The sequence below is a fragment of the Dermacentor andersoni genome, chromosome 8 (assembly GCF_023375885.2).
Source record: "Dermacentor andersoni chromosome 8, qqDerAnde1_hic_scaffold, whole genome shotgun sequence".
Taxonomy (NCBI): Eukaryota; Metazoa; Arthropoda; class Arachnida; order Ixodida; family Ixodidae; genus Dermacentor; species Dermacentor andersoni.
The window spans coordinates 132,678,342-132,803,051 of NC_092821.1; the positions used below are offsets into that span (position 1 = coordinate 132,678,342).

The 124,710-nt window shown below is 48.2% G+C and overlaps 1 protein-coding gene across 1 annotated transcript; it reads left to right on the forward strand.

Moving 5' to 3' along the window:
* Window positions 1–16,722: 16,722 nt before the first annotated feature.
* Window positions 16,723–120,731, forward strand: LOC126525707 (transmembrane protein 114). The gene is made up of 5 exons (XM_050173622.3): window positions 16,723–18,777; window positions 89,963–90,070; window positions 105,763–105,900; window positions 114,989–115,086; window positions 116,701–120,731. The coding sequence occupies exons 1-5, from the start codon at window positions 18,537–18,539 to the stop codon at window positions 116,965–116,967; spliced, it is 852 nt and encodes a 283-aa protein (XP_050029579.1). The 5' UTR covers window positions 16,723–18,536; the 3' UTR covers window positions 116,968–120,731.
* Window positions 120,732–124,710: the final 3,979 nt, after the last annotated feature.

Below are 124,710 nucleotides of genomic sequence, written 5' to 3' on the forward strand. Positions count from 1 at the left end.
ACGTCCCGATGATCTTTGGTTGCCATCGAGTCCTGATTGTACCCCTGACTTCAAGCAAACAACCGCATTTCCAAATGTCAGTTCTAGAACAATTACACCTTTCCGCATGCCCCGGAGCACCTCATAGATATTGTATCCCCATAGCGCTCTTTTTTCATTATGGCCGAATTTCTCTTCCCCATTTGCTGTTGTTGTTTCCTGTGTTTCCATATACATATTACCTTCGTTTATCTGTATACCAAGCTATTTTTATTCTTTTAACCGAGTCACGAGGTATTTCCTGACCCTGTATTTACGCTGTCTGTTCACTGTTTGCACCGAATACCATGAAACCTGATTTCTTTAGCGGAAAATTTCAATACCATGTTCTCACTTTCCTGTCCAGACATTGCATATCACATTGGTTGTTAGCTAGCAACACGATGCCGTCCGCATAAAACAAACCCGGAAGCTGCTGCTCCACTATTGCACCGGCCTGTTTGCGTGAGATATTAAAGCCGATACTGATTCCCTCTAGCTCCCTTCCCACCATTACCATGTACATCGTAAACAGCAGCGAGGATAAAGGGCACCCCTGTCTCAGTCCCTTGTTGACATCAAATTTCTCCACCCCTCCTCATCCCTTCCCATTCAGAGCAATCTGTATTTTCTAGGTAAATCTCCCTCAAAAGCTGTATACAGTCGTTGCCTTCCCCTTCCAGAATATCCCACAAAATGTTGCGGTCTACGTTATCACACGCTCCGGTAATGTCTAAAAGAAAGAGAAAAAAAAAAATAAACATATAACGGTCTCTTTTCTTCTCTGGATATTTCAATATCAAGCTTTACTTAGTGTTCCTGTATATGCTCCCGCAGGGAGCAGAGTTGCGCATACCTTATCCGGCGCCGCTCGCACCGCTATTGGCCGAGCGCGAAAAATGACGTCAAATGATCCGCGCCGCTGCGAAGCCAACTTTACGGGCGCATCGCCGACTCATGCGAACTCGTCGTTTCCGTCAGTAGCATCGCCATTGCAATCAGTGGACCGTTGATCGTGCGTTCAGAGGAGCAGCTAGAAGCTCTTGCATCTTGAATCTTTTTCTATTTGCAGATTTGCTGCTACTAAATAGTAAGCACTACTAAATAGTAAGTACTAAATAGTAATAGTAAATAAAAGTAAGCTTTGCTTAAAATGTGCACATGTCAACATTTGAAATGCGCTTAAATATGTGTCTGCACCGCATGTATCGAAAACGTGCAGCTGTTGTGAACGATGGTTAGTGATAAATGGCGCTCTGTTAACGGTCACTGACACAACTGCAGGCACGATAGCTCCCTTGGCGACGGTCATTAATCGGCTGGTTTCGGCAGCCAAAATGCGCTAAGTGTCCACCTTACGTGTGTGAAGTTTTAAACACTCTTTAAAACATTTCTTGCTTTCTGGCCATGATAAGACAACTTCATATGCATGCTGAAAATCATTGCACCGCTGTTTGTGGCAACGTACTGCGCGTTTGCGAGCGAACTTTGGAGCTGTTCGAGCCACGGGAGTATATTATTTTGGGGAATCGAAGGCGGTCCCACCCCATATTTGTACGTTCGTGTGTGTGTTTGTATATGCGTGTTTACATAGGTACATACAAAGTTTCGGTTGGTTGGAAGCCCACCCCCTCCGGCTGCACGAATGACTCGTTCGAGCGTAGCCTGTATTAACAAGTGCCCTTTGCTAAGCGCCTGCGAACAATTGGCGCTTGTAGCTCGCGACCACCAGAGAAAAAGGCGGAACACCGCGCGGCATTTGGCTCCTGCGCGCGCGAGGAGTGGCTTCGCTGCAGAGCTGGATCATGGCGGCGGAACTATGCGCAACTCTGCTCCCTGCGGGAGCATATACAGGAACACTAGCTTTACTGCTAACACAACGCCACCTAGAAGGAATTGCTAAACACACCAACTAGTCCAGCAAAATGCCAGCAAAGTATTTTGCTCGACTTTTCATCTATCCAAACACATGTGGAACACAAATGCTCTTACCAGACAACCGCTGTACCAAATTCAATGAAATTTGCTGCATTTGAGAGAAAAAGTTGCATTGCTCCGGGAGTACAAAAGAGGAATTTTGATTTGGGGTCACAAATATTTTTATAAACATTGATGAAAAGCGGTAAGCTTGAAAACAACTGAAGCTCAATCTTTACAAATCCGCAACTACGCACTGAGAACTGATATATCGGTTCTATAAACAGCATCTGATTAGAGCACATAAACCGGACAAATGCAAATGTATAAGTTTGCAAGCTTACGTAAATTTGTTACAATGTTTGCGGCGGTATTGCAAAACTCTTACGCACAAATTAGGGGTACACGTTTTCGAACGGTGCGGGATCGATACATCAATTTAATTTGTTCACTGTAAATGTACAAATAATTGCAGCTCACATAATTGGGAGATCGTTCGTTATTGCTATGTTGAAAAGTTGTAAAGTTTATTATTGTTCACTTTTTTTTTTCAGTTTTCAAGAATTTTTTTATTTTGGACAACATTGAAGGCCTAGAAAAAATATGCACCCTACACTCGGTATAGATTTCAACTTTTACTTTTAAGTGAAACAAACCCCATTAATATCCTTGCAGTGGCTGCCGAGCAAGATGATTTCTCCGTTTCCATGTATTTAGACAGGAGGTTCTTCGGAGTTTAGGATCAAGCGCCGGCCCCACTTGGCGAAATACATAAGCTGGGGTCGCATAGATGTATGCCATCGGCAGGATAAATTATTTGTGTGTCGATTGCCAAGAAATCTGTACACATTTTCCGAATGTCTTTCTCCCACGTTTTGTGTGTGTGTGTGTGTGTGTGTGTGTGTGTGTGTGTGTGTGTGTGTGTGTGTGTGTGTGTGTGTGTGTGTGTGTGTGTGTGTGTGTGTGTGTGTGTGTGTGTGTGTGTGTGTGTGTGTGTGTGTGTGTGTGTAGCAGACGAACCTCCACGCCGCCCGTGCCATATGTCTTGGCGAGGCACACAAAGGAGTTCGGGTCGCCGTCGACGTGCTAGTGCGTACGGTCTATTCGTCATTGCGCAAAAGGACGTACTATGCCCGTCTTCGTTTTCCTGGCCCACTGAAGCGCATGGTGCTGGGGCACCTCAATTCCCCCCCCCCCCCTCCTTCTCGTCGTCTGCTACCTCGTCCTCTTCCTCCAGGGGGCGCGATATTGGAGCGGCAGGCAAAAGTCATTGTGGAACGATTGCCCGCTTCGATAGTATTTCGGGGACTTCATGCCTGGCGCAACGGCAACACAGTGATCCCATACGCTCCTTGCTGCTAGGTCTCGCCGGCTCTTGCTTTCCAGACGGCCTGCTACGAACGCGCCGAGCTTGCACAATTTCGCAGGGCAACGGCGTTGAATTTCTTCCTCTCGGTCACGGAGGCTCGGAGCTTCGTTGGGGGAGGGGGGTTCCGCCAATAGAATTTATCTCGTTCACTTCTACACGCACCCGGCCGGCTTGCGTGGCTTTGATGAAATCAACAGAGCAGGGGAGAGCTACATTCCGCCGCCGGGATTGCAGACGAGAAACGTACGTGGTCGGAAAGATGCAGAAATATATGTGGCACGTGCGGTCGTCTGCTAGCGCACGGCTACTTCACATCAAAGGCTCGGTTTCGCGGTGTGCTGAACATGGAGGCGTCGACAAAGCCATTATTATTTAGTCACTTCTCTAGCCGAGCTCCACGAGTCGTCCGTGTTACTATCACGCCTACGGTTCGCGACGTGCCTGTAAGGGTAACCATTATGCGTCCACCGACCGTCGCGTCACCTATGAACGAACGAATGAAGTGATGGGTTCGGCCATTAGTTAACTCGTGGAGCTCTGCTAAAGAAGTGACTAAATAGTAATGACTTTGTCAGACCCTCTGTATTCAGCACACCGCGAAACCGAGCCTTTGATGTTAGGTCACCGATCGCGACCAGACGACACACGTGCCACATCTTTCTGCATCTTTCCGACCACATGCGTTTGTCGTCTGCAATCGTGACCTGTTATTAGATGAAATGTGTACGGAAATAAAAAAAAATAAGAAAGAAGGTTTGCATTGTCTCCCCAGATGTCAAGTATAGTGACAGCGATATACTTATACAACGTAATACTTAACTTCGCGTCATGGCGTCATACGAACGCAATCCAGTTTCACTGCTGCCATACTACCAGAATGCAACCAATATTTGAAAACCGTTTCGACGTGCGAACATTATTATTATTATTATTATTATTATTATTATTATTATTATTATTATTATTATTATTAACGCTCTTCTTTTCACAATCGTTCGTTTTATTCATTGTGCTCGAGCATTTATTTCTTTTGTGTGTATGCCTTAGCAGGACTCTGGTACGAGTTGGTTCATGATCTTGGAGCAAACCAGCGCCAAGAAAACGAGACAAAAGACGAGGAACACGAAGATGATGACGATGAAGCCTCAGTTAATGGCACAAACCCACTGAGGGGGATAGGCCACGAATCGGGTGGTAATATGATTCAATAAATAAAATAAAATGAATTGGTTAATAAATAAATAACCCGAAAAAAGAAAAGAAAACAAATAATCCAAGATGCAAAATAAGCTATGAATACATGAGATAAAGTATTGATCAATACTATAGTAAGCCTTGCGTTTAGAGGAATGTTTTAAAAAAAAGGTATACTTAAAATTGAGTAAGGTAAAATATGAATAATAATAGTAAGATTTAAACTGTTAATTTGTGCTTTTACTTTTTGAATATTCTAAAATGCAGTAGAAATAAATCAATTCTTGAAACTAAAAACTATTAACAAGGCATTCTTTTTGTGCCACATAGAAAATTATAAATGGCTAGGCAAACGTTCCTGTGGATATATATCCCAAAACTGTTGCTCCAAGGGAGAGTATAACAGTGCTACTCAAAGGTAATCCTAAATTTTGAAGTGGAATTTCTAGACATAGTTTTCGGTGAGTAGAGAGCTGGCGGCATGATAATAAAAATGATCTATAGTTTCTGGTTCATTGCAGAGGTAGCATAGAGGGGAAGAGCATAGAGGGAAACACGAAGAGGCACAGCACTCGTCTGTGTTTCTTCGTGTTCCTCTTCTTTCGTCTCGTTTTCTTCGCGCCGGTCAAAGTTTGCTCCAAGATTTTGATGTATGCGTGCGCCAGCACTCAGACCTTAGGGTTTGTTCCTGGGCACGTCAAATAAACGTGACTGATTTATTGATTGATTGGTTGAATAGGTTAACTTATTGGTTTATTGACGCTACCCAAAGTTCGCTTTTGCACTTGTCATAACATATAACTCCAAGTCTCCGCTCCTCGCCCGGGCCCCACACCAGCAGCGTAGAACCGTTGTACACGCGCAAAACTAAATTTAGCTACACCCGGGCAGCTCACGAAATAACATCCTCCGGGATATTTTCGAGAATATCTGAACGCAACGTCCCCAGCTTGCAGGCTTTATGTTTATATATATATGCAGGAGGATAAGAGTGTTGCGGATATATAATGGCACACCACGATGGAGGCGCGCTGCCACTAATCTTCCGTTTCCTCATCGGTCTACCGCGAAAAGCGACAGGGAAACGTTCACCTGCGCTCAGAGATATCCACTCAAGCGCACGCGTGGATTTCCTGCATGTGACGACAAACCCGAATTAAGACAGCTTAATTGGGGCGGGGACGACATATCCCGCGCAGGGAGGATTAAAGACGAAGCTCTAATTAGGCGGCACAATCCCAAGGCTCGCGAAAGGCCGTTTGTATATACAGCGACCATCCTTTATCTTTTAATTGAATTACGGAGATCAAGTGAACTTCGCGCCCAGCAGAATCCGCGGCGAGGAATATATAAGTAGGTCTTGGTCGGGCTGCTGATCAAGCGGTCACGGAATTAGGTTCTCCCTCGCTTTAAAATTTTCATCAAGTCCTCAGGCAGCGAGTAACGCTTGGTCGAGCGCTAAGGGAAACAGGAAGACGATAAAGAAGTGCGTATGAGAGAGAAAGAAAAAGATATAGAGGGAAGGAGGGAGATTATCTTAGAATGGCAAGCAGAATTCGAAAGCATGAAAGGCAACACTAAGAGGATCTACTCGTGCGAGGACGTCTCCGTTGCATGCAGGGCTTGGGCGCGGTAGTTTTAAAATGCGCGCGCCCGAGGTGTCGCTCATGTCTGAAGGCTGAGCTACGGGCCCGCACCCAAAACGGTGAAATAAGTATAGAACAGGTACACGGAGGTGCCAGATCCATGGCATGGTCGTTGTAACGACTTACGAGAACGCTGGAAAGAAAGAACAAAATAACAAGCAAACTGTTGCTAACTCTTTCCGAAGACTTAAACTCCTCTCTCTCTCTCTCTTGACTCAAGAGACAAACGCATACATATACATACTAGTGAATAGTGGTATACTTTCATGCGGTATGCTACAGAGGTGTCACCGACATGAGCATGCGGCGAAATTCTTCGCATATTCCCACATTGCGGAATAATGTTAACTGGCGGAAACACACGTTCCAGTGAGTGAGTGAGTCAGTGAAGAAACTTTATTGCAGGTCCGGCGAGGACGCGAACTGGTCGCGCACCCGGCTAGGCCCACGTCGGGACCGGCAGGTCTAGCCCACCGGCCCGGTCGCGGGCACGCCGGATAGCCAGGATTTGCTTTTCTAGAGCGGGACTGCGCAGAAGCGAGTCCCACTCCTCCTTGATGAACTTGGGGTATGTCGACCCGCACTCGCACAGCATGTGCGCTAGAGTGGAGGTCTGCCCGCAGGAGGGGCAGGCGTCGTCGCGATACACGTCCGGGTAAGCCTCATGGAGAACGGACAGACACGGATATGTGCTGGTCTGTAGAAGTCTAAGCGAAATGGCTTGTGCCCTATTCAACTTGGAGTGAGGGAATGGAAAGATCCTTCTAGACATGTAGAAGGATTTAATAACCTCGTTGTGAGTAGCGGGAGCGTCCCTGTGGCTGTAGGAGGAGGGGAGTCGGCGCTCCTTGCAGTGGAAGCGCGGTCGGTGAGGTCACGCGCAGCCTCGTGAGCAAACTTTTGAGGTTCGAGGGAGCACCCTCGACCGACCCTACGTGAGCGGGAAAGCATTATATTGAATGATGCCTGAGAGCATATGGAATCGAGCTGCTATAAGAAGACGAGCAGTTTGCTTGGCGATGCAACCCTTCTGAAAAGCCCTAACTGCCGTTTTGGAATCGCTATAGATCTCGGACCCACTACCGTCTAGCAGGGCGACGGCGATGGCGGCTTGCTCGGCAACTCCGGGGTCTGAAGTGCGAATGGAGGCGCTATTGGAAATCTTGCCGCTGGAGTCGACCACAACGACGGCAAAGGTCTTCCCGTCGCTGTACTCCGCGGCGTCGACGAAGCTTGCTCTAATGTCGTTGCTTGATCTGTTTGAGGATGGCTGCTGCTCTGGCCGTGCGTCTGTCCTCGTTGCGGACACACGTTCTAGCGTGCAAGAAAAATTGAAAAGAAGAGAAGAGACAAAAGGACGACGGGAAATCTATTGAATTTTTTCTCTTGTACGCACTATAGAAGATGTCTCTGTCGAAGTTCCAACTATAGACCGACTTTCTGTTAACCGGCACACGTTTTGTGTATAGTGGGGAACCAGCGCTTGCTGCAGTTGAGGCGCTGCGGCGTTTTAAGTGCTTAACTAAACTATATGCTGACGTAGTCCGCGGCACACACTCTCTATCTCTCTCTCGCACTCACCCGCACGTTCTAAGCGTGCCTGTATCAGTGCATGCTTTAGCCCGATGCGTTCAGCCGAGCTCTTGTCCTTGGTCAGGCGCATGACCAGGCGTTTACGTTTTACTCTCGATAAGATTTTACGTTTGCGTGTTTTCGTTTACTCTCGATTATATTTCTTCTATTCATAGTGTCATCTTAACGTCTGCATGCGATCCTGTCTAAGAGTGAAACACGCGATATAGGGCTCGCGCATGGGTATTATATTCTCGCGTTGCTACGAAAAAAGACGAGGAGAACGGCGGCTGTGGACTGGGATGCGATTACACCGCGAATCGCTTAGCCCCAAAATGGACGCGAATATAGCAACCGCCCGAGCGAAGGCGGGCAATGCGAGGTCGCGCGCGGGTCTCGGAGGCGTCGCCGTGTAACGCTGTGCGTGGGAGCAACCGCGTCTTCCATCTTGCCTTTACGTTCTTCGAGGAACCTTTTAATTGTCTGCAGGTCCTTCAGAAAACCTTCCTAAAGAAAGAAGAAAAAAAAGCGACGGTGGATCCCACGCTTCTGTGGGAACTTGTGTTAAGCGAAGTATTCTCCGATGTTCGCGCGAATGTTAAATGGAAATGATACGCAATGCGAAACGGTAATGAAGGGTATGTTTCGTACAAGAACGAAGCAAATTTTTTAATGCACATGTACGCATTTCTCTGTAACCGACTTCTTCAACTTTCTGTCGCCGACTGTGGCTGAATTCTTCACTTCTTGCCCAACGTCCTAAGTTGTGCAAGCTTCGTATATATATATATATATATATATATATATATATATATATATATATATATATATATATATATATATAACGAAAACAATCGCCAAACCCTGGAGAAGAGGCAACGACAGCTTCACTTTAACTATATAGACGTTTAGGAGAGTAAGCTAGCCCAAGAAAATGAGTCCCGAAAAGAGAGTCACGGCGTTGCACAAAGCGCTCGTGTTGTGTCAGTTTTATTCTATTTTGATTTAATAGCAGCACCGTTAGCATTAGTTTATTCGTAGGAGTGGATTGAACGGTGAATTAGTTACGTCACGGCAGCTCGGCTCGGTCAGCAGAAAAAAAAAGAGAAAGAAAATACGGGCGAGCACGAGGACCAAGAAATGAAAGTGTCAATTCTCTTTCCACATCGTTCGCAGGTGGGTATCTTTGTCCCTACATTACTTAAGAGAGAGAGAGAGAGATGCCAAAAGAAGAATCAATGTTGAGCGGTTGGCATCGAAGAAAGACAGCCTTCTTGGTCGCATTATAGTGTACCGGGTGGTTTGTTGTTTACAATCTGCACTATACCTTCGGGATCGGCTCTCATTTTTAGGCTTCACTGTCTCCGCTTATCGGTGCATATTTTTTTGTTGAGTAAAGGCAAACTTCCGGTTCCGGTTTCGGGCGCGCGCAGTTTCAGTGAATGCACCTGGGTTTACCTTCGACCTTCTTTTACTCCAATTACGCATCATTGTTGCTCCGTACATGCCTCTACGCTAACGTGGGCCCGTGTTTTTCGTTCCACCCTTCAATGTGATGCCTTCTTGCGTTGTCCTGCGTGCGCTATATAGAAGGGCCGAAATCACGTAATTTGACGATTCGAAGTGACCAGATTCCCAGAGTCCGCGAACCCCAAATCAATCTGGTCTCCAAATATGACCTTGTCTTCAAAAAAAAAAAAAAAAAAAATGATATAATGTGCTCACTCACTCTCATGCAGTGCCCCGTACGGGACCTTAGGCGTACAGTGCTCACAGTATGAAACGCGACAGAGAGCATTTAGTAGAATTAACCCTGCATATATGTGCAAAGTACTCGTGAGTACCATGTCATGTCGCTAGGAATCTGCTCACCAAAGGAGAAATGCACTCCGATCTAAGTGTACGCGCCGAAATTACGTCGATGTGACACGAACTACAGCCGGTGGAAACGAAAGTATACGGCATTAGTTAGCCCTAAGTTGACGCGTTTCGTTCCGGGAGCACTCTACTAACTTAGTAGCTGTAGGGCGCGCTAAACAGTGTATTATTTTAGGGCGGGTCAGTACATTGTCTGAAGACTTACTCGATAAATGACTTCCTGAAGCCGTCTGGAGCAGTGCTTCAATTCCGGCTGACCCTTCAATTTCGTTATAAAGAGGTTTTACTGTATGCATAAATAAACAACCCTACCGATTGGCAGGCAATGAAGCCAGAGAGAGCATCGGGATAAATTAAAACCAAAATGGGCGAAAAAGTAAGTTGCCACAGGTGGGACTTGAACCCGCACCATCCGGGTCACCTCCGGCCCACTTTCTCGAGTATGGTTAAATTAAAACTAATTAAATTAAATTCTGGTGCCTTACGTGCCAAAACCGCGATACGATTTTGTGGCACGCCGAAGTGGGGCACTCCGGATTCATTTAGCGCACAAATCCCTCTCCAAGAAACAAGAAATATAGCTTTGAGGCAACTCCGAACCAATACTATATCTGAACCCTATGGCCTTTTCCCACTATACTATCCCGAACGCTATACATACGTACTCCAACACATGTACGCATTGTCAGCCGAAAGCTGGTCTGTTTCATATATTATGGGCTTGACCTTAAGGACAGCCCTCGAGGATCTCAAATGTCTAATCCTGAGAAGTGGAAAGCCGAGTTGCTCAGCTCCGTCCCAGACCTCCAGGTGCACGTCATCCAACGGGCTGAGGTGGCCGCCTTGCGTGGACAATCGCCTCCTTTGACTTCTTGTTTTTGAACGTAGTTTTCACTCGCTCATTGACCCCACATCAGTTCTAGCCACCCTACCGAAGTCAGGCTTTAAAAGTTCTTTTTTTCTTTTTCCCCCTTTCCTTCAAGACCCCCTAATTTACGAGCTCCAGCCTATTTACACCAACCACATCGACATTATCTGACCCTTACATACCGTGATCATATATTCTTGTCTTCTTTTTTCCTTCCTTCCCTCCCCTCCTCCCCCTCTCCGCTCACTCTGTCCTGATACCCTTCCTTGTGCAGAGTAACATGTAGGCGCTTATGTGTACGCTGGCAGGATTCTCTGCATTTTATTAAGGAGCTTTCCCTCTCAACTTCAGCTAAGACGAGGCTATGGTGTTGGGCTGCTGAGCACGAGGTCGCGGGATCGAATCCCGACCACGGCGGCCGCATTTCGATGGGGGCGAAATGCGAAAACATCCGTGTACTTAGATTTAGGTGCACGTTAAAGAACCCCAGATGGTCGAATTTTTGGAGACCTCCACTACGGCGTGCCTCATAATCAGAAAGTGGTTTTGGCACGTAAAACCCCATAATCTAATCAGCTAAGACGAAACCGATGTTGGGTAGGTTAGCTCTAGCTTTCAGAGCTGTGACTCTGCATAGAAATAGAAATGTGACTCAGCGTAGAAATAATCGGGAATACCGGCAGCGGCGGCTCAGTGGTTGTGGCGAACCGAGGACGCGGGTGCAACTACTCCCGGCCGCGATTCCCGCGTTCCGACGGGGCCACGAATGCAGGAACCGCTCGCCGTATACCGGGCTTTGGGGGTGCGCGTTAAATAACCGAAGGCGGTCGAAACTAGCCCGGGGTCCTATGCGCTATAAGGCTTTACTCCCTCATAACCCACTTATTTTTATTTTCTTATGTTTTTTTTTTTTCGAGATAATCGCAGAGAATAAACCTTGCGGCACGATTTTCGACGGCTTATACTAAACCGTCCTAGAAAGGTTTCCCCAGTGGAGGACATCCCAAACTGTGCAGACTTGATTAGAGCTTCGCCCTTGTTTCACCCGGTCACGTGTCCTGTGATGTTTATTCCCGAACGCGTTTCGGCATAAGCTAGCTAAAATTCAAACCCTCCTATAAGAAAACTTGGTGATAGTTTGACAGCTGGTAAGTCGCTTGCGCATACTGGTAGGGAGAATTGAGTTTATTACCAATATATGAGAAAGAGACTCGGAGGTTAACAAAGAGGCTTGAGAACGAGTTAACGATCGCGCAAGGAGCGATGGAACGAAACATTTTAGGCGTGACGTTAAGAGACAGGAAGAGGGCGGTGTGGATCAGAGAGCAAACGGGATAGCCGATATTCTAATTGACATTCAGAGAAAGAAATGGAGATAGATAACTGGTGGACCATTAGAGTTACAGAATGGGTGCTAAGAGAAGGGAAACGCAGTCGAGGACGGCAGAAAGCTAGGTGTGGTGATGAAATTGGGAAATTTTCAGGCTCAAGTGGGAATCAGCTAGAGCAATACAGGGGTAATTGGAGATCGCTGGTAGAGGCCTTCGTCCTGCAGTGGACATAAAGGATAGACTGATGGTGATTATTTACAGAAAGGCAGAGAGGTGGATAGGCCATGAGCTATAGCTTGCTATGGCCTGCTACTCTGTGCTGGGGCAAGCGGAAGTGGAAGTAAACGAGTGTTGTTGTTGTTGTTGTTGATGATGATGATGATGATGAATAAGAAGAACCACATACGGTCCTAGAAGTCGGATGTTAGAACTATGAAAGTTGAGCAAGATTATCGGTTATCGTTTTAATGGTGTCCGCTGCTTTGCACGCCTGCCTTTCCGTACACCATCAGAAAATAAAACAAAATATGATTAATTTTATTTCCATCTTTAAACGTTGGTTTCTGCTCTTCGGCCCTTTTTAAGATGTATAACTTTGGTTCCTTCGTGTTTGAAACAGGTGGATATTTGATGCCTAGAATGTGCAATTTGACCGCTTTCTTTCTTGTAAAAAAAGCATTTAATTGCGCCGTTCTCGCGACAATATATCTCACCTGTCTGTCCGTTGATGCTGTTGGCGCCAATAGAGGGTCATTACAGGAGTGTAAACACACGTGACAACAACTGACAATGATTTCACGCGCATATTTTCACGGTTAACAGGGCGTTGCGTTGGTGTCATTTCACACATTCCGCTGTTGACATAAATAAACGCGACAAAAAAGAGATTCACTTTGAACGAATTCTCAGGATGACGCTATTTTCGAGATATTAATACCAGAACTTTGCGGGGAAAGGCACTGGCGTTCCAGTTACTTTTGTGCTTCAATGCATAAAACGACGTTTTGTTGAGAGAGCATGTGGAATGAGAGTGCATTTTTACCGCAAGTTTGACGGCGCCTGCATATCTAGTAAATGGTGTCATCCACACAATTATGTTCAAGTGGATAGACCTTGCAGTTTCACCTGCTAGAGTTCGTAAATTACAATATGTGTCATACGGAAATTAGTTAGAAGGGTAATAAGTGGATTTTTCGTTAATTAGTTGATTATGCATTTCAATTTCTTGTGCAAGTAATGTCCGTCTATTCGAGCAGTCCAGCTCATGGACTAAAATTGTGCCTTCTGCCACAGGCAATTTTTCAAAATTTTGATAGTGTTCTCTCAAACACCCTGCATACTTATATTGTACTCTTGCTTTTTTCTAACAAGTAAAAAATCCAGTTACTTCTGCCAGCGCTATGTGTTTTCGCCTTTTTTACGTGTGTTCGTCCATTCGCACTGCTTCAATGATTCGCAATGCAGTTAACGTAAAAAAGCTTACGGGACACAGCATTTGCAAAAAGCTGAATTCCCGCGAACACTCTGAAATAACTTACACACTTAAAAGTGAAAAAGAGTGTAAATGTGTCTATAACTCACACCCTTAGGGTGTTATTTATGTAACGGACATCCTAAGTGTGGGAGTTATAGACACATTTACTCCCTTTCTCAATTTTAAGGGTGTAAATTATTGTAAACCGGGCACTTATAGCCTCGAATTCAATGTTGGAGTCTGCAGCAGTCTATGTGACGTATACAGTGATTCGTCTGTAGTCGGGTACAACCTAAGTCTGCAGTGAAGCCCCGCTCATGCCACCATAACCGCCAGCCACTGCTCCTCCGCGAGGCTGAAAATATAGTTCGTACTTCAAGTTCAAACATTCCTGTTAACCTGAATAAGGCGGTAACCACAGAAATAAAATTGAAAGCGCGTAATTTTGTACATTTTCACTCATCTACTCTAGCGGAACGGTGAAAGCCTAATTCTTTATTAAACGGAAATAAAAGTTTCATGAGTAAAACGGGGTCAGCAGTGAAATGAACTGTACCGCCGACTTTTGACGAGTGAAATGCTCACACACCATACACTTTGTCCATTTGTCCACTTTGTCCACACCTCATCGCTTCCATTGATGAAAAGACTTTTCAAGAATAGCACGTGCACGCTTCGGAAGTATCAAGTACGACGCCATATTGAAATCGTCGCATGACGACGATTTTGTTTGCTTCTGTGATTGGCTGGCGGAGTGACAACCCCGCGTGGTCTGTGTGCATTGGCTGCCAACTGCTGATTTTTTTTTTCATGTTGTCCCCTAATATTATTGAAATCGGTGTGCTCTAACGGAGCGCAAATTCATAATTTTCATGCAAACCGGGTCCGGTAAGCTTTTGAGGTCGAATGTACGTACGCCAACGCGGCTCCAGTTAGTTATTTGCGATTCTGAAACTACTTGAGACTTTGAACTCCCACCGACCAATCAACTCGCCGGCGTCCTATCATAGCGCCGACACTGGCCTGCGTCATATATGCCTCCGTTGGGCACCGTCACCGGGACCCGTAAACTTTTGAGGTCGAATGTACATACACCAACGCGGCTCCAGTTAGTTATCTGCGATTCTGAAACTACTTGAGACTCTGAACTCCCACCGACCAATCAACTCGCCGGCGTCCTATCATAGCGCCGACACCGGCCTGCGTCATATATGCCTCCGTTGGGCACCGTCACCGGGACCCGTAAACTTTTGAGGTCGAATGTACGTACACCAACGCGGCTCCAGTTAGTTATCTGCGATTCTGAAACTACTTGAGACTCTGAACTCCCACCGACCAATCAACTCGCCGGCGTCCTATCATAGCGCCGACACTGGCCTGCGTCATATATGCCTCCGTTGGGCACCGTCACCGGGACCCGTAAACTTTTGAGGTCGAATGTACGTACACCAACGCGGCTCCAGTTAGTTATCTGCGATTCTGAAACTACTTGAGACTTTGAACTCCCACCGACCAATCAACTCGCCGGCGTCCTATCATAGCGCCGACACCGGCCTGCGTCATATATGCCTCCGTTGGGCACCGTCACCGGGACCCGTAAACTTTTGAGGTCGAATGTACGTACACCAACGCGGCTCCAGTTAGTTATCTGCGATTCTGAAACTACTTGAGACTTTGAACTCCCACCGACCAATCAACTCGCCGGCGTCCTATCATAGCGCCGACACTGGCCTGCGTCATATATGCCTCCGTTGGGCACCGTCACCGGGACCCGTAAACTTTTGAGGTCGAATGTACGTACACCAACGCGGCTCCAGTTAGTTATTTGCGATTCTGAAACTACTTGAGACTTTGAACTCTCACCGACCAATCAACTCGCCGGCGTCCTATCATAGCGCCGACACTGGCCTGCGTCATATATGCCTCCGTTGGGCACCGTCACCGGGACCCGTAAACTTTTGAGGTCGAATGTACGTACACCAACGCGGCTCCAGTTAGTTATCTGCGATTCTGAAACTACTTGAGACTTTGAACTCCCACCGACCAATCAACTCGCCGGCGTCCTATCATAGCGCCGACACTGGCCTGCGTCATATATGCCTCCGTTGGGCACCGTCACCGGGACCCGTAAACTTTTGAGGTCGAATGTACGTACACCAACGCGGCTCCAGTTAGTTATCTGCGATTCTGAAACTACTTGAGACTTTGAACTCCCACCGACCAATCAACTCGCCGGCGTCCTATCATAGCGCCGACACCGGCCTGCGTCATATATGCCTCTGTCGGGCACCGTCACCGGGACCCGTAAACTTTTGAGGTCGAATGTACGTACACCAACGCGGCTCCAGTTAGTTATTTGCGATTCTGAAACTACTTGAGACTTTGAACTCCCACCGACCAATCAACTCGCCGGCGTCCTATCATAGCGCCGACACTGGCCTGCGTCATATATGCCTCCGTTGGGCACCGTCACCGGGACCCGTAAACTTTTGAGGTCGAATGTACGTACACCAACGCGGCTCCAGTTAGTTATCTGCGATTCTGAAACTACTTGAGACTTTGAACTCCCACCGACCAATCAACTCGCCGGCGTCCTATCATAGCGCCGACACCGGCCTGCGTCATATATGCCTCTGTCGGGCACCGTCACCGGGACCCGTAAACTTTTGAGGTCGAATGTACGTACACCAACGCGGCTCCAGTTAGTTATCTGCGATTCTGAAACTACTTGAGACTTTGAACTCCCACCGACCAATCAACTCGCCGGCGTCCTATCATAGCGCCGACACTGGCCTGCGTCATATATGCCTCCGTTGGGCACCGTCACCGGGACCCGTAAACTTTTGAGGTCGAATGTACGTACACCAACGCGGCTCCAGTTAGTTATTTGCGATTCTGAAACTACTTGAGACTTTGAACTCTCACCGACCAATCAACTCGCCGGCGTCCTATCATAGCGCCGACACTGGCCTGCGTCATATATGCCTCCGTTGGGCACCGTCACCGGGACCCGTAAACTTTTGAGGTCGAATGTACGTACACCAACGCGGCTCCAGTTAGTTATCTGCGATTCTGAAACTACTTGAGACTTTGAACTCCCACCGACCAATCAACTCGCCGGCGTCCTATCATAGCGCCGACACTGGCCTGCGTCATATATGCCTCCGTTGGGCACCGTCACCGGGACCCGTAAACTTTTGAGGTCGAATGTACGTACACCAACGCGGCTCCAGTTAGTTATCTGCGATTCTGAAACTACTTGAGACTTTGAACTCCCACCGACCAATCAACTCGCCGGCGTCCTATCATAGCGCCGACACCGGCCTGCGTCATATATGCCTCTGTCGGGCACCGTCGTCGCAGGCACACCGGACTCACAGTGCCGGCGACCGTTGTAGTTCAACGTGGACAATGTGTGGCTCTCACTTTCCTCACTCTCTAGCTGCGCGTGCCCGCTGAAGCTATATCGGTGCACTGCACAGGTGTGTACAAAGGTGTTTACGCCGCCAACCACAAGTGACCTTCCTAAAGAGACCGGTGATTGTGCACTTGCCAGCGGGAAAAATGATTTTCGCCTGCTTCTCTACCAATGTGTGTTCCATTTAAAAGTAGACCGCAGTGTACGAGTGTGATTCCGCATCGTCACCCCTGGAAAGCGACAGCGGTCGGAGCGCTCAACGCAGGCGTTGCATGCTCGGGCTCTTTCTTTCTTTTCCTTTTTTTCCCCGATCGCGCAACCAACTGTTGCTCGCAGCGGCTGTCGCCATTCGGCCCAGCTCGGTCGCGAGAGATGTAGAGAAAGAGGGCACGATGTCTGTCGCTAGCGAAATAAGCCTCCCCTCGCGGTACCACCACTACCACCACCACCTTGCCTCAGGAGCTTTCCCCCTGCGAAACGCCGCAAGACGCACACAATCCGCCGCCACCGCCACCCACCGGCGGGAGTATGACGCCATGGCGGAGAGCACGCAGCAGGAGGGGTGCGGCGCACGTCCTGGCAAAGCACCTCGTGCCTTCTCTCTCGTCCTCTGTCTTCTTTATTTTCCCCACCTGTACACACACGAGGGACGCCGCCGGTGCGCACCAGGTGGCAGCACATGACTTTACAGACGACTGAAAGAACGGCGCAGCTATGCGGCGCGCGTTCGAGGTAGCAGAAGGCGTCCAGAAGACCGACAGAAAGTTTAGAGAGAGGGTAGCGGTCGCTCGGCATCCTCCTTTCTTGCAGCGCAGAAGAGTGACCTGAGAAGGTATTTTCTGCGTCCCCCTTCGCCCCCACCCAACCAACAGCGGCGCCACTTCTCCCCCCCCCCCCCTGCTTCTTTCCTTCCCCCATAACCTCCTTGTACGTACCGTGGACTACGGCGGGATTTTTCTCTCCCGCACCCTCGTCCTTCCTTCTCGCAAGCACACTTCTCACTCAGAGCGACGCGCCTCTGGCGAAGCTGGTCCCACCCTCCCAGGCCCTTCCCACCACACACCGTTCGTCCTCCCCCCAGGGAGCGTACACCGTACAGCCTACGCACCGACGACGAAGTTTCGTCGACGAGGAAACCTGCCGAATCCCTCCCCTCAACCTCTCTCCACCAAAGCCCGCCGCTGCAGCGACGCCAGCGGTGTCTCACCAGTAGCGTGGTGGCCTGCCAACTCTTGGGAACAAGTGTCTGTGCGTGTTCCGTTGAGAAAAGAGAAAGAACGGAATCGCTTCGAGCCAGCAGCGCACCGGCGTCATCGTCTCGAAGCCGCCGAAAAGCTCGGCGCTGCCTGCCACAAGGCAGGCTACCCCGGGCCAACCTCCGACCATCCACATCCCTCCTTTGTGTGCGCGTGAGTGGGGGAGTCGACGACCACCTCGGCGACGGGCGCTGCGCGAACGAGCGAGTGGACGGAACTAGCAACAGGTGGTGGCACGAAGCAGCCACCATCGTCATCATTACAAAGCCTTCACAAGCGACCTCACCGTCCACACCATACAATTTCGACCGATCGCCGTCTGTCTCAGATTGTTGTGTGCTGTGTCTACCGCGAATCGACGAGGGTTTGTTAAAAAACCCAAATACTGCTTCTGCTACTACGTTGGTTGACAGAAGGCAGCAGCGCCCCAACTCGTGCCTTCTGTTTCTGTCCTTCTGCGAGGCACCCAGCTAGCAGACGTGGTCTTGTATAAACGTCGTCTGTTCACGCCGTGTTTTGTGCTTATAGAACCGTGTCCCCTCTCCAAAGAATCCTCGCCAGAGTCTGCGGGAGCACATTTCCCTGCACAAGCATCATGGCATGCTCAGCGGTAACCCTGTCGATAGCGACCATCACGGCCGTGCTGGCTCTAGCCTGCCTGTCCATTTCTTTCGGCACGGATAACTGGCTCGAGACTCGCGTCAACCGGACAGCCATCAGACAGACGTTGCAGAAGGACACGGACGACTACCGCTCGTACGAGACGAAAATGGAGTACTTCAGCCGGGACACGGGTCTCTTCAGAATATGCTTCCCCGAGAAGAAGCCCAAAGGACGTGAGTACTCAATTGAACGATCGAACGCTTAGCAGAAATCCGATTGTCTTGTATAGCACATAGCCCCAGGACCGCCAAAATGGCTGGTGGTACAGCGGAACCTGGTGGAACCACGCAGTAGTCTTCGTCGTCAGCTTATTTCATGGCTACTGCAGGACGACGCTAGGCCTGTCCCAGCGATCTTCAATTAACTTTGTCTTGCGTCTTGATCCTTATAGTCCCTTATAGGACCGTGTGGTAGAACCGTATACACGAGTAAAAAAATGCCAGCTGTCAACGTTTTTGCAAGCTTTCCGCGATAGGTCGTGTGAGGGGATCGTCTGGAAGTTCAATGCCCGGTTCGCCTCTAGTTCCTTATATACCACTTTGTGCATCCGGGAGCGAACAATATGCTATAGATCATTCGCTGCTTAGCATGCTGCTGGAAACAACCTGCACGCGAAAGAGCCGGATATATGCAATTAAAATAAAAAAACGCGATACAAGCATGAAAAGAGGCTATCAGATACAACGCGCACGGCGATTCGATTACTGAGATTATTTCGGTTGACATGCTACAGTTACGCTCGTACAATGACTGCTAGGTGTTGCGAAGAACTCAAAACAGAAGTGTGCTCGCAAACTGTGGTATGCGTGCCGGTATGCGTGTCATTATGTGCACGTGCAGTTTGATTGAACAGAGACAACAAATTGAAAAGAAAGACAGCTCCACACAGTTGCGATGGTTTGGATTCCTTCACCGTCCTTAAAGGAGTTTTGAAACACGTTCGAAGGCTTCTCGCGCGCGAGAAGAACGGTACGTAGCAGGCAAATACGGGCGTTTGGAAACGTACATTTAGAAATTGTGTACACCAAGGTAGTGCATCAACAGCAAAGGTATTGATGAAAGTAATGATAATTAAAATGTGTGCGTTGCATACATCTTGAAACCCCTCTGATTGGAATAGCATTGCAAGTTTGAACAACATGTGCAAGATGTTTTAGTACAACGATTGGGAAGGTAGACGGTTGGATGTTCTTTCTCGGTGCCAGAGTCACATCATTCATTGTTTTTCACAATGTTTCCCACCAGGAAGTCTGCTAGACACAAAATAGCTGTCACTCTCACATTTGACGTCCCTATAGCGAGTTTTCGCATTGAGTCCACGTTCAGTAAACTCCATTAAAGAATGGAAAATTGTTGATATGTTCTGCAGACGTATGCTTTGTTATGTTTCTGAAAAAGCAAGGAACGCGGCGAAAGTAAGTTGTCAATGAACCGAATAATCAGTGCCTGAAAGGGTCAAGTTGAAACGCCGGACCTGGAGTCATCGACACTACCGTGACGTCAAGACTCAGAGCGAAACTTGATAACGTCAGTAAGGCTAGATATAACGTTCCTCAAGGAAAAAAAAGTTTCATCTGGTCACGCTTGCGGGAACGGCGCAAGCCACTGTATCATGACGTCACGACCAATCTATTGGTTCGAAAATTAAGCATTATAGTCAAATGTTTACTTAATTTTAAAAAAAGTGGCTTGCATCATAGCGCTTTAAGTTAAGGTGCTCTGAGGTTAGCCATTCTTTTCTATGGCTGAGGGTCTAGACTTTCTTCTAAGCAACATAAATGAAATGACGAGTTGGAAATGTTATGTCGGTGCTCCTTGAACATGTACGCAGTCGCACAGTTTGATCAGGTGCTATCCACCTTGGAGAAACAACATAAAAAAAAAAAAAATACGCCTGAGTCATCGGCAGTCGAAATGGCTTGGCTCCAGATCTAGTTTGGGTGCCGCACTCGGAACAGGTCCTCCGCGCTAAGCTGGTTCAATTTTTCAACCCGGCCCGAGTATTAATCGTTTTTTACGTCGATCGCTCGACCTTCCGGGTTGCGCGCCCGGGGGTTGGTGTTGGCGAAAGGCATAGACGCCGGTTGTCGAACCGCTTCCAATCGCAAATGCATCGCGAGCTCATTTACTCGTTTTGTTATTTGCCTCGGAAAAACTAGAGCAAAGTCCCTCGCGCCTGCCTGACGCGGTGAGCGGCTTGTGTGGGTAGACCTGTTAGCTAATAAGGACTGACGAGGGCACGTTACTATAGCCTGTCGGGTTATTTTGGGAGTCCATCGAAATGGATGTCTTATCGCTACTGGCTCACGTTTTGTGCACCATGGCATACAGAAGAGCCGTTAGAGTTGAAGGCAGACGTTAAAGAGAACGTGCCGTACTGTTCCAGACGAGAGAGCCGTACTTCTGGACATTTCTGGCGTTTTGCGGCTGGCGAAGACACACGCATATATGACCAGAAGCGCCGTATCACGCCATCGTTAAACGGCTAGAAGAACAGAACAGTATTAACTGCAAACGTCACAACGAATATGACATAACTGCTTCAGGAAACAAAGGCCGAATGTCGGCATTTCATGGGTGGACATGGTTGACGCTGTCGTAATATCTATAGCACTATGCGAGCGTAATGCGCTCATTCGTTGTGTGACGCAAAAAAAAAAAAACAAAAAAAACACCTGTGAGTATAAGGAATGGAAGGTCCACAACAAGCAGTCGCTATTAGCGAGAACGTGTCATGTGCTGTTTGGGATGAGGGAAACATTACGGTTTGCATTTATGAGTGAACACGCCTGCGACCAACAGACGCGCTTGTGTTATCCGGCAGAAGACAGCTTTAAGGGACCCTAAATCGCAACAGTAAATCTGTTCATGTCGGTCAAGTATTCTTTCGAAACCATGTTTGCATTCGTTTGGCGGAAAATGGCTCATTAATCATTACTAGTTAAAGAAATGAAGGTTCTCTTAATACTTTTTTTTAAATTTTGAATATACATTGCGTTCTTTGAAACGCAATGTAGTCGTCCTTTTCCAACAAACATTGAACTAGACTTTTGTGAATTGTGCCGTCAGGACGAGATGGTGCGTGAGCTTCAAGGGGACGTGCGTAACTAACCTTTTTTTGCGTTCTTCTTTCTTGGATTATCAATCCTCTACTCATGGCAAGAGCGGAAGCTTCTTCTTCTTTTATTTATTTATTTTTTTGTAGTAGAAGTGCAATTAACTGATGCATGTTAACACACCTCTTAGTGCTCCTTTAAAGTGTAAAAAGTTGTCGTAGTGCCCTCAATACCTCCGAGGGGGATTGACCACACTCGATGTAATGATACACACCGCAAATAACAAGACTAAAACGTAACAGTCACAGAGGAAACAGTGTGCAACGTATGCTATGGTTGGCAACCCTAGCAGTGCAACCTTCCGAACGCTTCAACTTACGCGGAACAGCTATGATAGGAATATGGCTAGTACCTAACTGACAAGCGCCAAAGGACAATAGGCTTCACGTTGGTAGAGGAGAGCCTGGATTACTAGTCGGATGTGCGAGAAACGAATGCATTAAAGTCAGCATTCTTTTTCTTAAGTGTCTTCTGCGATTGCACCAAGCAGCGAAACGAGCAGAAGGCAGATCCGGACAGGAGAAGCTGCGCCTTTTCTAGCAGACGGTGGGGAATTCTGCGTATCTGTCGATCGCATCTGTTTCCACGAATTTCGAGGCCGTTCTCGCCACTTCTGGCCCGCACGGCGCAAGAATGCCGTAGCGCGCGCCAAACGACTTCTGTGCGTGAGATGATAGGCATTTGAAATAAAGACTACTGGGATGTATCTGAGCAGGCGTTGGATGTGTTAGAGATGTCCCGTACTTTCTTCGCTAGCCAGTTCTCTTACACGTATGCTTTTGCCTTCTGCGTTTCTTCCGTCTGTTTATAACGGGTTGCTCATTACTTGTATCAGTCGAGATATCCTACTCTCTTTGTATATGGGTTTTTGTCTACGAAAAAACAAAAATCGCCTTTTAGAAGCAAATAAATAAATAAATTTATTTATTTATTTAAGATACGTTACAGGCCTAAAGGGCATTGAGTAAGGAGGGTTTAGTTATTACAATGAAAGTACAAGGGCCTCATATCCTCACTGTTTCTGTTTCCCCTGGTAGATATCAACATCCGGTGTTCTAGAAGAAAGGGCACAGTTTCGTATAACTTTCTAGAATTAAAATCACTACCGTGACGTCTTCATGAAAGGCATCGGACAACTGCCACAGATGTACAATGTGGTCCGCTGTTAAAGAGAACACCTAATTATTGTCCAAACCAACGTACTTGAACGTGCCATCAACTTCACAGGTAGCAAGTGCTGGATGTGACCTTTATATAGACCTACGTCGGTTAAGAATTGTTGCCGAGGTGTCCGTGTCGATATTGAGATGCAACCATTTCCAAAATACCGATTACCCTTTAACAGTGGACCGTACTGTACGCATCTGGCAGACAATACCACATGTGCATGGGAAGCACACGTTGTGGTCTTATCCACATACTACGCGCACGAAAAACCCTCAGCTTCTAACGTCTGGGACTCGGGCGAAACCGGCCCTATATGCAGGCCCACGCATGGTGATACAAAGGGACGTAAGTTTTTTTCCATCCATTACGTACATTGTACAATTCGACCCCTTGTAGTCTTCTAAGCTTCAAAGCAGGTCCGGTTCGGGGGAAAGAAAGGGAAAAGGAAAAACTTATGGTTGCTTCTTCCAGAATAAAAAACCAAGTGAACGCTCATCTAAGTGCCCGATGAACACTTTCACAACATCTCCTGGTAACTTGTTGGTGCCAAGCAAAATAGAGTACAATGATGAAAATGTGCGCGAGCGATTACTTAAGTTCCGTTATAGATTTCGACCAGAACATAGTAATTCGCCAGAAAAAAAAAATTATATTTACGAGAAAATATTATGGTAAAATAGCAAGTTATATTTCTGTAGTAGTAGACGAGTTGTAGCAGCTGCTAAAACTAATAGTTTGATATACCAGAAAACGGGTTAAAAAGCTAAACATGGGTCGCTACGACGCCTTGAAAGTTCTCCGACCAACTCTTTGTTACGCCTTAGATTTTGGCATTCAAAAGTAAACACAAACCTGCAAGATTGATGAACCCTCTTCAACACAGAAAGTGGCCAAAGGCACGAAAACGCGCCAAAGAAATGTGCTGAATTCATGGGCGCCGCGGTTCGAGCACAAAATTCAAGAAAAGTTTGAACATCATTCCCCCCCCCCCCCCCCCCCCCCCCCGCCACCTACTTCTTTTTTTCCCCGACTAATAAACGATTTGTTTGCTCCGAGTATATAGAGACTTGCCGAAGAGTAACATCAGAGTTGAGCCTGCTATTCCGCGTTTTGGGCAAACTTCAGCCCCTATTCGTGCTGCCACGGCGGCACGGCGTTCGAAGGACCGGTGGTGGGCCAAGGTAGGCCCGGCGTGAGAGCTTTTCGGTCGGCATGGCGACGAGGAAGTGGCCGCGCTCACTCGCGGGCATCCCTCGCCTCCTCCGACACGCTCCAAAAGTAAGGCCCACCGCGCGAAACTTGTTCTTCAAGATTAGAGGATGGGCCCAAAGCGGGCACACACACGCGCGCTTCCTCTTCGGAGAACGAACAACCGCTACGTATGTATACTACCCGGGCCGCCTCGGTGGAGCGGCGGCAGCGTCATGGCGGCGCTTTCTCTGGTTGCGTCGCCACGACAAGAGAAGCAGACGATCTGCTGCTGCTTTCGGTCGTCTGTTTCGGTCGCCCGATGGTCGTCTGTTTCGTGCTGTTTCTGTCGTCCGCTGGGCGTTGCTGTGACGCCATGGTAGGAAAGGAAGCAGATCGTCTGCTGTTGTCCTACGCGAAATAAAAAAAAAATGCAGTCTGCTTTCGCTGATCGCATCGTTGTTTCAGTCGTCTGCTGCACTTTTGTGACGCCATTGCGGGAGGGGAAGCAGACGATGGGCCGTTTGTCCGCTGCGAAAGAAATGCCGTCTGCTGTTGTTTGTGTATAACCGGTTACGCCGCCAGCTGCACGGACGCGTTGCGTTATTGCGAGAGGACTATTGTAGGGCTTGCGAAATCTAGCTTGTAGGAGCGCTAATTAGACGAGTGTTTGAAGGTCAGCGAATTCTGACGTGGGTTATGGTAGTGAACAGACGATGAACAGTTGCTCAAACGGTGAAATTCGGTGAGTTCCTGGCTGTAGTTGCCATGAAAGTTACCTAGCTTCCAAAAACTGACCGCAGTACACAAGCACAATTTGAAGCGATGTTTCGTAGGCATCGCGTTGACCGTGACCGATGGATACATACGAGACTGGTCGCTTTAATCCTGCTTCGCACAAACACCCAAAGTCAACTTGTTTCAGTTATCCTTGACTGGTCCAAATTTGGACACCGATGAAGTGCATGGGTCTTCGTGGTATAGACGAAAGAAATCACAGCTGTGCCGAACTCTAGCACCCGGAGACTGCACGCCTGCGAACAAGGAATGCCACCTTTTCTTCCTCGTGAGAGAGCCGCACGTATACCTGCTCGCGACAACAATCTTCCTAGTTACCAAAAACAGATCGAAGGAAATGGCAGAACTACTACCAAGCGGAATAGTGCAATTTGTACGATTTGTAACGCTTTTCTCGTCGCCAGGCGGCGGGAAACGGACGACCTGCCGCGCTGTCCGCGTGACAAGAACGCCGTCTGCTGTTGCTACCGATTCGATCGTCTGCTTACACCCGCGGAAATTTTGCTTGGGTTGCGGATCTAATTTGCGCCGTAGAAAGAACGGCACGTCCTGCGTAAGCTGTCTGCTCGTGTGTGTTGTGATTGCCTGCACCGTGTAATACGCCGTGAGGAGAGAGATCGGTGTAAGAGGGTGGCGCTTCATTGGAATGCACAGCGGCGTGGACGGATGCAGACGGCGCATTTCCACTTCCGTCCCGGGCGTGCATGACGCCTACGTTCGCTTCGCCGACGAGAGGAGAGATATGTCGCTCAAACAGTCAGTGACGCCCACGTGGAGCAGACGGTGCTGCCAGAGGGGCGCGTGCTAGCTCTTTTGCGGTTCACTGCACCCCCCCCCCCCCCCTCCCACCTCGCCGCAATAGGGCTCTCTCCCTTCCGTCGTCTGTTAGCAGACGAACGCCCTGCCCCGTAGTCACTTCAGTGCTTACGCTAAATGAGACAGGAGAAAAAATAGAAATTAACCACCAGGTGCAGCCAAAAGATTCCGCCCACTTGGTGTACATATTTCACCTGAGACACAATGCACGTATTTCTCATTGTTTCCGTTATTGGACGCTCGTACAATCATTCACCGTTCATGGCAGGCTGAACGCGGAGCGTGAGAGGTGTTATTTGCATCCAATCACTTGAAAATTATGAAGTTACCTTATACCTAGAAAATTCGGTTATTGATCAACGCATATGTGCGTGCACCAGCTTACCGACGCACAGCTCGAGAGAAAAATATCAGGCATCCGTCTCCAGCTCGATCGGTGGTTCCATATAGATACATATGTCGATACAGATCAACTCACGCACCCCCCTCCCCCCGAGTTGTTTTCATATATCTCCGATCGCCTGCAAACTGCACCGCCCCTCTGTGATGCATTAGGGTGCGCGCTTGAGCTCTCCGAACGACGAGCACCGCAGATTCTCTACAGGGGGTGCTATTCCGCGCAACACCGGCCATTATTCAGCATATTCGAACCGCGTGTCGATTTCCGGATAATATATGATCGGGAGCAGGGCGGGCCTCATTGTTCCGATAGCTGAAAAGCCCGGCTGAATACCAGTTACACGCTAACGCTGCAGTGATGTAAGCTCTAAAGGTCTCGTGCACGATCGTGATTGCGAAACGACAACTATACATATAAGAAAACGAAAGTAACAATGACCAGACAACGAACAAGGGGCCAAGCATCCACCGCCATCTTTCATATATTTCGTTCGTCTCTTGAAAAGCGTGCAGCAGGCGTCGGCTAATCGTGTCTCACCAACAGCGTGCAATGTAAGGCAGCGAAAGTGACTGGTCGTTTCAGCCAATCAGAATGGAGAAACCAAACAACAGGGGGGGGGGGGGGGGGGGGGGGTTCTTCCATTGTCCCTGCGTCCTCGGATCTCCCTACGTGCAACGCCGTTTTATGGAAGCTTCACGAAAGTATCGGTGGCGCACAATGGACGAGCTGCTCTCTCTTCTTAGAACGCACAATTGGCTCTAGTTGCTGATTGGCTGACGCAAGCCCGCTGCGCCGAGTTGATTCATGGCCTCCGAGATCGGGCAGTGCGCGCCACCCGATCACGGAGACTATGCTAGGTTACACGTAGTTCGCAAAGCCGGCAGCGCATCGGATCGGAGTGCTTCACCATTGGCTTAAAACGGACTTGGCTCAACCGTTAAGAGGAAGTTTTAGCTCGGGTGCTCCTGTCTAAGTACATGTAAAAGGCGAATTCATTTTTCTCGGCAACCACTGCACTAAAATTTACGAGGTTTGTTGTATATATAAAAAAAAACTTAAAATATAGTGACTGTTGGTTTCGAATTCTTGATTTAGGTCGTCAATTTTTTATTAAATATTGGCAAAAAGCGCAAATTCTTAGAAAACGAAACTATCAAGTTTACAACTCTAACTCAGCAATGAGAACAGATATTACATTTCTGTGATTTGCATCTAATAGTACATCTAAAGCGGACAAAATTGTTACAATGTTACACTTGAATCTGAAAAAATTTAGTAATATGGAAATACAGCTTTTGTAGAAGCCTTAAACGTAACAAATTCACGTAAGATATATATTGTCATATCGTATTTGTCCGCTTTGAATATTCTAATGGATGCAGTTTACAAAACAGCGATATCTATTCTTGATGCAGAGTTATTAATTTGTAAACTTCGTGCTTCTACATTTTTCGAACTTTCGAATTTCTGAAAATTCTTTTAACAAAATTCAGGCCCTAAATCGAAATTTCGCTTCAAACAGTCACTAGAATTTAACTTTCTCTCTCAAATGCAACACATTTCATTAAAATCGGTCAAGGTGTTTTCTCAGAAAAGCGTTTCTGCGTTTTATATGTATTTGAATAGCCTGCGTCGGAGAAGAGCACGAGCTGGGCCCAACTCCGACGCGGCCTATTCAAATACATGTAAAAACGCAAAAACGTTTTTATGTGATAACTCCTGAACCGATTTTAATGAAATTTGTTGCATTTGAGAGAGAAAGTTAAATTCTAGTGACTGTTGGAGGCGGAATTTTGATTTAGGGCTTGAATTTTGTTAAAAGGATTTTCAAAAATTCAGACGTATGAAAAAAAAATAGAAGCACGAAGTTTACAAACTAATAGCTCTGCATCAAGAACAGATATCGCGATTCTATAAACGGCATCCATTAGACCATTCAAAGCGGACAAATTTGATATGTCAGTTTACATCTTACGTGAATTTGTTACGTTGTTAACGAGGGTTCTGTAAAAGTTGTAATTACAGATTACTCAATTTCTTAAGGTTCATGTGTAACATACCAATTTTGTCCGCTTTAGATGTGCTATCAGGTACAATTCACAGAATTGCGATATAATTTTTTCTTGCTGAGTTACGTAGTTGTAAATTTGATAGTTTCGTTTTCAGAAAATTTTCGATTTTTGCCAAATTTTTATAAAAAATTAACGACCTTAATCGAAAATTAGAAACCAACAGTCACTAGATTTTAAGTTTTTCTTTTAAATGCAGCAAACCCCGTCAAATTTGGTGCAGTGGTTGCCGAGAAAAACGAATTTTCCCTTTACATGTATTTAGATAGGAGCACCCGAGCTAAAGCTTCCTCTTAAGCTTACGCAACTTATATGGCAGTTAGGCCAGTATAAAAAGTGATAATTAATATACACGGATTTGTCTGAAATTCGTCCTTCTTGATTCAAACGACTTCGCGACCTTGCAGATTTGCCATTTCCAACAGAATATTGCCTTATGAACGCAGCCATTCGCAACGATCACTCATGTTGGCAGCGACTGAATTACCAATTGCTGCGTTTAGAAAACTACCAGTGCTTCGAAATTTAGAAAGGCAAAAGTGTAATAAATGACCCCATGAGAACGTTTGAAGCTACAGAAACGAAGAATATGGGCAAATGCATGTACTAACTGTCGTTTCCATGGTAACGGAACGATTTTGTGAAGCCATTGTGGCGCGAAAAAAACAAGCACAAGACCGTTTAATGGGCGCTACACTCATAACTGATCTATTACTACCCTTAAAAGACCAGTGACACTTACAAAATGACGCGCATGCGCACTGATTCATCATTGTAAAGGAGAAAAAAAGCATTTAAAAAATCATTTGTGTCTATTTTATTTGCGCTATACACGTCTTCAAGTATCAGCCAACCTATAGCATAAGAGCAAGTTATTTTAGGTTTTGCGTAACTGGTTGAAGCACGCGAGTAATAGTCGTAGGAAGCTCTACGGGCTACACCGTATGACCGATCATTATCATATCTGCGCCGTGATTGGACATCGCGAGGCCGTCGCCGACCAATCGGCAAGCGTTCTTCCTGGGTGCGTCAGCAGCCAAGGAAGTCCGACGCAACCGCGATTTTTTGCCTTCTCCTTTCCTCTCTCTCCATCTTTTTCTCCCCGCATCCCTTTCCCCGTGCAGTGCTGTTGAGGTGTCCTCCTGTGACACACAGTTATGGCACTGCACTTATCTCTTCCATTCTCTTTAAAAGTCACTTCACACACACACACACGAAGTCCCGTAGCGTTTGCCTGTACACCCCACACCCTGCACGCATTTTTTTTCGAGTGGCCGCCGATCCGCTGAGTCAGCAGCGCGACACGCCGATCCCCTGACCCACGCCGCGCAAAAGCTTCGACGTCCGATGAACGAGCGGCCCGTTGTGAGGCGGCGTCCTATCACGCAAGATGAGGGCACACATGGGCGAGTGATTGACGGGGAACTATGCGCTAAAACGCGGTCAAACCGGACTGGGTTCGAATTGGCAGGGGCGTGTCAGGCAGCCAAACATCGCCAGCGTACGAAAAAGGAAAAAGAAAAAAAAAAACTACGAACCGGGAGAGAGCGCTGAAAGGAGAGAGAGAGAGAGAAAAAAGCGTGTGATTTCCCTCTTTTTATACGACAGTCGCCAGAAATCATTACATTTCACGAAAATTCGAGGATTATGTATTTCTGCAAGTGCTCTAGCACGTTACACACAGGCGCACACACACACGTTTGCACACGTTTCTGTGCGTGCACGTGTATGCCTTTTGTTGTCGCGGTGCGAGCACGCGGGGGGGGGGGGGGGGCGCTTCTGTGAATTCTACCGCGAATCCGCTGGCGCTTCAGCGCTATAGCTTTTGCATCAAGCTGGGGTTTTACACGAGAAACAAACAAAAAAAAAAAAAAGAAACTGCGTCGATGTCTAAGCGCTCAACCGTATTTTTATTATTGTGATTTTCTTCCCTTCGTACGCCACGACACCGCTTCCCATGTCGCTTAACCTTCGGACGAAATAAAACGCCGCCACTAATCGTATCGCGCAATGTTCAACACCGGAACAGCCTTTAAGCGTCGCGTCCGAGTGTTCTGGACGTATAGTCACCCTTGGCAACACCGGCAAGTCCCTCGTGCATAAAACCCTCGGCAAGGGTTTTATGCACGGTTCAGCGGTTCGGTCAGTGACTCTTAGTTGTTGTTTAAAGAGGCACTATAAAGAGAAACGCTAACTCAGATTAGTCCTTAAAAACTCAATTTTCGTTAGTCTTGTGATAACAGATTAATAATAGAATATGAAGTAAAGGATAAAAGTACCACTTTTTGAATCGAGTCGATACCCCAGCTCCGGTACGTCAGTGTGACATCACGAATGGCGTTGTGTCTTTTCGTATGGGTGGTGTCTAAAAAAACGTGTCGGTGGTGACGTGTTTCCGACTCTGCAATCACTTCCAGCGCATACAATACGCAATAGCATAGCCTTCGAGATCTGTTTCTGTTACTATGAGGGGGGAAACTTTCGCTGAGCCACATGTTTGGGCTTCAGCTGCTTGGGCCGTTGCGGCTTAGTAAATAGTCCTTGAAGATTGCCAAGTTCAGTTTATGGCTTTATTTGGAATACAATGTATGGTGCACCTTGGCTATACTGTTGTCGAATTCCACCATGTTGTCGAGTTCGCCATCTTGTCTGCTCTGATTGGCCCAGAGAGCTTCTAAGCTTTCTTCGATTGGCTCGAAACGCCGCCATTCCTGAATTTGACAATATGGCCGAATTCGACGACGTCCAAGTAGACGCCGTCCCAATCCATGACGTCACGACAGGCCAGTGTTCGAAATTCGAGACTAGGGCCGCTATCTTGTACACGTTCGAAAAGCCGACGTTCGATTTCGCCTCACGTGATTGGACTAGATTGGCCTAGGCCGCGATATCGGCGAAATCGAACGTCGGCTTTTCGAACGTGTACAAGATAGCGGCCTAGGTCTCCACCCGCTCCTCCTTTCGGCGTCCTTTCTGGCTTAGCAAGCTTCTTATCATGCACGGCAAGAGCGGCCTTTTTTTTGTGTGTGTGGTATTGTGGATGGGTAATCTGCTAACATGGCTAATTTCATTTTTCTTTTAGTGTCACATTCAAAACTGCAGGCACAGATGGGGAGATTAAAACCGGCTATCCCGAGACATTGATTGTCTGTGCTCGTGTTGACGTTTTGTGTGTGCGTCTTAACTTCAGCAGCGCTGTTCTCTAATTACCCCAAGACACTTCAAGGGATGCTAAACGCGAAAATAATGTTATTCAGTTATCTATTCTGTTCAGTTATGAGTCGGTTCTTGTGGAGAGATTAAGGCAGACATTACCCCCCCCCCCTTTCCTCCCCAAACAAATAAATTTCGGGTTTTTTTTTTCGTCCCAAAACCACGATCTGGTTATGAGGCACGCCGTATTTTGGGTGTATGTGTGTAGGGGGGTGGTGGGAGTTGGGGGCGGGGCCGGAGGCACTCCGGATGAAGTCTTACCAGCCGGAGTTCTTTAATGCGGGCCTACATCTAGCCATACACGTGCGTTTCTTATTTCATTCACATCAAAATGCCGTGGCCGGGAACGAACCCGCGACCTTGCTGTGCAGCAGCGCAACGCCATAGCCACCGGGCTACCGTGGCGGGCGCCGAGGCTGGTTAGCTACCCTGCGCTGGGAAAAAGGATAAAGGGCGAGTGAAAGATGAGGAGGAGAGAGAAAATAGTACCCGCCAGTTGTTTATCCCATTAAACGCTATTCGCGCGTCACTAAAACACCGAAGTGTATAATAGCCTTCAAGATCGTACACACTATATCTGCCGTGACCACGTCTGGCTAAGGTCGCGAAGAGGCCGAAGCGGTGAACCACGGCGGACGTGGGAAGCGGGGAGGGTGGAAAAAAAAAAAGAAGAGAAACGGCGGGAAACTTGACCCACATGGAAATCGAGAAGCGGCGGGTCGGGAATAAGAAGTTCGTTTCGATTGTTGTGTCCCGGGCCGAGAGGCGATTTGCCGTGCGATGCTTCGGTGGGTCGGCCTGACCGGACGGAGGAGGAATTCGGAGGCTCTCTGATCCCTTCTTCCTCGCGCTGCCATGGAGGAAGGAAGGACTCTACAGAGGACGCTTAGAATGGGGCACCGCCGTTTTGGTTTCTTTTTTTCTTTCTTTTTTTTTTTTACTTGCTTTGTTTTATTCCCCGGTCTGGAGAATGCATTGTTTTCGGAGGCTACCGGAAACGCGTTTTACTCGGCTTTATAAAGGACGACGCATTGGTTTGGGTGGGCTTAAAGACGTTTCTTTCTTTCTTTCTTTCTTTCTTTCTTTCTTTCTTTCTTTCCTTCTTTCTTTCGTTAAACGAACGGTGAGCCTGCCTTGGTTGCCGCATTCTCCCACAGCAGGGAAAGGTCGTGGGAGGATAACGTTTTGGAGAAACAAAGAAATATACACACGATTGTGGGTGGCCTTGCGGGCTAAGTGTGCTTCGTTCTTAGACAACATAAAAAGAAACGTTATTCTTTGGAATGGCTGAATCGCCACGCTTGCGGGGAAGTTAAAGCGATCGAGGAAGTAGGCGCGCGGGTTTGGTTGTGGCCGCGGCGCCCATAATTAAAAAACGTGCACTCGGGGAGGAAAGTTTGTGGACCTTGTGTTCCGCGCGGGAAAAGTCGAGTATAGATGACTGTATTCTGAGAGAATTGCAAGACGCGAAAAATAATCGCGGTTAAGAAAGGAGGCGTACGCGTCGTACCAGGGACGCCCGTATAGTGCACTTGGGGACGAAACTAACTGGACCGACGTTGCAATGGAAGAGCCGGATAGCAAAGCGCGTTGTTGGGTGAAGTCAGTACAGACACATTTGGAAGAGGTGAATATCACCTCGCGGTCTCAGCGTGAGACCAGCAGTTTAGACGCGTATAAACGTATCTTCGCTGTCCGACTGAAGTGAATGGTGGACCTGTAATTGTCGGCGTGCTTGGGGTCACTTATCGAAGGAATTCAGATCTCTCGCGGCACCAAATGGTTCGCTGAGTTTTGGACTCGAATGTACGAATCTAATTAGTCTGCAATGGTAGGGTCATCACACTTTAAAAATAAGAAAACGGCGTGCACAACATGTTTCAGTAACGATCAGCTTGTCAGCGTTGTAAACGATTACGAACCGACGAGATGGTTGCTGTTGGTTGGGAACAGAGAAATCTTATCGCTCACACACAATGACCCTCGATGTCTGGGTTACTTGTTAGTGTAATCGACTGTACGTATGTACTTATCTTTTGTAAGCGCACGAAGCCGTGCCCCCCCCCCCCCTTTTTTTTTAAACTCTGAGCTGTGGTATGGTTCGGAAGAAACGCGCGTTGATATGAAATTATTCGATGTCGTTAAAAAAAAAGAAAGAGAGAACCGTGACTGAATAATCAAGCGTCCTTGTTAGGTCAAACTAGCTTGCTGTTGCCACTCGCCAAAGCGACACATCTTTGCCTATGTATGGCGTGTTGCAGCCTATAAATTAATGGAAGAAAAAATATTATGATGGTAACAGGGAAAGAAAAGCAGGAACAGCAAGGCGTTACGCCATGAATATTTTTTTCTGCTTGTTACCGTATATATATAAGCACGGCAATGACTTCAGTTCTGCTACCCAGACAAAAAGTCATGTGCCATCAAAATGTGAAGCAGACGTATTGACCAGACTAACTTAGCTTGACGTGGTTGCACAGAACCGAAAATATTGTGAAAACATAAATTTTGATATTTCCGTGTCCTGAGTTTGCTATGCGCATTAATCTGCATCTGTCGCACTTTTCGAAGGGTCTTAGCGTCTTCATTCATCCTGAGAGTGTAACGTACACCTAACCTCCCCTGACAGTCTACATAGTAGGCAGCTCGTTACTCTAGCGTAACCCGCTGTTTGAGGATATATGCTTAAACAGTGATAACGACAGAAGAATGCTTTAAGATGAAAACCGAGATCAGAAGTACGTTGTTAGGGGCATTTGAGTATATTAGTTGCACAACTCAGGAGCCATTTCTTTGCGTATAGGGAAGGTACGGCAGCGGCTCTCGAAGTCGGGGTGTAGGGTGGCGCCCTCTCGCACGTGGCGACCCGCTTCCGCAATGCAACGCCGTTCGTGCCTTCTGCGCCGGCGGGGACCCTTTGTTTTCTCGTCGCCAGCTCTCTCTCTCATCGCTCGTTAACAAAAAACGCGACCCGCTCCTCCCAAGGCTTGCCCCGGTTTTTCCTAGCGGCGCCGCCGCGAGCGAGGGCGAACACTCGGTACATAAGGCGCTGGAATTTGCATAGGCTGCACTCTCTCGTGCGCTCTCTCTCTTCATCTATAGCTTTTTTCACCTCGTCGCAGACGACGATTGGCCAACGGTAGGCGGCATGCAGACGACGCTGCTTTCACGCGCCGTTGTCCGCGTTCGCCGTCGTCTGCTAGCAAGCCCCGTGCGTTATTGTCGTCTGCTGTAGCCGATCCAGTTTGCTGTCGTCTGCACCCTACGCGCGTTTTCATCGCCGTCGTCTGGACGGCTGTAGCGAGCACAGTTCACTGCAGTCTGCCCCAGCGCTCGTGCGTTTTCTGTCGGCGTCATCTGCTGTACTGCAAGTACGGCGCGCGTCTGCAATGAGAGCGGCCAACTAACTCTATGCGAGTGCTCAGTTCTTATTCTTCGGAGGCCTTCGGCCGCTTCGAGGCAAAAAAGGCGTGGAGGCTTCGGGGCGGTGTGAGATAACGAAACAAACCGGAGAGCCGAGAAGAAAAGAAAGGAGACCGGGTACGGAAGAGCGTCGTGACTTTCCTCTCTCTTCATGCGTTTCAGCGAAGCCCTGCGGGAGTTCTTAGCTCTGTTTCGCGTATACCGTTAGATAAGGCATTGTCTGTGGCACTTGGCGCGCTTTGGCGTGGATGCGTAGTTTCGTAGTTTTAGTTTTCCGTCCCTGCTTGCGCATCGGCCATTGAGCAGCATCTCGGCGAAACCATTTATCAGCTTCGAGGGCGTCTTTGATCAGATAGTCCTGCGCTTTTCGGTTGCAGAAATACCCCCAGAAATGAAATAAGGAAACAAAGTGCCTGTAAGCATCGAAGTCGTTTGGAGGAAGGCCGGGTCTTCGGCGTTTGTGAGTGTTTATAAGCTGTGCGGGTGCTAAAACGATCGCCTTTCGCAAGCGCCAAGATTCGGCGAAGCCTTTGAACGAAAACAGCGGCGACCGTACTAGTCCCATTGATCACTCTCACTGAGGGTGCCATTCTTACTAAATTGAACCACTGGCTCAAATTCTGTAATTTCTGCAATGGCCACATTTTGGGCCAATCAGAGAGGCTGTAGGAGACCTCTGGGCCAACATCAGCTAGACTAGAGCTGGCAAGATGGCGAACTCGACAATATGTCGTAATTTGGCAATGTCCAGAACGTCACCCCAAATGATATTTCAACTGTTAAATGCGTTGTAATGTTATAGCATGGTCAGCGGAAATGTTTCGAAAGCGCAGGCTAACTTATACCGTGTTCTCTATTCGGCACGGACCGTCACCCGGTAAATACGGTAAACTTGCGTCGTTAACAATGTTCTCTACAGCTGCTGAATTATACAATTGTTACTTCATAAAGAATGCGAAGCTGACTCCTTTAGGATTCCACCGTATGCGGGAATTCCCGCTGGTGGCCTTCATGAATAAACCTGTGCTTACACCACCTCGAAACTCGGCAGCAGTCCCCCCCCTCCCCCCCCCCCCTATCCACCGTCCGCCATTTTCTTACGGATTACGGTGAAGCAAAGTGCGACCATCGGTGCTACCTTCCTAACATACCGCATTTACTCGAATCTAAGCTGGGGTGGTACTCTGTACATTCTCGAATTTCGCCATACTGTGGAATATCTTGCCAGTACTGATTGGCTCGCAAGGCTGCCACGTTGGCTCAAGAACACCGCCATTATACAGAATTTGACCATGTGGAAGCATATGGAGAAAACAACCGTGGTCATCTGATGCTCAGAAATCGGAAGGCTCAAAAATTAAAAAAGAAAAAAAAAAGAAAAAAGGCTCCTCGAATATATTTAACCTGACCATGGTATCGGCGAACTTCAGTCAGGGAACAGCAGTTAAATCGCTGCACTTTATCGTTTATCACACTCTGCATTCGCAAGTGACTACTTTGACTGATACAGATTTCTTTGTCGTGACTCAACAAGCTCATTTGCTCTCGTCATCAGTAGAAATGCTAGTCACTATTCGTTCCTCACGTCTTGTCGTGCCCACATACCCGTCCATCGCTTTTTAGACGCACATATTCCGAGAAAGCCGCGACGATATCAATTTAGAAGGCGCATCTCCTCGCCTGCCTGCTATCCAGTCCGCCTCCGTAAAATAAAAAAAAAGGGAAGAAAAAGTTCGTTCTTGTAAATTATCCTTATTTCTGTTAACTTACTCATTACTCATATAGTCTAACTCCCTATATTTTTACTCTGATAAAGAAGCGTTGATTAATTATTACTGGAGAAATTAAAGCCAATTTCCACTTTTCGTAAATTTCGCGCCACAAACTCAGCAGCGCCAGTACGTTAGCTGGCGTCACAGATTGCAAAGCATCTCTTCGTACTTCGTCCGTTGTCGTGCAGAAAAAAAAAAGTTGTCGCAACTTTCCAGCTTGAACCTTTGGGTTCTTTAAGATGAATAGACTGGACGATAGGCCATTTACAGAAGCAAAGATCTTGGGAGCCTGGCGTCACAGTTCATTAGCCCAGAAAGCAGTTCGAGCGCTTCTTCACTACCTGAAGGCAACAGACCTGAGTGCCCGACTATAGACATCGTGCATCTAACTTAGAGCATATGAGAGTACGTTAGACTCTCTCTCTCTCTCAAAATGCAACGTAGGGTATAGCCTTTTTATGTCCACGAACATACAGGCATCATCGAAAGAGTATCGGATTATATTAGAATAAACGCGGCAGTCGAAGGACCGCCCGACTACATTATTCAGGCACTGAAAGCATACGACTCTTATTTCACGGTTCCACACCGAAGCGCATTTCGGCTCTGTGGTGCCGCGTTTCTTTCTTTTTTTCTTTTTTTAAGCTACGTCAAAAAGAAAACAAAAGAAAGAAAGGCTTTCTCTACAAATTCGCTCACACGACTTGTAGGATAATTCGCGGACTGAGTTCTTATATTGCGCTCCTGTCCCAAAGCGCACAACGCTGTTCTCGACGCGGCCTAATCAATTTCCGCACTTGTATATTCACTCCTTATATCTCCCGTCTCATTCCTTCTTTCATCGCCTGCATACTGCTTTAATCAAAAGGGGCCTCTTGACATGAATATGCCGAATGAGCTGTATGGACGAAAACCTAATTTTAAGTTTTATTTTATTTCCATTTTTTTCGTGCTGGTAATATTAGAAATGTCGCCTGTGATCGCGGAGCGTGACAGCTCGAAGATTCCGGAACGAATGCAGACCGTTCTTAAGAAGGCGGTCGTTAAATGACTATAGAAGCATCGAAATTTCTGCTTTCTCTCATTTTCTTTTCCGTCCCCCTTTCGACGAGAGAAATGTTGATAATGAAGGATCGCGCGTTCTCCATTTCCAATAAAATCAGAGATTTACTTCTTGACAGTTGTCATCCAGCCTTATTAAATTTTTTTTTTTTTCTGTTACAGGGGTATACGGTTTTGATTCTTGAAAGCCGGCTTTAGCAGCATTCTTGACGATTTTATTTTAGGGCATAGAGGCACCCCCATTTTGCCGACGACATTATTGTTATAAGAACAGTATAATGAGCAACATTATTATGCGAACAATATTCTCAACTTTGTGCGCTGCGTTGTCGAATTAACGCGGCGTCGTATGGGTCCGGCCGGACGAATAGCTCTTAGTACATTTACACGCATATGAATCTGTCGCATAATACAGTTAGCTGGTCGTTACACAGTTAATAATAATAATAATAATAATAATAATAAACAGAAAAAAGAAAAGGAAAAGAAAACGGTCGTGCTAACATCAAAGATGGTGGCACTCCGAAGCTTGTGTAGAACACACGATAGGTGGAGCTGGTTACGCAGTCTCGCAAAGCGCTGACGTCGTCGCCCTCCGTCGGTCAACTCATTAGCTGAAACTGTGTGGACTTTAATTCCATTCAATGTTTTATTTTTTGCATAAAAAATGGAGGCCCGAAGAGATAGTGGAAAGCATTCCACTTGACAGATATCGGCTCCATGTTCAAGGTGCGCGGCGCAACACACACACACACACACACACACACACACACACACACACACACACACACACACACACACACACACACACACACACACACACATATATATATATATATATATATATATATATATATATATATATATATATATATATATATATATATATATATATATAGTACATAAAAGCGCAGAAAGCGTATAAGAAAGAATGCATATGTGCAACAGACATACAGCATTTTTATGAAACTTACGGAACGAGCAAAAATTTTGCTAGAAAAAATTCCACTAAGTGAAACGGTTTCATCGCAACGTTACATACAAATTGCGTAAGTGTGACTTGGTCGTGTTAGTGACGCCACCAGCCTATATTTCTTTATGCGACGCTATAACTGCGTTGCGTCGTTAACAAAATAACAACGCGAGCTTTCTTTCTTTTTCTCTTCGTAAGCGCATAATTAATGGCCAGTGGCAGCTGGCGTCCATTCCGCATGGCTTAGTTTCTGTGCTGCATTTCAGGTATTCCTGTGTTTTTGCGCCCACTCCTGTCCTTGCATGGATGTGGTTTTTGCTTTTCGTACACCAGCTTATGCTGATAGAGAGCGGCAATAATAAAAATAAAAATAATAATAATATCCTGACCTAACGAGAGAACGAAACGGAATACGTGGAAAACTCGTCGCAAGACAGGTTTCTCGCTTTTTCTTTTTTTTTTTTTCATAAAGGATGCCTGGAAGTATTAAAAAAAAAAAAAAAAAAAACACGGAAACGCTTGGCACCCCAGTTTGAAAGACCTCTTGAAAACGTGCCAACGTTTGGTACACATGCATGCTTATATCGAGTTTTCGTACGTAGCGCCTGCAGCGCTTTGCGTTTCGATTATGCGACCTGCGCGCCTGACCCGGAATACCGCATCCACGCGAATACAAGGTGCCCGTAAGGCAGTACGAGTCTTGGCTATTAAGTAGTTCCCGCGCAGGTTGGAGATCCCCAGGTGGTCACAATCATTCCGGAGCCTTTCACTATGGCGTCTCTCGTGGCCACAGTATAGCTTTGGGACGTTAGCCCGCAATCAATCAATCAATCAACCAACCAATCAATCAATCAATCAGTCGGTTAGATAACTTCAATCGATGATATGAATCAGTCAAGAAGCAACACATTTTTTAAATGTTAATGTTTTTTTTTTCATTGCAGAATAAAATGTTACGAAATGTTGGAAACGTCCCCAGGAGTGACCCTCCCTACCCTGTGTTCTTGAAGTACTGTATGATGAAAATAGACGAGCTATATCCGCATTGCTTGTGTTCACGTTATAAGCTTGAAGTAAAGAAATAACAGCTATTCCTACGGTTGGCATCGCTTTCTAAATTGTTCGCATCGCACTTTATAAGTGTGGAAGCACACAGCCATGGCTAATCAAAACGTGCAGGACCGGATACGGACAGCAAATGGTTAAACAGAACGCTAGCGCATTTGTTCAATGTTTGCCATAACAACGGGTTCACTTCCGAAACAGCGTCGAAGGTTTTTCTGTCGCAAAACTCCTTTCTCATGATAGAATGTCATATTTTTTTTTCCATCTCTGCGCATGTACGCTATATGCACTGCAAAGTAACAACGTGCTGTTCATACTACACGACGTGTACTTTTTTTTTCTCATCATTTTCGTTATGTAGCGCTTTTTACTTGCACTTTTTTCATATGTGTGCGTTTCCTTTAGCATTGGTGTTTCAGACAGTTTAAAAGCTTTTTATTTCTCGAGTCAGTTATTCCCACTGCTGCGGACGAGTTATTGCTGCGTTACTATCTGTTTGTGGTTTTCATGTTGCTATGCGAAAAACGTTTTGTTTCTTGTATTTTGCACTCCGGGGAGCCGGGAACTAGTCAAGCTGACTTGTGAGCTTTTTTCTCCCGCACTCCCTCACTTCATGCACAAGTGAAATAAAGGATATTATTATTATTATTATTATTATTATTATTATTATTATTATTATTATACGGTGACGTAGCGGCGATAATATACGCAAATTCGGCAGCGGGAGGGAAAAAATTAGCCGTAATAGGCTAACTTCGCCGTAATGCCCTTTCGTCACGTGGCTAACCCAACAAGCCCCGGGGCGAGCGAAACAGTTTGAACATCCGAGTACCCGGGTATGTCGCGCAGCTGTTCAGGGCCGCGAACGGTGCATTCCGTCCGCCCGTTTGTCCGCGTTAAAGTCCTGCTCGACAGTTTCTGGCAGCTAAAAGGCTTTTAGCCGACACGTATGTGGATGACTCGTTCGTACTGGCGCGTGCAGTATTCGAGGACGCGCGCTTACTTATCACGTGACCACCGTCCGAACTCGCCGCTCGATGCATGTGTAGTACAGAGCGGCAGTAGAGAGAGAGAGAGAGATCGCAGGCGTGCTTGCGTCATTGTCGCGCGCCTCTCTCAGTTCTGCGCAGCCGCACACACCACATCGCGGTGTATGTGAACGCAACTCTTGGCAACACAATCCACTCGCTGGCGCGTCTTTTTTTTTCTTGTTTTTGTTTTTCGTTTGTTTTTGAGACACACACACGTGCGCGAATTCGCGCTCTCCTCATAACTGCAGGCCTCGCCTGTGTGCGAGATTAATAATATCTTTTGTTTGTTTGCTTGGTTTCGTTCGTTATGTCACGGGGAGCTTCGTACGTATACGGAAAACGCGGTGTGGTAACTGGTGTAGCGGCGGCCGGCGCGCATTGCTTAATTATGGCACCGTCGTGCTTCGTTTCATATGCATCCGCGAATGCTCGGGCTTTGTTTTCTTCTTTCCTTTTTCTTTCTTTTTTTCCGGTTCTTGGCCTTCTGCGCACTGGACAGAAAACACAGTTGCATCACGTGCGTTGCGTTACACGTACTGGGTCCCGAGCTGTAATGGCGCATGCGCATTCGGGATTTCAGTGTTAAAAACAAGGGGGGGGGGGGGGGGAGGTAGCTGCGAATCACCGCCTGGTTGTGTAACGAACAAGGGAAAAAAATGAAACTACAACAAATAAAAATAAATAGCACTGGCGTTATAGTGCGGTCGAATGGCGTAAACTCGACGTGTCCGTGGTATACTCTGGAAGGATGAATCACGAGTGATGTATTAGATGGTATCGACAAAAACCTATACACTCAAAATCAGTTCTTTTTTTTTTTTTTAGTGGCTGTTAAGCAGATGGACGACTGAAGTGCACAACAAGCAAAACAATGAGAGAACAGTTTTCTTTCTTTCAAAGTGCAACCCATTTCTTCACTCCCTCGAGCGTCGAGCTTATGTAAAACTCTGACATAGATAATAGAGCGTCCCTGACGCTGTCGTCGTTGTTGTAGCACCAGCAGCACTACTACTACTACTACAACTAGTAGTAGTAGTAGTAGTAGTAGTAGTAGTAGTAGTAGTAGTAGTAGTAGTAGATGATGACACCTCAGACACTGTCTCGCTTTTCAGTGCACCCCCCCCCCCCCCCCATATTGACAAAAAAAGTTCTTGCGCAAAAAGTGTTCGCAAGAACACACCCCAGGGCATCGTAATGTCGAACGTATCTAGCGAAGGCGGCCGGCGAAGGGCAAGCAGCCAACGGAGTCGGCGGTGTGCCGATTAGGTGCGTTTAGCTGCCTACCGCGGATGTCATAGAGCGCTCCTGGCGGGAACCATTAATGTAAGTCGAACCCACGACCTTTGGTGATAGTGAAGGCGACGCTAATTAAGCCACAGTTCGTTAAGATAAAGTTAATTAAGGCACTCGAACTCATGACTTTGAGTAGGAGTCGAACACTCGACCTTTGGAATTAAGAGGGACGACTAAGCGAAGTAGACTAAGCGAATTAAGGGGGATGACAAGTGAATTAAGAGGATGAGTAAGCGAAGTAAAGGGGATGACTAAGCGAATTAACAGGGATGACTAAGCGAATTAAGGGAGATGTGTACGTCATGTTTCCGTCTTTAATGCATCGGCACTTGGGCTTTCGCTTTTAAGTCGTCTTGGGGATAACATATGGGACTCTGTGAGCTTTATGTACCAAGCATGGTAAACTTAGCAGAGAATAATGGAACCTCAGCGCCGTGTTTGTCTCCTCCTCTTTCTGGTCCTGTCGTCTAGCGCTGTTTGAATTTTATTGTTACCATGGAACCTTAGACCCCGTCTCCCCCCGAAAAAACAACATCCTGGCTGCGCGCCTGCACGTAATTGCATTTACGAACGTTTGCGCTTGCACCATTGCGCAATTTTCAAATTACTCGCACCACCTCGTATTTATTGTAACCCCGAAGTGCTCTGTGTATCATTATTCCGCTTCCCTTTCATTTTTAGGTTATCCTGGTAGGCACTTGAGGAGGAATTCTCCTTGTTTACATATATATACACCCAGGCATTTGCATTGCTTGACCATGGGTATGACGTCCTGTAGAATTGATACCACGTCATTACTCGTCTCTTCATTAAATATCATAATTCCCGAATTTTCTGTGCTAAACGCCTTTTCAGCGTAGTGCCATCTGTGGGCAGGCCAGTAAGCTGACGGGCGTGTAGTAATTGGTTGGCGCTAGAGCCAGTAGTGCATGCCTGTTTCTTCCAGTGCTGCTAATAGTCATCTAATTTACTGGAATTCACGCACACCCCCGCTTTAACAACCGCCACGCTGATCACACTCTTGAATTAGAAGGTGTAGGGACGGTTGCACTACCTGTGGTTAAGTTAGTACAGGCCCACACGGATTTGTCGATAGCACGTACGCCAAGAAATGATTTTTCACCCAAAAGGCGTGTGTTTGCAGAAACAGCACTAATGAATTCCCCTGTGTGAATTTAAAACAAAACTAACTATTAACGTCACCTCGTTTTACGTGCCTTATCATACGTCTCGTATACTAGTTATCTCTTGTTTGTAATGTTTCCACTTATGAACATATATATTGTATAATCCCCCCCTCCCCCCTCACACATTACTCCTGCTAGAGCCTGTGAAGTTTTTCGAATGAATGAGTGAATAAACAAACAAACAAACAAATAAATAAATAACTATCGGTCGAAAGACACAACGTGCAACGGCTGTGTTAAATTTGTTACAGACCCATACTAACATGCACGCACCTGAAACCAATGAAAAACATGAAATGATATTCGTCGGGATGCGACCGGCCTTCGAAAATGAATTTCGCAACTACGGTGTGAGTAAAAAGAACCCCGGGTACACACTTGTCAGAGCGCGGCCAGCGCAGCGAGCAGAACAAAATTAAATTACGTCAGCGACCGGAATGCCACCACCAAGCCTGCTGCTTAACGAGCCATGCCGATCCATTGAAAGAAGCCGTTTCTCGTATGTCGCATACCGCGGCCGCCGGCCAAGCACTCCTGCCCTCGGCGCTGCATACCTGCCGGCCAAGCACTTCTGCTGCCTACCAGGAAGCGACCGCGCATACGTCGCCTAGTGTACACGTCACAGGCCCGGAATACCGGATCTCTCGCTTGCTCGCGGCTGTGGGACGCACCGGGCCTTCTGCTGCTGCATCTCGCTATCTGCGTCGTCTGCCCCCCCGCCTCCGAGCGAGCAGACGAAATGACGATGCGGAGCAGACGGCGGCAATAAGAAAAAGAAGTCAAGATGGCGGCCGCGCTCGCCCTGGGAAGACGCAGACGGCAAGAGCGGCGGGGTGGCAGCCGCGGGGCTGGGCAAGGCCCTCGCTGCGCGCGGTCGCGTTTTCGGCAGCCATTAATGTCAACAGAAAGGAGGTTCCATCCGTCTTCCGGCTTGTTCACCTGAACCTGCGAAGATGCATGGAGCGACTTCTTTTTTTCCGGCAGTGCGTCGGGGTTCTGTTGCGGAAGCTTGCCGTGGGGAGGCGTCGCGCCAACAGAGCGAGCTGCTGAAGCTTCACGCGTTTATTATAAACGGCAAGGAACGTGGAATTTAATACATGCATAAATGTATTAAAGTTGCTTAGGAACCTAAAAGGTACTGCATGCAAGTGATGGGCGGAAAAAAACAAGAACATACGGAGGGTACAACACACGCACTACAGCCCTCCGTCTGTCCCTGTTTATTGTGTTTCACTGGCAGTATCTAGTACCAACAAGGCGGAGCCCGTACCCTTTTTAAAAGGTATGTTGGAGTGCATGCCACCGCCCCGTTTCAAGGGCTAAAACCACCCATCAACATCAGGATTAGTAGCGGACGATGGGCGAGCACTCCATCCTTGTGTAGCATATGCAACCGGAACTTGCCACCGATTCGCTGACAATTCATGTAGCCCTCGCCGCACAACTGACCGTTTTAGGTGAACGGCTCGAGAATTGGCAGGCGGCTGTTTCTTCCCGGGGGAGTTGCTGCAATAACGTTCTATAGCATTTGTTGCTCGTATACTTCGCTCCACGGTTGCATCACTCGGCATTCCGAGCATCTCGTGCAGTATACTACTGTACGTGTTGCCAGTGAAATTTTACAACATAGTGGTGAATAAATATGACATCCATCGGTGTTGGGCGTACGGGCACGTCGCGGAAGAGCTCGCACTTACATGTTGCGCGTGTTATACAGTCACGTTTATGCGATGCCACAGTCTCTGATCTCATTTGTATCGCTGATTCGTGGTGTGTGTCTGGTTACGACTTTTGCACGCATCGCAGTCGAGAGTTCATTTGCATACGCGTAATAACTGCATGTGGCAAAGGCCATACTCTCGGGTAGGGCGTTGTCATGGTCGCGTTGTAATAACTTCGCCAATCAAAGACGTAACGCTGTTCGCAGTACGATCAAACCCGGCGCTCTCGTTCTAGCATAATAAGGAAAGAAGAAAAAGAAGCCTGTGTAGTGCAAAGTATGCATTGAGCATGCTCAATGAAATATATTCTTCACGTTTTATTCCTTCTCGTGATGTCGTGCTTATGGCGGTGAAAGCGTAATCTTACCTTTTGCATACCTAACACAAAAGGTGTAGCCGGCATCACCCATGCATGTACGCCAACATCACCTATGATGAATAAGCAAAACAATTGCCCGCAGACCGCCATACCCACGAACGGCATCGGCTTCAAAGCTAGCCCGTACGCGAGTGATGGACAGACAGAACGATTAGTAACAACTTGGCCGAGAGTATACATACGTACAGACACACACACATAGGACAGAACAACGAGACGCTGAGGCGAAGAAGCCCTGAGGCTTCCAATCGCGGAGCTGATGGGCGAGCTTCAAGGTTCGCCGCCGTTTACGATGTATCCACGTAGCTTGGCCCACCGCCGCACCTTGCTGCATGCGGGCGGGCTGGCATCCAAGAGCCGCAATTACGACGTCGATGCAAGCGCGGACTTCGTACTGCGCAACAACCCTTTCCTTATCGCGTATATAGAAAGAGGCGCGTTGTCGGAGGGCAAACTAACGCGAAGCGTTTTTACGTAGTGGTGCTCGCCCGCATCTGCGAAGGGCAGGCATGCATGCAACCCGGTGCCCGGTGGTGCTAGGTTGCCTCATCTTTAGATGCTGCAGCTTGTTATTGAAGGAGCACCGACGTGATCGAAATTTTCGACTTGGCGCATTTCCTTGTTTGCGTTAAATGAAGGCTCAAGCCCCCACAAGTAAATAAGTAAATAAATAAATAAATATTAGTTTCTTGATTAATTTCTTCGTTTCTGCGAACCAGCGTCGGTTTCAGTACGCCCGTGGAGGTGTATCCGTCATGACGTCATGCTGCACCGGCTCGATCAGTTCTTGCGGGTGGAGCCAAAGAAAACTCTTGCAGCGCTCTTGCTTATCGACGTCGTCGTACCTAGTCGTATTGCTGCATGACGTCGGCAAACTTCCCTCTGAATCGCGACGTCACAATAATGTCGATGACGACGGGTCCGGCACTTCTATTCATATGATTACTAAGTGGCGCCATTTTACGTGCGAGCAGCGTGTGGTACAGTTTCCACACATTCGAAAATATGTGTCGGCACTCCTTTAACTGAAATCTTCATTTGACTTCATCAAGTGGCCTCAGTGCGCATTGAAAACATATATCGCTGGTGGAAGAATATGATAAGGACCACGCCGTTTCGTCGTACACGCAAGCGCAAGTGTGTACTTTTTGTTTCTTTTCTAACTCATCTAAACGTGTCGCTGCCTCGCTGGTGTTCTTAGGTGGAGTTTGAGACCACTTCAGAGCCCGCTACAGGACGATTATTAAGTGCAGCTTATAGTCGTCATTCCCGCCGATGATCGATGTTGACGATGATGATGACGTGGTGCCTTTTTTTTTTATTTCTTTTGCAACTGGCCGCGTTCACGTCCAAAGGCCTTCCGCGGCAGGTGCTGCCGCCAGGGGGCGGCAGCAGCGCCGCGCTCGACGCGCCCTCTATCTTACCGTTCTTCGGGCGGGCAGCGCCTGCGAGTGCAACAATGACAGTCGCGGACCTTGAACCGAAAAGAAAGGAACGCGCGGTGACTCGCGAAGCGACGCGCTCGAAGCGGCGGCGAGGCCGCACGCTGTTTGCCTACTGCATCAAGCCGCCGATGAGTGTACATACAGTGTGGATGGACTGCGAGGTGCGCAGGGGGGGGACATCGAAGGCGCAGCTAGCGGAGTCTTCCGCCGGCGAGTAGTTCTGTGCAGCGAAAAGAACTTCAGGAAGGCGCTTTCCAGGACCGTTTAATTGCGAGAACAATTATGCGGCTATATAGTAAGACGCACTCGCACTGTCTCCCTTCGCGCCGTCGTGCTGTCACGTTATCAACGCGCATGCGCGGCCCCCGACTGACGAGTTGTAAAAGTTCTCCAGATGAGCGATGAGACGCGCAGTGCGTTCAGCCAAGAGGACTAGTTCTCATAGTTCGCTCATTCTACTGTACAGCAGAGTCACAGCGGAGCATCCTTAAATACATATATCTAGGGGGAGGGTTCGGTGTGCCTTCCTCCCACTGTCTACGCCCCCGCATGAATGCGAAACAACGAAGGCGTTGTGTTGTTTCTTCACGTGATCCTATAGCTTGAGGGATGTCTTCTTGTTTCCAGGCTATCCACCCAGGCATTCTGGAAATTAAGTTTTTTTTTCCTCTGGCAAATCCCGTATCCGATAAAACGCTTGTGGTCCTCTGTATGTACACTTATACGGTAGGATCAAGCAAGTGTGTCAGCATAATTCTAGGTGACCTTTGACACACTCTTTGGAGAGGCGTATAAGCAGGCCTCTTTTGTTATTGTCTCTCGGATTTAGATTCAAGCTCTTGTTTACAGGCACGATGACCGTGTTTTATACTGGCGGCGCGCGTATCCACTGGCGGTTGAATCCTTGTGCTTATATATAACCTCGTGAACTTCCGAGGAATTACATTTTACTTACGGCCCGCGACACAAAAGGCCGTGTTGACGTTTCGTAAGCCCGATTTTCCTCATTGGGGAACTATCTAAGACCTTTTCCGAGTTTCATTTAGAGGGCCGAGTGAATCTCCGAAAGCGTCTTTAAATTGCGAAAACAGGGGGTGCTCTCTATATGCGCCGTTAGTCTCCAATGTACCTATTGCAAAGAGCGCAAGATTACTTTCAGCAAGTGCTGTTGTTGCCCTTCTAAAGAACGACATTCGTTATACTGAGGCAACGCAAAAAATAAAGTAAATGCGTATTGTCGCTGCTTCTGCCTCCTCAGAACGACAGTGGTAAAGTTTAGCGGGGACTCGTGTTATGCAGATGTGTGCATATATTGCCTCCTTTCCGGGCCTCGCCGAGATCCCAGTGTCCAAGTGCACATAAACTCTGTGAAAATTGGATGTGTGGAATATCGGTTTAAAGCTCCGTATAGAAGGGTCTGCTCCGACATCTGGTCTTTACTTGGAGGAGAATTAAAAAAAAAAGAACTAAAGAAAAAAGAAAACGAGCGAAAGGAAAAGACAACGCGGAGCTCGTGGACACGACCTACCTATACATATTGCCTAGTTCACTCGGGCGGAAAATCAAACAGTGGACGGGGGACAGTATTGAGATTTGAGTCCGTCCTATTTCCACGGGGTCCTTCATTTTATCAGGCGAGCGCGGGTACTAGCTGCCGAGGCGTTAAAAGAAAGCAGATAGCTATGTCTGCAAAAAGCGGTTCATTCGTACCAGCAGAGGTGCGGCAAATACGGCTACGCTGTACCCGCATGACTGCGCACAAGTCGGGCCGTTCCAATGACCGCCTCTGAACTGCTTCAGTCTTGCGCTGCGGGCAAGTCCTTTGACAGGGTTCGCAGTCTCCGAGCTATTTTTTCTTTATTTCTTTTTCTTCCTCATCTTCGAGACACAATTGGACGCAGAAGGTTGAGTTGCGTACCCTCTGGAAAAGGCGCCCGTTGAGCGCGGCTTCGCAAGTTCAGTTGTCGCGGCACCAACGACGTACCCCGTCATCCCTACGGGGGTGAAACGCAAGCCTACGTGCACCGAGATTTCTGTACGTGATACAAATCGTTATCTTATTAAAGAACAGTCAAAATTGTATAAGTGTTGCGATGTAGATTTGCAGATTAGCGTGCATGCCACTGCGATGTACCAGCTTCGACCAGAAACCTCGGTGCGTGCGCAAGTGTGGAGCAGACCACACGGACACATTGTCGTCTGCTATTCCCCCACGTTGGGCGCCATTTTTCGGGCTTGCGTCGGCATGTGTTTGCGAGCCAATGTGCGCGAAGGAATTAAGGAGCGGCTTAGCTTACAGCCTGGTCAGTTTTGAACGGTGTGATGTGCAATTACTAGCGTCTTAATTTTTTTTTGTTTTCTGCTTTTGTCTCTCTCTCTCTTTCGATGTGATCACATGCCGAAGTCCAGGTCACCCGCGCTTGTACTTTTGATCCTGCCCAACAGGGCAGCATCTCAAACAACGACGTCAAAATAGGAGTACAGGGGAGGTATTCTGTAAGAGTCCACCTAGTGGACATGCCCACTTCGTCTGCTGCTGAAGTGCTGGTTGACGCGCAGCCAAGCCAAGCCAGTCAGCACTTCAGCAGCAGACGAATTGAACATGGCCGCTAGGTGGACTCTTACAGAGTACCTCCCCAACAAGACGTCGGTTGTCGTGCATGTCGCCCACACACTGGCCCCGACACTTTTGAAGCAGATGTGATCATACTGCGCGCTACTGCTGAAACGATGTGGACAGCGCCTGTGTGGCTCCCTGACTGCTGCCGGAGGACGACTCGCGGCCTCCAGCGTTTCAAGGCGTTTTCTGTGCCTTCTCTCCACTTAATGCACGCTTCCTTCGATGCGTCGTTCCCATCACGACGCATGTGCCCTTCACTTTTTTTTTCTTCCCCGGCACCCAATGCGTCTCAATCGTTCATTGTGATTTCAAAGCGGCAGCTTCAATTTGTCTGTGTCGAGAGATTAGGCGCGCGCTGAGCGACTCTGTCTTCACTGTATTATACGCCGCGGTGCTGCGTGAACTTTTGTTGTATTGTTTCACTACCTGGCTCCGCAGTCACACACAAAACAAAAAAAGAAGAAACTTGCGCTGAAGTTGCCAATCGTGATGTCGGACATAATTATTTTGTAAACAAGAAGAAAGACACGCGTTTCTGCGGCATTGCCAACGCCTTGCGACAGCGGCATGCATGGTGGGATCCTGTCTTTACACAGTTTGGTGGGGACACCATATTATGCAGTCCTGCAGCATCATTTGCACGTTGCAATAAACATCTTATCATTCATTCATTCATTCATTCATTCATTCATTCATTCATTCATTCATTCATTCATTCGAAGTAGTTTACATGCATCTATTTGAGGCGTTCGGTAAGGGGGGCTAGTACAACGATAATTTAACACGAAACCAGAAAGCTAACCTAGAGGAATTATCGTGTCATATCAACAATACAGACATCCATAAGAAATACAGACATTTCAGCATAAATCACATAAAAGCACATCAGGAAATACAATATATATTTGGAGACGCGCGTTAAAGAAAAACGTAACGCACGAACTTTCAAATAGATATGTAAGAGAACGAAGTGAATAAAAGCAGATAAAGAAATACTACTAGCGAGGACTGCTGGACTTAGGCACGACGACAAGCTTTGTCAATTCTGTTTCTGCCCATTGATTTAGGCGAGTGTGGCAAAAAATTCCTTTATGCTGTATGCTAGGTCTAACTTTACGTTTTGCACAGTAGGACTTTTTTCTTCCTGCAAGCCCGTTTTCATAGACGACCGCTGTCACGAACTGCCAGAATTCTAGGCTCATATTACGTAGAAATGACTTGACAGTCCTCTCACGTCGCGTGACCGCTGCAGGACGTTGCGGAGGATGTGCCTGCTCCATACGCAGTTCGGGACCTCCCACGTCACATGCGGAGCTATTGTGGGCAGCCCGGCTAGACACGAAATGCCAGAGACCTCAACAACACCAGTTGCTCACGCCCGTCCGTCAGACAAGCCAGAAGTAGAGAGATAGCAGCGACCGGCAAATATAGGCACAAGAGACACCTCTTCGCCGCGTTTCGTCTTGGCTGCTGCCGCAGAAGCCCGAGTCGGGCGCACGAAGCACATTTTTTAGTATTGTTGTTATACATCACGACGGAAAACGTGACTCGCCGCTCTCGTTCTTCGGCTTGCGCCCACCGACAGGCAGCGCTGCGCTTCCGGTCGACGCCGGCGAATCCGAAGCAGACGAAACCTGCGCGCGAGCAGACGACACCGCGCGTCGTTTGTCGTTGCCCCCTATTTTGGGGCGCCGCCATGTTTGTGTGTGCGTGTCGGTAACGACGATCCTTTCCTTTCTGCGGCCGCCCGCTTGTGTCGTCTGCTGCACGCACGACCGGCGCGTTGACGCGTTTTGTCTCGACATGACTTCCTTCCATCGCCTCCTTTCTTCGTTACCTGACTGTGCGTGGCACGCAGGAAAGGCCGCGAGCTCAGAGATCACGCAATGCGTCCTCACGACTAGTAGCTGCTGTCTCTTGTGCGCGATTTTTTGTTGTTGTTCTCCAGCGCGATCTTCCGCTCATTGTGGCCGGGTCTTCGCATGTATTTCTCTTGAACTTGTTCTTCTCTCCTCACGGTAAGCGTGAATCTGCGTCACGTGTGACGAAAACTTGTTACGTCACATCGCAGACGAAGGAGCTGCAGCAGTGCGCCAGGTAGAGCTACATACTGTTACACACGAGAAGGAAAAACGAGAAAACAAAAAGAAAGGGAGGAGGGGGGGGGGGGGGGGGGCGAGTAAAAGCGATGTTGATATTTCAGTGACTTGGCTATTTGGCCTTGTTGACGATCCTTAAGACCAGTAAACGTAGCGCATTGCGAACTTTGGCAAACGAAGTGACAATACACACTTGGCGATAACTAACAGTACATATTGGCGCTTGCGACCATTTTTATAGCAGGCATAGTGGTTCATTGCACAGGTCAAGCAGCAACAACAGCAGCGGCTTAGCAGCAACAGCAATAACAAAAAGATTAAAAATCGTTTCGCATATTTGGCGGACTAAAGACCATAATTCCAATTCTTATACGACGCACGTGTTACTACACCTAGAAAGGCCAATTCTTTGGAGAAAACTGATGCAGTGTTGACGCACCTGGTTTCTAGTCTTTATTACATTTTGCAATATTATGCAAAACGAAGAGCAGAAGGACAGGTGTGGTATTTTGCATTTCCCGCCATCAAATTAAAGCGCCTTGGCCGGTACCCAGCGCCGACCACATATGTTGATGCGCGCACGATCGAAGTCATCCTTTTGATGCTCGCTGACTTGCCTGTATAGCCTTTGATAGGGCTACAAGGCGTGTAAAGGCGGTCGCTAGTGCGCCGGTAATTTCTGTTAGCGTTCAAGTGTGATAGTTACGTAATGACGGTGACCCAAAGTGCCGAACAGGAACACACGCAGCTCACAAGTGCTGACACAGCTAGCAATGCGTTAGCGGTTTATTCCTCATGCTTACACGACACAATTAGCTTGTGGGTTAATTTAGTTAACATTTTTCGTGGCTTAATAAGTTAGAAAAGAAATGCTTGTAACCCTCAGTAGCTAGTCGTGCGCGTGACCTTTTCTACTTGGAAGGTAACGTTTTGGAAGCGTGCCGTAACACTCGATTCGCGTAAGTCTGCAGCGCCGTCTGCTTCCCTTCTGGCGAGCAGACGACGCAGTGTGTTCCCCTTCCTTATTCGTCATAGCCAGCTGCGGCTTCCGCAACATGACGTCGTTTTCGTGAGGCACTATAACAGTGTAACATTTCTTTCTTCTTTTTTTTGTATACGTTCGTGCATCGCGCGTCGGTAAAGCACGATCCCCGGGACAACACACGTCACCACAACGCGCCGTCTTTATTGCCGTATTTTGCGCACGTCATCTGCGGCAAGCCGCACACAATCATCACACGTCTGGACCTACTTATACGTTGCGTTTGTTTGCGGCTGACAGGTCTGTCAAGAGATGTTGCGCTCTGTGACGGCGGCACATTAGCTTACTTTTCCGGGCAGCAGTGATGGCTTGGTTGTTGGAAAAGTAACTAGACGGGTTTATCTGACCGGCATGGCAGGGTTGCTGAGAAACTGCAGTGTCGGCGCTGTAAAGGAATTAAGGGTGCGAAATGTGTATAGTATACTTTCGTATTGATCAGCGCGCGGTTCAGTAGCCGAACTGCGTGCCAAATAAATTTCTCATATACGGAGTTTAAAGAAGCCTGCAATCTATATGGAAGTTCAAGCTTTTAAATCGTTTAAGGACAACGGTTCTTCTGCCAGTCCAGCGACTGCAGCGTCAAGTTTACATCTAGCAGTTTTATTACGAAACTATGCTTCTTACCGCCTTACCTCAGCAATGTCAAACCACACGTCGTCTATTTTATTGCGTGTGTGGAAACAGTCTAGGAGCGCAGGCTTTTACGCAGCTTTGTCCGCTATAGTTATTTACAAGCTTCGCAGCGTCGCTCCCACCTTCGCGCAGCATTCAATTCTTCACGTTAACGAGCAGCCCAGATACAGTCACAGCATTCTAAACGATCGAGATCCATTGTGCGACTTCCAACCTGGCACATTTTCTTTAGCCCGTTTTCTCTTGAACCATTGCGCGACTGCTCTGTCTCTCTCTCTCTCTCTCTCAACGCCCTGCTTCTCCTCTTCGCTTCAACACTACCGCTAACTGAAGCAAGCTGTGCGTCTCTATACTGCGCTTTGCGCTGTTACCCTTTCCGCTGTACATATAAGTCGCGCCCTATATGCCAGTGTAGTAACAACTTTCTCGGATAGCATGGGTCGGCGGCGACTATAGGATTAACGCGGTCCGCTCATCCTCTGCTTATACCGCACATAAAGACACTGCGCCAACTATATACACTTCAGTACTACTAAATCCACCTCCCCCTTCCCTCTCGTTACATTTGCACACCGTCCTTCGATCGAACGTCCCGACCCAGCTGGTATGGAGCAATGCCGCAGGAAGGCCTCTTAATCTCTAATCTCGGTAACCTCTAATCCGCTCCGGTGAGCGCGCGGTAGGCAGTTGCGAGACGCCGCGAGTGCCTTCTGTGTCCTAACTGTTTCCGTAAGAACACTGCGCGGAGGAATACGGGGCCTACTTCCGGAGCGGCTGTTCATTCACATTCATTTTGGTGGTGTATAGTTCGGCCGACAAAAACCACGCACGGCTGCCATCCAATCCGCACGCCTGGTCGATCAAGTACAGCAACGGGAGAGAGCTTTAATTCGCTTCGTGCGCCCTCTGCAGCTTGCAAACTCCTGTTGCCGCCAAGAACGTGCAGCGTAGCTTGAGGTACGGGATGTGCTCGGGCGCGGTCGTTCGCGTTTTTCCGCGAGAGAAAGTAGTGACGCCTGACGCGGTCCAAAGCATGTATTCGTCAGATTTCGCAACTGAAATTGCCTTTTGCTGATTTATCTTCTTGCTGACGAACTACGTTTAGCGACATCGACTACAGTGTATGTTTTGTACCGCTTTTAAACGTTATTTTGCTAGTCCAGCCGAATTTGATGCAGGCATCTTCCTGTGATGCGGTGCGGAGTACGTTTCATTGTGACATCAGACGTTACGTTAACAGGCATTGTTAACCGAGGCTTAATTTGTAAGTGAGCCGCGCGATGGATGTCGGTACGTCCGTGTATGGTAAGGTAAGGGTAAGCAAGTAGAGTGAAATAGGTCGGTGGCGTAAGTAATTAGGGTAGCGCATGTAAAGTAAGTGTATGAATAAGTAAGTCGTCACCACAGATCGATTCTCAAATCGTCTCTGCACTATATACTTTCGCGAGCAAACGGGAGGTGTAGCAGGCGCGTGGGTGTGCCGCGGAGGAATACACTGCGTCGCCGCCATTGCCCACGTGACCGACTGAACGAGGGGTGCCTATAGCTTTCCGCGGAACTGCACGGTTTTGCAGCGGGACAACCTTTATAGACAAAACACGGCGGCGACAGGACCTTATTTCTTTCTGTCGTCTGTCTGCCGTTGCGAAGCGAGCGCGTGTTGCAGACGGCTCTGGCGTTCACTCGCTGCCCGGCCTCTTTGGGCAGGCAGCGTCAAACTCGCGGCGACAGTTCACTGAACCGGAAGATTACTGCGTCCCAGAAGAGCCAGAGCCTTCCGCGTGCTTCATGTAGTGCGTGCCTTTGTGTGCGTGTGTGTTCTTGCGCGTACTTCGGTTGTCTCTATAGAGCACGGTTTGGAGGAATGTTGTTAGCGGCTCCATGCCGGGCACTCACGCGTGTGTGTTGAAGCTTCGCCAGGGCGGACACAGAATAGCGAGGGGAGAGAGATTGCGGAATTAAGTGCTAAGCTCTGTGCTGAGCGTTACGCCAGGCGCTGCGCATCGTTATCGATCGTTACGCCCAACAGAAAAGCTTCTAAAGCCCTTTCGTTCCTGTTCATCCGTGCGAGATGGTTCCAGGACTTGACACTGGACTTTGCGTTATACAGCTCAGTTGAAAGTCCCAGTGGATTTGATCGCGGCACAAGTGGTAACATATGTGGAGAAGATTTAAATTACTTAGCTGCCTGGAAAGTGGTCACGCGGTTACAGAAGGGCGCTCTAGCGTTCCTTTTCTCCCCCATTTTTTTTTCAGTTGCATGCTTGAAATGCATGGTCGTCTGCTGCACAGCGTTCTTCTCTCTTTCAGCGTGCGTGCGTGCGTGCGTGCGTGCGTGTGTGTGTGTGTGTGTGTGTGTGTGTGTGTGTGTGTGTGTGTGTGTGCGTGTGTGTGTGTGTGTGTGTGTGTATGTGCGCACGCAAGCGCAAGCGCAAGCGCTGAAGCAAACTCCATTTCTTTGCTGGTCTTTACCAGTTACAGAAACCGTCGTCTGTTCAGCGTGTAGCACGGACTCAGACGCGACAGGACGCCTCACTCGTATAGAGTCGACGACTGTAGTGCAGCATTACTGTGAAAAGGGGGCTTGGTTTTGTTAGTTGCGGTCAGAAGGTTTTAGTCCGAGTCTGTATCGGACTGAAACGACTGTACATATATATAAGGATGAGAAGCAAAACGTCGTGGTTATCATTGGTTTATTTTCCAAACAGTCTCGGTAGGTGGACCTGTTTTTTTCATATATGTATACATTTCATATATCTTTATACTTCATGTAAACCTCTCATGTATTTGTGTATATGTACCGGTCTTACATGTTGGTACAAAGCGTTGTTTCATTCAAGCGCACCGTAAATGTATACCAGTTTCTGGAACACTGTAGCTTCGGACACGTCGATGGCACCAGCAGCACTAATAGCACCCTCTAGTGACATTTGCTTCAATTACAACTCGCTAAGAAAAAAACACCTTTGTGTTGCGTCATTGTTCTCGCGGAAAGGAAAAAAAGGGAGAAATGAAACCTACCATATAGCCAACCATCGCTGCTGCGACGCTTTTGCACCGGCCTATAAGGTAGAACGTGGCCGTTGTATCTATAATATCCTGTGCTCTGGTTGACGTCAGCGTCACAAGATGGCACCGTCAGCGCTGCTGCGGCAAGGTTGCTAGACCTCATGCTGCAGAGGTATATTTGTCAACTGCAACACGTTCCCGGACGCTTTAGGACTGTCGATTGTCGATGCGGAGCGCTCCCTGGTTGCAAAGACCTTGCGCCGCCTGTGTACGTTGTCCGATACCGCGTGCCGTGAGCGGGGAAACGATTTAGCGCACCAAACGCGCATGGCAACGCTTCGCTGTGCTTAGACACGCAAGAGCAATTTTTAGCCCGTGCAGACGGCATGGCACGCCAGAAACAGACGACAAGAGAAAAGAGGTTTCTCCGCGCCCTGCCGAGCCGACGGCATGGCGCGCCAGAAGCAGACGACAAGAGAAAAGAGGGTTTCTCCATGCCCTGTTTGAACAGACGGCGGACACATTTGCGTTGTAGAAGGTTCCTTGACAGATAAGCGCGTGAGCGGCGTGCAAGAGATGAAAAGTTCAACGAAAACTAAATAAATATGAAGAATAACAAGTTAGGAGCAGACCGGCTTTCCTCGGAACCGATAACGGGACAATACCACGGGGGGATACGTACGCGCGTACCCGAACAGGTTGAAAAACTCGTCGTTTTGTTTGCATGGCGAGTGGTTATCTTTCTTTCCGCAGTCATGTAGTCTGCACCCGGGAGGTTCCCTTTCGATACATCCGTGTGCCGTTCCGTTTTTGTTTATTCTTTTTCCTAATCTGCACATTCGTCGAATAAATTCTGTATATTTATTTCGTAATTTGATATCACGTAATTCCATATCAGAACAGAAAGAAAGCTGCCGTGCTTGAGCTAGGGAACCTATTAATGTGTTTAATTAGAACTTTGACAGGCGGTACACTTTGTAGCGGAAGATGAACTGCAGCCTTCCATGAAAGTTATAAAAGAATATCATCATGCATGCCTCTCACTCTCTCAATGTGTGTGAGTGTTAAGAGTTCAACTCAGGATTTCATTTGAACACGCTTTAAACCGCCACATTAGAGCGCTTTCTCGTCAAATTACCCTTTTATCGTTGCCACCACATCTTCCACCCAACCACGCATGCGCAGTAAACAATGCGCTCGCGCGTTCGGTTGCAGACGTTATCTGTAATGGTAGAATGGCAAAACTGTGCTAAAATACTCTGTTCTCTGGCTACCTCTGGCAGCAGCGCCAGCTTTCAGTCTTTGTCCGAAACTCCGCTTTATCGTTCGGGCCCCGTTTCTTCGCCTGCCCCTAGGTGACGCCACAATACGCGGTCGCTCATTTTTCTGACCAATCAACAAGCTGGCTCCTGTCCATCGTGGCCTATGACACGCTTCGCAACTCGCACATGATTGGACAACCCTCGGAGTGCTCGATAAGGACACGCGGGAATGCCAGCGGCGTAGTAAATATCCTTCCTTCAACGGCTGTGTTGCAATAAGCATGAGCAGATCGTGGGTTGTACAAAACAGGCCGCTCGCGCGATGCTTGCATTTGCTTTTTGTTTTGTTTTCGTTTTTTTTTTTACTCTTTACTTTTCTTTGGGGAAGGTACGTCCTTCTGTACGATATCTGTTACCTAGTACAGTACTCGTACCAGCGATGTGGCCTGAAGGCAAATAGCACAGCGAGACGTGATGTGGAACTGAAAAAAAGAAGAAAGAAAACACCCCTTTAGTTATTTCGACATCGTTCTGCCTCGTCGTAAATGCGCAACGTCTTTCTGTGGTCATTGAGTGCTGCGGAATGTAGTACTCGGTATCTTTCCTTCTTGGTGGTCGGGTGCACTAGGCGCACATATCTGACGGTATGCAGTGAACTGTTATTGCGGTATAGGACTCGCTATCGTATAGTGGAGATGTTTCGTTGGCGTGTGCAGTTGCGTCGCGCCTGGACAGCTGCTCGACGCTCCTTTATTTGATTTTCTTGAAGAGTCACAACCAATATCCATTCATTTCGGCTACCTTAATTCGGTCACGTCGCGCGGCAGGCGACAAAAAACGAAAAACACATCTTTCTTCGCATTCTTTGCGTTTCGATTAATGACACGACGTGACTGTCTCGTATGCCTGCGTCGTATCAGACCGTGCTTGTGGATCCGGTAAGCGCTACTGTCTCAGCAAAGGCACCCACGGTTGTTAACCCCCCTCCTTTTTTTTTTACTTTAAAATAGTGTCTCTTGTTTTCTTAAAATGAGTGCTTGCGTAGCATTTCTGACGTGTCTAATTTTTTTTTTTCTGCGTTCAGTGTGTACGTCCACAGGCACTGAACTCCGTAAACGTGCTGGCACGAGTCAGAACGGCGTAAATAATTCCCCTAACACTTGTTTTCTACGATCCAGTTTTGGCTCCCAGAAGCTGGGTGCGTATGACGTCATGATACACCGACTCTTTCCGTTCCTGCGTGCGCTGCCAGACTAATTGGGCGCACCAGGTTTGTTTACTATCATTATTTTTTTGTGTGTATGTGAGCAACATCGTGATATACTAGCCTTAGTGTTAACGACAACCTACGCAAATTTTGCTCTAGCTGTTTCATGACGTCACGGTGATGTCGATGACTCCACGCATGGCAGGCACTAAAAGTTATTCAGGCAACTTTAGTATCAGGTTAAGATATCTTACACGTGTTTCTCAACCTCTATACGGGCTAAGTGATCGCATTTTACGTGCGGAAAACGTGTGGGGGGAGTTTCTCCCACTTGAAAAGAAAGAAAAAAAAAGTGTCAGTACTCTTTCGAACGCTTAGAGGGACACAACATTGAATGTTCCTAAAAGCTTCGAAGTATTACACCCGCTGTCGTTGAAACCACAATTTCCCGAGAAGTCTATCGAACGCTTCAATAGCGCACCTCCAACAGGCGCATTCGGTGATGACACCGATCGTTGCGCCGCTGCGCGGTAAGCGGAGTTAACACGAAACCTTTCGCGGCTGTTTGTCACAGTTGCGTCTGTTTCACCTGGCGCAGCCTATCTGTTCACATTTCAAGAACTTTGCGCCATTCTCTGCCTGCGATTCTCTCACGGCAACAAGCCTGCAACTGCTCTGTGTCACTCTCCAACAGCAATCATCCTTCTCAGGACTTGACGTCATGGCGGCGACGTCGGCATTCCTCGCAACTGCGCGTTGGCGGTCGGACGCAAGCTTCCTCGTGCGAAACGGGCAGTGATCCCAATGCCAATCCAGTGATCCATAATGTCAATCACAACCAACCAGCCCAACTGTCCATACTTAGCGATCTACTTTCTAGTACATTGGGCCCTGTCTCCCCTCCTGTTATGTGTGCAAACCCTTCCTGGACCCTTGTCAACCTTTTAGCAGTCCGGCGTTCGTGTTGTCCTTCTCGTCCGTGTTCAATTGTGCGCTGGAACGATGTTTCATAATGCCAATCACAACCAACCAGCCCAACTGTCAATACTTAGCGATATACTTTCTAGTACATTAGACCCTGTCTCCCCTCCTCTTATGTGTGCAAATCCATCCTGGACCCTTGTCAACCTTTCAGCAGTCCGGCGTTCGTGTTGTCCTTCTCTTCTCGTCCCTGTTCAATTGTGCGCTGAAACGATGTTTCATAAGTCGAACATGCAGCGGTGCTATTTATGCAAAAAAAAAAAAAAAATGTACAAATGGTCGCACTTCCTGACGAGGGCGTGACACTGTCGTCACGTGGTGCGCTTCCATTGAGGTTAAGTCAATTGGTGAACGAACGAGCCGGAGCGAGTGCCCAAACGTCGCGATGTCTTGCTCCCACGTGACCACCTTCCTTGTCATAACGTCGCGTCACGGTCACCATCTAGGGAAACGAAACCAAACCTGGCTGTGGAAAAGCTGTAATAATAAATCGCTTTAAGGCACTCTTAGGCCTGGCATTATCTATATTTATAGGGTGTCGAGGTCCAGGACCTTCGTGTAACGCAAAAAATAACAATAATAATAAATGTATGGGTCTGCAATATCACTTCAATACCGCTCTAATCGAATTGATTGTCGTTCGTTCTCAAAGTTCTCTGGGTTTTCGATAGGTCGGCGAAACATCGGGCAGTCTACGGTCACGCACGCCTGCGACACGACGAAGGTGGTACAGCGATGTTCACAACCTGAGAAGTCGTGCGGAGAATGTCTCCAATACTCGATAGAAAAACAGCGCATTCCGCGGCGTCGTCGGTTCAGCGCGCCCTGTCCGGCGCACTCACCCGCTCTGCGGCTGTACGTGTGACCGGTACTCGAGCCGTCGACCTTCACGCCCGTTCGCGCGGTAAGAATCGTTCAGTCACGCGTATAATATATATGTATATATATTTTTTCTCACTGCCGCCGCTGCGTAGTTGACAGCGCACCCGCCACCCGCAAGAATCGTTACTTTACATTCCTCTGCCGAGGAGGACGAAATGGTTCCCGAAGGTCGCTGTGGAACGCTTGCACAAACGAAACCGCATGGATACGAACGAAGCCGCAGGGAAGGGACAGAACCTGAACGTTTATATTGCGAGAAAAAGCATAGATGTAGGCCTACTTGCGTCAACTTCGTGCCGCCTGTCTACAGTGGCATGGGATTCCGGAGAAAGGGAAATTCAACCCCTGCCGACGTTCTCTGTTAATTGTACACAGGCAAAAGTTTTTTTTTTTTTTTTTTAGCCGATAAAGCGCCTGGGAACTCCTAAATTCGTTATACAGGTCGCTTCGTAGTATCGGGGTGTTTGTTGTGGAGGCTTTCCTACTGTATCTATAGGCTCCCGTGGCTTACTCCTAGGCGAAAGCTCCCTAATGCAAAATCATGTGTTTGTCGTAGATAACGGTGTTACGTTGCAGAAGTCAGATATAAAGATGTATTTACAATCCAACAAATTGCAACAGTAGCCCCGCATATGTACATGCGCACACAACTACCGTGATATCTCGTTTGCAGCAAACACAATGCGGCCACGGTGAGATGCGGTGTACAACGCCACAAAGGCGGTACACCGGGCGCATTTACGCGTATATTTCGGGTTTCCGATTACATCGCCGCCACAACTGCAATTTCATAGCATTTTCTTTTTCTTGGCACTCGTCTAACAGAAACGCGCAAACTTAGTCGTGAAACGTTGTGTTGACTGTTGGTAAAGCACCGCACGTGCAATGCGAAGGATGGGAGGACTGCCACCTGCGCGCAGAATCTTATCTTATCGAGCACTTTCGTCTCCCTTTACCTTTCTATTTCTACACTTTAATTAAACGTAAAAAATAATTTCTCCTATCATTCTCTGGTCTCCTTGCCTGTCTTGTTCGTGAGGTTGTGACCAACAAAATATCGAGCCCCTCTATTCCCTTCATCCTTATCGCGTTGATATATAGTTGTTACTGGGGAGACACGTGAACTGCTTTTCTTTAATGTGTCACCGAAACATGTGATTAACTAGTCATCTAAAGAGAAATGATTTCAGGCCGTCGGGCAAAAAAAAAAAGTTAAGAAACCCGTAAAGGTAACCCGAGCGACATCACCCTCCACATCTTGCTTACGCTGCATCTAACAACAGCTTGTGAGTACGCGCTGAAAACGTATACATACCTAAACTGGTACGTCGACTTGCCGACTGTGCATTGGTACTTTGCCAGCACTTGCGCCTTACTGGCAGCGTCGCGACCTACGGCAAAAGTTCGCAGACGAGACAAATAATAATAGTAAAAAAAAAAAAAAGCAGTCTGGCTGTCGCCGACTTCGCAGGTAACAGCCGATTGTTTCAAGATGGCGTCGCCTATCGACCGCGAATCTCAAACGGTATCCGTACTTCTCGGCGTTTAACTTGCGCGCGCGTCGCCCCATTCGCTCCCAAGGGCGCTTCTCCGCACGCGTTGCTTCCATCCAGCCGTGGCGTACAGCGCTTCGCGAAAGAGGCGTGACGCCTACGTCCTCCAGAACGGCATCCCTCTCGCGTTCTCTCTTTTATTTCCTCTAGCGTATGCATATATCTTGCTTCGCGAGCGGGCCTGCGCGCTTCTATGTAGCCTCGCTTCCTCCCAGGCTGTAACGACTCCACCCATCCACGGCCGCCTTTCCCTTCGTCTTCCCAGGGACGGTACTCGCCCGCTCTGTGCGATGCGGCCAAACCATCCGTGGCTCTGGGCTCGCCCACTTTTTTAGCGGCAGTATTATGCACACAAGACGCTCTCTCGCGCGGTCGACCCGCCTGTAACAGCGAGACCTCTATTACCCGCCCTACATTTCTTCAGTTCGGAACAGTATCGTGAACTGCAGGGATGGCGTTCACTAGAAAGAGGAGGCAGTGTGTGTATATACTATATGCCAATGCACGGTGTTACTCCGCGTGGCGTGGGCAGTTTCGCTCAGACCCAGGACGGTGCAGAATTGTTTAGGGTGTTGCGTCTACGCGGCTTGTCCTAAGCAGACGACAGTGCACCGTGTACATCTTCTGCTATCGAGAAAAGTTAGCAGACGACAGTGGGCTGGCGTTCAACCTCTGCTTTTGAGAGGAAGGAGACGACACCTTAGCAGTGCGTTGGTCTTCCGCTGTTGACGAGCACGTGCAGACGACGCTGGAGAGCACGCGTCGTCGAGTTGCGAAAGTGCTTGCTTCTCGAGTTTGGGCAGAAATGAAGGTTATTTTGCTTGCCGCTCAAAGAAACAGACGTGCATCTTGGGTTGAGTATACACTGGGCAGCGCTTAAGCAGCGTTGAAGCACGGCACTACTTCTTTCCCCGCGCATTGCTACAGTTGCTACGTCGGAAAGCACTCAGCCTGCGCAGCACTGCACGGTTATAGCTCGGACGGCCTGCGCATGCTCCCTCAAGGAGCTCACGCTCTCACCGCTCTGAATCGGGGTGCTTGGGTATTCCAGATCACGTCGCGGCCTTCGGGGTTATCGGGCGCCTAATTGTGTAAGGCGTGTATGCTGCCACACGAGCAAGCAATTAGGGGCGACAAAAGAAAGAACAAAATATCTTATACAACGATGCTTTGCAAGTTCCGTGGGCCCTTATACATATATGGGTATAGGCATCGTGCTCTAGCGCGCCGATACGTATAGGTGATCACTGCTACTGCACGGCCGTGCTTCGATCGCTCAATTTCGAAACACTTAGCTTGAACAGAAACGCGTTCCGTATCAAAAATAACAGTTTTAACCTATCCTTGTGGGTGGCCGTGAGCCATTTAGCCCAACAGCAGACATTTTACAGAGTATCAGAACAACCGGTAAGTGGACGGCAGCAGTAGCTCCTCGCGCTACCGACATCTTGTAGCGATTTTTGTCAACCACAATCGGTTACTAACGTGGCTGTGTCTCATGGCTAATCTCGCCAAAAGGGGGCGAAAAGAAAAGAGCACCATCTATACTTCGTATGATTGTCGCTGTCGACGGTCTTTTCGCCAGCAGGCAAGGAAAACGAAGTCTACCATTGCAAGGTTATTTACGTGCGCTGCGGGTGAACAAGTCGCAAGATGGCGCCACTAGTGTGGCTGCTCTGAAGGCAGCTAACCTTTGCCTCCGGCAGTCCGTAGATGCTAGTGCTCCGTACAGGCAGACTACTAAAGCTATCTAATGTGATACTGTTGACGAGGCACACATTTTTAACACGATCGCGCACCTGATTGACTGACGGAGCTGTGCCTTCCGCGGCAGTTTCACGTGAATATATTTAAAAAAAAAATATGGATGTCCACAAGTTTTCTGTTACACACACCCTGCCTCGCGGCGCGGTGTGTATGCTAGTAGACCGAGCTGGGTGGTATGGCGCGAATGAAATAAACATCGCGAGACTTTTTCTCAGGGCGGCAGTTTACTTGGCCTTCTACAAAAGCAATTGCTTGGGTCTCCAAGTTCAGTGAATTACGTTTAACAGATCGTTACCCGATCGAAACCTTTTGTTTTTTTACCCGTGGGGAGCTTTAGCACCTGTTAAGTTTTGCGATACGTGATTGTATCCAAAGGGAACTCATTCATGCATGATAAGCATTGTTTAATATTACGTTATAGGAACATTAGCCAGCAATGTGAGTCTTAGCGTATCATAGTAAAGCCAGGTAACATTTGACTTAAGAAATATGCCGAGAGGGTTGTATATTTATGATATATTTAACACTCATTTTTCAATATTTCATACTTGAGTACCTATGCTGCACATTATTATAGTTACACGATGCGATAGTGAATGCGAAAGGCAAAAAAGTAAAAAAATGAAGGAAGTGGTCGACGTTTGAAACCGATTAAATACAGTGCTTTTCAATCCCGTGATGAATGAGTTCGTTCGGTCGTCTTGAAGGTAAGGCCGACGGCTATCGATTAAAGCTATGTGGCTAGTTCAAGGTATGCAAATTGTATGGGCTCGTGCAAACCAGTTCTGTAAGTTAGGTCAGCTTACCCGCAGTACTGAAAAAAATCGTCATGCCCGCTGGCAACTTTCGCCCAAAAAAACCTGCTTATATAGGTTGTCTATTTGTTTATTTATTATTACTATTATTTTTGCGTGGTTGATGAGAGCGACTGAAACGACGCCAGATGTGATTCGCATTTTCAAGACACTTGTCCAAAGGTTTTTGCGTCTGAACAGCGGTGTCGCTTCTTTGATTGCGTGTATAGCATATCGTGAGTGAGCCTATGGGAACATGAAAGTAGTTTAGCAACCGTAGGATTAACGGCAAAACAACCGTCTAACTGCGCAAAATGTGGGTTATGATGAAACGGCATTCGCCTAGCCAGGCACCTATTACGCGGCTCGTGTGGTGTAGTAACTGCAGGGCCGCTTGCGGGCGCCAAGTCACGGTTTACGAGAACGACGGTACGGTTTTCGCCGGACCATCACACGCAAAACTATCATAGCCTCTAGATATCCTTATAACCGCGAGTGTTCGTCGTGCCAACTTCTCCAATCTGTGTCACTCCGCGCCAGAAGCCAGATGCAGTCGTTCCGAGTCAACGCTTTGAATACACCCACAGCCACGCCGAAGGAAACAGAAGCGTGTCGTCTGTTTTTGTTTGTTTGGCCCTTTTTGTCGGTCGTCTGCACCGGCCTCGGAGCGTATAAACACGTCTGCACCTTGTCGTCGTCTGCTGCTGGGATGATTATGCAGACGACGCCGATTGCGGGCGTGCTGCAATGCTGGTGTTCGCGTTCCTTCAAGGCGGCGGCGGGGGCTGCATAAGAAACTGCAACGCCGGCCCATTTCACCCGGCGTTGCGTGAGGAGCCGCGCGAAGTTCGTGACCGTGACGCTGGGATGCGCCGCGGGGAGGGTATATAGGTTCTTGTTTTGGTTTAAAATGAAACAAAAGAAACAAGGAAATACGCCATAGTATATATACACTTACAGAGCTGTGCCCGAACTGAACGTGCGGGCTGCTACCCGTTCTCGCTTGGCCGGCGGGGGCGGTCTTGCGGATTGCGGCGGCGGTGGTGGTGGTGATGGCGGGAAACGAAACCGTGGAAAAGTAGGCCTAGCTGCCCCTCCTCCTTCGTCGCATGGCGCGATAGAACGATGACCGCTTGGTTGGTTGGTATGCTGCAGCTGCATGGTCGTGTTCTCTGGAGTTTCGCGCAGTCGGAACAGATTTCTCTCTCTCTCTCTCTGTTAAAGGTCGCGGAGGAAAAAGGCTCGCGGCTGCCTTCACTGTTCGCGGGGTGGGTGGAAAAAGAACGTTGAAAAGAGACACAAAAAGAAAATGGAGCGACCTTGAGACCCCCAATACTCTAAGAAGGCTCGTGAGCGGGTGGAGGGTCGTCCTCCTTTTACATTCTTTCTTGAGCAGTGGGGGTTCCCTGTTGGGAACGTTTAAATTGAGGCTTATGTGTTGTTGTTTTTTTCTATAGTTTGTAGGTCTGCAGTGACCGCGGAGAATAGGCGGATGGTTGACAGTGATGTTCGAACGACCGCGAACACATAATGCAGGTAAAAGCACGGACCGCACGACCTTTAGAGTACGTACACACTTGTAGGTAAGCTATCCCGTGAGGGTACGAGCGCTCTGGGTCAGCTGTCTCATTGCCGATTCGGAGCTGCAATCTGTATCGGCGTTACGCGACATACTGCGGATTCTGTGTCAGCATAGGATGCGATTGCTTTGCTAAGCATTCGAGAGGTCTTGACCGCGTAAGCTCCGGCGCAGAACGCTTGCCGACACCTGAAAGTAGGTATACCCGTGAAGAAAAGTAGTTCACCGTCGAGCTCGCACGCGATTCGCACAGAAAGGTGCATCAAAGGGAGCTTGTTAGCGAATGTTCTTTTTTTTTTTTTCACGTCGCACATGTGTCACATTCGCATACGACACGTTTTTATAGAGTTTCTCGCTATAGGAACGGGAAAGAGAGTTATCGCACCTCGTTTACGTTCATGGCATCTCCTTTGCGAGAGTTACTATATAGTATACAGTATAATGACTCACACACACATCATTCCATTTTATGCAGTCCTACACGCTTGAAAAGGTTTGCACCTCTTGGGGCTTATCTTCTCCCACAACGATAATCTTCATCTGTCTTGCTTGCGTTTCCTTTATTGAAAACTCGGCGCTGGCTACTTTCCTGTCGAGAATGCTGTCACGCTGATAACGCGCGAGTCGTTCGCGACTTGGAAGTACCGAGCACGCGGCATTAAAGAAAGAAAATGCGAGCGAGATAGATAATTATTGCTGTGGGACAAGGTAAGCTCCAAAGATTGTACATCTTTTTGTATAGTACTCCCCGACGGAGTACGTGTACTTCGCTCGCGTCCAACCAGGGTGCGCGTACTCCACTGGAAGACGCAATAAACGTTTCTATAAACGTATAAGGGGTTCCAGCAAGTACGGACGCGAGCACGAGGAGAAACGTACAGGACAACGCTGGACAGGACAACGCTGGACAACCAGCGTTGTCCTGTCAGGTTCTTCTTGTGCTCGCGTCCGTACTTGCTGGAACCCCTTATACGTTCACCATGCACCAACTGGCCCTGCAAACCACACTACTAAACATGACTTTCTATAAGCGTTGCGGGCGCTCAAGAAGTCTCGGAATTATACGGGGGGCGAACAGTTGCTCCCTGTAAAAAGAAAAAAAAAGGGAAAAAGAAAGTATTCAAGGACACTCTCCGTCGGTGTACAAAACTCGTACATGGAGTTCGACAATGGGACTCACAATTACTCCCACAATGTATTGGTTTCCCTTTGTTAAACGAAGACTCTATATATAACTTCTTTGAGCTTATTAGTAAATAACTCTTCTGCAATGCACGCACAAAAGAGAGAGAGAGTCACGTTTACCGTAAGAAGACACAAAGACGAAAGAAGTTTCCGCAGCAGCTTCGCCTGGCGACGTGTGTTTTGACGGCGTCTGCGCAGGCTTAGTCAATTTCACTAAAGATTGACTGCACTATATTCCGAGAGAGCGAAATACTGCGTTTAGCATGTTTTAAAGAAGCTTTTACTGGGCCAAAGTGGTTCAAACGCACAAAAAAAATTTGGTATCGGTGGCGTCACACCGCCGTATCGCGGCTGAGAGTTTTCAGACTAACTGATCAGTCAAAACTGATGTAGCGTTTCTCTTTAGCGTCCCTTTAAAAAAAGAGCAGGGTAGTTTAACCCGGAAACTTCCAACTGCGGCCTCCCTTACAGCCCAAGGAGTAACTTCGACACGGCCAACACCGTCAATCAACGGAGTAGTGACACGTTGTATACACGTCGCAGGCACAAACTGTGGTGAACTGTCAGCTACTCACGTTAAGTTCCGTTTGAACGCACTGCTGCTCGCGCGGTATTTTACTTGGCGTTACACCAGACCTCTATACAGCGCTACACGTGTGTACACGTATGCCTCCCGACTTGATTGGCTCTCAGCTCGACCCCGTCTCCCGGTATAGCGAACTCCGTTGTGGTTGTTTTTTTCTGTGTGCGTAAGCGTCTACTTTCCCCATATAACTGCGCGTGCAGAACATGCAGCTCGCGCAAACGGTTGTGCGATGCGTACGCGGAAATAGAAAGCGCTTGATTCCGCCCCCGTCACTGGCCCCGGAAGTATGTCGGCACTGAGCACGTGAGCTCGTGCGGGATTGATAGATAGCCACAGCGGTGACAGCGGGTCAGAGATGAGAACGAGGAGGAAGAAAAAACAAGCAAAAAAAAAATCGTCGGTGTTTGCAGATTGCCGATGCGCCCTGGTGGCTTGGCGCATTATGGAGTTGTGCTGCTATATGCACGTAGTCGTGGGGTTCTTTCCCTGGCCAAGGCGGCCGCACTTCGATGGGAGAGAGAGAGAGAGAGAGAGAGAGAGAGAGAGAGAGAGAGAGAGAGAGAGAGAGAGAGAGAGAGGGCAAAACCGCTCGTGCACTTAGATTCGGGTGAACTCCAGGCGGTCAGAATCAACCCGAGAATTACCCCGCGACTTTCTTTTTTGTTGATGTTACAAATAGTGATGATGATGGTGGTAGCGGTGGTTGTGGAATTTAAAGAGATACTGAAGAAGCAACGCTAGCTAATCTGTACACGTCAAGCACGCTGTTGCGGTAGCAGAACGGACTGTTACCCTGAGAAAAGGTTTAACACATCAGGGTCGCAAGAACGAAAGGCGGGTGGCGTCACCAGTCCTCCGTGACGTCACGGATTTTAGACAGTGTCTATTCGTGTGCATAGATAAGTGTTTATCGGTAAACGAGGACGACAGTTGTATTCTAAATGAACGAACCACGTAAACCAAAGTTTTCGAGCAATTTCTTTAAAAGAAAACTTGTTGCTGAGCTAGTTGGTTCATGAGTTAAAAACAAAGGTTATGTCGCCATAATCTTTGTTATTTTTAAAGGCAGAAACAGTCCAAATACTCAGAAAACAACAAAATTGACAGTCACTTAAGTATGCTTACGTGATTTCAATGCGAAAGCATTATGACTTCTCTAATTGGTTACGTGGATGACACGTGGCGCCATGCATTGTCACGTGTCCTTTACAACTCTACCTTAATCCATCTTGCTCTGATTTGTACAATCTTTAATCCATTTTGCTCTAACTTATACCAACCTTAATTCACTTGAATTCACTTTCAATGACATTAGGTCACCTTACTCTAACTTATTCTAACTTTAGTTCCCTTTACTTCTCTCTAATGCACTTTAATTCGCATTAATTATCGATAAGTACGAATAATTAACGTTGCTATACCATTTACTATCTTCTGTATTACTGCTGACGTCGTACAAGACGCTGACGATGATTTGTGGTACCATCGCTTGATCACGCCGGACCTTCTGCTTCATGGAGCATCTGATGCTTTCGCATTGAAATGAAAGTACTCTAAGACAGCTGTTAACGACGGCTTGGAGTGGTCAGTAATGACCCGTAAAGTAGCGGCCGTGCAATACTTTAGAAATCCATAACGCAAAGGCTAGCGGTGTGCAAACATTCGAAACTTTCGAATAGCGAAACGAATAGGCTCCTATTCGATTCGAGTAGTCATTATTCAATAAATAGGAACGTTTTAGAATATTTCGCTACGGTAACTGCGCCCAAATAAGCATAAAATCGATGCAAAGGTACGGTAAATCGGAGCAAAAGTACCGTATACTATGCCCGCAGGCATAGTATAGACAGAAAGAGGACTTGCGTAGTGGAGCGGGCTATGTCCCTAGGTTGCCACACTTTACATTACTAATATATAAAAGGGGAGAGGGGTGCACTTTCGTATATCCTCTCGCCATAACTGGTGTCCAAAACATGGTAGCGATGTCGTCACCTCGTCACTTCCGTCGCTTGCTGTACGGCAAGGCATGGCCTTCGATATTGGTTTCCACTACTCGTTGGGGGGGGGGGGGGGAAGCAGGGGATGCAATTTGTACATCACCAGGGACGTATACGGAAAGTACATTAGCATTTTCTTTTTCCTTGAAAGTAACAGTGCCAAGGATCACATTGAATGATCCGGACCGTAAAATGCAACCGTGCTTCGAAATTTGAGCCATAACGGCGCAGCGGTAAGCCGCAACATCTGTGTCTGAGGATGTTTAGGGAAAAAAAACGTACGTCTCCCCGTACGTTACGTACATACAAGCTGTAATGGATCAATTTCTATCCCGCTGAGTGCCTCCCCTACCGTTCGCTCCAGCAGTAATAACGCAGCAATAGAAAGACAGGCTGCCCGTTACCCGGTGGCCGGTTCGATACCTCATCACGATCGCGGCTGCTGACCTCGTTGTTCACCGTTTGAGAGACACAGGCAGGCATGCACATCTCGTGCAGGCCACCAGTTTACTACAAGGCGCGTACCACGCGAGGCATCCGTCGGTCAAGGCAGAGAAGGGATGACGCGGAGTGGGGTAGGGGGGGGGGGGGGTGAGCCTCCCGTTGTCTGAGTTACGCGGTGCCTCACTGTGCACGCGCTTAGTCGTTGAGCGACGCCTCGTTCGTGACCGAATCGGCCGCGCGTAAGTGTATCGCGCCGCGGCCAAGCGCTCCGCTAATCGCTGCTGCTTGCTGCTCCATAACAGCAGCGCGACGCGGTCCGCTAGCTTCGGCCCTCGTCGAGTTCTATCGCCGCGTCCGCTATTATACGGGCGCGCACGAACCAACGTGAAACAGGCTCCAGGCTCCATGTGCTGAGCGTTCTCAAGACGTCTGCAAGACGTCCTGAAAACGCTACACCGAGGCAAGATGTCGAGGCAAAACAGGCTCCAGGCTCTAATTGCTGAGCGTTCTCAAGACGTCTGGAAGACGTCTTGAAAACGCTACACCGAGTCAAGACATCCTTTCTTTTAAAAAGGACGCCAAAGAGACAATATAATTTCAGTTGTTATCTGTAAATTACACTTCTAACAATATCAAATCAGCCGCTCCTGCTGTTGGAAAAGGCTTGGCCTGCAAGAAAAAAGACTCAAGAAACGAATGATACAGGTGGCGACGCTGTCTTGAAACACCCGCACTAGCTTGGCGTGACGTCATGGATTTTGACTGGGTCTGCTCAGGCCTAGTTAATTCCTTATTGGTAAGGATGGCCCACAGTGTAGTCTAAAACATGTGCAAAGGATGAATTTAGCAAGTTTCGAGCACATTTGCTTAGCCTCAACTGCACAACTGCAAATCGATACTTTGAAATTCTTGACGTCGCTGTGACTTCCGGGCGTTGGCGAAATTAAAGAAAGAAAAGAAAGTGGGACATTTACCTTCATTTTCTTGCGTAATAGTCAACCTATTACGGCGAAGTTAATCAAAATAGAGTTTAAAAAATACTTTATCAGCCTAAACTGATTAGGCGTTTGTATTTAGTGCCCCTTTAATGTGCACAACAGATAGGTATCCGAGAGACGACAGCCGCAACTGGGATTGTGAGTTCCATAGACCATATTCTGTAGAAGGACTTGTTGTAGGGTATGTATCTATACCCGTCGTTTTCATGCTGGCTAAACCACGGCGTCCGAGATTGCGACACAATCTCGGAGTCCATGGCCAAACCGCCGTATTTGCCGCCCCAGCAGGGGTGCAGTGCTAGATTTGCCTCTAGTAATTTTTTGCAGGAAAATCTGCGGCATCAACTTTCTAGGATGGCAGTTTTAACAGATGCGTGTACAAGCTTTCGAAAAAAAAAAGAACACAAGCGTGAGCGTTGGTCTCCAACCCTCAGTTGTCTGCGCTATGCTTGTTTGTGTTTGTTTACGAATACGTACCTTCGTACGAGAAACAGGGATTCGGAAAGCGGCATCCCTGAAACGCAGCTCGCGTGCTCGCGATGCAAATGCGATCGTCGGCGGCATCGCGAGCCTTCGTTTCGCGATGTTGATAGATGTAGCCGAAGTCTGTTTCGTACAAGCCACTCGTTAACGATGGCCCAGGGCGCCTGCATGTAGACTTACGGCGTACGGCCACTGTAACGAGTTGCCCTCTAATGGCGAAGTGCTATGTATGACCGTCCAGGTGCGAGGCAGGTCCGCCTTGCACACGACGCCGTCGTTCGTCGATCAAAATATTTTCCCCGCGCTAATGGGAATGCAGTCCTGTTCCGTGCGGAGTGTTATAGGCCGAAGCTGTAATTAGTGGAACGAGTTTTTTTTTAGGCATTCCTGGGCCTCCCGGTCGGTGTAGTAGTCTCTTTTTGTTCGTTTCTTTTTCGCCGCTTATGCGTACCGCAACGTTTGAGAGACGAACCGGTTGCTCTTCAAGCGGTCGATAATCATTCGAATCGGGGGTGCGCCTTATTCAACCGCAATGAAATTCTGGTATAACGAAGCAGCTGCTTATTATGAGCGAGTTGGAATGCCCCGTGGTAATAATGGCGACGCATTCGTTCGTGTAACGCCTTTGCAATATATATTTTTTTCTTTTACTCCATTATGAGCCGCGCTGATTTCTGTTCCGGAATCGCTAGGATTAACAATTTTCGCAAGTATACCAGCGTCCTATGGAACAGTGATATTGTTTAATTAGAAGTTGTAGTAGCGGCAGCAGCAGCAGCAGCATCAGTAGTAGTAGTAGTAGTAGTAGTAGTAGTAGTAGTAGTAGTAGTAGTAGTAGTAGTAGTAGTAGTAGTTGTCGTAGGTTGCTGCGGTGCCTTTTGCTGCTCCTCCTTCGTACTGCTAACTAAAGACTGCAACCGTTAAACAGCGGCATTAGTTCGTTCTGCTACTGTTACTACGCTGCTCAACTATTACTCGTAACTAAATACTGCCACATTTTGCTAGATCTACAAGCGCTACTAAACACCGCTTCTACCCTTACAATGGTATTGTCGGCTGTGCGGGATTAAGTCGCAAGCCCCGGACCGTTCCGTTTTTTGCACGCAACCACTGACTCATTCCTCAAGAAATTGGCTCGCGCTGCTACAATGCGAAATGGAGTCTCGGTTGCCGAAGCTGCCCCGGAGGGTTGATTGCTCTCTCTTGCTCGGTCGAAACTTGGTCGCGGTCCCTCTGGCGTGCACGTCGTATACGGCGCGCTCAGCCTGCTTTGCCTGTACACACTCGTGGCAGACTGCCCAGCACGTACGAATACGTGTATACTCGCGCACGCATGGTGTACGTGCTCAGTGAGCGCCAATGGGAGCGCAGTATTATGTTTCGCGCCTCCATCCATCGCCGACGGCTGTGCGCACGCAACTGGAAGTGTTAGCCGGCGCCGCGAGAGGCGCTTGCTAACACTCCCAGGTGTCTCCATCTAGTGGACGCACGCAAACGCCCACGGAGTAAGGAAATAAAACTAGGAGGGACGCCACGCGCAGCTGTCCAGTCGCGCTATCTTTGTTTTTTTTTTCTCGGAAAGTCGGCTCAACACGTGTCCTCCGAGACTCGTGCCTATTGACCCCGAATGTTTGGTTCCCGGTAGTTTTTAGTCGAGGCGCACTTGTCCGCCTGCCCCCCTGGAAGCCCTGTCACGGATCTGCCCGAGCACTAAAACCTACCGTGTGCATTGACGTGTCGATAACGTGTTGGGTCGACTCGTATGGATCCATATAAATGTGTGGCGCGATGTTTCCTTCGAGTTCTTTCCTTCCTCCGTCCAAATACCCAAGACAGAGGACGTATCGCTTTGCTTCGACTGTTGCGTACCGTTAGACGTACCGAAGAAATTGCCTTAACATCAAAACAGCTGTTACCAGTATTTAGAGGGACCCTACAAAAACAAAGCTCAAATCAATTTAGGCTGACAAAGTATTCTTCCGAAGCTCTAGTTTCGTTAACTTTGCGGAAAGAGGGTGATTACCAGAAAGACTACGAAGACCAAACTTGCGTTTCTTGAACTCGGCGCAGAAAGCTCAGTGCCGGTACGTAATTGTGACGTCACCAATTTCAAACTGTACTCTCGTATTTGGGCTGTTCTTGCGCAGTAAAAATTCGAGCAACTTGCCAAGTTCAGTCTTTGGCTCTTTTCTAGAATACAACGTAGTCCAAATTTATATATCGATAAAAAGGATGTTAACTAGACCCGAGCAGACGTGGTCAAAATTCATGACATCAGCGCGAGCTGGTTCTGGAACTTCACGATGGCGACGCCACCCGTCTCTTACGCATGCGAAGGGAGGGGGGGGGGGGTACCAAGCCTCTTTTCTCGGTAAGAGTGTCTGTTTTGGTAAAGCAGAAGCCTGACTTAACTGATGCAACTACACTTGTTTTTCAATGTTGTGTCCCTTTAAGGAAACAGCAGTGTGTGCTACCTTTAAAAATGTCAAGAAATAAATATTCAGTGGCGATTTAGCGGTAAATCCGCGAGACAAATGCGTCAGCATTACGTCGCATGTTTTAAAGGTACCTGACCCATGGTTTAAACCGCTGTTGTTCAGCAGCTCACTCGACACACTTCCTGTTTTCTTTACGGTGGTCCAGAGCAGACGACCGTCAGGTGCACTATATATATATATACCGTGTGACCGGCTTCCATACTTCACACACATACACTTTTTTTTTTTTACGCTGCTAATGGGAGAGCTCATTGTTATGCACATTTATGAGGGTTTCAGTGAAGGGATGCGCACCTCTGACCGCGCTGCACGCATTTGCGGCTGCCCGTTGTTGTAGCGCCCGCGAGGCGGTGGCGGCCGTCAAACAAGGTCACCCCGATTCCTGGCGAGCCGACGACCAAGCGATCCAGGGGGCGCCTCACTCGCTTCGTCCGTTCAGCCGCAGGCGACGACTACGAAAAAGCAGCTCACGAACGACGCGCTGAGAGCCCTTCCAGGGGAGAAAAGAAGAAGAGAAAAAAGTATATAAATATACCGTATTTGCTCGCACAATACTCACAACGCTCTTTTTTTTCCCCTTTAATTTCATTTCGGCATCTCGCGAGGGTGCGACTTCTTACAGGAGTGGCGGGCGTAGTGTGTATATATCCCCCAATATCTGCGGACGAGACGTCGCGATGGAATGATCCGCAGAATGAGGCATACATTGGCTACGCGCTATGTACGCGAATGATTGGAGATTTCGGCGCCAACCGACCGAATTCCGATGCTTCTTTCACCGCTCGACTCGCTCTCATATGTCGCTCCCGTTGTCAACGAAGCTTCACAATTAATGAGAGCGTAATAAACGGGGACAGAGACAGGCGCGAGAACGGTAGTAAGACAAGGCGCGTAGTAGTTGTAAGAAGTAGTAGTAGTAGTAGTAGTAGTAGTAGTAGTAGTAGTAGTAGTAGTAGTAGTAGTAGTAGTAGTGGTGGTGGTGGTGGTCGTAGCCTGCAGAGTAGCGTAATGTGTCGTTGTACGAACTATATTGCATCAGCATTGGCGCCAGCGCAACAAACATTCACGCAGAATGATGCAAGAGCGACAGGAATAGCTCGCTGACTAACAACTGACGAATTTTTCCGTTGTCGCTGTTCTTTTTATATAGCTGACGTGCCACTGCCCGGCGTATGTTCGTCGCCAAACACTTAAGAAGCAACGTAAGAAAAATAGGGAAGAGGACTCTTGCGCACAGAATCGCTTCACTCTAGGCGCCTTGTGCCATAATAATAATAGAAAAAAAGAGCACCGTCGAAAATAGACTCATTCAAAATGTGTCGCGTACACCTTGAAACACTTCTTGTTGGAACTGCGTTGCAAGTTTGAATAATGTGCGAAAAGTGTTTTAGTAAAACAAGTTGGAATGTAGACCAGGCGAGCGGGTGCTTTGCTCTCGCGGCTTCAATATGTCTTCATGTGGTGGGTCCACCTCAATTTATTTTATTTCTTCATGAATATATATATATATATATATTCATGAATGTCAAGTGGTGGGTGCTTTCCAAGTATGCTAGTCATGAATTAGTTGATATTCTCATATCTGTGCCTTCCTGTAGAGAGTTGTCGCATGGAGTCCACGTTGTGCAAAACTCGCTGAAGAATTGCCAATTGTCAATTTGTCCTGCAGCTGTACACTCTTCACAATACCAAAGGTGCGACAAATGTGGCGAAACTAAGTTTTCAATCGACATAATTAACAGGCACCCAAAGGGGGACAGAAATGTTTGCAGAATCGCGAATAAATTCGTCAGCTGATAGTCAGCGTCGTGTTCCTGTCGTTCGTGACTCGTTTCTCCGTCCCCGTTTGTCGCCGCTATTGTTAACTATGAACAACATCGTTAACTACCCCATGTTAACTGCATCTCAACTGCGACGTTAACTACAACTCGTTAACTAGGAGTTACAGCAGCGAGAGAACCAACTAACTAGCCCTGTTTAACCATTCCCAACGAAACTTAACTGCTATATATATGCCTCATCGGCACACTCCCAAATGTGGTCGTGTTCGGTGCTGTCATGCATGATGTTATTCCAGCAATAAAAAAAAAAACACATTCTGCAATGGCATCGACCGATACCATGCTATACAACGACATGCGTTCGAAATCCAATTGGTTAGGTAGCTATGCGTAGGTTTGCGTCAGTAGCAGTCTCGTCTGCAAAGCTGTCAACTTGCTGCGCGTGCTTTCAGTAGATTTGCAATACATTTATTACCGCAATGTTCAATATTTGAGCAAGTACAAGAAATTAGTACGGTAGGGTTGGCCCAAAGTTAAAAGAAACTGTCAGGGGGGACACCCTAATCAATAATTATAAATATTAACACGCAGCAATTATTCGCTTGCAGACATCATACATCATTTAAACAAAACATTTTTATACAACGAAGTGTAGGACTATATACAGGAGAAAAAAATTTTGCAGAATAGGGGTGTGGACTCGGTCTCACTCGTGCGCTAGCACTTGCTTGAGGAACTATACGCGTCTCTCAGTGTCCTTCATATGCTCTCTTTCGTGGCTTCCTTTAATAGTGTGCGCAACTTCGTGAATGTGCGTGATATTAGATGTTCTTCGGCGTTTTTCCAACGTTTGTAGCGCTTTTAGTTTTCTTTGCCTGCGTGCGGAGATCCAGCAGCCGGCGGTACACTACAATTCCAGATAAGTTCCACGAAGTGGAACGTTTTCTTGCGGATATGCTTCTCGTAGCTGGTGGAACCTATGTATACGTTCGACGAGATTATGATGTTCCACTTAGTGCAGCATATGTGGAACGATATTGAGGATGATATTACAGAGTGTAATAGCGGCAAGAAGCTCGACCGAAGAGCCGACGCTGAATGACATGTTCTTCTAGTAAGTGGAGCATTTTTTTTTTTTTTTTGCAAATGTGTGACTTATTGAATCTACCTCGATTGTGATTAAGTTATCAGAAACGGCGCCATCTCTCCTTTTAAATTGATATCAATAAAAACAAATCGAATCCTTGGTGAATTTTTTTTTTAATCCCCAGGCTTTAGACGCCTAAAGCCGGGGTGTGGGTTTTGTACGAGTAAACACGGTACTCCGCACCTCGCGGGCGACCGAGACATTCGAGCGGCCCGGTTTAGAGAAGGAATTTCCCTTTGGGTTTCTTTTTTTTTTTTACCTTACCTTTTATTTTTCGTTTCTCCTACTTCCTCTTTTCTCCGTAGTTAACCCTGAAGGGACGTTTTCGTCCGCACTACAGCCGAAGCCGCATCTCCTCCGTTTTGTAGACCGGCCGCCTTCTCGCTCGGGCCGCTGGATCTGATGTCCAGCCAGCATCTCTGATGACTGGCGCCTAACGGCATCTCCACCCCCCCCCCCCCCTCACCCCCAACGCCATTTTTTTTTTCTTTTAAGGATGCTTACTTCGTTCTATCTTTTCCTCGAGAAACTTTACGTCGCCTTTATGCGCGCGCCGCATTCCGTGTTTCCTCCCCTCACGGATTCGAGCTGTTTTCCCGAGCTCTTCTCGTTTTTCGCATTCCTCGCTTAAGCATTGTGACCGCGAACAAGAGACAGGTGTGCGTTCTATTTTCATATTTGTTCTTTATTTGCGTTTCCTTTGTTTATTCTTTTTTGTTTTGCGTCGAATACTTTTCCATAGCGTGGCATTCCTCCTTCACAATGCGGTGTATGTATATATATATATATATATATATATATACACACACACACATATATATATATATATATATATATATATATATATATATATATATATATCATTTGTTTTCTTTGGAAATTAGAAGACATAGGTAATGTTCAATAGCCTGCCAAGGGAACACGAATTCAGGATGGCAAGTAAGCCTCCTGGAGTTTGTACAGAAGTGCGGGTTTATCTAGGTCAATTTACTCAAAAGGAACCCTATAGTCATGAGAATGAAATTTTTCGAACAATAAAAACGGGTTGGAATGCATACGGCAGGCATCAACAAATCCTGACTGGGAGCTCACCACTGTCCATTGAAACAAAAAGTGTACAATTCTGCCGGTGTCAATCTACGGGGCAGCAACTTCGAGGTTAAGAACGAAGCTCGAGAACAAGTTAAGGACCGCGCAAAGAGCGATAGAACGAAAAATGTTAGGCGTGACGTTAGGAGACAGGAAAAGGGCGCTGAGGATATCAGCGAGCAAACGCGGATAGCCAATATTCAATATATAGTTGACATTAAAGAGGGAAAAAAAATGGAGCTGCACAGGCCATGTAATGCGTATAGGGCGGACAACCTATGGGCCATTAGAGTTACAGAATGGGTGCCAAGACAAGGGAAGCGCAGTCGAGGACCGCAGAAGGCTAGGTGGGGCGATGAAATTAAGAAATTCGCAGGCGAATGTTGGGACCGGCTAGTGCAAGAGAAGGGTAATTGGAGATCGCTGCAGGAGATGCCTTTGTCCTGCAGTGGACATTTAAAAAGAAAGCTGCGGCTGATGATGATGGTGATGATGAAGGTACCGTACTACTCAGTAATTTGACAGCGTGGTGTACTTGGGCAAGGCACGAGTTCACGAACTTCGATTCCTCTCCGCGCTGGTCGCATTGCAAGGACGGCGGAATGCAAGAAAAAGAGAGACATAGAAAAAAAAAAAAAAAAAAAGAATAACGCCCGCGTCATTTGCTAAAATTACGTTCACATTAAGGGATTGCAGTTAATTGGTCAAAAATTGATCCGGAACCTTTCTCTACCACGTGGCTTATATAGCGTGCACCTAAATCTAAGTACACGGGCGTTTTCGCATTTCGCCCCCATCGAAATGCGGCCGCCGTGGCCGGGATTCGATCCCGCCGACCTCGTGCTCAGTAGCCCAACACCATAGCCACAGAGCAATCGCGGCGGGTGGTTTATTACAAGCCAGCGTGAGAGTGACGAGAGGTATTCCGCGCCGCAAAAGCCTTCGACCCAATTCTTATATCGTATAGTGTTCTGCGCCTCTTTTGTGTGCGTTTTGCTCGCTTCTGAGCTATAGCCACGAACGCGAAAGTGCGCGTCGGGCGGCGAAAATACGTGGCGGCCTTGAAAAAAATTGCAAGGGGTGGTTGGCCCTTTCTCCGAAATGCCTCAGCACCTAAAAAAAGCCGTCAATGTTGGCATCACTGGAACGGTTGGCTGCCGCATGCATATATATACCTTACTTTCTCACCCCTTGGTTCTTTATGGACTGCTGATCTTCCTCAAGACTGCGCATGGAACAAGGCGCTGTGCGGGAAGGTCCTGTATTACGACCGCAATAAAAGCGCGCGTTCACCCCGTTGAGGATGCGATTATTCGGCGAAAGCTTTTTTTTTTTCTTTTTTTTTCCTATACTGCCAGTGACCGCGCCTGCGTGGCGGACCTGTATGCACGCGCATAGTTTAACCGGCTTTATGAGTCGAGACCGAGAAACTTGGCGATTTCTTGAGCTTCCTCGTAGAGTGATTCTTTAGCGCGTGGGCACAATGCATAAAAGAAAGGGGGGGGGAAGCGAGGGGGGGAGTGCTAAGGGGTTAGTTGGCTTGCTGCTGGATCTCACTGAGCTCGTTGAAAGCTCAAGACCGACCACCACAAGGTCCATATATATACGTGCAGTGCATTTTGCTTCGCGGTCGGGTGTGTTAGGAACGCCGACGACTATGGCACTTTTATTGCGACAGCGATTGTACGGTCAATCGAGGCTCGCCATTGCCGACGGCGTGCTGTCCCAGGCGAGACTGCGCATGCGCCGTCCGTGTGGTGCCCAGCCCGCCGAGCCCTCTGTAGACGAGTGGGCCTGTAGCGACGAGTGGGTCTGATTGCGGTTTTAGAGGTCACGTGATCTGCCGCGGACGGACCGCGGAAGCATATACCACGCGCTCTGACGTGACTATTGGTCCCCGTAACGTGACGATCACGTGATGGGCCGACTCGTTTGGCTTCATTCGCGTTGCGCAATGCTACTCTCTCTCTCTCTCTCTCCCTTGTGTGTGTGCGTGCGTGCGTGCGTGCGTGTGTGTTTCTCCTCGCTCCGCTTCTACACACACTCGGGCCGGTGATACAGAGCCGAGCGGAGGGTGGAGCTTGGTTGCCGTTGGCTCCTTTTTTTAGCCTCCGCGCGCTATATTGGCGTAACACACGTGTACATGTACCTACAGTGAGTGATCGTTCGAAAAGCGGGTCACCCGCCTGGTTTTCTGTCCGCGACTTCCTTCCTCATCAATGACCGTCGAAGAGCTTCTATAGCTACGCCGATCCGCGGAAAGTGCGAGCACCGTAAATCCTCGGCGTCTTTTCCCGCGCTCTGTGCACATGTGTACAGGGTGTGCCCCCCCTCCCTCTCCACCCATTTGGACGAACTTCCACTGTTCTGATTTCCTTCGGTCGGGCTGCTGCACCTGTACAGACTCGCTGCATATGGGCATGTACGCATGCAGTATATATATATATATATATATATATATATATATATATATATATATATATATATATATATATATACACATCGCACGTGAGACGGTAGGGGGCGTGCCAGTGCACTATACGCATAGAATGTATACGACGACCCGAGGCTCAACAGTTGAAACATTTTATTTTTTCCGGCATGCGCTTTTAGTGGAGAGGCACAAGCGTGGCTTAAGGGGGGGGGGGGGGGACAAAGCAATAAGAGCAACGTCTGTAGCGCACAAAAGGCATACAAGATGACTGCGAGAGCGTCTAGATCCATAGCACGTATGACTTAGTCGATGATCCGTTGCAAAAAAGAGGTGACATCAACGGGCGAGTACAATATCAATACGGAAAGTGCCAGTGATTTGCGACCATACAGCATCAATATGATGACTCCATGCTGTACCCGCCGCCTAGCTGAAAGAATGAATCCAGATTTTCCAGATTCCAGAAGAAATTGAGAAGGAAGAAAAAGAAAAAGAAAGGGAGTGCGGGGTAGGTCGTGTGGGTAGGAAAGGAGACCTGCTTGTACGCCAAGATCCCGCATGGGCAGGTAAGGGCGCTAATTTAGGCTTGATTTAGTGACAGCAGCGGTGAAATTAATGTCCAGTGTGGAATATATTTTCTTCCGGCATGTGCTCCCGACTTATAGTCATTCCAATACTCTTGGCGTTTATCCCCGCATACGAACGTTTGATGTACAGGCTCGGTGAAACACGCATATACCATACCGCCAACACGCATGACGCAAAGGAACTCGGAAAACAAGAGCGTGTCGGCCTCCGTGTCTCTTCTCTCTTGCGTGCTGTTCTTTGCATGGCGCTGCATTTTTTCATCACGCGCATGCTTCCACATCGGTAGCTTGACCGGAAGACGACAGCTCCGACGTATAGTTCTGTCCTGTTTCCGTTTCTTTAGATCAAATTTTCTATTCTGTTCTTCAAACACGACAGCACTGAGACAAAGCCCGCTTTTGCCCTTGCACGTTTCTTCACGTCTTGAAAGCGCCTCGTGCAGCAAGATTCAGTTGTCCAATCCATATCATGTAGCTAGCCACAATACGTCCACAAATTACGAAGACGAGGACATAGTGGTTATAGTGTATTCAGCTTGCGCGCTGGTTTTTATTTATTTATTGTGGACTGGAAGTGTTGGCGACGTGTATATAGGATATCTTCTCCACAACGTTGAATTATCATATAGATGAATGTGGACGAGGACAGTTGACTTGCCGCCCAGGTGGGAAAGACAGTGAAACCCTTCAGGCTATTTATCAATATACTCTGCGGCGCACGTGCAACGCATTTCGGTAATACGGGAGGTTGTGGGTTCGCCTCTCACCGGTGGCTAGTTGTTTTATTCGTCCACTTTCATTTTCCTTTAGCTTTGCGTTTCTGCACTTTTGAAATGAGTGCCCCCCAGGCTTTCTTTGGATTCGTTGTCTGCCGACTTGAAACGGTTGCGTCTAACAAAACTTGAGCCCCTCGTTTCCTTAACCAGCTTCGCTAAATTTAGCTTGGACACCTTATATATCTCACAACGGCATCCGTGGACCTTGAGAACTGCGCTGCATGAATCGCCCACTGTTTGTGTAACCGAAAGCCGAGGGAAAAAAATCATAACAGAATGGATTCGGATTGTTCCGGTTCGTGAAGAGAAAACTCCTCAACCACATCCGAGAAGATCGTCACGCTCCCAGGAGGCGCGAACTTGACAGGTTCGCGAACTTCGCAGTTGATACAGACCAGCGTACTGGTCGGGCGGACGTCACGGAGACAGGGAGGCGTTATACACGTCTCGCCAGACACGTCTGATCCAAGTCCTGTGAGCCTGTCTTCCTCTAGTCATTTCTTTTTTTGTTTCTTAAGTAATCCTTTTATTGTAACCATCACACGGTACCAGGTTCTCGCCGCAATCTCTCGCCCCCGTGCTACTTGCACGCCGTTTGCCCTTTCAATTTCGTTTTCTTTTTTCTTTCACTGACACGGATGTCTTCCACGATCGTTACGAACCAAAAAACAGCGAAGAGAAAAAAAAAAAAGAAAAGGGAATGACGCGTTATAGAGGCAAGGAAGAATGGACAGAACTTTCTCCGCGACTCCTAACAAGACTCGGACGCATCTGACGAGACAGCGGACATCCCTCGACCCCCCCTCCCCCCCCCCCCCCCCCTTTCGGGGTCGCGCTTCTAAGCAGCTCTTGTCCAGTCGGCATTTAGGCCACAAAAGAAATCGCTATATACACAGACTATACTCACCCATGCGCCTGCTCCGCCCTGTCACATAACTGCGATGCTCGCCTGCGCAAAGCACTCTACGCGTAACCGCACGACACAACGAGCGCAGGAATAACGCGACGTAACAATGAACTAAGCGACAAGTCAGCCGCCATCAGGAGTGATTAAGTTCCCCGCGCTCTTCGAAAAAGCACTTCTCTCGCTCTCCCCACAAAGACGTAATTCTGCGACCCAGTGTCCGCGTACACGCTTCGATGCGGAGATGGCGCTGAAAGACACGTGGACTCAAGCTTTCTTTTCCTGCCGCTGCCCTTTTCTCTTGTGTTAGACCAGTTTCGAACCGTTTTGGTCTGTTTTTCGTTGTTTCGTCGTCTGCTGTGGCGTATACCCTAGAACCGGCACATTGCGCCGTCCGTCCGTCTGTTGTATTCGTCGTCTGCTCAGCGGTGCTTCTTTTTTTCTCGCGCGTCGTCTGCTATAGTATAAGCTCTGCACGCCGCGCGCCTGGCTCTTCTTCATTCAGGCGAAGAAGCGAGGCCACCGCGTCATATAATAACGGGCCTGGCGGCGGAGCCCAGTACACGTTTCAGAGTGGGAGCCCGGTCAGAAACGACAGGGCGACAAACAATAAATAAGGGGAGAAATAAAAAAGAAAGGGAGCTCTCGGCATGAAAGAGACCCCTTCCTTGGGCGAAGTAACGTCGGTGGCGGTGGTGTGCCGTTCCATTGTCCTTGGTGCTAGTTTCATTCTCGGTCTGTGCCTCGCGGGGCTGTTGTGCGCGCAGCGACGCGTGCAGTTTCACCAGCGCCGTGGCGCTCACTTACGGCATCTCACGCGAGACGAAGTGGCTGAGGAGGGGCGACACAAAGAAAGGGAAAGAGAACGCGTGCGAAGCCGCGCTAAGCCTAACCCTTTGTCTCTCCCCCTCTCATCTTTCATTGCTATTAGCACCATGTTTGTTTGATTTTGTATGTGTGTGTGTGTGTGTGTGTGTTTACGTTTTACTTTCTCAAAAGGGGGCTTGAGTGGAGGGGGAGAGGCGTTTCTCTTCTACCTTACATAGTCTTGACTATACATTTATGTTGTTCTTGCCTGGTTCTTTTTTATATTTTTCCTTCTGAAAAGGAAATATGGCGGTGCGGCTAAGTCCATTCCCGCTTTCAAAGTTGCTTCGTTGCTCCGTAATTTCATTCCCATCTGTGTGTGTGCGAGAGTGTTTCTCTTCTGGAAACCCCATTTCCAGCGGCCCTGTATTTCGGCATTTTCAAGAGCAAATGTGTGGCCTCCTGCGTGCTCAGTACATAAGCATGCCGCGTTTTCTGGGTGTTTATATATAGACACGCAGACGTCGGGGCTAAAGACAAGAAGGACGAAGGGGGTGATAACGAAAACAAAAATACGGTAAAGAAAGAAAAAAGGCGAGATGCATGACCGTGTGGAGTGGATGCAGAAACCATTTTGGAGAGATCGTCTGCTTTTTCGGGCCGCCTGGTCCGTGGGGGAAAAAATAGGATACGGCGTCGTCTGCATTTAAAAGCCGTCTGCTCGCTCGAACACAACCGAAGTGAACCCTACAGACGTTTGAAGAGGCGAAAATTACATAGGAGTGGAGCTTGCGTTTGTGCGGGGGTGTGTATGAAGAGAGAAAAAGAGAGAAGAAAGAAAAGTCGGAATGACCGTGCCAATACACACACACAAAAAAAGAAAGTCCGGTTCTGTGTTTTTAGACGTTGTACTGGCGCGCTCCGTAAAGGGGTTGAATTCCTGCGGTCTCTACTATTTACTTTTGTTTTTCGCACGCTGGGCTCAAGAAACGGTGAATTTAAGTGCAAGGGCTTTCGGGCCAACCTCTTTGCTTGATGACCAAGTGCGGGCGATCGCTTACGCGGCCAGGGTGTTATTCGTTCCGTTTAGAAGACTATATTCTGCAGATTCAGGCATGCGTGCATAGCTGTGAACAGCAAAGCGATAGAGTGCGGGCGATTCTCCTAAAAGCGTGGGCAATTTTGCAGATTGCCGGTTGCCTTATCGTCCCTTCCGAGTGAGATGAACTCCCACTACTTACTGCCTCATATGTGTAGGAGGCATCCATTGTCTCACAAACGTGGCTTTGACGCTTTTCGTTTATCGTTGCGCGAATGCATAAAAAATTTGGAGGACACTTAAGCTTTGCCTTTAAGAGTGGAACGCCAAAGCGTTCAAAGACCCCTTACTGTTTTTCATACTTTCCGGCAACTGCCGCTTAAGTAACCGTAACGTTTACCGGGAAACTTTGGCTGCGAACGCCATGCACGAAGGTGAGCTTTCTGGTAGAAACGCGGCCGCTTGCGTGGGTCCATCTCCCGTTATTGTTTCGCATTTTTAATATATCAGTCTGAGAAGAGCTAACATAAAGGACATGCGCTGTCGTTTTTTTTTTTTTTTTCATTACATTTGTTTGGGGGCTGCCGTTCTCAATATTCCGAGGAATAACTTTGTAAACAGTGAAAGACAAAGTTTGAGCAGCTTTTGCGATATAGAAGTGGTTGAGTATGCGTGGTTCGGAACTTGGTTCGAAATTCTTTTTGTCGTAGCGACGACCAACGCCAACGCTGGGTTTGCTGCGACGCGGGCTCCTTAACGCTATCGCGTTAATATTTGCTTTTGTTCTTCATCATCATCAAATTTAAGTCCACTACCGGAGAAAGATGTGTCCCAGTGACCTCTAATTGCGCAGAGCTTTGCTCCGTCAGCTGACCCTATCATATTCCCGCAAGTTCAATTATTTCGTGGCACCGCCTAGTTCTTTGCCGACCTCAATTGCAGTTACATTCCCTTGGCACCCGCTATGCTGCTTTAATAGACTACTGGTTACCTGCTCGGTGTAATACGTGTAGTCTGCCTAACTCTAGTTTTTCACCTTAACCTCAACTAAAATATGATTGCGTTAGTTATAATTTTTTTTAAATATCAGGTCAATGTGTGGGCGGGAGCTTATAGGAATTCGTCAGCGATGATTGGACACTCGGTTGATGCTTCCATCGCATAGTTTCGTTTTCTGACAATTTGTCCTTGGACGAGTGCCCAGGAATAAACAGTCCATGAATATAGACTAATTCAGTGTTGTTGCTTATTGCACATTTATCTACTGCTGACGCTGTAAAAAATAGAGAGAAAGAAATCAGAAATGAAAATTTAATCTTGGCGCAGTCCAATCTTGAAGCGAACCGAAGGAAGAACGGAAAAGCATCTTCGGTTTGCCATGTGTGTTGCTGCCATTTCAACTAGGATATGCCTGAATTAGGTTGTAGAAATTTCTAATTCGCGTCGAGCACCGGCGCGACATATCGGAGTCCGTCAGAAACAGCCTAAAAGTTCGGGCCAAACGATTCCATCGCATTGTTTCGTTTTCTGACATCTCGTCGTTCAACGATATTGTTAGAATACTTCACCGGTCTAGACTAATTTACTGCACTTATTTGTTGTCCCTTCAACGGCTGACTCTAAGAAAAGAAAGAGAGAGATAGAGAGAGAGAAAGAAAAAGACACAGAAAACAGAAATGAGATATTGCCGCAGAGTTTACGGAAGTAGATCACTGCAACAACAAGAACGCATCCGCGGGTTGCCGCGTACGTAACTGCCATTTCCGGCGACTGCGCTTGCGTCATTTTCCGAGACGATAATGGACGGCCGTGACTTCACAGCTATGAGGCGGATGATGTTCCGAGGCGGGAAGAAGCGCTACCTAGCCGGAGTTCAAGAGCGTGACCCCCCCCCCCCTCCCTCCCTCTCACTCCACGCCTGACTGGGCGGTTTGCCCGTGCATCTATAGGCCCAATCGTCGTGCGTCGTCGCTACACCCGAATCTCACTCGATTTGCCACTGGAAGCGAGCACGATCCGACTTCGAAACCTTACGTGCAACTTGCAAAGGATCTTACGTAACTTCGAGGTTTTCGTAAAACCGGTTAGCCACGTGTATGCGTTGCTGCTAAAGGCATCGTCCGTAGAAGCGCGAGTAATCGATTGTTGTTTGCACGGGACTGCAAGAAACCCCGAAGCGCCGACCTTGATTTACTTCGCAACTTCCTTTTTTTTTAAGCGAACTTTATCTTTAAGGACGCTTTTTCGTACGTGCGCCAAGCTTTGCATGTGTGTGCGCAACGTGTCTGCAGTGAGGAGCACGGCCCGGCGGGAGACACAAAATTTTTACCTCGACATGATCACGTGTCGGCCCGACTCTCTCTCTCTGGCTTCAATTTTGTCGTGTTGCCCGCGCTCTCTCCTGCACTTCTTTCCTAGCTCCGCGGGGATGCATCAGGCGCTTCCATTGTAACCTATATATGGCTCAGCCCAGTGCAGCGCGAAAAAAAAAAAAAAAAGCTGCCTGCTTTTGCACAAGCAAGGACTTCCGGGTCACACGACTCCTCCCCGTCCCGCCGCCCCGGTATGCGACAAACACGCTGCGGGCCCTTGGACCAACAGCGGGGTTACCGCGAATACTAATATAGCGCCGAAGGGGGCGTGTGTGTGTGTGCTCGCACCGCTGCGTCGAAGGTTGCTCGCTGCGGGCGTTCACGGGCGTGCGAACTACGCTGTTCGCGCGGGCCACACTGCGCGTGGACACGCCTTATTAAACACGACTCGAGGGTCCCATTGTGCCGCGTAGGGCTCGCCGCTCTCTCTCCAGCACGAGGTGGCACCGCTGGCGCGTGCAGAAGAAAAAGTGACTACAAACAGTAGTCGGGTCCAGTACACTATATAGGCGAGAGTTTTGTTTGGTCGTTCCACTTGCAGCGCCTTCGCCGCGGGCCATTGCGTGATTCCTACGATCGACGCGAAAATTGGGCGGAATATTTTTGGTCGGCGGATGGGATGGATGCATTGGGTAGGTTAGCTAGCGTAGGTTGAATGAAAGGTGAACGTATTGTATTGGCTTAATTAGGTTAGATGGGAGGCGGGGGTGGATGGAATGGACTGATGGATTGTGTTGGACGGTAAACGGATGGGATGGTTTATATTAAATGAAGGGTGGAGGATTAGAATTGGACAGATGAATATGAGGGTACTGGGACGGATTGGGCTGATGAATCGGATTGATAAATAGGACGATAAACGAATGGGACGCATGAGATTGAGCGAAGAGCGCAGTATTTGAACTGAACGTATTAATTGGTTGGGTGGATTAGGATGCATGGATGAAGGGTGGACGGACGGGCGGATTTTATTACCATCCTCTTTAAAACAGATTTGTCGCTCATGCCAGAAAGCTGGTTGTGTTTTAATTACCTTTCTGTTTATTATTGGCCCATGCGTGGTTCGTGTTGTTAACAAACTGTCGAATTTCGAAGAACTTGACCGCCCAAAAAGGAGCAATATTCATTTCACATGTGTGTTTCGCCGTACTAACGTTTCAGAATTTTAATGAACTAGTTCAGTTTGACGTCAAACGGAACTCCATATCTCTTGTCTTACCACAAGCTTTTCTATATGTAGGATACGATCTCTACAATGCGAACTGCTACAAGTAACGATAATAATGATAATGAAGAATAAAAAAAGGGAAATGAGGTTCGACAAACTCTAGAACATTTGTATAATTAGACGTGATCGTGTTGGTGGTGGTGTTGTTGCTACATGCGTAGCTAGTAGACTGTATGGTAGGCTAGGCCGGCATTTGCTTCGCCTGAGCGTCTCTTTCCGTGCCACCAAAAATATCTGTCACCGTGAGTGGATCAGTAAAGTTTCGCAAAAAAAAAAAAAAAATGAGTAGAATGCACGGTATACTCACCATGTGTGCATTGTGCTTCTAAGTTGTCATTCGTTATCTGACCCCGCGAGTGTCGCCAGACCTTACCCCTGGGCTAGAGGCTGCACCGACTGGGCCCGGGTCAGGAATCTGAAGAATCACCCAAGTGCAATTCAGAAGAGAGTTGAAAAAGAAAGAAAGAAAGAAAACTGGGAACTTGTAGGTAACTGAGGGGTGGCAGAGCGCGTTGTTCGGTTGTGTATAGACGTTCGCTGAGAGAACTTCGTGTCACTGCGTTTGTTTAAAGATTCAGGAGTTTGTAGTGATTGCTTCCAGTACCACAGGCGCGCTGTTTGTAGTAGTAGAGACTTTTAGCGTGTCCGGTATTCCGGCAAGCGCGGGCGGTTTGCCGGTTTAGCGGGGGCGTGAACGTGAGCGGCCAGATTGGTGGCGCCGGCTGGTGGCGCAAAGCTCAACCACACAAACACAAAACTAATTGCTATATTCTGCTTAGCTGTTGGTGTAAATTTTCGACAGTGACGTAGTCGTGTTCCCAATTACGCCGCTGCCAAAAATTCGCACCGCTAGCGAAGCAGGGCATAGTGGGTTACTGCAGTTTTAGCTCTGTGTTTGTCTGGTTGAACTCTACGCTACCAGGCGGCTGCACCGCTCTGGCCGCTCACGTTTACGCCCCCGCAAATCCGGCATTCCGCCCAAACCGCTCCCGTTTAGCGGAATAGCGGACACGCTAAAAGTCTCTAGTAGAGAGTTTTAGCCTGTCGGTAAACCGGTTACCGTTTTCGGGATACCGGATGACCGGTATACCGGATAGGTGTGCGGCAGCCCCAACGCTGCTACCGACACCCCGTGACGCATGTTTTAATTAGATAGCGCAGAAAGCTAACACCGCAGTGGCTGTCATGCTCTAGAAACGGTTTGAGGCGCAAAATAAGACACGACGGACTTAGAATGGACAGGAACAGTCTTCGTCCGTTCTTAGTCTTAGTCCGGAAGTTTTTTTAGTCCCTGTCTTATTCCGCGCCTCAAACGGTTTCTAGCCCTTGTACCAACTAGCCCGACAGCAGAGGTTATTATAAGCCGTCATATTTTGCTGAACTGATTTCACATTCCGAAACCATCTCACGCATTCTTCAGTGGATATAACGGGTTGTTCTTGTCCCCTCTTTTGCAGTGGAGACCTTCATGTCCCCAGTGCAGACGGACTGCGTCAACGTCAACTACTACATACCCGAGAACGAGGAGTCTGACGGATTCTCCGAGCAGCGCTGGGAGCGACTCCGTGAGTTTTAAATGCATTTCACCCACTAAATAAAGAATCCTATACTAGGGATTTAGCATTCAACAAAAAGGGCGGGGGCTGGTGGGGGGGGGGGGGGGCATTCTGTAAGTGCCCGCCTAGTAGACATGTCCGTTGTGTCTGCTGCTGAAGTGCTGATTTGATGGGGGCGCCCGTCTCCTTCTTACATGTATACCCCAGCCCAGCCAATCAGAACTTCAGCGGCAGACGAAATGGACATGTCCACTATAGGTGACCACTTACAGAATTCCCCCAGATATGCCTTCGCGCGAGTGCACAAATTAAGTTAGAAATATTTACAAAACTTCAATGAAATGCAACGTTTGTTTATTTACTCTTCTATATGCACTAATGCGCCATAGGACATGGGGGGGTAGTAGCGCTAACATTACAGACATTGCACATGCAGAGCGAAGCACAGCTCTATAACAGCTTCATGCAGAGTTATTCATGTTATGCGCTGAAAAGCGTTGAAGAAGCTTGATTAATTATAATAGCAGATGGCCAATGGTCATGCAGAGTTATTCATGTTATGCGCTGAAAAACGTTGAAGAAGCTTGATTAATTATAACAACAGATGGCCAATGGTCAGAAGGGGTTACGTACAAACGACCGAAAACGAAAAAAAGGAAAAGCGTTGAAGAAGCTTGATTAATTATAACAACAGATGGCCAATGGTCATGCAGAGTTATTCATGTTACGCGCTGAAAAGCGTTGAAGAAGCTTGATTAATTGTAACAACAGATGGCCAATGGTCAGGAGGGGTTACCTACAAACGACCGAAAACGAAAAAAAAAAAAGAGAAAGCAAAAACAACCACGCGCACAAGGCATGCTCGTGTTGAGACAATATTCCTGGCGGAGTTTGTTCCATTCGCAAATTGTTTGGGGAGAAAACAAAAACGCGCGTTTAAATAAAGTTCGGCCAGGTAGCAAACTGTCGTACCTTTAAAGAGAGCTATATAGTTATGAAAAACAAAGCAAAAACAAAACGACGTGCACGGCTCGACAGTTAAAACGGACGCGGTGACTCTGTGACGAGGTCGCGCGCACGGTCGCTCGTTCGGCCGGCCCTCACGTGTCACAATACCGCATTCACGGGAAGGCCTTTATAGCGTCGTCAATCGAGAGCGATTGTTCGTTTTGACATCACGCATCGACGGCCGGCAAGACAAAAGAACCATTTGACGGACCTGTCTGGGCCGCGAGGCCTCGTATCCGCGACGCGTATATGCAAGGCGGAGAGAAAAGAAACGAAAAAGAAAGAAAGCTGTCGACCTATTTTGCATCTATAGTGTAGGTATCCTAGAGAGGCCCCGATTGTATAGGAGACTTGTCACGTGTTTGAGAACGTCGATTTCTTCGCTAAATCATCCACGCCCGTTCTTTGCGCTGTTTATCCAAAACCCGTCGCGGTGGCTTAGCGGCCGGCTCTGGCGTTTTACGCTGCTAAGCACGAGGTCGGGGGATCGAATCCACGGGGGCGAAATGAAAAAAAAAAAAATTAAGAATTTAATAAAATCGTCCTTGTCGAAATTAATCCGGAGGCTACGACTGCGGCGTGCGCCTCGTAATCAAATTGTGGTTTCGGCACGTGATGACCCCAAAATTCAGTTCTATTCGATGCGCTGTTTATTCGTCCTCGCGCAAATAAATCAACTCGGTCACCTTGCTGCACGTGTGAGAACTATATCTTGCGCCTCTAAACCGAGACGTACACTCGGGCGCAAAAGTTTACGCGACGCGGGATTGGCGACGGAGATATAGACCAGTTTTACAGCGAATTTTAATTACGTCGCCGCTGTCGCAAAGCATGCCGGTAGCGGTGCGAAGGGCTGCTCTTGTTGCCCAGCAGGTAAACATGCAGCTTACCATGGTAAAATGCATTTCCCTCGATGTTGCCACCCAAGTACACGGGGAGAAAGAAGCGAGGACTACTGTCAGCATGTCTTAAGCGAAAAAAAAAAATGAAGAAGCCCAGCGAGACACAGGACCAGAAGGAGGCATACACGCACACGCACACACAGTCGCCGGACTTATAACTGATTTATTGAAACGTACAGGTTCTTTTAAACACGGTACCGATTTTCATGCGCAAGCGCACATGCAAAAGAATGAGTCCAATCAGACCCTTGAGGATGTCGAACAAACGCCGACAAAAAAGCGCCACTCCTTCTCTGTGATAAGCACAGATGGGTCGCTCATGCGAACCTGCTCGTTTTTTCTGATACGAAACGGTTCAAGCAGTTCGCGCTCGTGCTTTGATTTCGCCCCTGCCGGTGATGCTAGTGCGGTGAAACCAAAGGCCTGCAGCAGTTACAATCTTTCACGTGCAAAGCGTGTAGTCGTGTCCTCTGCGGCGTTCACTTAAAAAAAAAATATATATATATGGGGTTTTACGTGCCAAAACCACTTTCTGATCATGAGGCACGCCGTAGGGGGGTACTCCGGAAATTTGGACCATCTGAGGTTCTTTAACGTGCACCTAAATCTAAGTACACTGGTGTTTTCGCATTTCGCCCTCATCGATATGCGGCCGCCGTGGCAGGGATCCGATCCCGCGACCTCGTGCTTAGTAGCCGAATACCATAGTCACTAAGGAACCACGTCGGGGTTATGCGTAGTAGCTGCGATTACGCAGTAATTCACTAAATAGAATGGCCTTATCAAAGCAGAAATGCACATATATCGTGATACCTGTGTGCCGCAAACTTTTGAGGCCGACTGTACCAAAGTTGTACCCTTAAATTATTTTCTGCAGGCAGCCTAATCTCATAGCCTATTCTCTTAGTTCACTGTAGGTGGTCGCGGATAAGTGATTTGTAACTATAAATTGGTTATACAAGAATGATTAGCAATAATGGTGGTAAAATGTGATAAATTCAGTCGGTGAGTCAGCAGCAAGCGTTAGATATACCTAACTGCTGCGAAGTAACTTTGCTCGGCAAATAGACTACAGATGTTGAATCTATAGCAGTCACTAGCTGCATTCCGAACTGTACTATATATAAAAATGGGCGATCAAAACACAGCTAGAACTGGTGCCGCTTGAAGTTCTGACGCCAGACTGTATAGCACGCACTTCAAAGAGGAAATGATACATTTGAGGGCGTAGACAGTGTCGCTTAACGCAGATTATACTTACCCTAAATATGAAGTGAAGCTTGTTTTGTAATCTGGGCTTCTGGGACACAGGTGAATTAAATCTCGTCGTGCGCTGCGGGATGACAAGCCAGAAAAGGCACATAAACGAAAAAAAGAAAGTTGGCAGTGCCGTCTAGAAGTCCTGCACAGACTCTTTGTGACGTCATGATTTCAATGGCGTCTGTTCGGAACTAAACAATTTCTCAATAAACAATGATTGCATTGTATTCTAAAGGGTCCAAAAGTATTCAGCTCAGGAAGTTCTGGGAACTTTCTCCGCACAAAAAAGTGGTACACATGTAAGAAAATACCTTAAATTCCGTAATGTCATAATGAAGTACTGGCACAGCAGTTTAGAGGGCCAACTTCAAAAATTATAATTTCGGTCGTAATTTTCATTCAAGCTTAAAAAGAAAAAAAAAGACACTATAGTGCTGTGATTTCTTTCCCACGTATTTGTTTCCTTAGTGCAATTTTTTCGTCGTGAATCAATACCAACTTGCGCAGCTCACTCTTCTATTAACTTTCTTTTTTTTTCCCTGATGTATACGCAGAACCACAGTTTTGAAACAGTAGTACCCAAATCTAAACTGACTTAGTGTCACTCCTTAGTGGTCCCAAATAACAACGCGTAACAATTAAACGCAGATGGGACGCGCGCGGTGTAACACTTGGTGACCGCGTAATTAATTTACTGCACGCGGGATCTGCCTCGCCCCAACTACGAAAGTACCCGGTGTAAGAGGGCGCTGATAGCCTAGGCCTGGCCGCGCGTGCCCGCATTCCAGCCGCTTTATCCAGTGTCTCCGCAAGTCCCTGCGCCCACTTTCGCTGGTTGCACGCACCGCGTATGTACTACGTAAGAGCGACTGAACAACGCCGACACTGTGACCCGCGAGCGCCGTTTGGCCTCAATTTCCCATTAAAACCGCCCGGCATGCAGCGCCTTCACGCGGTCGCTATGGCGACTATGTAGCACGTCCGCGCCGCATGCACTGAACGCTCCTCCCGGCGTGCTTGCTTGCAGCAGACGACGAAGAAAAGAACAGACGATGGCGGTTAAAGGACTAGGAGACGGAAGAAAGGTAATAAGCAGACGACAAAGGAACAATACGCAGGCGAGAGGCAAAGTATGAGCAGATGGGGTAGAAGGATGAATGGACAGACGACGGTTAGCGAATACTAGCAGACGAAGAAAGAATGCGCGGGCGAGAACTAAAGAATGACCGGACGGGCCACGCCCTAGGTTACATACTTGTATCCATACCTGGATACATCCACAATGCTAGCACGACGGAGCTTCATGTAGATTCTCTTACATATAGGGCACTCAAGATATTTAGCTCTGTTATCATCCACTTATCAAACTGTGGGAAGCACCTGAAGCTTGATTGACTGCTGATTACGCGTACTTGTGGCTTCTTTTAGTCAGGTAGGTATATTTCGACGCATGATAGCACTGACCGTTTTCGTTTTTTCTTTTTTCGCGTTACTGGAAGTAGACTGTAGGAATGCGTCTGCCAACATTTTCCCCATCACACCTTTCACTTGCAGCAACGATGTCTTCATCGTAACGTAATTTTGTGCGATAACTAAACGACGATTGTTCAAGTCAGCGTGTCTCGCTAAACGTGATACTCAGGAGGGACAGTCGTCATTGTCATGCATCATTTGCCATTAATATTGAACTGCTCTGAAATACGTCTAGTTCTGAGCTTAAACGTTTAATTAACAACACATACAAAATGTTACTTGCAAATAGAAACGTTAATGTTCAGTATCAGAATGACGTTGAGGAAAATCACATATTAATCGTTTAAGCTTTGTTTATTGCAGATTATCCATAGGGCTGTCATATTTATTTAAGTAACCATTTATTTAAATAAACCTTTTAAATAAATAAATAAATAAATAAAACTATGTAAATTGTAATAGCATTCCATTATTGCAGGTCATTAATGAGGCTGTCATGTACAGGTCGCTGCCAAACTTCCATCCTAATAGTCAGTGATGGAAAGCTACACAGCCGACTGAAACAAAATAGCACGGGAGCTATGAGTAAAGAGTAGGCAGACGACAACAAAATCGGCGGCGAAGCAAAGTCTAAACAGGCAACCAAGCGATAAGCAGACGAAAGAGGCCAAAAAATAAGCAGACGACGGCACGCCAAAGCACCGGCCACGGCAACGATGGCGACACGACGGTGGCTCATTGTCGGTCAGAGAGCGCGCCGCGCACAATGCAAGAACGGAAGCAGCCTCAAAGGCCAACGAGGTGAAACACTCAGCGTTCAACAACAATAGCGACATAATACCGGCACAAAACTCCATAAGTCCTCCCCCGGGGGGGTTCTTGTTTCAAGAGGTACGCTATCCGCCACTGAGCGTCGCAACATTCGCATCGTCGACGTCTTCACGCACAAGCAGACGACAAGGAAAAAAAAGGAGCGGCAAGCGCCCGCAGCGCCGCCTTGGTTGCCCGCGGAAGCGTGTCTATATATCATGGAGGCTGGCGCATCCAGGAGCGGAGATCATTCGGGAAAACACAAACAGATGGAAGAGGCGTGGAAAAAGAAAAGGAGAAAAACTGAAGCACAAAGTGTTGTGTCGTCCAGCGCATCCAAAGTTGGCGACGTAACCCATTGTGCCCTCCTCCTCGTGTTTTTTTCCCCTGGAAACAACAGTGTAACGACAGAAGCCACGATCAGCCGAGCTTATACGACGCCCGCCTTCTACCGTTACGTTCTATTCTCTCAGCACGCGCTGCGCATACTAAACGCCTCCACGCGCCGCGCGCGCAGTTTAGCGTCGTCTGAGGTTATTAGGGAAGAAAAGACATCGTCGTGAAAGAACACGCATGCCTGCGCAACGCGACCCAAAGCTGCAGGGAAACGATGCGCAGCCCCCCCCCCCCTCCACCCCCTTTCTCCCCTCGCCCGCTTTCGAAATGATCCTCCTTCAGCGCCTATATTGAAAGCGCACGTTTGCGGCGGCTGTACATACGAAAACAAAAAAGGGCCTCCCTGGCGAGCTTCTCTGGTCCCGACGAGAAGGTCAACGCTGGGTCACCGAAGGTTGCGCCGTTCGCGTATAACGGTCTTCTTCCTCCTGTTCATCGTCTCATCCTTTCTCACTTCTCTCTCTTTCTCTCTATTACTCCATCTCTCTCGTATACGATCCCTCCCCACCACGCTTACAACCTCGCGCGCGCGCCAGCAACGGGACGTCGTTGCCCAGAAAGTTAACCAAACCCCGTCATCATTAGGCTTAGCTCGTTATACGCGCGTACCATGAAGGATCCATTAATAGTGCTGGCTAGTATACCTCGCGCATAGCATTCCCTTTCCTTCTACTTATTCCCTGCCTGTTCACTCTCGCCTCTTCTGCGTCTTCTCTTTCCCGCGCCACGAGGGGTTGTAACGATCGTCTTACAAAAGTTAACCCCCGCGCGGTCGCCATTAGGCTTAGCTCGCTGTATCAAGACCCATGCGACAGTGCCCGCAATGCGATAAGTTCACCTTCTGTTTCCTTATTCTGCTTCATTTTTTTTGTTTGTTATATGCAAAAGCGAAGGGGACCTCCCCGCTTCTAGTTCGACCACCTTGTGCGTGCACACACACACACACACACACACACACACACACACACACACACACACACACACACACACACACACACACACACACACACACACACACACACACACACACACACACACACACACACACACACACACACACACACACACACAGATATATATACTGACTATCTTATGTGCGCGTGCCAGGATCGGGCCGTCAGAGCGTGTCTCGGCCATCATCACTGGCCCGGAACGCCGGCAGTGCGGAGCTTATACGTATACGCGAGAACCCCGACGCTGGGGGGCAACACTGAGAAAGAGAGAGAGAGAGAACGCACACATACGGTGAACTTCTTGCTCGCCCGGAGCCCTTTTTTTCCTCGTCCTAAGCCTTTTTTCCTTCATTGCAACTCTCGCAGAAATACTCGAGAGAGTTCGAGAACTAAAAGAGTATCACAACAAGCAAACAAACAAGTGCCGCGCAGAGAAGCCATCACCTTTTCCGCGACCAGGAGAAGAGGCAGGAAGATGTGCGTTATATAGGTGCGGTTCTCCGTAAATAGATTACACGCATCGCAGAACAGCTGGAAATGACGCGACCACGCCGAAACGCGTACCCCCCTCCCCCCCTCCCCGAGCACGCGGAAAGAACAAAAAATAAATAAAAGGTACATACGCACGCTCGCGTGGACAAGAAAACTCGAAATGATATTCACGGTGCGTTCTAAACACGTGCCTTATGGCGTCTGTGTGTCCCCTTTATAAGCATGAGGACAACCAACGAGGACGACGGCACAGAACTGCAGAGCCTGAGGTGTTGTGTGTATAATAAACACGACACGCAGGCTGGAGCATTTCGGGGCAATGCATGCGTATAAGCCGCTGAGATGTGTGTCCGGGTGCGTTCGTCTTTCCGTATATATATCACATCCGCTTAGCGGATTTTCCTATATAGCCCCCACTTGGGAGATGTTGAAGAGGATGTGCACCCTTGTTTCACAAAAGCTGGAGATGTGGCGGCAGTGCGGCTGGTCGTCGTCCGTGGGGCGTTGTCTACTTGTGTACTTACCCGTCGCGCACTTAACCAACAAGCCACCTAGATAGCACAAGGCCTGTTCACTCCTATCCATGACGTCATGCTACCTGACCCGACTGCCATAGAATCTAATGGGGATGGTCCCGAGTAAGCAACAGTGACTTTGACGTCGCCGCTTTCGTCACGCCAACCTTGGCAATGGAAATTTCGGGCCAAGTAGCATGACTTCATACAGCGTAGTGAACAGGCCTTGTGCTATCTAGGTGGTGTTGACTTAACCCGCCAAGTTTTGCTGTTGGTCGGTGCGCGGGAAATTTTCGCGGTCGGTGCAGGCGTCGAGAAGGAATCGACGACGCGCGAAGCTTCTCCGCTGTCACCGGGGGTTCCCCTGTCCATGCATATATACGCTTCGTTTTATGATTGATTGCACCCGAAGGATGACACCAGTAATCAACGTTGATGAATGTACGAAACTATAGGCACACAGCAACACGCTTCTATACAGTGTAAATGTCAGAGGTTCTCCCATTTGGCCATAAGGTTTGATACTAAAGTTACTAGGAGGGAAATCTGGCTCTGCCATTGCTCACCTATACCATGGGAATGATGTGGCTGTATAGTAAGTAGCATGTGGATGTGTCTAAATTTCGTGCCTGTCCTTTCCAATGCTCTTGTAGCTTTATTTATTACTTCTCGAAAGAGAAAAAAAATCAAATTCTAGGATTTTGAGTGCCAAATCCTCGATTATGAGGCACGCCGTAGTGCGGGACTCCAGGTTAATTTTGACCACATGGGGTTCTTTAACGCGCACCTGAATCTAAGTACAAGAACGTTTTTACTTTATGCATTTGAAGTGGCCGGGATCTAACCCACGCGACCTCGCCCTCAGCTGCGCAAAGCCATATCCACTGACCTATAGCGCGGCTGGTATTACATCGAAGTTGTATATGGCTAGCAGATTCGGCTGTCGCCTGTACGCCGAAAACTCCTCTGGCGCGATCCCATGCAAATAAGTGAGAGAAAAAATTAGAGAGGGAGGCGCGCGATTGGCTGCGTCAGTAGTGACATCGTTGCTCTCCGTTGCAGCCGAGCCCGCGGCCAGCAGTTTCTCTCCTGCTCCGAAATGGGTAGGCCACGCGTCATACGTACTCCCGAGGAGCAGGCAGCTTTTGATCAGCAGCGCCGCGAGGAGAACCGGGAAAGAGCTCGTCTATACGCCGTGCCGATGCTGCAGCTGTCCGGGCACAAGAACAGGCTCGTGCAGCCGAGCACAAGAAGCAACTGCGTATACCGAGGATCCGGCAGCCTGCCAAGCCGTCGTTTAAAGAACCGTCGGGATTAACCCAGTGATAAACGCCCAGGCCGCACGTTTCAGCTTCGCTGGTTAACCATCTGTACGGAGTGCTTGGGCAGTGATCTTGATTGTTCCTTATCTGGCCTATATTGTCCTCGAAACATTTTTCTAAACACATGACGCCAATAAGGCTGCGCCACTCGCAGCGTAATAATTGCGAAGTTATTACTTTATCATCATCATCAACCTGAGTACGCCCACTGCAGGGCAAAGGCCTCTCCAGTACCTCTCCAACTACCCCGGTCATGTGCTAATTGTGGTCATGTTGTCCCTGCAAACTTCTTAATCTCATCCGCCCACCTAACTTTCTGCTGCCCCCTGCTACGCTTCGCTTGGAATCCAGTCCGTAACCCTTAATGACCATCGGTTATCTTCCCTCCTCATTGCATGTCCCGATGATGCCTATTTCTTTTTCTAGATTTCAACTAAGATGTCACTAACTCGCGTTTGTTCCCTCACCCAAGCTGCTCTCTTCTTATCCCTTAACGTTACACCCACCATTCTTCTTTCCATACCTTGATGTGTCGTCCTCAATTTAAGCAGAACCCTTTTCGTAAGCCTCCAGGTTTCTGCCCCCTAGGTGAGTACTTGTAAAACACAGCTGTTGTACACTTTTCCCTTGAGGGATAATGGCAACCTGCTGTTGATGATCTGAGAATGCCTGCCAAACGCACACCAGCCCATTCTTATTCTGATTATTTCAGTCTCATGATCCGGATCCGCGGTCACTCCCTGCCCTAAGTAGATGTATTCCCTTACCACTTCCAGTGCCCCGCTACCTATCGTAAACTGCTGTTCTCTTCCGAGACTGTTAAACATTACTTTAGTTTTCTGCTTTATTATTTTATAACACAGCATATATACTCGTGAGAGGTACCGTTGAAATCACCAGTTTGCTAAGTCACAAAGCCGTATATATAAAGCCGGAAGGAAGATACGTTTAGGCAAATCCACGTACTGCATCCATGCTGGCTGAACCGGAAACTTGCAGCTGCCTCCGTAGAGACGCCATATTTCTCCGCAGTAATTTCGGTAGCGACACGCGCGCTATCTCTTCCGTGACGTCACTCGCGGATCATCGGCCTCGTTCGCAACGCTTTCCCGCCCGCAGCGGAGTGCTCCGTCGTTCACTTTCTTTTTTTTTTTTTCTCCCCGCCCCCGCCTGTCAGCGCCGTGTCCAATTGTGCACGCATTCACGCATGCGGCGCCATATTGGAAAAGAGGGGTAGTAGCTAGTAGTAGCGCGTGGGGTGGGGGGCAGAGGGGGGTTGCAGGGGCTCGCTAATGGACGTTGTTCCAGGAAATTTGAAAGGCTTCGCGCATATCATGCGACACGGTCGCGGAAGCAGCTATGCGTCGAGCGTTCCATATGGCTCCGTCGTGTGCGTAGTGTATATACTATACACGCCGAAATCGAGAACGACTGTACGCTTGTGTCGGCGTTGTCGCCGTCGTGTTTCTTTCTTTCTTTTTTTCTCCCTTGGTGGCACGAGAGAGCGGCACCGCGCGGTAGCCGTATCGCGAACGCCCCCGGAACGCGATTTGTACTACATCCGGTCTCTCGGCGGTGTCGTCACGGGCACGATGACAGCGTGTGAGCGGTTAATGCGCAGTCCACGCGTGTTTGTCGGAATCGTCGCAGCTGGAGGTGCTGCTTCCGCTGCTGTTGAGGGCAGATTGTGAGGCACTCCGCAAGCCTGTGAGACACGCCGAGAAACGCTCGTTCGTTCGACCGTGACGAGTCATGATCGCATTGCATTTATGTGGGTGTCCCAACTAACGTTGGCCAAACTGTTCAACGACGAAAAAAAAAAAAAATAATGAAGACACGATTTGAAGACCTGCCGTGTTGGGTTGTCACAGCGCTGACGACAAAACGCCTTAGATTTTGTAATTGTAGCCATGCGCCGTGTTTTTCTTTAAATATTTTTATTTTCGTTGAACAGCTTGGCTGCTGGGACACGCGCTTTAAATTTACCGTAATATACCGGGTGTTTCTGCGAAGACTCTTGTCGTCTTTCAATGTCGCCTGCGGCACAGTTCTCTAGTCGTTGAGCTGGTCTACTTAAAAAAAAAAAAAAAAAAGCGGACATTACTTGCACAACACTCGTTGCACAATAATCGTGTGGACGACGCCATTTACGAGATGTGCGCCGTCGTTCCGCTTACTTTCTTAGCAAAACGTTGCCTTATGCGTCGAAGCACAAAAGTAACTGGAACACCAGTGCATTTCTCCGCAGTGTTCGGGAATTAATATCCCGTAACTGGTGTCATTCTGAGCTTTCGTTCCAAGTGGATCCGCCTTGCAACCTCCCCGGCTAGAATTTGTAAATTGCAAATATATGCGCCACAAGGAGAGTAGTTATAAACTTAATTAGTGAATTTTGGTTCATTAGTCGATTATGCGCTTCAATTTCTTGTGCAAGTAACGTCCGCCTCTACGACTAGACCAGCTCATGGACTAGAATCGTGCTGTCTATCTGCTACAGGCAATATCTGAATTTTTTAAAAATGTTTTCGCTGAAATACCAGGTATATAGTAGCATATTATTAGGATAAACCTTTAAACCGCACGCTAAACCATACCCGTTGCACTCTGATACGCTTTTGCGCGCTTGTGTCATAAGAATAACGAATAGACGAACGAACGTCTTTCATTTGACTTTTCGTTCAGGAAACGTGATGGGCGCACTAGGCGCACCAAGGAAGCGCGTTATCAAATTCGCAAGAATCGTAATTGAACTCGCGTGTGTTCAATGCCGATCACGCTTGCCCCTTCCCCCACCTCCCACCTTCAGTTGGCCCAATTCTGAAAATTACTGCTGCTGCAGATTGGCTGTCATCTATCTCAGGAGCGGCCAGGGGATAGCTAAGCATAGGCCGGCAGGGTAAGCTAACATTCGCTTGTGCTAGCTCGCTGGGTTATTTTCTTCTCCTTTTTTTTTAAAGGCTACTTTACTCGTATTCATGTGCGCTCGCACTGGTCATGTACTCACACACGTTCCCAATCATGCTTTACCAACGCCCACTCCCGTTCACGGTCGCTTCGCATTCGCACTCACCTGTCAATCCCTCACTCTCTTACTCGTGTCAGCTTGCACTTACCCGCACTCTCTCGCATGCATATCTCCCGTCCACTCACACTCGGCGACAGTAGTAGTGCAACTCACGTCGACGCTTCCGATCCACACAAACTCACCGTCGCCAAGTTATATCCCTTCGCATTCGCAACGTTAACCGGCACTCGTATCTCTTCATACAGTCGTAACAAAAGTTTCGCACTCTCTGGGGCTTATCTTGTCCCACAGCGATTGTCGCCATCTGCCTTGCTTTGCGCTTCCTTTTTTGCAAATTCTGCGCTCGCTGCTTGCTTTCCTGTAGAGAATGCTGCGCCACGCCAATGACGAGCACGTCGTTCGTGGCCTAGAAAGGTACCGGCCGCGCAGCGTTCAGGAAAGGAAAAGTGCGCAAGACGGTTGCCAATTACCGTTGTGGCTTACGACATAAGACCCGAAGGGTGCAAACTTCTTTTTTTAAAGAGTGCACTCAAGTCCCTTGACATCCTTCGTCACTCGCTATCGCTCTATCGCTCGTCTTTGAATTGAGCTTGCAACGAGAACGAGTCAGTGCGCTGTCGAGTGAGTAGGCCGACCTATGTAGCAAAGTAACGTTACCTCCCTCCTCTCCCCCCCCCCTCTCCCGACGCCTAACCGACACCTAACCTACCCCCAACCGACGTGGCCCCTGGCACATATAGTGTATACTCGGTAGGCTCGCCGAGTAACCGTGATGCATGCCGTCGGAATCGAAGGCGAAGGGCACGAGCCTCCCGAGGGACAAAGCAACACGAAATTGTTCCGCCGTGACTCGGCGGGCCAAAGATGAACGCTTCAGATACGGCCGTGAGAAACTGTTGGGCGCCGCCGCGCAATCCGAATGCCTTCGATCGCCGCACCGCGCCATTTTTTTCTCACGTTGTACCGTGCGTCGTCGACGTGTGTACGGACGCCTCACGCTTATGATACCTGAACGGCGTGAGTATACACGCAGGAACGCAGCGCGTAGCTGCACGCAGTATATATATGCAAAGCGTTCCTGGGAAGACAGTACAGCAGTGTGCTATACGTCGTCTCCCTGTTGCTTTCTTGCTTCGCCCCTTTGTTACGTTCACTCTTGTTCCGCGGATATTAAGAAGTTGCACGCCTCGCCGCTGCGATTCGAACCGAAACGCCCCGATAACCTTGACTGCAATAGGCGCGCTGCGTTCGCTAATCCCAGCACCTATGCTGCGCGCGCTTTCATGAATGAGCACGGTATGACGCCGATTCGCAAGAGCAAGTGTTTACAGCGTGCACATACAGCTGTGTTCGGGATTGCAATGAGACTCGTAAATGAACGGAAAGAGCGTAGACGCAAAGTACACGTCTACACGACGTGAACGTAGCGTATACCGGGTATCCTCTTTTACAATGCACAAAAATAAAAAAAGAAATTCCTATACAGATAGCACAATTTTAGTCCTCGAGCTGGATTACTCGAAGAGAGAGAGAGAACAAGGATAGGAAAGGCAGGGAGGTCAACCAGAACAGCATCCGGTTTGCTACCCTACACTGGGGATAGGGGAAAGGGGAACAGAAAGAGGAAGAAAGGGAGAGAGTAAGCACTGAGTACGGGGGGTGTAGGAGGGACATCATACACGAGGACACTGTAAACGGTCTCTTAAACCGGTGCACTTCAAGTATTGTACTAGTGCACGAATCGCTTTTCGAGCCAGTGACGGGTGTGGCCACGGTCCGGTATCTTTGACTCGGTGAACGGTCTCGAGTCTAGTCGGTGCAAAGTTGCCCGCAGAGAGAGGCGTTGGACAAGAGGCGGACGTTATACTTACGCGAGAAATCGACATGCGCCACCGACGAATTGGCGAAACATTTTATTAACAAACGTTTTAACTGATCACGTTGCAGCGCATGTTGCCATTTGCGAATTCTAGCCGGCGCTCTTTGCAAGGCGTGTCCGCTTTCATGGGAGAAATTCTGAGGATGGCACCGATTTCGAGATATGCGCCGTCATACCTGTGGTAAAAAAAGAAATGCCCTGTCGTTTCACTGACTTTTTTCTTTTTTGACAAAACGCTGCTTTATGCTCTGAAGCACAAAAGTAACTGGAACGCCAGTTACTTTTGCGCTTTTTACTGTAAGCCCCCACCGGCTATACAATACGTAAATTGCAATATGTGCCGCAACGTGAATGGCTATGTCGTGAGTGTCTAAACGGCGATGTTGTACTCCAGCGAAGAAATGTTAAAGCATGACTAACATGGGCTATCATGAAGTTTGCAGAATGTTGCCCAGTTTCTACGTAGCGCGTAAACTGCTACAAGCAAAGTGTTGGAAAGAGAGAGAGAGACACACAACTTTATCCCATCTTAAAGGGAAAAGGGCTTGCGAGAAGAAGTGTTGGGAAATTGGGCCGGTTCCGAAGGTGGTGAAGTCTTTCTGTACTCGGCGCCTAAAAGCGCGAGCTGTCCCGAGGAAAGAAGAGGCACGTGGCGCACGCGCCGGGTGTTGTTTCAAAAGAGCTGGTTACTTTTGGAAGGAGAGAAGTAAGCGTGCGATCGCACCAAGTGACCTGCTTTGTACGCGCGTACGTATTGTTGCTAAGAGGGTAACGAACTAAGAACGCGATCGCGCCCTTGTGGTTGGAGCACCGCGCGGGAGACTGCGTCAGTCGGCAGAGGTTCGATTCCAATGTCGGGCACACATAATTTTCTTTTTTTATTATTATTAAAGCGAGGCAAGACCATGAACCTGCCTACCTACCGCGAAGTGTCAAGAATGAGGCAAAGAGCGTTCCCGCATTTAAAAGAAAAGAAGATAAAAAAGGAAGCCAATAGTCGATAGCACCGATTAACAGCGGCGGAACAAGGAAACGTCACAGGCTGAAGCCGATGTCTCGACAAGTGCATTTGACGAAACGTTGGCGACAGCGACATCCCTCGCTCGACCGTCGTTGCGATCATTTCAAGCCTTCATCTGTGCTGTGAACCTGTTTTTAACGCATGCAGGGAAGTGTTGTATGTCTATATGAGAGCTAACATTCCTGACTCTCGCGTTACTCCCAGCGTTTACGCTGCATGCGCTTGGACTTCTCATCGGTGGCGTGCGCTAACGCGTTCGGAGACACCTTGACTGTAGTCCTGCTCCCTACTTTCGTGTAGGAAAATTTGACCTCAAGTTCGACAGCGCACTTTCAGTTAAAGACGCCGAAAGACAAAGCCTGTCGCATCGTTAGAGCAAGACTTATAGCGTGGCTTATACATCAACAGAGATGGCGGGAACTTGCACAGAGCGGCAATGTATAACGTAGCTGTACGAAACTGCGAAATAAAGGATGAAAGGCGTGCACGTATAAAATAATAGGTTAGACATATATCATGGGAGTTGCATGCAAGCATGGTCATCGTGCACTGAATTCATTCGCCGCGCCCTGCTATATAAGGCGCTCCAAATGAATATGCAAATAAGTGATCGCGTTCCTGATACCTGCTCCTCTGATGACGCAGACATGGCCCGCTCTGTGGTGGCGCTGTTCATCATATCCTTCTTCTTCGCCTTCCTGTCCTTCTTCACGGGCATCGCCGGCTGTTGGAAGCGCTCGAACAGCAACATCATCGCCACGGGACTGCTGCAGATACTCGCAGGTGAGGCTGTTCATCACGTTCACCCCTATACGTACGTCATGTAATAATGGCACACACACTCGCGCGTGCGCGATCGTACAAACACATAAACACACACGTGCACACATACGCACGCACACACAACTCGCAAGTACGGCTATTTCGACGCCGACTCATTCGCTCACTTGAACTCACTCGCTGACCGAACTCGCCAGCTGTTGTAGCCTCACTCCATCACCAGCCAGCGACCCACGGATCCATTCCACTCCCCCCTTTTTGCTTCACTTGATACATGCGCAGTGACCACACAAGCAGCACACGCATTCACATACACACACGCGCGCACACACGCACACTGAAGCTCACAAAATCTCGCGAACTCCCGCAAATATATATAGAGTGAAGTATGGAAGAAACAGTTGCTATCGCTACGAACTGTTATACTAAGCAGACTAATCATGCTCGTCCTGTTTATACTTGGTCTGCGTATGTGTGTTAATTTGCGCGCACCTCTTCTAACAGCTATGTTTCGCCAACTAGTCCAGCAAGGTGTACTGATAATTTAGTATATACAGAACTTAAGAGGAAGCTTTAGCTCGGGTGCTCCTATCTAAATACATGTAAAAGGAGAATTCGTTTTTCTCGGCAACCACTGCACCAAATTTGACGGGGTTTGCTGCATTTAAAAGAAAAACTTAAAATCTAGTGACTGTTGGTTTCGAATTTTTGAATTAGGTCGTCAATTTTTTATTAAAAATTGGTGAAAATTGAAAATTTCCAAAAAACGAAACTATCAAGTTTACAACTCTGTAACTCAACCACTAAAAATGATAATACAATTCTGTGAATTGCATCTAATAGTACATCTAAAGCGGACAAAATTGATATGTTACACATGAATATAAAAAAATTTAATCCTAGGGAAATACAACTTTTGCAAAACCGTTGTAACCAACGTAACAAATTCACGTAAGATGTAAAATGACATATTGCATTTGTCCGCTTTGAATGATCTAATGGATGCCGTTTCCAGAACCGCGATATCAGTTCTTGATGCAGAGCTATGAATTTGTAAACATTGTGCCTCTATTTTTTTCAAACGGTCAAATATTTGAAAATCGTTTTAAGAAAATTCAAGCCCTAAATCGAAATTCCGCTTCCAACAGTCACTAGAATTTAACTTTGTCTTTCAAATGCAACAAATTTCATCAAAATCGGTCCAGGGGTTATCTCATCAAAACGTTTTTGCGTTTTTACATGTATTTGAATAGGCCGCGTCGGAGTTGGGCCCGAGCTAAAGCTTCCTCTTAAGGGGAAGCTTTAGCTCGGGCCAAACTCCGACGCGGCCTATTCAAATACATGTAAAACGCAAAAACTTTTTTCTGAAACAACCCCTGGACCGATTTCAGGGAAATTTGTTGCATTAGAGAGAAAAAGTTAAATTTTAGTGTCTGCTGGAAGCCGAATTTCGATTTAGGGCCTGAATTTTGTTGAAATAATTTTCAAAAATACGGAAGTTCGAAAAAAACTAGACGCGCGAAGATTAAATATTAATAGGTCGTCGTCAATAACAGATATTGCGGTTCTCTAAACGTCATCCATTAGATCATTCAAAGCGGACAAATTCGATATGTCAATTTATGTATTACGTAAAAATGATACGTTGTGTACAAGGGTTCATCAAAAGCTGTATTTACACATTACTATTTTTTTTAGATTCATGTGTAACATATTAATTTTGCCCTTTATAAATGTGCTATTACATGCAATTCACAGAATTGTGATTTCATTTTTCATAGCTGAGTTGCAGGGTTGTAAACTTGATAGTTTCGTTTTCTGAAAGTTTGCTATTTTTGCCAATTTTTAGTCAAATATTCACGACCTAAATAAAACATTCGAAACGAGTAGTCACTAGGTTTCAAGTTTTTTTTTTCAAATGCGACAAACGTCGTCAAGGTTGGTGCAGTGATTGCTGAGAAAAACGAATTCTCCTTTTACGTGTATTTAGATAGGAGCAAGCTAAAACTTCCTCTTAAGGCATGATTTGGTCGCGCAAAACAATCGACATCAATTTTTCGTTTATTTCACTCTACGCGTCGTATGCGAAGAAGCGTCATGGATGCTTCAGCGTGACAGAACCTATCTGGCGGGATATATTCCAGAAGGGAACGTGCAGCGCTCACTATAGTACGTTCCCTGGCCAGCCAGGAACATGAACTTCCGCGTAACCTCGAGGTGGGCATGTTAATATAAATTGAATTGGCAGTAAGAACGCGTCGTTAGCGCTGAAAATTAAATTTAAGAAGGAGAGATAACAAGTACTGCAGAAGGCAAACGGAAAGAAAAATTATATACAGAGGAGGCGCGTCTCCGTTGCTACGCGACGCCTGCCAGGTCGGAGCATGCGCAGAGCGGGCCGTTCTGAACTGCACTGTAAACAACGTTTCCCGTTCCCGACAGAAAAATGGCGGACACACAGCGTAACATAAAGCAAACGCACGCAACAGTGATCACGATTATCGTTGCGGAACAAATTAAACCGTAAAGAGTTTTTCATTTTTGATTCTTTATTATTATTATAGTTTTTTCGCGACTGTGTATAGAGTCAATGCGCCCACTCCTCTTGCCCGCATAACAAGTCCGCCGTGTTTCACAAACGCGCAGTTTCTGCCACAACCTGCGGTATAAGAAATGGGGTCGGCGCTATATATATGTTTTTTTTTTTTCAGTTCCTTCACGGGCTAGCCAAATCTGCGCATGCGCAGCAGTCCCTCGTGCCATGCCGGTATGGTAGCAGCTTTCGCAATTCCGCGCGCAGTTCGCCCAGAGGACCTTCACCACGCGCCGTCCGAGCCCACGCAGAAAAACACGCGATCGAGCGCGTTGCGTAAACAATTGCGAGTCGCACGCCTGCGATACTACTGCAGTGTGCAGCGTACGACGAAACGGAGCACGCGTTTCGCTATTGGGTCCTATTCGTCTTGCCTCCCCGCCCTGGTATAATATACCTCCCAATCGCAACGACGGCTCGCTTTCGCAAAGCGTTTTATAGGCGCGTATGTGTGTGTATACATCTCTTTTGTTTTTCTATCCCCGTATATACGCTGTAGCGGCGTTACGGAACGCTTACGCGGATTTGCGCGCGAACGTCGCCGTCGGCGTTGGTGACTTCGGGGACTCTGTAAAATCGATTCGGCGCGCGCGTATATACGTGTAGTATATTGTCTGTCCCCCCTCCCCCGAGCAACAACACAGCAGCGCAGCTGGAACATTCCTGCGAGAACAACACCGCGGGAGGCGGATCGCTGCGCTCAACAAAACGTCAACAACAACAACAACAAAAAAAGAGAATAATAAAGTAAAGCACAAAAAAAAAACAACGTGAGCAGAGTTGAAGGTGTAGGCGCGCAAGTGCTCATGAGTTCGTATTTTCCGGTGTTTCGAGAGAAAAGGAAATAAAGAGAACTGCGTTAAAAGAAATTCGCCGCTTGGCGCGCTCAAATTACGCCTGCGCCCTTCGCTTTTCCAGTTGGCTCCGAAGCCGGTCCGCGTATTTGTTTCTTTCATTTTCTGTTTCTTTTTTTTTTCTTTTAGTATCGTCGGGAACTCAAAACGCGCGCGATCACCTTGACATTTCAGAAAGACGGCGTCGGCGTGAGCTGTAAGCCTCGTTACACACGCTACGGAGATACGCGTGCAAAACGTTGCAAGTTGCGTGCAACATTCACGTGAATGACAACGTAATCTGCACGTAACTAAATAAAGCAATTGACAAAGTTATGTCTACTCCGTTTGAGAACCAGAGTTGGCGAATATATAGAGTGTGTGCGCCCGATTTGTCCATACATATATGTATACAATCGGCCTCTCTATGTGGCTTTCATAAATTACGAAAAGGCATTTGATTCAGTAGAGATACCAGCAGTCATAGAGGCATTACGTAATCAATGAGTAGAGGACGCTGATGTAGATATCTTGGAAAGTATCTACAAAGATTCCACAGCTACCTTAATTCTCCACAAGAAAAGTAGGAAGATACCTATAAAGAAAGGGGTCAGACAAGGAGACACAATCTCTTCAATGCTATTCACTGCATGCTTGGAAGAAGTATTCAAGCGATTAGACTGGGAAGGCTTAGGAGTGAGGATCAATGGCAGATATCTCAAAAATCTCTGGTTTGCAGATGACATTGCCACTGGAGGTATATAGTGCGAAGCACGAGCCAAGTTCGAATCTTGACTCAACGATTTAAAAGTGACGTTACACTGCCGTTTAGAAGCTCGACAGGAAGTCTAGGAATTCCCTGGGACACTTGGCGCCACAGGTCTTCGGTGCTTAAAGAAAGATGACGAGGAGAGAGAGAATAACGCTGTATACGAAAGAGCACGCGAGCGTGTAGGTAGCTCCTCCACTGTGCATTGGTTGGTCCCCTCAATCCAGGAGTCCAGCGGGCATAGCTGCTCTTCTCGCTCGGTTGACCAGGTTGAGGTTGTCCGTCGAGTCAGAGCCTGACAGCGCTGCCTCCCATTGCCGTGCGATGGGGTTTGTTATGGGTGTGAGCTCTGGGGCGCTTGCGCAAGCACATACCACGTGGTAAAGCGTTGCGCTTCGATCGCAGTGTGGGTACTTGTAAGAATACAACGAAGGGTGAAGGAAGACCGGAGCAGTTATAGTATATACGCATCTGAAGATCGAAACGCTAATGGCGTGGTAATTCTTGTCGAGTTGTCTTGAGGTAATTGGACTGCATCATCGAACTCAATGGGGCCAACGTTTGAAGTATATGCACCTACGAAGCACGGCAATGTAGAAACTAGTAAAAGTCGACGTCCGTTATCGGTGCGAACTCGTAACCGGTTCCAGTAAGCAGTTCCAGTTCCAGGTGCGCTATTTATCGACAATACTCATCTGACCTCGCGTAGCAGTTAATAGCACCCCGTTGTGTTGCAAATTGCACCCGTAGCTGCCATTCGAAAGCCGTACGAAAGTCATTAGAAAGTCAGCAAAAGCTTGAGCCATTCATGCGCTTGGCTAGAGAATAGTAGCTGCAGAGTGCGCCTGTTTCATTCGTATATATGTGGGCAGATAACTAAGGATGTAATGATTTCTATTGCTGTTTTCTTCAGTGCGGCTAACATAAAGGCGGAGGAAAAAAAATAGAGGGACGGGTGGGGTGAAAGCATTGTCAGTAACTGAGAGCAGTGTTAACTAATACGCTCATACAAATGCGCCACTGTTGCAACAGCGTGTCGCGCAGATGAAAGAGAAAGCAAGGTTACTTCTCGTAAAGTTACGGCATGGAAACAAAGACGACACCTGAATTCAACTATACCCACAAATGATATTCCAGCGTGCAATTGATCGTCCAGCGTCCTTTTGATCGTCTGTTTCGGCCGTCGAAAAAGAAAAAGGTTGCCGTCTGCACGTTCGCTGCAGTTAACCAGTGTGACAACGGCATACCAGCGTCAGCCAAATGTCGTCTGTTCTGTCCGTCGCCGAAAAACCTGTCGTCTGCTCGCTGCACCCAACTGTCCAACGCACGTGCAGCGCGCGCAACAGACGCACATCGGCGCGTAACGAAGCCGTGACCAGCGCCGCCGTTGCCGCAGTCGTCTGCGTAAGCGCAGTTTTTGTTCGTCTGCATCGAGGCCAACGCACACACACCCCGAGCGCGCGCCTTTTGGCAGCGCGAACGGAGACGCCTGCAGGGTTTTTAGCACGCCAGAACAATGCGACGCTCGTAAGGCGCACAATTCGTGGCGAACTCTCGCGCGCTAGGGTGTTGCAGAACGTTTTGAGAAAGAAAAATGAAGTATAAGAAAAGTAGAGGTAGATAAATACTTGAATAAAGTGACAGAAGGTGGTTGCATGCATCCGTGCGTGTGCATGCGCGGCCTCTATAGCGTCGAATTATACGTTACGTGCAACGTATACAGCTGGTGCATATAAGGTCGCTGCGCGAGGTCTTATGTATTGCAGAAAATGTGTTACTGCGTGAAGGTCTACTCCGAGTATTTAAATCATGAGCTTAATATCGAGAATAATTATTAACATATTCCGATGCTTAGCATTCCATTGAGGCCCATGAATGACTGCGTCGTCTGCTCTCCTGTGCTCAAGCAGACGACTGCGCTGAGTTGCGGAAATAAGGCACCGCGCGTTGTCAGGGCCCTGCTGCGTGTAAGAACAATGCCGTTCCTGTTAATTTCTGTGCATGCGCCCATGCATTCGTTCTACATTAGACAGCGTCGAGCAATTACAAAATTGGGCATCAACAAGAAATTTTAATTTCTAGCACTGCCGTGAAGCCTACAATTGTGCTACAATGATCGAACATGCGCCCGTTGATTTCAGCCTGAATGCCTATAGGCTGCGAAGAAAAAAATATGTTTGTTTTAGCTGCATATGGTGGCCTCCAGACTTTTGCTCGCAACCGTAGGTCAAGTACGATTACCGTATTTACGACTGTTGACATTCAGACTATTCAATGTTGCCTTTTGCTGATCTGCAGCAAATATTTCCTTGTATATCTGCAGTAGCTTATCTTTTGTTCAGTCATTTAAGCGATTTTTGAAACCATATAGCAGATCAATGGCATCAAAAGTGATAGTCTATTACCACTGTATTACCGCTGTACCACTGTCCACTTTACGTGCTCGCCTTACGAAGACAACATGAACCTCCTGAAGGAAGCGTTCGCCTTGAATTCATTTGGACAGACGTCGAGATGGGCGCCATATACGTCTGCGTTAGTGTTCGCGTTGTGTTACACACTGACGCAAGCATTTTACGCTGTACTAAAACTGTCTAACATATAATTCAAAACAGCTCGCACTTGCACCGGTATCTCTTCCTCGAAACTAAAGTAATCGTACATTTCGTGCGAGAACGCTCGCTGTGAAGAACGATCGAGGTAGAGCAACAACAGTAAACAGTATTTTCCAAGGCCTATTTTCGGCAATCGACCGGATATGTGCACTGTCTCGTCACTTCTCTTCCTTTTCGTCGAACAAAGGCTCTTCGCGCCGGGATGTGCGCAGCGTCGTTTGTTTTTCGACCGGCATTGGGCTCCAGCGAGCGAGCGAGTGGCAGCGCCCTCTGCGTTCTTTTGGGACAACGATTGGCTCGCCAGAGCGGAACAGAGTGCGTAGTGGGCCGGACGTGCACTTGATGCGCAGGATGCAGTACGTTCTGCGGACGGGTGTGTCATCTAAATTGAGTGCACCCAGTTTCCCTTTTTCTTTTAAGTTTATGTTGTTGCTTTTCCCTTCATCCACACGGCGGGGCGGAGAGGTGCCCGTCAATCAGCCCGGGCGGGCGTCCCTGACACGGCACGTTGCCACTCGTAAACGCGTTTTCTCTCTTTTGTCCTCTCAACATGTGATACCCCCAGCACGGCACCGTCGATCAGTGCGCACATTCCGGCTTAGCTATGGGCGAACCAAGCGCTGAAGCTTCACGTGCCCAACAGCAGCGTCGCAACACATAGCCTAGCTATGGCGAACGGAGGAAACAGATTTCAATACGCAATGAAACTCTGGGATTTCAAATGCCAGGACCACGAGGCATGCCGTAGTGGGGGACTCCGGATTGACTTTGACCACCTGGGTTTCTTTAATGCGCGGTACACGGGCGTTTCTTTGCATTCCGACAAAATAGAAATGAGGCCATGCACGTCGGTTGGAATCGTACCCACGACCTCGTACTCGGGCAGCGCAACGCCATAATAGCCATACGAGGTACAGCGGCGGCAAGAAACGGTTTTCAGTAGCACACGCTGCGATTTCGTGCCCGTGGCCTAATGGGTACAGCATCGGGCTGATGTGCTGAGGGAACAGGGTAAGAAACCAACCGTCGGGCTAACTTGGGTCGCTGCGTATGCGTCGCAACTTTCAATATTTCTCCGATTATCGGCGGAATCGAACCCACAGCATATACTGAGACAATCTTGTCTGATTATATATTCACACGGGTGCCGCACGCGGAGTTCGCGGTGGCACCGCTTGATGGCGCAGCGTGTTCGGTAGTACGCGTGAGATAGGAGCCCCGCTGCATACGCGACTCGTTTTGGGTGGTGGCGCAACATAGCATGTCGCCACATGTTGCTTCAATGCTAATCGCATTAACGTCGACGTGCATCGTGAGATGGGTGCTGCCCAAATTTATTTCCATGAACAATTGCTCGTCCGGCCTACGCAAACATGTTGGTCGATCTGGTGACGCGCTTTGCCGAACACCGAATTATCAATGCTGTATAACTGTGGAGCTCCACCTACAAAGTGGGGACGTATTTTCGACGGTCACGTTCGGCAATAGTATTTATTTATTTATTTATTTATTTATTTATTTATTTATCTATTTGTTTATTTCAATACCCTAAAGGGGCCCAGAGGACATCACTTGGGGGGAGGGGTTATTATGCAATCATAAGGTACAACAGAGTTACAGACACCAAGGAAAATAACGAAATTGATAAATACACTAAATATTGAGCATATACAAATCAAAGCAGGAGAGTACTACAGATGTCATCTCACAATCAAGAGGTATACCATGTAAAATATCGATTTCGCGCATATTGACCGGATTAGGGTTGCCGTATGTTGGCTCGATCCAGATACATCAGCAATTCTGTCTTTAAGGATGACGCATCAGTAAGGGTAACTATTTGTCCCTGCAGATCATCCCACTCTTTTACTGACAACACGCAACGCGAATTCTAATATTTCAATATTCTTGCGAGAATTGGTTCCACTTTCAGACGATAATCTCTGCGTGAAGAGATATGATGCGCCGGGAGAATACCGCCGTCAGGCGCGCGCTGATTGGCTAGTTGAGCACTACGTCACGCGAAGGCGACAGTATCGCTGAATCGATCGTCGCAGTATACGGCCCATGGACTCTACCGTGGTGCGCTGTATCCTTTGATGTGACTGTGGGCCCCCGCTGTGGCACTGGCGCAGATGATCATTCAAAGGAATTGGGCTTACCTGTGCATGCCACACACACTATTGCACGCCTCTGGCTTATGTGGCCGCAGAGCGACGACAGAATGTTTACATCGCGCGTGACCGTTCAATCGTCTTTTTTTTTTTTTTTTTCGTTTCAGCCCTGACGGTGGCAGGTGCGATGGGACTGTGGCACGGCGTCGAATACTACGACTTTAAGAAGCTGCACGACAGCCAGTCCGTCTACTCCTGGCCAGCCGTGAGTGTATTTCTATATCATTCTTACGGTATAACAGGTGCTGCCACCTTGAGGGCCTGAAAAGACCCACGATAGAGCGAAACCGGCACGTTGCTCAAGCCGCTCAAGAGCTCGGGTAGCGTTCTAAGGATCACGATCGAAGTGGTGTCGGACGCGATATCCAGGGTATCTCTGAAAGCCCCGAATGACGGCAGGACGATATGCAAAGATGATTACTTTCTTCCTTTTTGTCAATGAATTGGCGAAGCATTTAACGTTTGTCATCTATCTTATTGCCGCAGAAGGTTATACGAAGGCAAACAGCGTGTGTTATCTGAAGCGTTGCATACGTGCAATTAGGCGAGAATAATTCTTGCTAATCAGCTCGGTTGTTCAATATATTCAGTTATATATAATGTTTCGTGTTGCTACGTTCAAACAGTGCAAGGAAAAAGTGCAAACATTTGCATGAAAGTGGGTTATAACCAGTGACCAAATATTTTGGAACATATATGTAGGACTTAATGTGCTCTGTTGTGTAGGACTACTCGGAAGGCACATAGATGATCGTTCTAAAAGAAAGAAAGTGAGTAAACTCAGCGACAAAGAAGATCTCATCTGCCTAAATTCGGCTGAACGTATACACAGAGAACAGACGTATACATTATGCTACGTAGACATTATGCTACAACGGCGTAAACGAGAAAAATAAAATAAAAAAAGAAGCCGAATGAGCAGTTCATAGAACTCTACGTTTACATTGTAGATTCCAGCAGAAGGTTTGTTCATTACTCATCGAAAGAACCAACATGGCAGCATGAAAATCTCGTGTAGGTGCGCAGAAACTATAAGAGCGCGTTGTGTATATCAGTGCCTTTTCTTCGATGGCCTTCGAGACCCTCTGCGTGTTAGAATAGTCTCAGCAGCTTATAGGCGATCCATCGTTCTCTGTAGATGCTGGAACCCTGTGGGGCGAGGTATACTTGCGTACGCACTAGGCTACTGAAGCGCTACCGCACTCTTTTAAGGCAACCACATTCCACGACCGCCTACGACTAAGCTATTGGTGTTCCTTAGTTCATCACGAGTATAAATTCGTGGACTAAGGAGTTCAGCAAAGCCTTTCGATGTGCAGTTTGTAGACGTCATCGATAAATATCTACAGAGTATCTATAACATGGCGAACCTTAATTTCCGCACTGGTTCTATAATTCACGCTGCTCTCTCGCTAGAGAGAGGAATTTATCTACAGGAAGGCATAGAAGATCCCCCAGGGCTACTGCTTGTCGGGCCAGCTACTGGGGAAGGGGGCCTGCGTGTGTGCTTTATTTATGTGTTTATGTCTTTCTTTGAGCACGATCATCCGCTTTGTGTCGACCAATACGGATTAAAGCGGGAGTGGTGTAAGGAGTGTGGGTGGTCTTTGAGACCGGGAGGTCGACCACTCCATCCTTTTTTGTTTACACTTAGGCTGGAAGGAAGCATGCACAAGCGATGTTCCATGAGGAGCATGCTCTCGAAAGCCTTTTCTTGGATGTTCGTGTGTGTACATGCGGGTGTTGCCAGTGGCTAGCCCCCCTCCCCTTCTCCCGCCTGCCGTTTTCAACCTCGGCTCCCTCGCTTTTTGCGGTCCAGATCCTGCGGCGCAAGGGCGTGACCGACTTCGCCTACGGCTGGTCCTACATGCTGGCCTGGGCCGGCGTCGGCACCAGCCTGCTCACCGGCATCCTCTTCCTGGCCTCTGCGCGATGCCTCCGACGCGAGAAGAAGGCCGACCAGGCCAAGAACATGCAGTACCTGATGCCCGTCTACCCGGACAAGCGGCAGCCGTACGGCTACGCCGCCTACCCGGGGCCGTACGCCTACCACCACGGCTCGCAGTACGGGCCGTACGGATACTGATGCAACCGGGGTGCAAACTCTTTCTTCGCCGCGCGCGCTCACTACAACACCGCGAGACGCGCTACGGCCCGGTTCTGCTGCTGCACGTCACCGGCAGTAGCGACGTCAGCGCCACCTCGGGCAGACGAGACCGGGAAGGCGGCGTTATTCCACCTACAACATATCGGTCCACACGGGCCGAACAGCAGCGGCGTTCGTGGCCGATGCTGGCACCTCGGTGACTCCTCGTTGCTGAAGTGTCTTCCGGTTCTACCTTTTAGCGTCGGCTGTGCTGGAGCACCCTTCTCCCGTTTCTACTTAGCTTAAGCTGGAAGGGAGCGTGCGCAGGCGACGTGCTCTGGCTTCGGCGGAAAAACGGATGCAAAACGTTTGTGGTAATGGCGCCCAGCGGAACACGCTGACGGAGCCTGCAGTACGTCCCTGGTTCGCCTTCTTCCGGTCTGAGCGGAAGGGCAGCCTTACTTCCCTGCATGGGTATTATACTAAACGAAAATAATGTGTACCGCAGCGTTGTTTAAATCGCATTAGTCTTAATGCTATTCGAAGCTTCGGAAAAATACGTTAGTGGTGTTGGGGTAGAAGCGGCAGGAGAGGCTATGTAGGACCACGCCTTTTGGCACCTGGAAGCGCGGATGGGTTCTGTCGCGTAAGCGGCATATACGCGGTGAAAGTCTCGGCGCAGCGGGGTGACATACGTATGCATCGTACGCATATAAATAAACCAGCGAGCAATACATGCGTGAAATTGCACGCAGATCCGACCTCCAAGCTTGAGAAGTGTTTAGAATAGATGTTAGGCTTAACATCCGACGCGCGTTGCCAGTCCTGGAGGATGCGAGAGCCGTATCGTCGAACGGGAAAAACCTTACTTCTGCAGAAATTTCAATATCGCCCGAAAAACAACTCCTGCGCGTACACAGTGCCAGGCTGAAGAGGAAGTAAATCTAAACGAAACATTCCTATAAGACTGCGCCAGCATCACGTGGTCGAAAAATAACTTCCGTTTTCTTCTTTCTTCCGCTAGAGTTACAAGAAAACGAGTATAGCCGAGGGTTGAAAATGTGTTTTGCGATATAGGCGGCTGAAAGAAAAAAAATCCCTATATCTTCTTATCTTGCGACAGGCAGAACAGAAGAAAAAAAAAAGAGGAAAACGGCCTGCCGGGTACTTTTGCGTAAGAGTGACTTAACATGAATGCAACTTCGTGCCCGACTGCGCCGCTGTGTAAAATATGCTCCCGCGCAGCAGTTTCTCGCCCTTTTTGTACATAGTCTTCACTCACTCACTCCACTTTTACGCTCTAATCATTTTACTTTCCGTCCCTGTCGGGTCCCCCATCTCTGCAGCTTTATATCGCCTAGCTAGGGCGAAGTAGCTTTTTTTTTTTCTTTGCCGGTAGGCAAGGCATGGCTTAAGGTAAAGTCACTGCCGACAGTATACAAATTCTAGCTCAATGGCAACCCCAGCGCCAACGCCCAGAGCAGCCACCCAGTCGTGCGGCTGATGCAAATTTACTTTCTGTATGGACGACAGTCTCGGAACTGCACTCGTCGTCCACGCATATAGCTTCGCTTCACACGTCTGTCACACAAGTCTGTCGTCTGTCGTGTCAGTAGGTTGGACCCTATCTCGGCTTTCAGTCTGTGCTATAGGTTTATGGTGGCTTGTTCCTTGCGCGGGCGTACAAATGGCGTCGTGATAGTAGTTCACTTGACTGTTTGCGCGCCAACCAACTTCCCCGCGCGCCACTTTATATCGCGCACCTCGCTGTATAACTCCATCTCGGAAGTCGTTCGCAGCGCTGTCGAAGCTGCGGGACTCCTTAGCCCACAGAAAGGCCGAATGCACCTCGAGATGTGTTCATCCGCGCCTCGGCGTTTGCTGGCCGCCACAGTAATTCGCGGTACGCGACGCGCATGCGTGCAAAGGTCCTAACATGCCGCGTATAACTGAAACGTATCATGCACCAAGCAAAGAGAGAGAGGGAGCGGGAGGAAGAAAACCTAATACCGCCAACAATCAGATAGTTACGCCTGGAACTATATTCTGCTGCGTAGGGGATATTACCTGTGTACGTCTCGTACATTAGGCAGTGCTATAAACGACTTGTGCGATGGAGTATAGCTAGCGTTCAGCTCGCGGCGGTGAACAAGTCTGCGTTGCAGGGAAGTGCCGGTGATGGGTCGCAGCGAAGTCGCCACCCTTCTTCGAAGCATCCATGCATGCCGTCCTAAATGTGGGAATGGTGGGCTATGCGTTTTTCGAACCGACGCAAAAAACACTACGAGCTGCAAACTCGATGTTTCGCAGTTGATGTGCCTGGTGTGCGCACAGTTGACAGAACCAAACAGCCTGCCGGAAATATGTAATAGTGTTGTTTTTTTTCGCTCCCTTTTGTTTGCTATTAATTGCAGGTGTGTGGTAAAAGATATACAGCATGATGATGCGCATGATCTGTGGTCTGGTATGTAAAACTAACAAGTTCCATCCGCTTTTCGTGTTCGGCGCTGGTTCCGGAAAAGAAAAGCTCATGTTTTTGCGGCTTTCTTTTTTAATTTATTTTCCTCGTGCCAACATCGAAACAAATTCTGCCACCGTTACTTCTAGATCCCACATATATTTCCGTAGTTTTTGTTTTAAGCGACCGGAGAAACGAAGCCGCTGACTTGGCCTCCCGTTAAAAAAAAAAAATATCCTTCACGCCGCGCTCTTATCTGTATCCCAAGTCAGCCGCTTCGGCGCTTCTGTCAACCCGCACACAGCTACGCGCTTCTTTCGTCTGTGTGTGTAATTTAATTCGGAGGTAATAAGAAAACATCGGGGACTACGGGGATCCATCTAACACAGCGCCCGGGCCCAGTGATACTCATGAGTGCACACTTGTGGCGCCATCTACCGGGAGCCGCCGGCAGCCCGGGCTTTGCACCAACCCTGTGTGTGCGGCAACACCAGTGTAGAGTGTTCGCTTTACAGGTCCCACGGACGTTACTCACCACTAGGGTTCGGTGTTCCAGTTATATATATACATATCTATATATATTTTTTTGAAATTCACGCGAGCGTAAACGTCACGTGCTGCACACGCGTTTTGCTTGGTCTGCGCGCTCGCTCAACACGCCGCAGACGACGGAGGAGCGTCCAGACGGACACGCAAACGGAAGATCTGGAGAGAGATGTCACGTGTTCCGTGTGTGTTGTGTCGACGACAATGTATGTACGTTGGCGCGGTGTGTGCCTAACTAACAAAGAATGGATGGTTAGCTATGTAGCAGCTCCGCCTTGAGTGTATAACCGCAAAACCGTCGAAGTGCCCATGATGCGATAAACGATTCGCAGAGTGCACAACCATGCGTTGAGCAGACGATCAGCAAGGATTAAACCGAATAATTTGAGCACAACTGCTGATGCGTGTGGTAAAAGCACTTAAAAAGAAAGAAAGTTTCGCGGAAAGTGTTTCGGGCGCCTTCTGGTTGTCTAATGAGTGACTGAAACGCATCATCGCTTGTCGTGAGAAGTATGACTGTAGCCGCGACACCGAAAAAAAAAAAAAATTGTTCATAGAAATAAAGCGATACCATGCACTGCGCACAACTGCTCTGCAGCTTGAAGCTGTGGGGCATTGATTTTTTTATTATTATTATTTTTTGCACTCGAGCGAGTCATATGTACTGAGTGTGTTTGTAGAGTGGTACTGAAATAAAATCAACGTGAACGACCAACAAAGCAAAGGACAAAAAAATCTGCTTATTCCTTGGCGTGGCAACAAAGGCGCCAAATGCAGTGGCGTTTGGCTAAACCTATACGGTACATTGGGTACTACACATATATGGATCCAATTATCACCTGCGTGAAGTGATGCACGAAAATGTTTCGCACCAAGTAACTTGTATGTAACGTGCACGTTATTAGGTCCTTATATGCGACATAATGTCGCAGTAGTTCCCCATACTACGATAGCCATCACTCTTAAATAAGGGGGGGGGGGGGCAATATTCACCGCTGCTCCACAAGGACTGGCCCCGTTGCCGACCGAGCCTTCGCAATGCATGGCGTTCCTTGAGGATACAAAAAACGCAATCCTCCAACGTTGGATCGCTAATCTCCAAAGACATCAATCCTGCAAACGCGGAACGTCAGCAAGAGTGAGTACTGTTACGACTTTGCACCGCTGCACCACTATTACGACTTTGAGGTGGTCCCGTAGCGCTCGTCACCCGTTTCGTGACAGAGCGTTGGTAGCGAAGACTCCGAGTCAGGCGTCGGTGAGAATAACAAAAGGGACTTTATACATTATATACAGGTCATTATACAGGACATGAAGGGATCGACACTGGGGCCGAGAGCTCACAGCAAACGCGACTGTTCTCGCACGGCGCCGTCCGGCGAAAACGCGTGACACATCTCACTCCAGTCGAGAGCGGCACTCTGCTCCCGGTGGGTCGGCGGATCCCGTTTTCCAGGCGGCGCGCCGCGGCTTATAAGCCCCCAGAAGCCATTATCACTCAAACGGCCCAATACAAAGTGAGCACTCGACGGTCGTCCGAGAGGTCCAACCAGCGACCGCGCTGGCCACCCCGTTCAAAGTTGGCGGGCGCGGTGACCTCCAGGCAAGGGGAGGTACGGCGCCGGGCTGTCTGGCACTTGGCGACACGTTTGAACAGGTCGCCCGCCGATGCTTCTCCGGAGGACACCACTGCCTGACGGCTCAGCATCTTGACTTGTCAAGGGAGAATTAGGGCGCTGTGCCTTTCGGCGCAGCCCCGGGTTTGTCCAAAGGGCGCTCGCAGGATAAATTCTGCATCTTGCAGATTCGGAATCCGGGCTTGTGGTAATGGCACAGCAGTACGGCTCGTTACACAGTGACCAAGGTAGCGCCGCTTCCTGGCACATACTAGAGAGTATTAGTTTAAGGGACGCAAGCGGCTTGCGTACGCAAGAACTAGGGGTGACGGTACTGCGCACGCGCAGTCCCAGACGTAGGAGTCTGCACATGCGAAGTAGCGTCGCCTAGTTGTTGCGTACGCTAGGCGCTTGCGTCCCCTAAACTAAAACTTTAGTGTAAGTATGATCGGAACCGCGACCTTAGCCTTGCGCGGTTTCCCTTGCAATGTCGCCCGCTGTAACAACCGAGGATGAACATCAATATCACGTCGTTCGCGACATAACACGTCCAGTCGAAATGGTTGCGCTTTGCAGTCATCGGTACCTTCGCCTAAAGCCCCTCCATACACGTTTCCGAAAGCGGCGGCGGCGCGTGGATGGAGGGGCTTTACCTTCGCCTATCAACCAACACAAATTCGCCGGGCGTGAGCCATGAACCTCGATGCCTCTTTTGTAGCGCAGCTTCTGTAAATACAAAATTCAGTTACGTACTGCCGCCGACCAATGAAACTCGAGTTTCAGTGCTCAGCCTTCACGGTAAGTTGCGGAATTATGACGCGTATGTGGCCTCTAGATCGTGCATAAACAGGTTTTGCTGCAGCTGAACATTTCTGTGGCGTCTTTTAACGTCACAGGCAGAGTTGCAGGAAGAATACGATACCGAGGTCATAGCTAGGCAAACTCAATGGGCGTTCGCTCGCGCTTAACTTGCTTCTTTTTTTTTTGGGGGGGGGGGGAGTGTTACACACATACAACCCAACTCACTCTCTCGCGCACGTATCAAGAATAAGTGAATGGGCGCACTCTTCAATAAATACGCCGCAGCGCATATGAGTGACGGACTACACCGATAGATGCACCGAGTGCACACGAATGTTCGAAGCTGAATGTTTTGTGACGACTCACGCAGAGTAATCGAGACCCGCCGTGGTTGCTCAGTGGCTATGGTGTTGGGCTGCTGAGCACGAGGTCGCGGGATCGAATCCCGGCCACGGCGGCCGCATTTCGATGGGGGCGAAATGCGAAAACACCTGTGTACTTAGATTTAGATGCACGTTAAAGAACCCCAGGTGGTCGAAATTTCCGGAGTCCTCCACTACGGCGTGCCTCATAACCGGAAAGTAGTTTTGGCACGTAAAACCCCATAATTTAATTTTTTTTTTAGAGTAATCGAGTGACCAGCGGTAATGCGCTTTTGCCACAACCTATTGCTAAGTACAGAACGTCGACTTTCGAAGCCCTGGTAGGTAGGCCGCACGAACAAATATACCGCAACTGAATCACCGCGAGCGGTCAGGCAGGAAATATAAGATATAGGATCGCACCGAGGAACGTTACAGAATCGGAACCGTGACAAGCCGCTGCTTCAAAGTGATTGATTGCTAAAAAATTCAGTGTCATTCCACTCTGTGAAGGTGGATGACCAGCGAAGCTGAACATGTAATGTGGGCCCCTGAATGGCGAACTGTCCATTGCCGTGAACGCGTATGCGCATACATGGAAGGCGAGGCGTGACTACTCGCTCCACGACGATGAGCCTCTGAACATGATGAGGCACTGAGGAGTATACATACCCATGGATGGATGGACGAATAACTTTTTTGAGGTCATACATACCCATGTATTGTTGCAAAACGCGACACGACACCTTTCACTAACGAATCCCGGCACGTAGAACAGGCACGCACCTCGCCGCACTCCGATGGCACACACTGCTTCATCGTAGCCAAGGCGATCGTGCGTTGGTGGACCACCGCAGCGCAGTAATGGTTGGGAGGTCACTCGAAAACCACAAGCGGTCACACACAACACAGGCCACACAATATTGGTTCCCCCACAAACCCCCTCTGAAACCTGGCCGTTGCTCCGGTGAAACGTTCCAAGTTTGCGGGATCGGGGCCACATGGAGGGTTCGCATACTCTTACCGCCTCGCGATCCTGGCGGACAGCACGCCTGCGGGACCGCCACCACGCGAGAGCGGAAGGAAAGGAGATAGGTGAGCGAACGCCGACAAAGCGAGGGCGTTGCGAACGTAGACATGGCCGACGCGGCTCAACGTGCAGTATTTGGACATATTACAGCGAAACTGCAATATGGCTAGCCGATTCGTCTGTCGGTCGCCTGTACGCCGAAAACTCCAGCGAAACCCCATGCGCATGCACGAAAAAAAAAAAAAAAGAGAAAGGCGTGCAGTTAGCCAACACCACCTAGCGCATGCACGAAAAAAAGAAAGAGAAAGGCGTGCAGTTAGCCAACACCACCTAGATAGCGCAAGGCCTGTTTACTACTATCCATGACGTCACGCTACCTGGCCGGAAATTTCCATTGACAAGGCTGGCGTGATGAACGCGGTGATTTCAACATCATTGTTGCCTGCTCGGGAGCATCCCCATTAGGTTCTATGGCAGTCGGGCCAGGTAACATGACGTCATGGATCGGAGTGAAAAGGTCTTTTGCTGGTGGTGTTGGATCAGCTGCGCCAGTTGTAGTGACGTCGTTGCTCTCCGTCGCAGCCAAGCGCGCGCACAGCAGTTTCTCTCCGGCTCCGAACTGGGCAGGCCACGCGTCATATGTACTGCTGAGGAGCAGGCAGCTTTCGATGACCAACGCCGCAAGCAGAACCGGGAACGCCGTGCCGATGCTGCAGCCCAGGCGCCAGAGTAGTCTCGCGCAGCAGTGCAGGTAGCAACTGCGAGCCGAGGATCCGGCAACCTACAAAGCTGTCGTTCAATGAGCCGTCGGGATTAACCCAATGACAAACGCCGGGGCCGCACGTTTCAGCTTCGCTAGTTAACCATCTGTACGGAGTTCTTGGGCGGTGATGAGGAAACTATGCTTTCAGCGGTACAAGCGTACTTGGT

Bases quoted from the DNA above. Each gene is read 5' to 3' on its own strand.
- LOC126525707 (XM_050173622.3), top strand. From the start codon at position 18,537: ATGGCATGCTCAGCGGTAACCCTGTCGATAGCGACCATCACGGCCGTG. The intron at 18,778-89,962 runs GTGAGTACTCAA...CCTCTTTTGCAG, and splicing joins CGAGAAGAAGCCCAAAGGAC to TGGAGACCTTCATGTCCCCA. The intron at 115,087-116,700 runs GTGAGTGTATTT...TTTGCGGTCCAG, and splicing joins CCGTCTACTCCTGGCCAGCC to ATCCTGCGGCGCAAGGGCGT.